The sequence below is a fragment of the Phyllostomus discolor genome, chromosome 1 (assembly GCF_004126475.2).
Source record: "Phyllostomus discolor isolate MPI-MPIP mPhyDis1 chromosome 1, mPhyDis1.pri.v3, whole genome shotgun sequence".
NCBI lineage: Eukaryota > Metazoa > Chordata > Mammalia > Chiroptera > Phyllostomidae > Phyllostomus > Phyllostomus discolor.
Window position 1 is genome coordinate 216,449,012 of NC_040903.2, and position 120,466 is coordinate 216,569,477.

A 120,466-nucleotide genomic window follows, 5' to 3' on the forward strand; every position below is an offset into this window, starting at 1 on the left:
GGCAGGGCCACGGGGTGGGGGGAGGGGCTCCCTGCGTGGAGCGCACGCGCCGACTCGGAGAGAGCCCGGCACAGGCGCGGAGCCCGCCCGGCGAGCAGACACACTTCCTGCGAAACTTGACCAGCCCTGTCCGTTGCACCATGATGAGATTCCCAATTCTTGAAAAGTCTAGATGCCTTCTCCTCTCGAGGGAAAAAGGGTGCTTTCTACTGTACACAGCAGTGTCCTGCGTGCTCCGACGCACCGTCGTTTGAACCTCGTCTTGGGCCGGCGCGCGCGGACAGCCTCGGCCGCGGTGTTCGGCGCGTCTGCGGGGGAGCCCTCGGGAAGGCGCTCGGGGGACCCCCCCCCCCCCCCCCCGGGGAGGAGCAAAACGCCCCTGTCCGGGGAGGTGGGGGGCGGCGGGGAGCTCAAGGCATAAGAACGTCCTCCGTCTAGGTTTGATTTCTGCTCTTTATCGAAGACAAACATTCACCAAAAAGGGGAGACAAGGTTTTGAGAGAAACTAATTTTCTTTGACAAGAGTATTATTTAATATTTTGGCCTATTCGAGTTTTCCTAGTTAGTATTCAGGTTTCCTGTGCTAATTGTTCAACTTATATATTATTATATAGATACACTGTTTATTCTGTACCAGACCGATTCCGAAAGTACCACCACATTGACAATAAACTGGTGACTGTTTTTCTTCATAAAGCTCGGGTTTGGCATCTTCACTCCTTCCGAAACGTGTCTGTACGTCAGAAACGTCGCTGTTCCGAGTGTCTTTTTAGTGTGGCTTTAGTATGGCTTCCTTTTAATATTGTACATACATTGTATCTTTGTTTTATGGTAATAAGTAATAAAATGTAGACTTCATATTTTGTACAAAATGTCCTATGTACAGAATAAAAAATTCATAGAAACAGCAAAAATAGGTAAGTGGCACAATTATTTTTCTTTAGAAAATATCTGTAACTTTATGCTTTAGTGAAATGTTAAGTACCGACATATTTTTTAACATTTTGTAACTCAAAACTTTTGGTTTTGACATTGTTTATGAAGAGAGACTTCATACACTTGCCATTTAATATGCTCTTTTATCTAATTTTAAAAGACTCTAAAAACGGTGTACTATATGGACTGAATAAAGAACATGTGAGTTTTACTGCTCATCATGGAACTAAATGTGGCCTTGGTGTCGGGCACGCTGGTTCTGGCCATTGCCGAGTCCCGGGTGGGGCATGCAGCCGCGCAGGGGTCGCCGGCTGCAGGGCGCCCCCTCTCATTCCCCCCAGGGAAAGCGCAGAGGTGTCTTTGTATGGACCACCTCTCGGTTTTGAGGAGGCAGCTGTGAATCAGAACAGATTTTGCAGAAATGGAGTTCTTCAGCCCTAATTGCGTTTAAAATGGCTTGTAAAAGACGTTAATGTCTTGGAAGTGGAGTCGCTGAGCATATGAGGGGGGGTGCCCTAGGGGGCCCACCCCTGCCTCCCGGAGCTCCCCACCCCCCATGCTGTCACTGAGCAGTCACTGAGCAGTCAGCGAGAGGAGGCCTGGGATCAGCATTCCAGCAGGTGGGCTGCAACCCGCGCCCTTCTGTGTCCTTGTCTGTCAGATGGCGTCTGCGGCTCCTCCCACGGCGGGAGAAGTCACTCTTGGGGCTGGGTGCGTGGGAGCGACCCGGCCCAGGTGGCGGGTGGCCCTGGGGTGTCCCCGGCTGTCTGAGGCCTGAGCATCTGGGCACCCCATGCAGTATTCTGGAGAACCATACAGTCCCCACATCCACCTGGGAGTGGGGGCGCTGCTCAGGAGACCTTCGAGTCTGCTGCACCTCCCAGAATCAATCGCTGTTCCCTCGGCTGGGTGTTCGTTGTGCCCCATCGTGAAACTGGAGGAAGCTGTCGTGTCCAGTAGCCTCCTTCAGCTCGAGAATTCTTGTGAGGACATGGAACAGAGGCACGTCACACTCACTTGAAGTCAGAAGCCACACTTACTTCGAGGTAGCCAGGGGCCTGAAAGCAAAGTTGAACTGTCTTTGTGCCACCCTCTGTGAGAATTGGTCTGACACTCTCAAAAGTGATGACAATAACTAATTTCTTGCCCTGGCCGGTGTGGCTCAGTGGATTGAGTGCCAACCTGTGAACCAAAGGGTCACTGGTTCCATTCCCAGTCAGAGCACATGACTGGGTTGTGGGTCAGGTCCCCAGTAGGGGGCGCATGAGAGGCAACCAACAATGGTGTTTCTCTCCCTCTCTTTCTCCCTCCCTTCCCCTCTCTAAAAAATAAATCTTTTTAAAAATAATTTCTTACTGATACCTTTATGCCACAGGCTATTGTAGGTGTGTTTACCTGCATTAGCTTTCACCACCCACCACAGTATTTGTCCCTGTCACCATTGTGGACACACACGAGGAAAGGGGCACTCGAAGGTGAAGTCACTGGCCCAGGTCACACAGGCACTGAATGGAGCCAGTTTCAACCCAAGCGCTACAGCCCTGGGGGCCCGGCCCCTCCCCACTACGGAGCACCTGAGAAGCCCCCAGAGCATTTCAGGGGGAGGCCTTGAGCACACGCACCCTGGGCCCTGCATGGACGAGGGGTGGCCATGAACTTGTGAGGGCTTCCGACGCTGCAGCTGTAGAACCAGAGGAACCCCCAAAACCAGCCAGCACAGTGGCCTGCACCCACACTTCGGGGCTGCTTTATGTGAGTTCAGTTCTGTGATATTTTAACTATTGAAAACACTCGAGCACTACACCAAATTTCAGCACTTTAGAGAGCAGACTACTCATTAGCTTCTGTTTTCGTTCATTTTGTTGCCATTGTGAACCTGTGAATTTATCTTGTGTGTGGTAGGTGTGGCTTACGTAAGATCTCGCCGTGGGCGGGGGTGGGGCACAGAATGGGTTCCACTACCAAAAAGTTTGAAATCCACTAAGAATAACACTTTTCTGGAGAAATAAATCCAAATACGTCCCCTGCTCCCCCCCAGGTCTGCCATGCTGTCTCACGTTCTTCCCTTTCTACAGAAGCATTAAGTTAATTCCGTAGAATGGAAGTGGAAGCGGGGTAAAGGAACTATCTCTTCTGTCCAGAGCTTTTCCTGATCATGCCCGGCTCCCGGTGGAGGTGGCCTAGGTGACCACCCCCGTGAGCCTTTCCAAAACACTGTTACATACAGGCTGGAGCAGATCTAGGCGCTGCGATGTGTGAGAACCTGATGGCGAGGGACGTGCAGGAGTTCGCTGACCCACCGCTTCCCCGTGTTACAGATGCAGCTGGGGCACAGCTCTGTGAGGGCGAGGTGGGCCCCAGAGCCCGGGTGCACGTGCTCCGCTCCACTGGCATCCAGCAGTCGGGTGCCAAGGGCACGCTGGTAAGTGTAGTGACTTGACACACGCATCACAGGGTGATTGCTACATTAAGTTTAGTTAACACCCATCCCGCATAATTACAAAAACAAAGGATCATTCCTGTAACGAAAGCAGCCAGTAGCAGACACTTTGGGTGAGCTGGGCATAGTTGACATAGAGGAACAATTTCACCGTGAGGCCGCACCCTGGACCTGGGAGCTTCCGGGGACCCCCTGCAATTACACTTGGATGTATTTTCTACAGGAAACAGCTTTTGTCAGACGGGTCTGTGCCCCAGAAGTGTCTAAAACAGTCCCTCACCCTGAAAAGCACCTTGTATTTCGTATCAGCATTAAGTAAATATAAGAATGTGTGTACACCTGGCTTTATTTTTCCCCCTTCAACTCAGAGTCCAAATGAGGGGAAATACATTCATAGCTCCACTCCTGTTGGTAATGAGTGGTGACATGGGCGTCTTTAGGTAACCAGAGTGGGCCCAGACTATCAGTGTGACAGCCCAGGCAAAGCCTCAGGAGTGCACTGGGTGAAGGGGACTTCTTCCTCCATTCGTGACGTTGGGCCTGCTGCCCCAACCAGGCAGTCCAGGAACCGGAACTGGCTGGCATCTGCCTCCCTCCAGCCCGAGATCTGCAGGACTTCACAGCTGGCTGCTTCACCAGAGAGGGGCCCCAAGCCCAGACCTCCCACCTCCTGCCCCACTGCTGTGTCGACGCAGTACCAAAGTGACACTAAACCTGAGTGGACAGTACCTTGAGTTGACACCAGGGCCCTGTCCGGTTTCTTGCAACCATGCACAGGTCCCTGCCACCAGGCTGCACTTGGACGCAGCAAAGCACTTCCACCAGAGGCGGGGAGAAGCGCCCCCAGCGATCTCACCAGTCCTCCCCAGCAGGCTCGGCCATTTGTCAGACTGTATTGTACGCTGAGCACTCTGTGCCTCTTTACCTGTTCTCCCAGCACCACAGATTGGAAAAGCCTTTAGGTAAAATTAAACTCTGGGATGAAAGAAATAGCATTGCCCTGGCTGGTGTGGCTCAGTGGACTGAGTGGGCTTGGAACCAAAGGGTCGCCGGTTTGATTCCCAGAAAGTCTCCACACATGCTCAGATTTCTAAGTCCAGCCTGTGCTCAGCTGTTCCCTCTTCCCACCTCTGCCTGACCAACTCCCTCCCCTGCACCCTGCAGCCAGAGGGATCAAAAACACCTCATCAGTCTGCACCCTGCCCAGCAATCCCCCGAGGGTCAAAACGTCAGCCCTGCCACTTTCTCTCGTCTCCTGTGACAGACGGAATCTTACCCATGAGCCTTCCAACCTGCTGTCCCCACTCTCGCCCTGACTTGGTTATTAGCTATTTATCCTTCAGCCTTGGTGCCCGGTCCTGACGCGCTCACAGCGTCTCCTCCATCTTCACCTTCACGGATTGCCCCGCTAGGTGTGAGCTCCGGGGAACGGTGTCTGGGCTCGTGTGGTTCCCCGCGCTCTCCGGTGCCTGGCGTGGAGCTCCATTCCTCCCCCAACACAGAGGCTCCGTCGGTCTTTGATGGAAGGATGAATGAATGAGCCCCAGTAGGGGGGCGTGCCATCAAAAGCTGTGTGCGGGTAATAAGCAAGTATTCCTGCGGGACTACACGAGGTGGGCGCAGAAAGTAATCGGGACAAATAAAGTCAGGACGTCTCTCCGGCCTGCGACGCACCCCTGTGAACACCTGTGCCAGGCCCTGCGCTGGCAGAGAGCACACGGACCGACAAAGTGGGGCCCTGACGGCCCCGTGGGGGTGCTCAGCACCTGCATCTCATGAAACCCACTGCCACCCCCAAATCCACAGAAGCGCCTACACAGCCTATTGTGCACATAACTGGGAGGGGGTCACAGCCCCCAGAAGCCCAGCGAGGGACCACGGCTCAAGCATCCCTGCTCCAGCTGGGACGAGAACGATCAATGAGTGCTTGGAGCGCGAGCCAAGCCATGACAGAGTGAGCAAGGCACCGAGGGCTTCAGAGGTCGCGGGGACAGGGGCTTGGGGAAGGGAAGGCTCCGCGGCGGGAGGCCCGCGGGCCTACGTTAAGAAATTTGTCCCATTCTCCACGCCACAGGCAGCCGTGCCCAGGCTTCCGAGCGAGGAGCGCCGGAAATGCGAGGCCGACTCAGAAAGATGACGATAACGGTGCGCGAAGCTGCGCCAATAGGCAACGCCCCCGCCCCCGCCCAGTGCCTTGTGGGGCTTGGAGGCGCCCGGCCTCGAGTCTCGCGAGCGAGCGAGATTCACGCGGATGACAGCATTGAGCCGGAAGGCGCTGACGGGGCGGAGCGAAGTCCCACGCCAGGGCTGGGGTGAGCCAATCCCAAGGCCTTCCGGTCCTGGCCGCGGGGATTGGTCAGAGGTCGCACAGGACTGAGTGCGCCGTGCGTCACGTGACCGAGCTGTGTCCAACCCCCAGGCACGTGACCGAGGTGGTGGCGTCCTTGAACTTTGGTGGCGTCTTTCGCGGGAAAGAGCTGGGGTGACGTAGCCCCCCAACAACCAGGGCTCGGGACGCCGAAGCTCGCGGGCTGCCCGCGGGTCCCGGCCCCCGCACGCGGCCGTGGGCAGGGCGGAAGCCCGCCTGCTGCGTCCGGGTCTTCCGCTCACAGCGGTCTGGACCTCACTCGGTTCCCTCGCCCTTAACGTGGGCACGGCGTTGCCCGAAGAGCGAGGCGGTGCGAGGCTGTGCACGGCCCAGCTGCAAGCGGGGGCCCGCGCCGGCAGCTCAGGGGCTGACCGTGAGCCCGGTCGCAGAGTAGGGCAGGGCACCTGGCCTTGGCCGACCCCAGCGACCCATCGCGGAGAGCAGGTGAAGGGCGGTGCTGCGCCCCGTGGGTGCGGGCCACCAGACGGTTGTAGTGTGGTTAAAGCTACATCAGCGGGGAGGGTTCCGTAGTCTCCGCGAGGCCCAGAGAAGGTGGTGGACCCTCCGCCCGGTGCTCCTCCACCCTGAGAGGAGACGGCGGGCGAGCCACCTGGGAGCACCATCCTCTTTCTGTACGGAGCCCCGGTGTCCTGCGGAAGGTGTGCGTGGCTGGAGGGTGGAGCCAGCGGCTTCCCAGTCCGCCCTCCCCACGGGGCAGAACTGTATGCGTCTGAGCCCACCGCAGCGGGGGCAGGAGGGTGGCGGGCAGCGACCCGCAGAGAGGAAGCGGACGCAGTGAGGACACTGGAAGACAGATCTAGAAAGGGGCAGAGGCCCAAAGTGAAACCACCCACAACTTGGTTCCACTCCACAAGGACCTACTCAGCCCCTGGGGGGTGCCAGGCGCTTCCCTAGGCCCAGCGGATCTGGCATTGAACGAGGGAGGCGGAAATACCTGCCCTCATGGAACTGTCAGTGCAGCCAAGAGACAATAAACGAGATAAGGGCGCCCGTTCGATTCCTGGTCAGGACACTAGCCTGGGTTGTGGGCCAGGTCCCTGATGAGGGGTGCGGGAGACAACCCATCGGTGTCTCTCTCCCTCCCTTCCCCTCTCTCTCTAAAAGTGAGTAAATAAAATGTATTTCTTAAAGAGACTGTTTACTCACTTTTAGAGAGAGAGTAAATAAAATGTATTTCTTAAAGAGACTGTTCCCCTTGTGGTGGAGAGCAGTCTGCAGGCAGCTCTGACAGGAGCCCAAGTGACAGCCAGAGGGGTTTGAGCCAGGTGGAGAGGAGAGCAGCCGGGTTTGCTGTTGGACCAGACAAAGATGTGAGGGCACCAGGGGCCCCCTGAGCCCCAGGTGCAGGTCAGCGGGGTTTCCGAGGTGTGGGAAGGGGTCTGAAGGGAATCCACAAGGAACTGCGACACAAAGAAAAAGCAAAGGTGGTGACCACCCAGCGACAGTGGTGAGGCCCCCAAACACGGGGCAAGGGCTGCTAGAATTTTTAAAAAGTGGGAGCCGGCTATAAGCTGCCTGTCAGAAGCCACTTTAACAATGTAGAGGCCCGAGCAAGTGCAAAGTGAAAGGTGGAGACGGGCAGCCACACTAACGCCGGACGGAGGAGTTGGAGAGCAGCCATTGCCGGCCTTCTCCATCTCCCGGCACACGTGCACTGATGGTTGCCGATCCGACAGGAAACAGGTGTGATCTGGATGCATCCACGCCAGACAGCTGTTGTGCTGGCTGTCATTTTTATATTCGGCCATCTAAGGGAAAAGAGGTCAGTGGCCCTGACTCAATAGTCAGATATCGCGTGGCTTAAAAATTATTGGGGCACACCATTTGAAAATCATTGTCGTGGAGCAAATACTACTACTGGGAGTAAAGAGAGACATTTCAAAATCATAATGGGGTCAGTTCATGAAAAGGATATAACAATGCCTTGTGTTGATGCATCGTGGAACAAAAAGAAGCCTACTGCCAGCTGAGAGAGACAGAGGCTTGATTATAACCCGGGAGTTCCGTGTCTCTTGGTAATGGACAGAACGAGTGGGCGGCCAGTCCCTGAGGATGGGGAGGACTCGAAGGGCACCTTCCACCAGGGTGGTGTGCTGGCATTTCCTAGAACACCCCACCCAACAGCAGCGGAAGGCCGGCTAGGCTGGCAGTCCCATGTCAGAGATGCACTGAACCCCCCCGGGGCCCAGAGCCACCTGGGGCGGGAGTGTTGCTGGAGCACAAACGCCCTTGAAGGCTGAGCGTGGGCCAGAAGCCGGGTGAGGGACTGAAGGAGGGGGGTGCCCTCCTCCCCAGTTCACACGCTGGAATTCTTTTCTTTTAATCCAGATCTTTTTTTTAAAGGTTTTATTTATTTTTAGAGAGAGGGGAGAAGGAAAAAGAGAGGGAGCGAAACATCAATGTGTGCCCTGTACTGGGGACATGGCCTGCAACCCAGGCATGTGCCCTGCCTGGGAATCGAACTGGTGACTCTTTGGTTTGCAGCCTGTGCTCAGTCCACTGAGCTGCACCAGCCAGGAAGAATTCCAAGCCTCAGTGTGATGGTGTTAGAAGGCGGGGCCTCTGGGATGTGATTGGGTCATGACGGTGGAGGCGGGCTCGTGCTCGTGTGAAGGGTCCCGCAGAGCCCCCTAGCCCCTCCTGCTGTGTGAGGACACGAGGAGGGATCTGCAGCCGGGACTTGGCTGGCTGCATAAGGACTCTTCAGTCCAACCAATCACGTTGACACCCTGATCCTGGACTTCCAGCCTTCAAAACTGTGGGAAATACATTTCTATTTTTTAAAAGCAAAAACAAAAGCAGGGGCTGGGGGTTTCCCATAACCCTGGTGGGGTAGCTCTGTTGGTTACAGTGTCCAGATACACCAAGGTTGCAGGTTTGATTCCCCGGTCAGGACATAAGTAAGAATCAACCGATGAACGCATCAATAAGTGGAATAACAAATTGATGTTTCTTTCTCTGTCAAATGAATTAAAAGAAAGGACGGGTCGCCCTGCTGTGTCATGCTGTGTGTAAGGTGAAGGCTAGGAGCTGGTGGCTGGATCTGGCCCCAGGGAGGCCGAGGGCGACCCCCACAGGAGTGCTTGCCCAGGAGGGTGGACTGGAGCGCCCATCAGAATGTTCAAGATGGGTGAGAGCACCCCCACCCTTATAGACTCATTTTCAAGGCGTTTTGCTGACAAGGGCAGCAAGGGATGGAGAGGGCCTGGCGGTTTGGGCAGGGGTTTCTCTTTATTTTTAAAGATTTTATTTAATTACTTTTAGAGATGAGGGAGGGGAGTAAGAAAGGGAGAAAAACATCAGTGTGTTTCCTCTCACAGACCCCCTACCCAGGGACCCAGCCTGCAACCCAGGTGTGTGCCCTGGACTGGGAACCGAACTGAACCAGCAACCTTTGGGTTCGCCAGCCCGCAATCCACTGAGCCACACCAGCCAGTGCGGGGGTTTTTCTCTTTAAAGAAGGGATGCGCTGGGAGGGGTTGGACACCACTGGGTAGAATTCAGGAGAAAGACAGCACGTTTGGGAGCAGGGGGAGAATTTCAGAGCAGTGTCCATCCAGGAAGGGAGGGGGTCCAGCACACCCAGGGCGCACCTGCTGGCCTTGGCGGGGGACACAGCAGTACTTACATAAGAGAAGGGGCCAGGGCGCTGTCAGGCATTCAGAGAGCCTTTACAAATGGGCGGGTGCTGGGGTCAGGTTGGGCCCCGGGCTGACATTTTCCTCTGGTCACTGCTATTGCTCGCTCTGGGACCCTGGACGCGTGACTCAGGTGACCTTGGGAAGGTGAGCCGAGTGGCGTCACCGAGATGGTAGGGAAGCGGGCTGGGGTGCGGCCTCCCGCAGCCGGAGGAGGTACCACTGTGTGCGTCCTCCCTTTGCCACCAGAGGGCGCCAACAAACAACTCTTACTTTGGGGGCGCACCCCCCTCCAGCTCCGCAACTGCCCGCAGCTGAGCTCAAAGCCTCCAGGAGGCCTGTTGAATCCCTGAGGCTCCCGACTGGGAACCGAGACAGGAAAGGGGCGGGTCCTGGGAGGAGCTTCACCTGAAAGCGCCCGGCATCCCGGTGCCGGGTGATCGATGGATGGGTGGAGCCCCGTGCTGGCAGCAGCTGGAAAGGTCAAAACCCGCAGTGTGCCCTGCAGACCGGCCGCTGCTGCCACCGCCAGCACCCAGTTCCCCGGGCCAGGCATTGGATTCGCAGCCATAACCAGACCCTGCCGGGAATGAGCCCACGGAATGAATGAAAGTGTGAATGAATGGGCCAGCTCCACGGAGAATTTTGAGGGAAAGGAGAGGGGATCTGTGGCGCAGATCCTCAACGTGAGGGGCCAGAGCGGTTTCCACCTGGAGAGGAGACTGACCCTTTCAGACTTGAGGAGCCGCCAGCACAACATTTCAAAGGGAGGGGTGCGGGGTGGGTGCGGTCCCCTCCTTGCAGACGGTTTATCGCTCATTTCCGATAAAATGTAAGGGCCTCTTTAGCAGCCACTGTCATCCCGCAACAGCTTAGAATGAATCCCGTCTCCAGCACCTGCTGCCCACTGCCGGCTGAAAGATGATTTCACTAGGGACAGGAGACAGCTGAGATGCCGAATCCGGCAAGCAGTGGAAGCAGCCAGATTTGGGCGGGGGGCCCACCCCACCCAGAGTCAGCTTGGGGCATGACGTGGGGAGGGTCAGGGGCGGGCAGCAGGAACACCTCCCAAGGAGACTCCCTCACCTTTCAGCTCCGGGGCAGCCGAGCCGACCTCCGGGACGGGAACCAAGAGCGCTGCGCACCTGTGCACCGCAGCATTCCACCTGTGTCAACCACGCTCATCATTCATTACATGCAACAAACCCCTTTGGGAGACAGAAATGCGTGGATCTTTGCAGACTGGTGGATGTAAGGATCCTATCGATCAATTGTTCAGGTTCCCAGATGTCCAGCCCCTCAGAGATAAACACTTCCAGTCTGGAGCCTGTCATCCGAGGCTGCGCATCCAGAGGCCCCGTGCGGCCCTGTTGCGCTGGCTGCGGGCCAGGCTGCAGGCGTCCGAGTGGCTTGGATGCTGGAGCGGCCATGTCTCCGGGCCGGTGCTGACTCATGGTGCATCCCTCCAGCTGCCTCTCTCCCTCCACCGAGTCACTGCTGGATCCCTGGGTCTCACATGCTGTGTGGTCACTGCAGACTTCACTGGCCTGCATGCAGCAGGTTGTCCTCTTTGTCCCTGTTGCTGCCCCGAAAGACATGGGGAAGGGGAGAACTTGGCGGAGAGCCTAGCACAGAGGAGCAGTGTTGGCTGTCGGGAGTGTTGTTATTCATCACGGTGGTGATCACGGCACAAACTCATCACAGGTGCCTTTATTGTTCCTGGAAGGTTCCACCTGCTTGGGCATAGCCCCCAAGGGTGGCCCGCAGGTTAGCAGGATGCGGGGTATTAATCTCTCTCTTCCTCCAGTAGCTATTTAAAGACAAGAACCATCTGATTAGTCTTCAGGTTCCAGCAGCCGCTGGGACCTGGCACCTGGTAATTGAACAAGGATAATTTTATGTGCGGAAGTTTTCCAAAGATGATTTGGGGAAATCAAATCAGCCCATCATCCTTCCACCAATCAGGACTCAGCTCTCTGACTTTGCACTTTGATATAACACTAACACCTTTGGCTTCCCTTCCTCCACACAATTTAAGAAGCAAGTCATGAATTTGAACTATCAAAGGCCAATTGAGAGAAACTATCACCTCTAAACCAAGAATGTGTAAAAAATGAAAAACAAAAATATTAAGCCAAGAATGTGGGCCACCTGGATGCTGGCCGGAATGTCATTTCAGCAGAAGGAAGGAGGGGCAGGTGGGGGGGGGGGGAGCTGGGAGCCCTTCGCCGCAGGCCCCTCCGCCCCTGCCTCCTGTGGGCCCAGATGCGAGGCCCACAAATGACAGAGCCAGCCCCAGCTGCGAGCAGAGCGTCACTGGTCTAGGTGGAGGCCCTCGCGTGGGTCTCCCTCTCGGTCCTACAGCGTCCTGGAGGGGATTATTTTGTCATCAGCAGCCCAGGACCCACAAAAGCTTGGCCTCACCCCACTGTTCGGGTGTCACCTCCTAGCTTTACCTAACACTGCACAGCAGTCAGGGCTCCAGCTGCGACCTTCAGACCCTCGGCCTCGGTGGAGGCTCCTTTCTCCTCCCACCGGAATGCCGGTTCCCAACCTGCCTCCTGCAGCCCGGCCACGTGACCCGTGCCCGGACACGCCCCTCACCTCCTCCCCCTCTGATGAAAGTCCTCACTTTCCCTCCATATATAACACATTATGTCATGACTATGTATTTTAGCACTTACCGCATTGTAGTCATTCATTCGTTCAGCGGGAGAACACGGGCTAAGTGCTTAGAGCAATGTCGGGAGCAAGCTCGTGCTCAAAAAACGTTAGCCCTCGACATTGACACACATTCATTCATTGATTATTTATGGAGTGTCTCGGCTCTGCGCTGTTCACTGCAGCCACAGCGGTAAACAACACAGAACATAACCACTGACCACCCCACGCCCACCGACACGCCGAATTCTCGTCTTTATTAAGGGCCTGGAGTGCGGAGACTCGGAGAGGTCCCGCCCAAAGCTAGGACTACAAGTCCCAGAAGGCCGCGCGGTGGCACCGCCGGGGGGCCGCTCGGGCGCATGCGCAACGTCCTGACGCCAGGGCCGCGAGCGGGCGCCAGTGGCTGCGGCGGGCGGCCGGCGGGCGGGGCGGGGCCGGCGGGCGGTGGCCTTTAGGGCGGAGCCGGTGCCGCTAGTCTCAGTCCGCCGCGGGTTAGCGGCGGTCGGCGCCCGGCTCTTGTTCCTCTCGTTCGCCGGCTCCTTCCCTTCCGTGCGGAGTCTCGGCTGCCTCCTCAGCGCTGCCTGCAGGTCCCGAGCGCGGCGTCATGTCGGAGCCCGGCGGCGGCGGCGGCGAGGACGGCTCGGCCGGCCTGGAGGTGTCGGCCGTGCAGAACGTGGCCGACGTGTCGGTGCTGCAGAAGCACCTGCGCAAGCTGGTGCCGCTGCTGCTGGAGGATGGAGGCGAGGCCCCGGCCGCGCTGGAGGCGGCGCTGGAGGAGAAGAGCGCGGTGGAGCAGATGCGCAAGTTCCTGTCGGACCCGCAGGTCCACACGGTCCTGGTGGAGCGCTCCACGCTCAAAGGTGCGGCGCCGGGCAGCTGCGGGGCCGCCGGCCTGGCTTCCGCCGCCCCCGGCGCGCCGGAGCCCCGGGGCGCCTCTTCCGGGTGGCAGGAGGATGGGGGTGCCCCTGTCTGGCCGGCAACCGCAACAATGGGATCGCTTTGTCTGTCGGGCCTCAAGATGGCCGAGTTGGGTGGAGACAGCGTCTCCCGGCTGAGCGCGGCGGGCGGAGGCCGCATCCCGGCCTCCAGTGTCACATGAGCTTTTAGGTTTCGATTTGCGTCCAGGCCAGGTCGGCTCGGAAGGGATGTGTCAGGGCAGCCCCGCGGAGCCGCGGCAGCCTGGGTCCCGGCCCTTGGTGGTCTGGGCGGAGGGGGAGGGCCAGGCGGCGGGAGCTGGGGGAGCAGTGGCCGGCGCACATCCACGCCGCTGCCGTGCGCGGACGCTGTGCGGACGCGGATGTCGCGCCCGGGGTGGCAGGGCTGCCATCCGGGCACCGCTTCTGGGTGGACGCAGGCACGCAGGTCTGCCTCTTGGTCCCCACAGCGTCCCGGCCGAGTGGGTGTATCTCCCCCTGCCACTCGCGAGGAAAACTGAGGCTCGGGTGAAGTGAGCCAAGGTCACCAGCTAATCCTCGTCCTTAGACTCTGCGGCTCGGTTTGCAGCCCACTGCTTGCTTTCGCTGATCATGTCTTCTAATTTGCGTAATGCTTAGATGATCCTAATGGAGACCCTGTGAGATTTGAGTCTATTTTACAGATTTTTAAAAAGATTCGCTTTAGGCAACTAGCAGGGAGAGGAGGCAGATGGTGACCTCCCAGAAGTAAGGCTAGATTGTCTTCAGGGTGGAGCTTGCCTTCAAGGAGGGTGTCCTATGGACTCTTTAAGACCACTGGGTAGAGGACGGTGCCAGCCCTCGGATGGGTGTGGCACCGCCCATCTGGGAGCCCAGGGATGATGTGCAGTTACATTTTAACAGTCGTACCCAAGGGTGTGCATCGCCTGAAAATGTTCCCAAGCACGCTGCATACAGTTTCAAAGAGCTGTGTGGCTCTGTCACTAAGAGGACCTGAGCTGTTGGACTCCCCCGACACCCTCGATGCTTCCTTCTGATAATTTGTTTCTTCCTGAGCCTCCTCTTCTCAGGAGATGCTTCATTGTAGCCTCTGTTTCTGCAGGAGGGTCGGAGGGTCAGAGAGGGTGAAAGAACACCTCTCTTAGATCCACAGCGAGGCTGAAGCAAATAAGCCACTGGGGCTTATTTATAGAATATTACTGTAACGTATTAGTGCAATACATTACCATGTATTAATGTTTCCGGGCTGTATTGTGATTGGGTTTATGTTTTTGTGAATGGAAACCCACTAGTGGTTTGTTTGTTAACGCATTTAACTCACCTGCTCTTCTTGGAAAGGGCACATACATAGTCACGGTAGAAAACGTCAGTCACCTGGAGCCCTCCCGCCCAGCCCCGACCACGGTCAGCATTTTTGCTGTCTGTCTTTCCGGCCTGTTTTCAGTGACTCCACATTATTTTATTACAGTGTGTTTTAACCTGGGTCAAGTTACTGTATTTTGAGTAGTTTGACCTTGGCTAATTCATGATCACATTTTTCATTGCACAGTTCATATATTGTAGTCAGTGATTTCTAAGTCTTCAATTTCTTTTTCTTTTTTTTAAGATTTTATTTATTGATTTTTAGAGAGAGGGGAGGGACGGGAGAAAGAGAGGCAAAGAGTAGTTGACCCTCACGTGGCCCCCACTGGGGACCTAGCCTCAACCCAGGCATGTGCCCTCACTGGGAATTGAACCAGCGACCCTTTGGTTCGCGGCCCACACTCAATCCACTGAGCTACACCAGCCAGGGCCAATTTCTTTTTTGGGGGGGGCGGGGGGGGGGGGAACGTAGGTGTTGTTCTTTGCTCCTAGAGTGTTCGTAAGCAAGGCACTTTCCTCAAACGTCCTAGAAGTGGACTCGGCTGATTACCGGGTGGAGCCCTGTTACTGCGGTGTGCTTCCCAGCCAGCGCCGACCGTCCGTCCACCTGGGACTTGCTGGTGGGCACGTCCCTTTTGGCAACGCGGATGTCCCGGCGTCCATGTCTCTCGGCTGCACGATGACTTGCACTTTTGAACGCCGACTGAGGAATGAGGCTGTCTAAATTGAAATCCGACCTCATTCCTGCATTTGTAAAAACCCCTGAAGTAGTCCACGTAATTCAGCCTACCTGTAATTTACGTTTCACGCACAAGAAACCCAAGGAAAGGCTGTGGTGTCACCAGTCAGCCTTGCTCGCGCCAGGCTGTGCCGGCGCCCTGGAGAGGGGAGTGCAGGCGCAGGCCCCTGGCGGGGGGCTTTCTTCGGGGGCCTCACCCGGTAGCGTGGGCTTTCGTGCCGTTGGACACATGGGAGCAGCCGGCGGTGGCCGCGGTGCAGGGCGGGCTCGCGTCCTAATACGGAAAACGGCTTCGGACCATTTAAACTGGATGCACACCAGCAACGATGAAATCACATGACTTAGTCAGTGAACGAGCAAAGTGCTTTGACTTCTCCCTCCCCCACACACACACACTTTATGAAGAGAATCTGCCAAACACTGTGATTGGATACAGAAGCATTTTCATGCGAAGATCTCTCTATACTTCTAACTATCCCGGCTACATGTAATTTGCTGTTAAGTACAGCAGTCCTTAAAATGTAGAATACATTGAGAATTTAACGGCTTGTTTTGATACACTGTTAAATTTGTGAAGGATTGGAGAGTTGACAGGAAAGGGAAGGTTAGATTGTAGCTCCTCATGAAGAAGAATGAGAAACCTGTCTGTAATCCTGACCAGTGGAATTGTTTGTTTAAGACTTTATTTTTTAGGGAGGGAGGGAGTTTGTTTGTTTTAAGATTTTATGTATTCTTTAGAGAGAGAGGAAGGGAAAGAAACATTCCCGGCCGCCTCCACGCTGCCCCAGCCGGAACCTGGCCCACAACCCGGCCCACAGTGCCGGACACGGGCAGGCCGGGCTCGGCCCGCCCTGACACACCTCCCGGGCCGTTTTTTTAAACCGTTTTCTTCATAGTGTGCTTCTGAAATTGTGACGGACTGGAGCTCCTTTCCGAACAGGCATTTTACAGAGTTAGTGATGTCATGCAGCCCTTTTTGTTCAGGTGCGTTCGGGGTTGCGCGTCAGCCCCGTGGGGGGCGAGGCGCCGAAGCAGGTGGCCGGTGCCCCAGGCGGCATGGCAGGGCTGGCAGTCCCAGGGCCTGCGTGCCGCCCAGCCTGTGCTGTCCAGCCTGTGCGTGCCCGGGCTGGGGTCGGGGCTGTAGGTCTGGAACTCGGACTCGGAACTTGAGGACGGGAAATGGGGGGGCTGCCGCTGGCCAGCACTTAACCTGCACCTAGAACTCCCGCTCTCCCCGAGACACACGCCCGAGGGGGTCTCACACCGCCCCACGGGCCGGAGATGGCTGGGGACAGGGGTCCGAGGGAGGGCTCGGGCCTCATGCCGTCGCGCTGGCCCCAGCTCCGGGGAGCTGTGACACTGCAGGAAGTCGGGGGGGGGGGGGGTTCTGCATGCGCTCGTTTTTTAAACCGTTTGTCTGAGGACCGAGTTTCCCTGAAGGGTGAAGAAACGGAGTGGACAGATGACCAAAAAGGCATCTGTTCGTGGCCCCCACGCAGCCCCCATGACGGCGAACGAAACCGTTAACAGATTAACGGGAGAATTCTCCGCGGCACTGCACCGCCCCGGCGCCCCGGTGCCGTCACCCTGCGGGCGAGCGGGCCCTGCACCCGCGGGACACACCGGCCTGTGCGGGGCGGGGGCGGGGTCGGATGTGCGCATGTGCGTGCGGCAGAGGGAAGACCGTCCCAGCTCCTCTGCGGAAACCGAAGCTGGGAGGGGTGGGAACGCTGCGCAGCAGCCTGTGGGCCTTCGGGCGGGAGCCGCGCGTCCCGTCCCGTCCGCCGCCTCTGCCCTGAAGGAGGCCCCGAAACCCGGGCCCTTACGACGCACTGGGGGAAAGATGCTTGAAGGGGAGTGCAGCCCCGTGGTGTCCGTCAAAACAGGAACACGTGTTTTCATTCATTTCATATCGAGTTTTTCTTTTGAATTAGCATTAGCCTTAAAGTATTAAATCTTAAAGCCCTTAGGCATTAGTAACTTATTAGTTTTTCAATTCCTTATTTTTAAAATATTTTATTTATTTTTAGAGGGGAAGGGAGGGAGAAAGAGAGGGAGAGAAACATCAATGTATGGTTGCCTCTCACGCACCCCAACTGGGAACCTGGCCTGCAACCCAGGCACGTGCCCTGACGGGGAATCAAACCAGGGACCTTTTGGTTCGCAGGCCAGTGCTCAGTCCACTGAGCCACACTAGCCAGGGCTCTTATTTCTCTTTTTTCTGGAAATATAATGAACCCCAGTTTTACGTTGTATAGAGGTGCTGTGTGGGGTGGACCCCCCCCCATGGTCCTAAGTGTCGCAAATGAAAGCCCTGAGGTTGGAGAGAAGCCCAGACTTTCTCGCCAGCCTGCGGCCTTGTCCCAGAGCCGGGGCCAGTCGAGGCTCAGGAGTCAGAAGGAGGGTGGGGCAGGGTGGGTGTTGAGGTGACAGGAGAGAGCACCAGAGACGGGGAAGGGGGAGACTGGAGCCAGCACCTGCGGGCCCAGGGGGACCACGTGCACGGCAGCGGTCCACCGGAACCCTGGAGAGCTGGCGCGTTTCTCTTTGGGGGGTGGGGAGGCAGAGAACCAGGAACAGGTGTGGGTAGTTCGGTGCTGTGCACAGGCCCTCGGGAAGAGCCAGGGAGACCGGCCCTGTGGCCGGGAGGAAGAGGGGGGCGCAGTGAGGGGGTGCCCACCGTGCGGGAGCCAGGCAGCCTCGCTCAGCCCTCACCTGGCTGGCTTTCCCCCTTGTCCATTCGCTCGTCCACCCCGGGGTGGCGGAAGCACCCCCGTCCACCCAGGAGAGGCGGTCCGAGTCCCGCAGTCGCTGAATGTGTGCCCTTTTCTGCCTCCTTACATGAGGCGCGATGCTCGCCTGGCTGGCCGTGTGAGGATGCGAATCGCTTGCAGTTTGAGGTAAACTCGTCCTGCGGCAGCAGCACACGCAGGCTGGTGCGAGTGACAGCACCGTCTCTCCAGACGTGTCCGGAAGGTCGCAGACGCGCACAAGGGGGCCGAGGGGGCAACCCGGCCCTTCCGTCCTGGCACTCTGGTCCGTTGTTAACGGGCGGGGCGCTGCCGGCCGGTGTGTGTTTATTAACCCGTGATGTTCCGAGCGTCGGGGAGCTGGCTCCAGCTCGGCTGAGAGGTGCTGCCGGATGACACACGCAGTTTGTGTCTGAGTGTAAGCCTCTGACTGCAGCAGGGTCGACAGCCTCTTCGTTGCTGAGAATTAACTGTCAGGTATCTTTCCTCCTCTGAACGGTTTCTCATGTTTCTGCAGAAGCACAATGTCCAGTTGCTGTTATTCAAAAGATGAAATTAATTTTAGAGAGGCAAAAAGATTGAATTACTTGATGGCAGTTTATGAAACAATGTCATAGATTCTTTAACTCCGTGGAAGTCAGACATCTAATCTGACTTCATTCAGCCTCCGTGCTTATGGGGAACGGGCATTAGAAAATGAATCCAAAGTGTGTTCAGCCAGTGACCACTGGTGACTTCCACCGGTCACCACCGTCAGGAGGAGGCAGCATGTTACAGAGCCGGGGAGCGCGGTCTGCCGGTCCTCTCCGGGGATGACGTCGTGGGGCGTGCCTCCCGAGCCCCAGCTGCGCTCCGCTGCATTGCAGGGGCCGAGCGGGCGCCCTGCCAGCACAGCCGTGACTCATCGCCCGGCCCCTCTGGCCTCTGGCCCGGGGTGCGCTCGGAAGTGCGGGCAGCACCCTCGGACGCTGCGTCCCGTCGGCCCCTGTGTGTGTGCAGGCGGCGAATCCTGAGCTGGGGGAAGAGAGGACCCTGAGTTGACGTGCCGTATTTTCAGTTACGGCTGTCATTCCCCTCGGAGATTCTAGAATGTTACTCTTACCGTCCAGATGCCACGTGGAGGTTACTTTGATGATGCATCCTGCGTAAATTACAGAGCAGGATGTGGAGAGCTCAGACCGTGAAGGGGGGAGGTATTCCATGACCCCGCCCCCACCGCCCTGGCCGCTGTTTCCCGTGGGCCCTTGCCTCGCTCTCCGCGCCCGGCCAGCTGCAGTCCGCGTGTGGTCGGCGTCGTGGTGTTCACTTCACCGCGCAGACGCACGTTTCGGTGGTTGGAACGCTCCGCTGATGTGTTCAATGGTTTTGTAAGGGTTTGCTTCTTTATTTTTAGTGCGGGGGGAAGAGAGAGAGAGAAACATCTCGTGTGCCCCTCCCCGACCCCTGGACGCCTGACCCGCAACCCAGGCCTGTGCCCTGCCCGGGAATCAAACCTGCGACCCCTTGGTTCGCAGGCTGGCGCTCAGTCTGCTGAGCCACCCCAGCCAGGGCTGTTGAATAGTTTTCTGTTTCGTTTTTTATTTAGTCATTTCTTTAAATCAGCTTGGAAGTACCTGGCATATTAGACCCTTTTGCTCCCGCCTTCCTAGAATTATACCAAAGACACCAGAAGAGCTACTGTCTTTTTGATACAGTAATAACTTTACACTTTAAGTGTGGGTTGTGTCTCCTCTTAAATGAATGAAGCAGATAGCTTGGGACCCACAGGCTCAGGTTTGCTGGTTTCTAGCGTTTGAAGGGGCCGTGCAGACCCCTGGGTCTGGGCCCCGAGGCAGGGCGTCCACTGTACCGGGGTCCCGGGCCGAGCCTGCTGCCTGGGAGGCCACGCGGGCCGCGGGCGCTCCCCCTCGGGGGCTGGGTGTGGCCAGCACGGGAGTCCGAGTGGCCTGTCGCCGTGTGACCCTCCAGCTAGTGCAGCCGGGCCTCCGTGGGCTGGTGCCAGAGCTGGCAGTTCGGACCACCTCCCGTTCTTACACAGTGTTTACCTCGGTTTTCCAGTGTTGATTTTGAACTGCTCAGAAATTTTGTCCACATGTGTCTTCAGCTGCTTACGGCTCCACCCGGGGAGCGCTGGAGGGGCTCCCAGGCTCCCGCAGGTCCCTGCCCGCCCCTGACCATGCAGAGCCCGCCGCGGGAGGGAGCGCGTTCCGGAGTCCGCCCCGCAGGCTCTGCGGTGCGCCGTGGGAGCAGAGGGGGCCAGAGGGACGGCCCATGAATGCTCTCCGGGACCCTGGGGGTGTCTCCTGGTAGCAGCTTTTACAATATTTTACTTGTTTGTTTAGAAAGGGGGGAGGGAGGCGGAAAGAGAAGAAGGGAAGCACCGACGTGTGAGAGAGCCGTTGATCAGGCGGCTCCCGCACGCCCCAGGCAAGACCCGGCCTGCAACCCTGGCGTGTGCCCTGACCGGGAATTGAACTGGTGATCCGCCAGTTCTCAGGCCGGCACTCAGTCTGCTGAGCCACACCAGCAGGACGATAGCAGTTTTCTTCGTGGGGGCTTGTCCTGGGGGGCCTTGGTGAGGGAGGGGGCCGCCCGTGTGCTGGTGAGGACCCGGCGTTTGAAGTCACGGACTTCTGAACCCTCACTCGGTCCCTCTCCAGCCACGAGTCGGAGGGCGGTTCCCTTGCACCGCCCTCCCGAAAGGCGAGGATGGTGACAGCCGTGCCCGCCCCTTAGCTTTGTCGTGAGCGTTGAAGGTGTGATGCACCGAAGTACTTGGAAGGTGCCTGTCCCTCAGCAGGTGCTGAGTCAGCGACTGAGCAGAGTGTGCACGTGGAGGTGGCCTCCCAGCCTGCAGCCCAGGGGGCGGGGCCGGGAGGACGGGCCGGGAGGTGCGGCACCCTGCACCGTGGGCCAGACTCAGCGTGGTCATGCTGCCCACAGCCCAGGCATGCTGGCCACCCCGTGTGCAGGCTCGGAAACGGGGTGCGGAGAGGGTGAGCCTTGTGCCCACAGTCACGCAGGCGGCAGAGAGGTGCCCGCGTCGGGTCGGGAGAACGTGGGTCAGGAGGGAGGAGTGGGCGGAGCCACTTGGGAGCTGGCGGTGCCAGCAGGGATGTGACGTGATGTGTGCTGTGATTTGCAGAGGATGTTGGCGACGAAGGGGAAGAAGAGAAAGAGTTCATCTCCTACAACATCAACATCGACATCCACTACGGAGTCAAGTCCAACAGGTGAGCCGTGTGCACGCGACCGTGCCCACTCGGCCTCCGGCCCCGAGCCCGGGCGAGGTGGAGGTCGGCCCTCACCGGCTCCCACGCAGACAGGAGGAAGCACTCGGAGGGTTTCTCCTGCATGAGCCCAGGGCCTTCTCTTTGACTCATGAACCCAAGTTAAGGGGCTCCCCGAATTAGCATCAGTTCTGAAATATTTCCCCTTAGTCTCTGTCTCACGGCGGCACCCGTTTGAGGTGTGACTGTAACGCACTCACCGTGCCCAGCAAGCCTGTCAGAGTGTGTCTGAGCCCCCACCGTCGTGACTAACTGGTGAGCGCGCTCGGCCGCCGGCGGGTGCGGCCCTTGGCAGGACGGGCCGCGGACGCAGCGGTGCGGGCCAGAGGGAGTGCGTCGTGGCATTTCTAACACGTGGGGCCGGGCTCCCCACCCAGAAAGGCCGCGCCCGCTTGTGTCCAGCAGACGTACCCAGATCCAGACACGTGCGTGTCGTCACTGGCTCTGCACTGGCTTTTAAGAACTGTTTATTGTAATGATTTTAAGCCTGCAAGTTCCGTGAAAAGTGTGCGGAACTCCCAGCTGTCACTCGCTGACACTGACCCCATTTCCCCCCGAACCATGTGGGAGCCTGCCTCTCCCCCCTGCGCACTGTCCCGAAGCGTGGGGACAGTCTTGTTCTTGAACTGGGCGCCGGTGACCGGGTTCAGGGGGCGCACAGATGTCGGACCAACGCCACCCCCAGTTGTCCTGGCAGTGCTCGGACAGGGGTTCTCCCGTGACCCCGAATCCAGCTCTGCGTCTCTCTTTCTGTGTCTCCTTTCAGTGTCTCTCGTGACACTGACGTTTTTGGCCCCTGCAGACTGGGGGTCATGTGGCAGGTCCCCATCGGGCTGGTCTGATGTCTGTCTGTGCCTGGGTTCAGCCTGCACCCTTTGGGCAGGGGCAGTCCCACCTCAACTCTGTGTCTTCTCGCTGTATCACGGCAGGAAGCTCCGGTAACTTCTCAGATACTAAGTATCAGAGAGTTCCGGCCTGGGAGCTGGAAAGTTCAGATACTGGTTTTCTTAAAGGCATTAATCGGCCACCTTTGAGCACCTGCTGGAGGTGAGCTACGGCAGTAGGTGTGCAGGAAACGACGGCCTGGGTCCTGCTCCTGCGAAGCCTGGGGTCTTCCGGGAGGGAGGCGGGTGGGCCCATGCAGCCAGCTGGGCCGTGGGACAGAGTCTGGAGGCGTGAGTGGCCGGCGGGCGAAGCCGTGCGGGAGGCAGGTCTTGAGTGTTGCAACAGCTGAAGACGGGTTCCCAAGCAAGGGCACAGAAGCTTGTGGGACGTTTGGAGACGGGGGCGTGTGGCTGAGCCGTGACTCGGGTGGGAGAAGGGTGCGCGGCGGGGGCAGGGCCTGGAACGCCCACTTTCACCTCAGCCTGGGGCTGACGTGGCTGCCGCGGTGCCGGCAGGAGGTGGTGCACGTCGGTGCGAGGTCAGACGCGAGTCTGCTGTGGCTCGTGACCTGCTGCCGCCACCACCAGGGAGGCTGGTTTCGCCGAGGCCAGAGTTGTGCGACGGGCGCACTTGGCCTAGGCTCCCGGCCCCCGCTGTCACCGTGTCCTGGATTCGATCAGTTCCCGCGGGAGCGCGTGAAGACAGACACGCACTGTGTTCGCTGTGTCAAAGCCACGGTGTAGCCTGTGCTTATGGGTTTCTTTCTTTTTTTTTTTTTTTTTTGTAAAGATTTTATTTATTTATTTTTAGAGAAGGAAGGGGGATGGGGAGAGAGAGAGAGAGAGAGAGAAACATCAATGTGCGGTTGCTGGGGGTTATGGCCTGCAACCCAGGAATGTACCCTTGGTGGGAATCGAACCTGGGACACTTTGGTTCCCAGCCCGCGCTCAATCCACTGAGCTACGCCAGCCAGGGCGCTTACGGGTTTCTAACTGAGACGTTCGAGCGGGACGCGGAGGAGGCCGTGGCAGCGGAGACCCGTCGGGGTGGGACCCCCGTCCTCACGTCCCCTCCGCGTCCCCGCAGCCTGGCCTTCATCAAGCGCACGCCGGTGATCGACGCGGACAAGCCGGTGTCGTCCCAGCTGCGCGTGCTCACGCTCAGCGAGGACTCGCCCTACGAGACCTTGCACTCCTTCATCAGCAACGCCGTGGCCCCCTTCTTCAAGTCCTACATCAGGGAGTCCGGCAAGGCTGACAGGTAGGGGCCGTGGCGCCCGTGCCCCCGGACGCCGGGCGGCGCCGACGGCCACCGGGGCACGCCCGCCGCGCCGGTGAGATGTGTGGGGTTGGCGTCTGGCAGGCCTGCAGTGACCAGGCGTCTCCGGGCGCCGACAGGGCCCTCGAGTCTGAGGTGTTTCTCGTCCCTTTAGGGACGGCGATAAAATGGCGCCTTCGGTCGAGAAGAAGATCGCGGAGCTGGAGATGGGGCTGCTGCACCTGCAGCAGAACATCGAGATCCCGGAGATCAGCCTGCCCATCCACCCCATCATCACGAATGTCGCCAAGCAGTGCTACGAGCACGGAGAGAAGCCGAAGGTCACGGACTTCGGAGACAAGGTCGAGGACCCCACGTTTCTCAACCAGCTGCAGTCCGGCGTGAACCGCTGGATCCGAGAGATCCAGAAGGTAAGAGCACGGGCTGAGCGTGTGCCGGCGCTTCCCCCTGGGGGAGCCGGTCCGAAATACTGTCGGCGCGGTGAATTCTGCGGCGGGGCTGCTGGCCCCGGGGGAGTAGGAGGCTGCATGTGTGCACACACACACACACACACACACACCCGCACACTGGGCCCAGCTCTCCCACCGGTGAGCTCGGGCCCGCCCACAGACCATTCGCAGACAGGACTCCCCTCGACGTGAGGGGATCAAACTGGAGCGCGTGGGTGTGGTGAATGTGGCACTCTCTCCGCCCGCCTTCACGCGGTGCCGGCCCCTCAGTGCGCTCTTGCGTTTGCAGGTGACCAAACTGGACCGAGACCCGGCCTCGGGAACGGCCCTGCAGGAGATCAGCTTCTGGCTGAACCTGGAGCGCGCGCTGTACCGCATCCAGGAGAAGCGCGAGAGCCCGGAGGTGCTGCTGACGCTGGACATCCTGAAGCACGGCAAGCGCTTCCACGCCACCGTCAGCTTCGACACCGACACAGGTGAGGGGCAGGCTGGACCGGTCCTCCGGCCGGGAGCCAGTCTGGCCTCTGTGAGGTCTTGCTTGTCCCCTAGATGAGAACTAACGTGTGCCACCCCCCCCCCACTCGGTGTGCCCTCCTGCACCCCGTCTCCCCTTCGCCCAGCCCCAGCTGGCGGAAGTGGCCTTCCCACACGGCTGCCCTCCCCGTCCCGGGTTCGAGGGCAGGAGCCAGGGTCTCTCCTCAGCAGTGCCCCCCCCGCCCCCGCTCCTCGGTTGCTCGGGTCCCTGAGCAGCAGGCTGCGCCCTCCCGTGTGCAGTCGGGTGCGGGCGGGACGGTGGTTCCCGCGAAGCAGAAGTGGTCCGCCCGCGGGGCTGTGGGCGGAGAGCTGCTCCCCTGCGCTTCCCCTTCCTCCTCCTCCCGCTCCGCCCGCTCCCGGCCGTCCCCCCTGTTCGGAAGGTGGGGAGCTGCCTCCCGTCTTCTGCGCCGCGGCGGCCATGTGAGTGGCATCACGCTGGCCTGCAGTGGGCCCACGGACGTCGGGGCGGCGGGCACGGACTGCTGGAACCAGCAGTGAGGGTGCCCTTCTGGCCGGGCTCCCTGCGGGGCGTGGGGCCCGCGCGTGAACGTGAGGAGACGCCAGGCGGACGTCGTCCCGTTGCATTGGTCGCACTGCGGGCCTCGCCCGGGCGTTTACTGACATCGAGAAGTGTGTCTTGCGCCGTAGCGATGCCTCTGCAGCCGTGGTTTCTTCCTGGCCCTTTTGGTTTAATAAACAGACTAGCTCCCCGGTGCCTCTGTGTCGGGTCAGCGGCACGCTCACCTGACTTGAGCTGTGGGCACAACATTTAAATTTTAGTGATTTTAAAAGTGATAAAATTCTGGTGTTTCTGAGCTTAATTTTATCAGTAGAACATTTAGGTAATATAGAAAGCAAAGAAAGGTGACGAGGATGCTCCTGTGGCCTTTAGAGGGTGTGGGCTGATGGATGCGGAAGTGAGACCACACTGGGTCACTCTGCCAATGACAGAGCTTTTTGCTTTTTTTTTTTTTTTTTTTCCATTTTTTTTGGGGGGGGACTCTTTTGTTTTTTTATTTTGAGAGGGGGGAAGGGAGGGAGGGAGAGAGGGGAAGGAAAGGAGAAAGAGGGGGAGAGAAACATCAATGTGTGGTTGCCTCTCACACGCCCCCTACTGGGGACCCAGCCCACAGCCCAGGCATGCGCCCTGACTGGGAATCAAACCTGCGACCCTTTGATTTCAGGCCTGCGCTCAGTCCACTGAGTCACACCAGCCAGGACATAGCTTTTTAAAAAACCAAACAATTTCTGTGTCACTAAATCTCTTGCAACATGGACATGCTCCGTGGTGAGGACACTTTTAGGTCACCTACCCATCCTTGAGCCCGCGTGGGCCGTCCTTGTGGCTGGGTTCCTTTTCAGTGGAGGTGAAACGGGCATGTGCCACGTAGCAGAGTTGTGTTGCTTTGTACGGAAACCGTTCGCTCTCTCCCGTTACCCAGGTCTAAAGCAGGCTCTGGAGACCGTGAACGACTACAACCCCCTGATGAAAGACTTCCCCTTGAACGACTTGCTGTCCGCCACGGAGCTGGACAAGATACGGCAGGCCCTCGTGGCCATCTTCACCCACCTGCGGAAGATCCGCAACACCAAGTACCCCATCCAGCGGGCCCTGCGCCTGGTGGAGGCCATCTCCAGGGACCTGAGCTCGCAGCTGCTCAAAGTGCTGGGCACCAGGAAGCTCATGCACGTGGCTTACGAGGAGTTTGAGAAGGCAGGTGCCGGTGCGCGGGGAGCTCACCAGCCCCAGGGCGCTGAGGGGAACTGCGCGGCCGTAACGGGCTTCCTCCCTGCCTTACGTCCTAGGTCATGGTGGCGTGCTTTGAGGTTTTCCAGACCTGGGACGACGAGTACGAGAAGCTCCAGTGCTGCTGAGGGACATCGTCAAGAGGAAGAGGGAGGAGAACCTGAAGATGGTGTGGCGGATCAACCCCGCCCACCGGAAGCTGCAGGCCCGCCTGGACCAGATGCGCAAGTTCCGGCGCCAGCACGAGCAGCTGCGGGCTGTCATCGTCCGGGTGCTGCGCCCGCAGGTGCGGTTGGGCGCGGCCTCCCGTTCTCGGACTTGGAACTGACTGCTTGCCTCTGCTCTGCGCCGCTTGCGCTTCTCCCGCTCCCCTCCTCTCGTCTCTGCCACCCTTGGGACCCAGGGACTCTCGGGGTTACACTGCTTCAGTCCAAATCCCCACCCTCCCCGTCCACCCATCCTTCCCCTGGGATTGCGTTGAGTGGGGCTGGCTTCCTGGGCTGCAAACCGTGAGGCACCGTTGAACTAGCCGTGTGACTCGGACACGTGACTTAGCCTTCACCCCAGATTCCTGGTCTGCAAAGTGTGGGTGATGATTGCATGCCCTTGAGACTTATTAAAGTAATTGGCTCCGTTTCGTTGTGCATGCTTTTTTCCTCTTCTCAGTTCAGCTTTCTCCTCAACGGTGCTTTCCTCCTTTACAAAGCGCAGCCACCTGGGACGCGTTGAGATGGGTACATGGAGAGATTGGTGGATGGGGTGCGATACAGCACGCACCAACCGGCTGGATGTTAGTTAGACCCTGGGTGGGGTTGTAATTCTTTCACACCCCCCCCCGCCCCCCGCAGTTCGACAATTTGTAATAAAGGGTCAGGGGGTCTAGGAAGCTTCCCTCACCGGCCGGGTGCCTGCCGTTCGGGGTTGAGCAGGCGTCCACTGTGAGGCCTCGGCGCCTCTTCGCTCGCGTGGTGCCTGGGACGTGGGACGTGGGTGCTGTGCTTCCCGCTCACCCCCCGTTCCCCGCGGGAGTCCTGGGTCTCGTGCGGAGTCCCTCGACCTCGGGTTTCTTTGCCCCTTTTTGCCCTTTGCCTCTTGTCGCCTCTGACGTTTTTAAAGAGCGCTGCGTGTTTTCTTTTTGCTCGTGGACTCTGCGGCCACGCCCTTCGGGTCAGCACGGTTTGTGGTGCACGTGTGGCCGCCCCCCCGTGTGGCAGCGGTCGGCAGAGGGCTGGGTGCGGGCGTCCGGTGTCACCACCGCACTGCCACTGGGCCTGGGGGCGAGCTCGCCCACGGTTACAGCTTGAGGGCCGAAGCACCGGAGAGGAAACGGCCGGGTGCTGAGTCTGTGCGCGGCGACCCAGGCGTCCAGGCGCTGTTGCCACTCAGCTTCCAGGCAGAGAGGCCGCGCGGTGGGAAGGTCCGCGTGGTGCAGAGTGAGCGTGCGCGCTGCCTGGGCTGTGGCTCGAACGTGCTGCCCTGCGGTCACGCACCGACGGCCGATGGGCGGCCGGCACTGCGGCCGCGCCACCGAACACGGGTCTTCGCCGTAACCTCTGGTCTCGAACCCTTCCCGTGCAGGTCACAGCGGTGGCGCAGCAGAACCAGGGGGAGGTCCCTGAGCCCCAGGACATGAAAGTGGCCGAGGTGCTGTTCGACGCCGCGGACGCGAACGCCATCGAGGAGGTGAACCTGGCCTACGAGAACGTCAAGGAGGTGGACGGGCTGGACGTGTCCAAGGAAGGCACAGAGGCCTGGGAGGCCGCGATGAAGCGCTACGACGAGAGGATCGACCGCGTGGAGACGCGCATCACCGCCCGCCTGCGCGACCAGCTGGGCACGGCCAAGAACGCCAACGAGATGTTCCGGATCTTCTCCCGGTTCAACGCGCTCTTCGTCAGGCCCCACATCCGCGGGGCCATCCGCGAGTACCAGACGCAGCTGATCCAGCGCGTGAAGGACGACATCGAGGCGCTGCACGACAAGTTCAAGGTGCAGTACCCCCAGAGCCAGGCGTGCAAGATGAGCCACGTGCGCGACCTGCCGCCCGTGTCGGGCTCCATCATCTGGGCCAAGCAGATCGACCGGCAGCTCACGGCCTACATGAAGCGGGTGGAGGACGTGCTGGGCAAGGGCTGGGAGAACCACGTGGAGGGGCAGAAGCTGAAGCAGGACGGCGACAGCTTCCGCATGAAGCTCAACACCCAGGAGATCTTCGACGACTGGGCCCGCAAGGTGCAGCAGCGCAACCTGGGCGTCTCGGGCCGCATCTTCACCATCGAGAGCACCCGGGTGCGGGGCCGCTCCGGCAACGTGCTCAAGCTCAAGGTCAACTTCCTGCCCGAGATCATCACCCTTTCCAAGGAAGTCCGCAACCTCAAGTGGCTCGGCTTCCGGGTGCCGCTGGCGATCGTGAACAAGGCCCACCAGGCCAACCAGCTGTACCCCTTCGCCATCTCCCTGATCGAGAGCGTGCGCACCTATGAGCGCACCTGCGAGAAGGTGGAGGAGCGCAGCACCGTCTCGCTGCTGGTGGCCGGCCTGAAGAAGGAGGTGCAGGCCCTGATCGCCGAGGGCATCGCGCTGGTGTGGGAGTCCTACAAGCTGGACCCCTACGTGCAGCGCCTGGCGGAGACCGTCTTCAACTTCCAGGAGAAGGTGTGTCCTGAGCCCAGCTCCCCCGTGAGCTGTCCCGTGGCAGGCGTGGTCGGTAGCGGCAGGAGACATGGGAGCTGGGAGGGAGAAGGACCCCTTTACTCATGGGGCCGTTTGACAGGGTTGGGGTTCTAGGAGGGCCATCAAGGAGCTCACACCCGAGCTCAGAGGCCAGTGGAGAGACAACAGGCGGGTCTGACAGCAAAACGGGAGCTTCGTGACCGGGGCAGCTGCTTGTGGAGCACGGCTCTCGGGCTGCAGCCAGGGCACCTGCCATCGCTGCACCCCCAGGTGGGGGTCGACCTCCGCCCCTGGCTCCCGCACACTGGACAGTGGGGCCTGCTAGCCCCGCCCCACCCAGGTGCACTGGCCCCTGGGGCAGAGAAGGCGCCGAGCGGAGAGTGGTCTTTCTGCTCCCAGACTGGGCGGTCAGCGGCCCTCCTCCGTGAGCAGGAGGGGGTCGGGGGGCACTGATCACTTCGTACAGTTCCCTCCCCAGGAGGGTTGGCTGTTTACGGGAGACTCGCCCTGCCTCGAGCACCAGCCAGTCGGTTGAGGAGAATGTACATCAGAACCAGGGGGGTTTTAATATTAAACTTTCCTTTAGGTGGATGATCTTCTCATTATTGAGGAAAAGATAGACCTAGAAGTCCGTTCCCTGGAAACCTGCATGTACGACCACAAGACCTTCTCCGAGATCCTGAACAGGGTCCAGAAGGCCGTGGACGACCTGAACCTGCACTCCTACTCCAACCTGCCCCTGTGGGTCAGCAAGCTGGACCTGCAGGTGAGGCCAGCTCCTGGGCCGCGCTGCCCACACAGGCCTGGGTCCTGCTTCGGACGTACGCTGGGTGGGTGGGTCACCAAAAAGCCTTTCTCCATAGACGTGACTGCTGACAGTCAGTTTCCCTCCGGAGATCTCCGCTGACTCCACGACAGAGCCGAAGCGTGGCGGCGGGCGGGGTGCTGTGCGGGAGGTTGGGGGCGGGGGTCTGCCTCTCCTACAGGTGTGACAACCTGCCTGCCCTTCCCTGCCCTTGTAACTCAGGGTGTCCCTCCTGCCCCCCTGAGGCCTCCGTCTCTGGTGACCCTGCCCCCCGCCGCGCACTCGGAGGAGAAACACCCAGCAGACACCGGGGAGGGGCGCGTGTAGACAGGGCGGGTGTGTCTCACCGGCCCGGGCAGCTTTCCTGTTGGTGGGCATCCCGACGCATCTCAGGGAGGGGGACATGGAGGCCGAGGTCACTCGTTGGACAAGTGGCCGTTGGCTAGTTCCGAAGCTGTCTGTGGTTCACAGCTTTTCCCCCCCTTTCCCTGTTAAGGTGGCTGAGTCGGTTGCAGGGTGTCCAAGTCGGGGCGCAGCAGAGTGGAAGCCGACAAGGCCTGCCCTTCTGCGCCCCTGGGGCACCCAGTGTTCTCGAGGCCACCCTCACGCGTTCCCAGGGTGGCCGTGCGGCCCGAGGCCGGCTCCTCCCAGAGACGCGCCAATGTCTGTCTGTGGGGGGGCTGGGTGCTGGTCTCGTTCCGGGTCAGCAGGGAGACTGTCCTTCACTCGAACGACAGCAGAACGGTCACTGTGTGGGGCACGGGGACCAGACCCGCTGTGGTGCCTGGAACTGACGTGATGTCGGCATCCGTCACGCCTGAACAGCAGGGGGAGGAAGATGGTTCCCGCTACGGACTGGGGGCTGCCAGCCTCACCTCCGGGGCGAGCCGCCTGCCGTGCTGCACACGAGACCGCAGCTGCAGCTGCCGCGCTCCTGCTCGCCCCGGTCGCTGGCCAGTCGGGAGGCCGGGGAATGGCCAGGAGTGAGGGTCAGAGCAGGCCGAGGCCCGGTCGCGGCTGGCAGCTCTTTGTCTGGGGCCTGGAGCCTCTGAGCGAGCTCTCGGGAGAGTCACGGCTCCTAACGCCCCCCCGCAGATCGAGAGGATACTGGGCGTCCGCCTGCAAGCCGGGCTGCGCGCGTGGACCCAGGTGCTCCTCGGGCAGGCGGAGGACAAGGCGGAGGTCGACATGGACACGGACGCGCCCCAAGCCGGCCACAAGCCGGGGGGGGAGCCGAAGATCAAGGTGAGTGTTGCCCGGAGCAGCCCGAGTGCACGTGGGCGCACGTCTCCCCTTAGAACGGGCAGCGCAGACGCCCCTGACCGTGCAGGGACGGGGACGGGCCGCCTCGCCCGGGTGACCCAGCCAGCACTGCCCGCGGCTCGGGGTGGGGTTGTGCGCGGTGCGGTCGGAGGGCGCGTCCCTGCTGTGTCTGCCGGCGCGCTCCCGAGTGTCTGGTCGTGGGGGAGAGGGAGGGAGGAGCCCGGGAGGCACCGTGCACTCGGTGCCCGGAGCGGCCCAAGAATAGGGGGGCCGACGCGGGCCCTAGGGGACGCCTGGTGCCTGTGCCCCCGGTGACCCTCGGCCGCAGCGGGCAAGGGCGGGAGGAGGCTCTCGTGCTTTCCTGGTGCCTCTCCTGTGAGCCTTGCTCCAGAGCGGTTGTCGGAAGGTGAGAAACACGGTCACACAGAGAACCCCCTGCCGCTCTCCAAGCGCGGGGGCGAGAAGCCAGTCCCGGGACTGGCCGCCGTCTGCGTGGGACAGACGTCCAGCGGCCGCCCCGAAACGGTGCCGCTCCCACAAAAGTGTGCTCGGGGTCTCACGGAAGACACAGGCACGGCGCCGCGGTCGCACACGGGGCAGCAGCCTGTGTCTCCACACAGTCGTCCCCGCGTGTGCGGAGACATGGTCAGCCAGAGCTTGGCACGCGTTCTAGAAATTTCTGAGAGCTCATGCTGTACAGGGTGGCCCGGTCTCCTGCAGGGGGCAGGAAAGGGTCACCTCACGGGGACTCACCGAGCACCACCGCCACCCCCTGCCGTCCGGGAACCAGGTCTCAGTGGGGAGGCCTCGCACACCGGAAGCCTGCGGGGGCCGCCGATGAGAGGGTGGCCTGGGGGACACGCCTGGCTCTTTCCCTTCCCAGACTTCACCTCCTCAGTGTTTTCTCTCAATGCCGGAAGGTGTTTTCCCGTTTGAACGGTGCGGACCCTTGTCCCCAGAGCACGCTGTTCGAAATGCGGAGATTCGGGAAAGCAAACGAGTGTGTCCAGGGGGCAGCCCGTCCCAGGGCGACCAGGGGGGACTCCTCACACCCTCCCAGCACCGGCAGGGGCACGGTGTGCCCGATGGGGGGCGCTGCCCCGTGCGTGCCAGCCTCGAGTCCCTGCTGCCGGGGCCCGGGCCCCTCGGCTGCGCGTCCCCCCAGGTGGGGCGGCCCTGCGCTCCCGGGCGCGGGATGCGGGAGGAGCCTCCGCAGTGTCGGCCCCGTGGCTCAGCCGGCAGCAGCTCGGACACTGAGAGAAGGGGGTGGGCGCGTCAGGACCGGGTGGCTGGACTGGATCCCCGAATGAGGCCCGAACCCCCTCCTCACAGAACGTGGTGCATGAGCTCCGGATCACCAACCAGGTCATCTACCTGAACCCGCCCATCGAGGAGTGCAGGTACAAGCTGTACCAGGAGATGTTCGCCTGGAAGATGGTCGTGCTGTCCCTGCCCCGCATCCAGAGCCAGAGGTACCAGGTGAGCCGCTGGCCAGGCCACCCCCGCCCCCGCCCCACCCCCGGTCTCTTCAAGAGCAGCTCCTGACGCGTTGCTCAGGCTCCAGGCTCCAGGCTCAGCTCTCTAAGGGAAGAAGCTGTGGGTACCCTGACTCTCCTGTCTGTCTGTCTCTCTTTTTCCTCCGTTTCTGTCTTTTTTATGTTCTGGAGAGATGCCCACTTGTCGTCCCACTCACTGACGCACTAGCTGGCTGGTTCTCGCATGGGCCCTGGCCGGGACTGAACCCACAGCCTGGGCGTGCCGGGACAGTGCTTTAACCGGCTGAGCTACCCGGCCGGGACACACATCTCTTTTCTTAACTTAGAACACGAACCCAGTTTTTTCGGGGCTTTGTGTGCGGCAGCTGCCCCTGGACGTGGTCTCGGCAGCATCGGCCGGAACGTGGCGGCGCCCTCCCGACGGGAGCAGGGCCTGAGTGGCTCCCGCCCCGGGGGGGTCGGTGCTGCCTGCCGGCGCTTGTGCCGGGCCCCTCACCTGGGGCTCAGCAGCTCCTCCCTCTCTTCTGAGTCTCCCTGTCGGCAAAAAACGTGGCCCCGTCCCCCTCCCACCATCGAATCTTCCTGCTCCTCTGGTGGTGCACGTGGGAGAGCTCCCTGCACGGCTGCTCCAGTGCCCCCTTCCCCCCGGGTGCACCCATCTCCCTGCCACAACAGTAGCCGGCCGGCACAGGGGCTCTGCCCTGCGGGTGTGGCGTCTCGGCCCGGGAGAAGTGTTCGCTGTAGGACCAACCGGGGCTGCGCACCCTTCTCGCCGCACTTCCCCGCTGGCTCTCCTGGTGTCCTCCCCCCGACCCCCGCTCGCTGGCCAGCCTCCTGTCCTGGCTCCTCTCTGTCCCCTCGTCCCAGCCCCCGGGTGTCTGGGAGAAGTCCCTCCCACAACACTCGGTGAGTCCTCCGGGTGTCGAGTAGCCGGCAGCCCCAGCCCTTTCCACCCGGCTGCCTCCTCGGTGCTCGGTGCTCCGTGGCCCTCTCAGGGCCGCGTCCCATGGGCGTGGTTCTCTGGCCCTCCCCAAGGTCGCCCCTCCCCAGTCTGTTCTGTCCACCCTCAGCCCACCCAGGCCCGGAGCGTCCTCAGGATCCACAGCAGGTACTGCCTCCCACAGCCCCTGCTGCAGCCTGCCACCTCCCACCTGGGTTATTGACAGTCCCCCCGACTGGCCGCCGGGTCTGCCCTGCCCCTAAGATCTGTTTGGAGCACAGCAGCCAAAGTCGGTCTTAAATCACACGTTCATCCGGACGCCGCTCTCCTCAGGGCCTGTTAGGGGCGTCCTGTCCCACTCAGCACGAAAGCCCACGTCCCGAGTGGCCCGCCGGGCGCACGTGACGGCTGCCCACTGCCGCTCCGCCTCAGCTGCCGCCCCGCCCCACCGCGGCCCTGCCGCGGCCACAGGGGGTCCGCCCTGGTCCTCGGGCGCCAGGCAGGCTCCCGCTGCCGACCTCGCTCGGCACCCCCGGTGGCAGCTACGTGCGTGGCACCCCCCCCCCCACCCCGGGCCTGCCCTGCCCCCCCCCCCGCCCCGCCCTCCTGCCTCCGCCCCCTCTGACAGTCTGTGCGTTTCCCTTCGTGGTCTCCCCTCCCCCCTGGCGTGCATGGGTGTGAGCAGGGGTCTTCGCCCGCTCGTTTCTTGCGCCCACGGCAGCACCTGGCACGTGCCAGGCACCCACTGACTCTGGCCCGTCCGTCCCCCCAGCGGGGGCGAACCTTGGTCGCACTGCCGTCACGTGCCTAGACCTGGCCTCAGTGTCCCCCTCGGGGCGGGGGGGGCAGGCTCCGAGGGTCTGCGCGAGGCACGTGCCTGCACCGAAGGCCGGTGCGTTCTGGCGCGATGCCAAGGGCAACGCCGTGCGCCCCGGCCTGCGGCGCTCCTGCTCTCCCCTCGACCGGCCTGACGCGGTGGACACGAGCCGGCCCCGGTCCCTCGTGGCCGGGGACGTGGGTGTTTCCCCCAAACGCCGTGTCTCTCCTGGGCGGCTCTCCGGCCCGTGCTCAGGGAGCGGGGACGCGGAGCTGGGCTCCGCACGCTCGTGCGCTCACCCCCGGCTCGCCTGGGCAGGTGGGCGTGCACTACGATCTGACCGAAGAGGAGAAGTTCTACCGGAACGCGCTGACACGGATGCCCGACGGCCCCACGGCCCTGGAGGAGTCCTACTCCGCGGTCATGGGCATCGTCACCGAGGTCGAGCAGTACGTCAAGGTAAGGCGCTCCGGGTCCCGCCCGAGACACGGCGCGTGCGAGCTGCCAGCGCTGGGCTGCGTGGGGTGCTGCGGCTCACTGGCAGCGTCTGCTGCTTCCGTGCAGAGACTGAGCAGCTGGACAGACTTAGGGGTGCTGACTGTCCTTCTGGAGAATTGTGCGTGTTACCCTCTTCTGATATGAAACCCCGAGGATTTGACCTGAGGTTTTTCTGACGGTGACGAGCGGGCGTGAGCCCTCCGGCGGGGCCTGGGAGCGTGCGGCGGCCGTCCGCACGGTGGGACGCCCACCGTCTGCCTGGTCTCGCGCAGGTCTGGCTGCAGTACCAGTGCCTGTGGGACATGCAGGCCGAGAACATCTACCACCGGCTCGGGGAGGACCTGGGCAAGTGGCAGGCCCTGCTGGTGCAGATCAGGAAGGCCCGGGGGACCTTCGACAACGCCGAGACCAAGAGGGAGTTCGGGCCGGTCGTCATAGACTACGGCAAGGTGAGCCCCGCGGCCGTCCTGGGAGGTGCCGGGCCGCCCCGCTGCTCGGCCGGGGAAAGGGGAGGGCAGCGCCCGGCGCGGAGGGACAGGGCCTCGTGCTCGCCCCCTGCAGGTGCAGTCCAAGGTGAACCTGAAGTACGACTCCTGGCATAAGGAGGTCCTCAGCAAGTTCGGGCAGATGCTCGGCTCCAACATGACCGAGTTCCACTCCCAGATCTCCAAGGTGAGGCGGTGGGGCCCGGGCCGCGCAGGCGCCCGCTGCGCCCCGACGCCGAGCTGACTCTCCGCGCCCCCCCCCCCCCCCAGTCCCGCCAGGAGCTGGAGCAGCACTCGGTGGACACGGCCAGCACCTCGGACGCGGTGACCTTCATCACCTACGTGCAGTCTCTGAAGCGGAGGATCAAGCAGTTCGAGAAGCAAGTGGAGGTGAGCTCTCGGGGCAGGGGGTCCCCTCTGTGTGGGCCCCGGCTCCCCAGCCCTTGGGGCCGGTCCTCGGGGCGCCTCCAGATCCCTGTGCCGGACCACCGACGTGCTTGTGGGCGCGCCGACCGGGCCCCCGGGCCTCTGCGATGTACAGAGCTCTGCAGGGGTTCTTTGCCGCCGAGGTTTGAGAACCGCCGTTGCTTGTCTTGCAAGAGCTTATGTTTTCCTTGTTGATCTTCAAGTCGCCAAACGTGAATTTCCTTTTTCTAATCTGCGGTGGTGGGGACAAGGCACAGCGCCGACACGCAGGGGTCCTCTCCAGAGCCCCCCCTGGGTGCAGCCGGGTGCAGAGCTGGCCTGCGGGCGGGCTCCCGGGTGACCTCGGGGGAGGCAGCTGGAGGCGGCTGGAGGGGGCGGATGTGCTGATGTCCTCCTGTGTTCTGTGGCCGCCGGGGCTTCTTCGCCGTGGACGCTGATGGCGGTCCCGTTACTCTTAACGCACTCTAACCTGCTCTTTCCCTTGAACTCGCCCAGCTCTACCGCAACGGCCAGCGCCTGCTGGAAAAGCAGAGGTTCCAGTTCCCGCCGTCCTGGCTGTACATCGACAACATCGAGGGCGAGTGGGGGGCCTTCAACGACATCATGCGGCGCAAGGACTCCGCCATTCAGCAGCAGGTGGCGAACCTGCAGATGAAGATCGTGCAGGAGGACCGGGCCGTGGAGAGCCGCACCACCGACCTGCTCACCGACTGGGAGAAGACCAAGCCGGTCACGGTGCGTGGGGCCCCCTGCAGCCGAGCCCCCAGACCAGCGGCACAGTCCGGGGTCTTTCTGTCAAAGCGAAAGGCCGTGCCGTGGCTTAGCTTTTGAGTAACGAAGAGTCTGTCTTTTATAGTTAAAGAGGCCGTGCTTCAGAGTGGTTGGAAACGTGAATGCCAGCTTTGACCTCTTGACTCCCAACCCCTCGTGACGGTCCCTCCCGTTGGGAGATGGCCTACGGCCGCGCCACCCTGAACGCGCCCGTTCGTGCCGTCAGATAGGAGACGGTTCCAAAGACGGGAGACTCTCTGTTCTTAGGCTGTCCTCTCACTGAGGCGCGCTCAGAGCTGGGGTCAGCTCCCCGGGGACGCGGGCCGAGCCTCGGCTGCTGCTGGCTCTGCTGGGGGGCGGGGGGGGGTGCTGGTTCCTGTCGCCGGCGTTGCGGTTGTTCACCCTCGGTCCCCTTGGCCTGCCTCACGCAGTCCCCGGGTGTGGGTCACGCTCCGACTGGGTTGCAGGCACGGCACTGGCATCTGAGACCAGTGGCGCCCCCAGAAGGCAGGAGCCTGCCCATGCGCCTGTGCTCCTACGGGGGGGGGGGGGGGGGGGGGGGGCGGGGCAGATGGAACCGGGCAGGGGGATGTGTTCTGAGTCACGGTGACGGAGCCCCTGGGGAGGGGGGCGGCTCTGTCGGGGAGGTGCCATCTGCATGGAGCCCTGGCCAGTGGCGGCTGGCAGGTCACGGGGGCAGGGTGGAGGTGCAGGCGTAGGGGCCGCAAGTGCAAGGCCCGGAGAGGCGGACGAGGAGGCTGGTCGGAGACCCTGACTGTCCCTGGGCCTGGTGGTTTGCAGGCTTTGCACACCTGGCCGTCCTGGGGGCCGGGTGGGGCTCTCTCCTGCCCCAGTGCCGCCTGAGCAGCCAGGCGGAGGTCCCTGTCTGTATTGGGGTTCGGTTCAGAAGCCCTGTGTGAAGATGGTCTCTGCAGAGTGCTGGCTCTCGGGGACTGGGGGTGACCGGCGGGCACAGCCCCAGTCACCAACCTGGAGGGCCCTGGGCGTGTGTCCGAGTCCAGACTGTGGCTGGAGTCTCACAGTCGTGGCCCGGAGTCAGCCACGGGGAGGGAGGCGTGTGAGCAGCGCCCAGACGGACGGCACCTGGCTCCTCGGGCCTCTCCCGGGCCCTGGCAGGCAGCTGGCTGTGGCGGCAGACCCGAGTCTGTCCGGCTCCTGTTCCGTCCCCCGAGCACCCAGCGGGCTGGCGGCTGAACTGAGAGGTGCCCTCTTTCCTCGTTCACACTCGCACTCATCAGAGGCGGGGACAGCGTCTCCGGGGCCCCAGCAGGCTAGGCTCCCCCCCACCCACTCGGGAGCCTCGGCGTCTGTCCGCCCTGGCCCCAGCCTGCAACTGTCCACGCTCCGTCTGCTTTCAGGGCAACCTGCGCCCAGAGGAGGCGCTGCAGGCGCTCACCATATACGAGGGCAAGTTCGGCAGGCTGAAGGATGACCGGGAGAAGTGTGCCAAGGCCAAGGAGGCGCTGGAGCTGACGGACACGGGGCTGCTGAGCGGCAGCGAAGAGCGCGTCCAGGTACGAGCCCCCTGGGTGGGGGGGGGCTGGGGGGAGGTGCAGCTCCTCGCCCCGCCCCGCACCTGACCTGGGTCCCCTGCTGACTGACGTCGGCTTCCACAGTCTTACCGCTTGACTGTGCTTGCCAACAGGTGGCCTTGGAGGAACTGCAGGACCTCAAAGGCGTCTGGTCGGAGCTCTCGAAGGTCTGGGAGCAGATCGACCAGATGAAGGAGCAGCCGTGGGTCTCCGTGCAGCCGCGGAAGGTGCGTGTCCTTGGGGTCGGTGTCCGTGCGCCTGCAGGGGTGCGCCGTCTCGGGCCCGCCTTGGGACTGCAAACAGGGAGCCGTACCGGGAGCTCACCAGGGGTCCCCAGCAGTCCCGCGTGTCGCTGACATCATCCATCCAGCCTAACGTGAAACCGCTTTTCGTGGCATTAAAAGGATCAGCCCTGGCTGGCGTAGCTCAATGGATTGAGCGTCGACCTGCGAACCAAAGGGTCGCTGGTTCGATTCCCAGCCAGGGCCCGTGCCCGGGTTGTGGGCCAGGTCCCCAGTAGGGGGTGTGCGAGAGGCAACCACACGTTGGTGCTTCTTTCCCTGTCTTTCTTCCTTCCCCTCTCTGAAAGTAAAGTAAAGAGCTTTCTAAAAGTGGACTCGTGCCGCGTGTCTCTCCCGCAGCTCCGGCAGAGCCTGGACGGCCTCCTGAACCAGCTGAAGAGCTTCCCCGCGCGGCTGCGGCAGTATGCGTCCTACGAGTTCGTGCAGCGGCTCCTGAAGGGCTACCTGAAGGTGGGTGCCCCCCCCCCCACTGCCGAGGTCGAGGTCGCAGGCGCCCCTCAGGAGTGCAGCGGCCCGGCTGACGGGCGGCTCTCCCGCAGATCAACATGCTGGTGATCGAGCTGAAGTCCGAGGCGCTGAAGGACCGGCACTGGAAGCAGCTGATGAAGAGGCTGCACGTGAACTGGGTGGTGTCGGAGCTCACCCTCGGCCAGATCTGGGACGTCGACCTGCAGAAGAACGAGGCCGTGGTCAAGGACGTGCTGCTCGTGGCCCAAGGGGAGATGGCCCTGGAGGAGTTCTTGAAGCAGGTGAGCGGCGGCCAGATGGGGGCCCGAGCCTCCCGTGGCCCTTCTTGTGCCTGCATGCCCTGGCGGCCCGTGCAGCCGGCACTCGCCGGCACGCGGTGACGGCTCTCTGGCTCTGGCGCAGATACGGGAAGTGTGGAACACATACGAGCTGGACTTGGTGAACTACCAGAACAAGTGTCGCCTGATCCGCGGCTGGGACGACCTCTTCAACAAGGTCAAAGAGCACATCAACAGCGTCTCGGCCATGAAGCTGTCTCCCTACTACAAGGTACCGTCGTCGTCGGGGGAGCCCCCTCCCTGCCCGGAGCGGCCCCTCCTGCGGACAGCTCCCGGAGGCCTGCTCTCGGAGCGCGAGCTGCAGGCTGCAGGCCCGGTGGGCGTGGCCGCGGCCGTGTCTGTGCGGGAGCGGGAACTCCAGCTCTGCCCTCCCCCCCCCCCGCCCCCCCCAGGTGTTCGAGGAGGACGCCCTGAGCTGGGAGGACAAGCTGAACCGCATCATGGCGCTCTTCGACGTGTGGATCGACGTGCAGCGGCGCTGGGTCTACCTGGAGGGCATCTTCACGGGCAGCGCGGACATCAAGCACCTGCTGCCCGTGGAGACCCAGCGCTTCCAGAGGTAGGGCCTCCGTGCGGGCGGCCGGGCGGGCGGGCGGCCGAGCTGGGAGCCGCTGCTCCCCCGGCCCAGGCCGACCTCGCGTCCGCCCCCTTCGCAGCATCAGCACGGAGTTCCTGGCGCTCATGAAGAAGGTGTCCAAGTCCCCCTGGTCATGGACGTCCTCAACATCCAGGGCGTGCAGCGGTCTCTGGAGCGGCTGGCAGACCTGCTGGGCAAGATCCAGAAAGCGCTGGGCGAGTACCTGGAGAGGGAGCGCTCGTCCTTCCCCAGGTGAGGCCCCGGCTGTGCGCAGGTGTGATGTCCGCGGTCCGTCCTTGGTCCACTGTGCTTTCTTCCCCTCCCCTCCCCCACCCCCGGCCCGGGAGCTGGTCGCTTCGGGCATCGACACAGACAGTCCACTTAGCGCTCACCCCTCCCTTTCGTGCACTGTTTCCCGGTTACAGCACGTGACCCTCCGTCATTTCCTGCCTTCTCTTCTTTGCTCAGCTCCTTCAAGCTCCCACCCGCCCTCCCAGGCAGCTTGAATCTCTTTGAAAATGTATTTCTCGAGGTTACGCATATACTTTTTTGAGTGACGGTTGTATGTTACAACAGTGACACAGCCGACGTCTGGGGACTCTCAAGGCCATGCCGGGCACCGCTCTGAGTGCGTCCCATGCGGCCTCTCGTTCAGTCCTTACAGCGGGACTGTGGAGTCTCTCATACCCACTTCACAAATAACACGGTTTTCATTTCAAAAAGGTTAAGCATCCCTGGCTGGTGTAGCTCAGTGGATTGAGCACCAGCCTGTGAACCAAAGGGTTGCCAGTTCAATTCCCAGCCGGGGCACATGCCTGGGTTGTGGACCAGGTCCCCAGTGTGGGGGGCGTGTGTGAGGCAACCACACACTGATGTTTCTCTCCCTCTCTCCTTCCCTTTCTCTGAAAATAAATAAAATCTTTTTTAAGGAAAAGTTAAAAGCAAGGTTAAAAGGTTAAAAGGAAAGGTTAAACGATTAAAGGTACAAGCATGTCTATGCTTGTACTCCAAAGTTAGAAAGAGGTACCAAGCAGTGGCCCACTAAAGAAGTGGTGGGAATCTGCTTTGGTGCTAGCAATAAGGAGATGCATTTCCTGCAGCAAATTTATATTTTTGTATTTTATTTATTTTTAGAGAGGGGAAAGAGAAACAGGGAGAGAAACATCACTGTGTGGTTGCATCTTGCATGCCCCCCACTGGCAACCTGGGCTACAACCCAGGCCTGTGCCCTGACTGGGAATCGAACCAGCAACCCTTTGGTTCATGGTCCTGTGTTCATTCCACTGAGCCACACCAGCCAGGGCTTCTCTTAAAAAACCTAGCTCTGATTATTTTCTGAATGGCATCTCTTCCTTTCAGAATAGTTTGCTGAGTATGAATCAAACAGGTTTCATAAAGGTGAACTTATGAGTCCTGACCGGGTGGCTCAGTGGGTTGGGCATTGACCCACAAAGCGAAGGGTCGCAGGTTTGGTTCCCAGTCAGGGCACGTGGCTGGGTTGCGGCCCAGGTCCCTGGTCGGGGTGCATACGAAAGGCAACCTGTGATGTTCTTCTTCCTCCCTTCTTCTCTAAAAATAAATAATAACAAAAATAAGAGGAAGTTTGTGGAGTAAGGTGAGTGACATGAAATTTACGGAGTTTCTCTTCCGAGTGGGCGCGTTTGGCTGAGGCTGGGAGGGGCAGGGACGAGCTCAAGTGCCAGCCGGGTTTTGCGCCCGCCCCTTCCCCCCCCCCCCCCCCGCACCCGGGGGTGGTGCCTGGAGTCCCCTCCTCTGTCACATTTTAGGAACTTGGGTGCTGTTTTAATTGTAGGTTCTACTTTGTGGGTGACGAGGATTTGCTGGAAATCATTGGAAACAGCAAAAACGTAGCCAAGTTGCAGAAGCACTTCAAGAAGATGTTCGCCGGCGTCTCGAGCATCATCCTGAGCGAGGACAACTCCGTGGTGCTGGGCATCTCGTCCCGCGAGGGGGAGGAGGTGCGTCCGCGCTTGTGCCCGTCGCAGGGAGGGCGCCTCTCCCCTCCCCGCACACCTTAACTCTCACACTCCGCCCGCCCCAGGTGATGTTCAAGACCCCCGTGTCCATCACCGAGCACCCCAAAATCAACGAGTGGCTCACGCTGGTGGAGAAGGAGATGCGGGTCACCCTGGCCAAGCTCCTGGCCGAGGCTGTGACCGAGGTCGAGATCTTCGGTAAAGCGACCTCCATTGACCCCAACACCTACATCACCTGGATCGACAAGTACCAGGTGACACAGCGCAGGTGGGCACGGGCCGGCACCAGGGGCGGGCCGGTCTCCAAACACTGACCTCTCGGACCTCGTGCCCCCCAGGCCCAGCTCGTGGTCCTGTCGGCCCAGATCGCCTGGTCCGAGAACGTGGAGACGGCGCTGAGCAGCATGGGTGGGAGCGGGGACGCGGCGCCCCTGCACTCGGTGCTGAGCAACGTGGAGGTCACCCTGAACGTGCTGGCCGACTCGGTGCTCATGGCGCAGCCCCCGCTGCGCCGGCGGAAGCTGGAGCACTTGGTTGGTCCCGGGCCTGGCCCATCCCCTCCCCTCCCCGTGGGCTGGGTGGTGCTGGGAGGAGGTTCTGACCGCGTCAGGGAGAAGGGCCGGCGGCGGCAGGGTGGGCCCTGGGTGCCCACGGCAGAGGGTCTGGGCCGGGCGCAGGGGCTGCGGACATGGCAGCGTCCTGGGGGAAGCGGGGCTTCCGCACCTTCTGTCGTCCCCTCCCACGTGTGCGTAGCGTCCGTGTCCCTGGCCCGGCGAGTGCAGCACGGCTCCCGGCCGGGGTCCTTGTCACTGGGTTCTGCACCCCGGGGCGAAGCAGAGAGGCTGTGGGGACAGAGAGGGCTGTCCCCCGTCGGTCAGCGTTTTTGCTGGCGGCAGAGCGTTGACTCAGCGAGGTGTCTCTGAGTTTGCTGCCGCTCCTGGTTCTGGCCGACCGCACCGCGTGGAGAGCGCGTCCGGAGCGGATCTGCCTGTCGGAGCGTCATGGAGACAGACGCAGCTGCCCGCTTCAGTCTCCCAGCCCGCCCGCCTGCCCGGGGCGGCCCTCGAGGGCGCGGGCGCTCACTGCGGTCGGTCTCTCCGCAGATCACCGAGCTGGTCCACCAGAGGGACGTCACCAGGTCCTTGATCAGAAGCAGGATCGACAACAGCAAGTCCTTCGAGTGGCTCAGCCAGATGCGCTTCTACTTCGACCCCAAGCAGACGGACGTGCTGCAGCAGCTGTCCATCCAGATGGCCAACGCCAAGTTCAACTACGGCTTCGAGTACCTGGGCGTCCAGGACAAGCTGGTCCAGACGCCCCTCACGGACCGCTGCTACCTGACCATGACGCAGGCCTTGGAGGCCAGGCTGGGCGGGTCCCCCTTCGGTGAGTCGCCCCCCAGGCTGGACGCGCGGAGCGGGGGAGCGGCGCCAGCCCAGAGACCGAGTCTGCGGTTTGAACCTGTTTCTTAGTCGCTCGGCGCCTGCGCTCCACAGACTTTTAAGTCTGTTCGCACTCACCACGCCGACTCGCTAAGACGCACTGCTCCTACAGCCGTCTGAACGCCAGGGCTGAGTCCGGCCGCTTGACGGACTCGGTGCCTCTCTCCACACCACAGGCCCCGCCGGCACCGGGAAGACCGAGTCGGTCAAGGCTCTTGGCCACCAGCTGGGACGCTTCGTGTTGGTGTTCAACTGTGACGAGACCTTTGACTTCCAGGTGAGCAGCCCTGGGGATCCGAGCAGGGCTGAGGCCCGCGGGGGTCGGTGGGGAGCCCGTGCCCACCCTCTCCCGGCCGCCGCCTCGCTCCGCATGGCCCCCCCCCCCCCGCCCGCGTGCTGTGGGGCTGAGCTGGACGTTTGGGAACCCCCTCTCCGGCGAGACCTGCCTCCCCTGAAGGGCAGTGTCCTAAGGAAACGGAGGTGCCCGAGCGTGTGGCGGACAAGGGTCCTGCGAGAGGGTTCTCGGCAGTGGACACAAAGACGCTGGCGATGGTGCTGCCGTCGGGATTTGAGCACGGGAGGAAAGGGCGTGGCAGCTGCCCCCGCGCGCCCGGGCCACTATGGCCGAGGAAGCACTGCTGTGATGGGCGGCCCTTCCCGGGGGACCCTGGGTGGGGGCCCAAGCCCCCACTTCAGACCCAAGCAGGCGCCCGGGATGACTGGCTGCCCCCGCCCCTTCCCTCCCCTCTCAGGCGATGGGACGCATCTTCGTGGGGCTCTGCCAGGTGGGGGCGTGGGGCTGCTTCGACGAGTTCAACCGCCTGGAGGAGCGGATGCTGTCGGCTGTGTCCCAGCAGGTGCAGTGCATCCAGGAGGCGCTGCGGGAGCACTCCAGCCCCAGCCTGGACAAGGGTGAGGCTTCCTCCTGCCCCGGGGGCGGGGGGGGGGCTGGCGCTGCCGTGGGCCCTGGCCCCGCTCGGGCAGGGTGAGTGGGACTTAATCGAGGCGGCGGGTCCGAGTGCGGCTGGAGGGCCAGACCTCGGGCGTCCCCGGGTCAGCAGTCTGCACGTCTCGTCCCGGAGCAGCCTCGGCCCCCACGTCCCCTGCCCTCCCACAGCGCGCACCCTAGACAGGGATCCGGCCTGCGCAGGCCCTGTGCCTCCCCAGGGCAGCCTTCGTCCATGGGGCGTGGGGAGCGGCAGGACAGGACAAGAGGAATCGCTACAGGGAGGCCCCCGGGGCAGACCCCTGTGAGCTCCAAGCCCAGGCAGAGGGCAGAGGCACGTGGGGTCGGGGGGAGTCAGGGTGGGCCCACCTGCCGACGTGGGCCAGGTCATGCGTGGTGTAGCTTTCAGTGTGTTTTCTCGCTCCAGAATAATAGCGTCTGGTCCTACCAGACCACTTCCAGGTCCCCCAAACAAAACAAACAGCACACCAAACATGTCAGCACCTGTGTGCCCCAGTCACACCCTGGAGCGGACACCTGTGTCCCGTGTGGCTCCGTCGTGGGTGGTCACGGATGAGCCCGGGAAAGGGTGCCTCTCGGGCCGCCGGTTCCTATTCTGTGCCTGTCGTGGGGCTGCACCCTAGTCCGGTGTTGGCCATGGGGCTCACAGGGCCCCCAGGTGGGCTTCTCGCCCTGTGCCTGGGTCGGTCACAGAGTCGGGCACTCCGCCTGGGCCGGGTGTGTGGACGGGGAGCGCCCGGCCGGCTGGATGCGCCCGGAGGAGTGCCTGCGGAGCGGCTGGGAGCGGTGCCCTGCGCCTGGCGCTGTGGGCTGGGAGGCCGGGGGAGTGGGGGCGGGGCTTGTGCTTCCAGGGAGACCGCTGCCGTGTTTCGAACATCCCGAGTCTGACACCCCCCCCCCCCCCCCCCCCCGTTGATTTGCAGCCTCCGCCCCCATCACGTGTGAGCTGCTGAACAAGCAGGTCAAGGTGAGCCCGGACATGGCCATCTTCATCACCATGAACCCGGGCTACGCGGGCAGGTCGAACCTCCCGGACAACCTGAAGAAGCTCTTCCGGAGCCTGGCCATGACCAAGCCCGACCGGCAGCTGATCGCCCAGGTCATGCTGTACTCGCAGGGCTTCCGCACGGCCGAGGTCCTGGCCAACAAGATCGTCCCTTTCTTCAAGTGAGTGCCCCGGGTTGCTCCGGGCCGTGCCCCTGGCCTGTCGGGGCACCCCTCCACAGCCCCTCTGGTCACGGTGCGCCCTGCCCGGTGCTCCCCGACTCCCCGGTGCGGCGCAGCGGCTGCTGCTGCAGGCGCACGGGTCTCTGCCAGGGCGCTCTCTCCCCCAGGCTGTGCGACGAGCAGCTGTCCTCCCAGAGCCACTACGACTTCGGGCTGCGGGCGCTGAAGAGCGTGCTGGTGAGCGCGGGCAACGTGAAGCGGGAGCGCATCCAGAAGATCAAGAGGGAGAAGGAGGAGCGCGGCGAAGCGGTGGACGAGGGCGAGATCGCGGAGAACCTGCCCGAGCAGGAGGTGCGTCCGCGTGTGTTTTTTGTCACTGACCCCGGGCGCGCTCTCGGGCGACGCCGGCCCCGGGGTGGGCGGGCGAGACCGCCGTTCGCACTGCGGGTGGGCGAGCGGTGCGGGTGCGCGCCCAGTGGCTGGCCGCCCCCTGCGCCCAAGCTCACCCCGCGGGCCCCTCCCCCCCCCCCCCCCCCCCAGATCCTGATCCAGAGCGTCTGCGAGACGATGGTGCCGAAGCTGGTGGCCGAGGACATCCCGCTGCTCTTCAGCCTGCTGTCGGACGTGTTCCCCGGCGTGCAGTACCACCGCGGGGAGATGGCCGCGCTGCGCGAGGAGCTCAAGAAAGTGTGCCAGGAGATGTACCTGACCTACGGCGACGGGGAGGAAGTCGGCGGCATGTGGGTGGAAAAGGTAACCAGCTGTCACGTGGCGGGGCCGCGGTCCACAGAGCGGTCCCGGAGGCCGGGCTGCCGCGCCAGCTGGGGAAGGCTGCCCGGGCCTGCGTGGAGCCTTTGCTCAACTCAGCTCGCCTGAAAGGTTCACGTACGGGGCGTGGTTCGCCCTGAAAACGCCAGCGAAGGGCGGGATGATAGCGGGGAGAGTTTGTGCCCAGCACCGCAGGTCGGCGGCCTAACTCGGACGCACACGGCAGCGGCTGCTCTTCCCTCCCCCGAGACTCGCGGGAAGCGGTCACTCACCCGGGCTGTGGGTGCTGCCCCCAGCGGGGTCTCCTGTGCCGCAGCTCCCGGCCCGTTGCCCCACCCCCCCGCCGGTCCCAGCCCTCCCCACGGCGCGGAGAAGCAGGCTGTGAGGCGTTCCCGTGCTCGTGGCCCGTGTGGAGGGTCTCCGGCTGGAACCCCAGCACCTGCTGTGCACCGTCCCCCGGCTCACGCGGGAAGGGAAGGGGCCCTGCCCGTTCTCTCCCCGGAGGTCAGGGGGCTGGAGGTCAGGGGGCCGGTCTGTGTGCCCCCCGCAGGTTCTCCAGCTGTACCAGATCACCCAGATCAACCACGGCCTGATGATGGTGGGGCCCTCGGGGAGCGGCAAGAGCATGGCCTGGCGCGTGCTGCTGAAGGCTCTGGAGAGGCTCGAGGGCGTGGAGGGCGTGGCGCACATCATCGACCCCAAAGCCATCAGCAAAGACCACCTCTACGGCACGCTGGACCCCAACACCAGGGAGTGGACCGACGGGCTGTTCACCCACGTCCTGCGGAAGTGAGTCCCCTCCGATCGGCGTTGGCGCCCCGGCACGCGTGGGACGGGCCTCGCCCCGGTGCCAACAGCACATCGTGTGTGTGTGTGTGTGTGTGTGTGTGTGTGGGCGGGGGGGCGGGTTTCCGCCTGGAGTCTGAACGCAGTCAGTGGTCGCTGAGCAGCCGCTACGGGGTGAGCATGGCGAGCGCGGACACCTGGAGTCAGGCAGAGCTGTGCTCCGCCCCCAGGATCATCGACAACGTGCGGGGAGAGCTGCAGAAGCGCCAGTGGATCGTCTTTGACGGCGACGTGGACCCCGAGTGGGTGGAGAACCTGAACTCCGTGCTGGACGACAACAAGCTGCTGACGCTGCCCAATGGGGAGCGCCTCAGCCTCCCGCCCAATGTACGCAGCCTCCGGGGTGGGGGGGGAACGGGGACGGTTCGGGGTCGGCCGTCTCCACGTGCCAGCCTGTTCCCCCTCCCACAGCCGCTGGGAAGTGGGGCTCGGGAGTCGCCCTCCGCTGCGTGTTGGTCAGGCACACTCGGCCCGTCGCCCCGCCAAGGGGCGGGGTGGAGCCAGGGCCTCTGAGGTGACTGAGCCTGCGGGGCCGCCTGGGGGGACAAGCCCAGGACCCAGGTCCTGCCGGGGTGGGGACGGCGTGCCTGGTGTGGGCACGTGCTCACTCCTGACCCGGCCTGCATGCAGCGCCGTCGTGCACGGACTCTGGTCAGGCGCTGAGGACGCTGGGACACGCAGCACAGATGAGACCTCGCTGCCCTGGGGCTCGCTGTCTGCTGGGAGGATGAGCGAGCAAGACAGACAGGGGTGGCGGGGCTGAGGCCACGGGACACCGTCGGCTGGGAGGGCGGCCGAGGCGGCCCTGGGAAGGTGGGCTTCACTGAGATCGGGAGGGCGAGCCCGTGGGCTTCCGGCAGTGTGGGCGAAGGCGCCAATGGCAGGGGCAGTGGTTGCAGGTGCCAGCTCAGGAAGGGCAGCAAGGGAAGACCACCAAGGGCACAGGTCGTGTTAGGTCAGGCCCTCCGGGTCCTGGCGAGAACGGAGCTTGTCCCCTGGGGGAGTCGGGGTTGGGACAGTGCCACTGCTGACCTGACCCTCCGGCTGCTCCTGCACAACAGCTGAAGTGGGCAGCTGGGAGCAGGGGCCCCGTGGAGGCTGCGTGGTGCCCCAGGCCCAGCGTGGGGCGGGGGGGGTGGAAGTGAAGGTGCTGGAAGAGGCCAAGTAGTGCAGTGATTTACAGCTGGAGTGGGCGGACCCGCCGGTGCACTGGAGGCGGGTGTGCGAGGGGGGAGTGGGCGCGACCCGGGGCTTTGGCTGGAGCAGCTGGAGACCGTGTGCCTTCGTCACAAAGGGCCCACATCTGTGGGCATCGCTACTTCGAAACCAAGCCCAGGCGCTCGGGGCCGCTCTGGCAGTGCACCCTGCAAACACGCGGGTCTCGATCTGACCCGTCAGGGGCGTCCTTCCTCGGAGCGCGCCGTCCCGCAGGTCCCAACTCTTCTCAGGAAGGGGGGTCTGCGGGCCTGCTCACGGCGAGGGCCGGGCTCCGGGACCAGGGCATCCAGGTTGGATCTCAGCCCCTCAACCTGCCAGTCGAGGCACCGGGAGAGGCCCCCAGCCGGCCTGCGACACGGGGACCCTTTGGGCCCGCCCAGGCAGAGGCGGGCGGCTGAGTGGGGCCCGCAGGCATGTTCGCTGCGGCGTCCCCTTCGAGGAGCCCTGGCTGCCTCCCCCCCCCCAGAGCCCACTGTGCAGGTGCCACTGCCCCGTCACACGGCCCTCCTGCCCCGACTCTCCAGAGAGAGGTCGGCAGGTGCTGTGGGGTGTCAGTAGTAGATGTTTTAACTTTTCAACTAAATGTGGGAAGGTCAGGCTTAAATCACCCTTAAAAAAAGAAAAAATTCTTTACAGCAGGTCTCAGTCAGACCTGCCTCATTCCGTCCTCTCGGTGCACTTTCTCCCAGGTGCGCATCATGTTCGAAGTGCAGGACCTGAAGTATGCCACGCTGGCCACGGTGTCGCGCTGCGGCATGGTCTGGTTCAGCGAGGACGTGCTCAGCACCGACATGATCTTCAACAACTTCCTGGCGCGGCTGCGCAGCATCCCGCTGGACGAGGGGGAGGACGAGGCCCAGCGCCGGCGCAAGGGCAAAGAGGACGAGGGGGAGGAGGCCGCCTCCCCGATGCTGCAGGTGCGCGCTGCGCGCTCGGGCATCCGGGTGTCGTCCTGCCCCCCACATGCATGCACACATGCACACGTGTGTGTACACACGAGTGTCTGGAGAGTGTGGGCGTCGAGGTTCCGTCCAGAGACGGCCACCCCTCCTCTGCTGGAGCCGGGCACTCGAGGTCTGTCTCACCCCAGCCTCCGACGTGGAGGCTCAGGGGAAACAGAAAGGGGAAGCTGTGTGGTCTTCCTTCCTGCTGCCGGCTGGTGGGTGGAGCCTGCCCTCCCGGTGGTGGCAGGAACCAGTGTGGCTAGGAAACAGTTCTGGGGACCACCCGGTGAAGGGAGGAGGGTGGGTGCTCGGAGCTCCGTCCTCCGTTTCCGAGCCCCACACTGTCCCTCCGAGGCCCCGCGGAGAAGCGAGCACCCCGGGCTCCGGAGGGGAGTCGAGCAGCGCTTCTCCTCCCGCAGATCCAGAGGGACGCGGCGACCATCATGCAGCCGTACTTCACGTCCAACGGCCTGGTCACCAAGGCGCTGGAGCACGCCTTCAAGCTGGAGCACATCATGGACCTGACCCGCCTGCGCTGCCTGGGCTCGCTCTTCTCCATGCTGCACCAGGCCTGCCGCAACGTGGCGCAGTACAACGCCAACCACCCCGACTTCCCCATGCAGATCGAGCAGCTGGAGCGCTACATCCAGGTCAGGGCGCCGCGGCGGCCGGGAACCCCAGGCGCATGCGCCGCGGGGTGTGGCTCTTTCCTGGGGGCGGGGCTCTCGTGCAGGGTGGGCAGGCGCCGGGCCGTCCAGGATGCAGGAACCGCTAGGAGCCCCTCTCGGGGGCGACGTCTGCCACAAGGGTCTGGTTTGTTGTTGTCGAACCTCCGCGGGAAATGACTCGCTGCCTCCCTGCACAGCGGTACCTGGTCTACGCCATCCTCTGGTCCCTGTCCGGGGACAGCCGGCTGAAGATGCGGGCGGAGCTGGGCGAGTACATCCGCCGCATCACCACCGTGCCGCTGCCCGCCGCCCCCAACATCCCCATCATCGACTACGAGGTGAGCGGGCGGGCGGGGCGGCCTCTCCTGCAGCTGCAGGCCGCACGGGGGCGCGGGCGGGCCGAAGGCTGCGGCGTGCGTGAAGCTGAGCATCCCCCGTGAATGATGCGGAAGCGGGGGTCGGGTGACCGCGCCCGTCTCTCTGCAGGTGTCCATCAGCGGGGAGTGGTCGCCCTGGCAGGCCAAGGTGCCTCAGATCGAAGTGGAGACGCACAAGGTGGCGGCCCCCGACGTCGTCGTGCCCACCCTGGACACGGTGCGCCACGAAGCCCTCCTGTACACCTGGCTGGCCGAGCACAAGCCACTGGTCCTGTGTGGCCCCCCCGGGTCCGGCAAGACCATGACGCTCTTCAGCGCCCTGCGGGCCCTGCCCGACATGGAGGTACGGAGGCCGGGAGGGGGAGGGGGCGGCGGGCGCTGCAGCGGGGCCGGCCCCGCGGTGCCTGACGGTCTGCGCCCCCGCGAAGGTCGTGGGTCTGAACTTCTCGAGCGCCACGACGCCGGAGCTGCTGCTGAAGACCTTCGACCACTACTGCGAGTACCGGCGCACGCCCAACGGCGTCGTCCTGGCTCCCGTTCAGCTCGGCAAGTGGCTGGTGCTGTTCTGCGACGAGATCAACCTGCCCGACATGGACAAATACGGGACGCAGAGGGTCATCTCCTTCATCAGACAGGTGGGTGCTGCACCTCCAGCCCGGCGCCGGCGCTGCCCCCGCCCCGGTTCGCGCTCCCGTCGGCGCCTGAGTGCTACCCTCACGCTCCCTTCAGATGGTGGAGCACGGAGGCTTCTACCGAACCTCGGATCAGACGTGGGTGAAGCTGGAGCGAATCCAGTTCGTCGGGGCCTGTAATCCACCCACGGACCCCGGCAGGAAGCCCCTGTCCCACAGGTAACGCACAGCTCTGCACGCTTCACGGGCCACACACACCAGCCCTGGGGGCCTAGAGGCAGCGAGTCGGTGTGTTTATAAAAAGGACCACCACCAGGTCACCTCCCCGCCCCCATCTCCCGCGCCCCGCCCCCTGGCACTGCTCAGTGACGCTGAGCGACACTGGGAAGGGCGGTGCGGGCTACCTGGGCAGTACGCAGTGCACGGCCCCCACCCGCGTCATGTTCCGTCTTGGCCTGGTTTCCCCCTTCGAGGGCTCCGCGTGTGCCGCCGCGTGTCAGACCCAGGCCTGGGCGGTTGGGTGTGGCCTCGGGTGCCGGGCGTACGTGGGGCAGCACTGGGCGGGGCTGAGCCGGGCTGTCCCTGTGCAGATTCCTGCGCCACGTGCCCGTGGTGTACGTGGACTACCCGGGCCCCGCCTCCCTGACGCAGATCTACGGCACCTTCAACCGCGCCATGCTGCGGCTCATCCCCTCGCTGCGCACCTACGCGGAGCCGCTCACCGCCGCCATGGTGGAGTTCTACACCATGTCCCAGGTACGCGGGCTCCTCGCTCCTCCGGCCGGGGCGGGGCTCCGCTGGGAGGCGGACCTGCGTCCACGCCTTCTCCCGAGTCTGCGGGGGTCGTCTCCTGCGCAGGCTCCGCGGCTGCGATGTTTTCACGCTGCTCCGCGCTGTCCTTGCCTGCGCACTTGCACGAGTGCTGGTTTCCTCCCGGACGCGGGGCGGGACCGCGCTGTGCCCTTCCGCACAGTGCAGACGGGGGCCCTCTGCCCCCGCTCCCCAGCCGCGAGGCCTCTGCCCGCGTCCTCGTCAGCACTGTGGACGCACGTTAAAAACACCCCCCCCTCAGGACTCTCTGAGGCCCGGCCCACGACGTCCCCCCTCCCACGGGACTGCAGGAGAACCCGGACCCAGATGTCAGGTCCGCGGCGCCGAGTGCTCAGGGGGCTGCCCGCCCGTGGCAGACACGTCCCTAGTGCTTGACCTTCAGCTGCTTCTCCTGCAGAATCTCAGTGCCGTCACTGGGAACTTTCTCCTCAGTCGTTTCTGCTCTCAGCTCCGGCTCTGGTTTGGAGTGGTGCTCGGAAAGGCTCCGCCCACTCGGGAACCACGCATCTAAAAACACTTCCAGGAGGACGTGGTTTCTTTTCCCAGCAAAGGCTGAGCACCTTGGGTCTAACTTTGTTCTGGGCACTGAACCACGTGTCCCCTCACTATTTAATCCATCCTTAAGGGTTCCAGGCCCTCGGCTCTTCACTTTTAACATAAAGATGTTCTGTCGCGTTGGACCCTTTAACCGCCTCTCGCGTCCTGAGACACTCCCACGCGAGCCGCACTCTCTGGCCCCCGCAGGAGAGGTTCACACAGGACACCCAGCCGCACTACATCTACTCGCCCCGAGAGATGACGCGGTGGGTGCGGGGCATCTTCGAGGCCCTGCGGCCCCTGGAGACGCTGCCCGTGGAGGGCCTCATCAGGATCTGGGCGCACGAAGCCCTCCGCCTCTTCCAGGACAGGTAAGCGCCGTGCCCCCCACTCTGCGTCCTCGGGACCCACCCCGCGAGGTCCACCAGGGGCTAGCCGGGCTGGGGGTGGAGGGGCGCGGAGGCGGCGAGGGCAGCCTCGCGTCTGGACATCGATCACGACCTCCCCGACGGCACGGGGCCACGGCACTGGGACTGCCCCCCAAGGTCGCCCGGGACCTGGGGAGGGCGCTGGAACCTCTGTCACCGTCGTGTGTGCCCCACTCGCGGCAGGCGCCTGCGGTGGCCCGTCAGAGCACCGGGCGCGCTGGCGTGCGGCCTCCACGGGGTGGGGGGTCCTCGCTCCCATCGGAGGACTTGGGGTGCGTCTCTGGGGCGCCGCTTCTCTCGCCCTGTCGGCCGCTTGTGCCAGTGCCTGTCTTCTGCGTGCCCCGTTGTCCCGGCCGAGTGACCGGGGCAGGGCGTGCGGGAAGGGAGCAGCAAGGACCGGGGCTCAGGGTGGACGGCGGGGGCGTGTGGCCTGAGTCGGCGAGTCTCGCAGTGAGAGGCCGGGTCTTGTTCGCTTGGGAGGAGGGTCCTTGAGAGCCCCCGGCCGCAGACGGGGGTCCCCTCCTGCGTTCTCTGCAGTCAGTTCCCCGCAGTGTCCGCCTCACAGAGGGGTCCTGAGTTTGTGAACCTGCTGCTTTTTCCCTCGTGTCGGGTTGACCAAAGAGTCTGCCTAGTGTTTTCCCTAAGAGAAGAGACACGCTTTGCGCGTTCACCAGTAGCTTTGTTGATGTGGGTGTTTGGAGTGTGTCGGGTGTCTCCCTTCATCGGCGCCCAGCGGGCAGGGGCCGGGGCGCTGCCGAACGCCTTCCCGTGCACGAGTCAGCCCCTCGGCAGAGGGTTATTGGGCCAAAACGTCAACAGTACGGAGAAACTTTGCACAACACTGTAGACGCATTCGATCAGCCACAGCGCCTTCTCTGTACCCTGCACAGGTGTTGTTTTGCTTTGCGGTTGCGTTTTTCCTTTCTTGAAACAACACAGCATAGCACGTCAGATGTGTTGGGTGTCTTCTCCCGTCTTTGGTGTTACAACGGCTGCTCAGAGACTCACCGATTTTGATGAGCGTGTTTCAAACACGTGCTGGTACGACAGCTGTCACAACGCAGTCTAACTAAGTAGCTTCCAGTGCAGTTAAAGACCCCTCAGCGCTACCAGAGCCGTCTCGTGGGGAAAACTAAACTGACTGACTTTGGCCGACCCGGTAGCTTTAGTTCCAGCAAGTCAGCCCTGCAGTCCGTCTTGGAAGTTCAGGCCCCTTTCGGGTTAACGAGAAAAGGCTCGTGTTGCTTTAACTAGGTGTTGAGTCAGCGATCCCTCTCACCCGACTTCCTGTTGCTGCAGCTGCCCCTCAGGCCACTTGGGGAGCGTTGTGCCCGAGCACCAGCCCCTCGGAGCAGAGCGGGCGCAGGCGGGGCCGCCCCTCGCCCCTGGGCCAGCGGGGGTTTCCCTGCGGGGGCAGGACCGGGACCGGCTCCTCTGGCCGCTGGCAGCCGCAGGTGTCGGGCATTGCTGGGCCCGGGAAGGCCTGGGCCGGTGGGTGTCTGGCCCCGAGCAGCTGTCCCCGCCCGGGCTGCCAGGGTCTGCACACTGCCCCGTCACAGGTCGGTGGTCGTGGGGCCGAGGCACCCAGGTTTACAGGGCTCGGCCGCTGCAGGAGCGCGGTCCTTTTGCATTTCCGTGAGTGGCCCCCACACTGCCTTCGCAGGGACCGGTCCTCAGTGGGGCTCCACCGTGGTTCCCAGGGGTTTACGTTCACGTGAAGTTTGGGATTACGTAAGCCGTATCAGGTCCAGGTTCCTAGGTTTTCCGTTTGTAGGCGATGAGGGTTCCTGGTCAAGACCGGCCCCAGCCCTGGAGTCGCCCACAACACGCCCCAGACCTGCACGCCCTCCCCACGCACAGCTCCAGACTCACGTGCACGGCTCTCCCCCCCCCCCAGGCTCGTGGAGGACGAGGAGAGGCGCTGGACGGACGAGAACATCGACACGGTGGCCCTGAAGCACTTCCCCAACATCGACAAGGAGAAGGCCATGAGCCGGCCCATCCTGTACAGCAACTGGCTGTCCAAGGTGCCGCGTCCCCCCTCTCCGACCCCGTGGCTGCAGACCCAGCCGCCCGTCACTCAGGGCACCGGGGAGGGGAGGGAACCCCCGGAGTGTGGCCGGGACGGTGGCTGTGCCGTCCTCCCGCCGCACGTGGGCGGCCGTGAACACCTGGTGTGGGAGCGTCCCGTGCAGCGGGGGTGTCCAGGCAGCCGGGAGCCGTCCTTTCCCTGGGAGACGGGCGTCTCCGTGGGCTCCCCTCCGGACGCGAACTCCCCTCGGCGGGCGCCCCTGGCCCAGGAACAGTGGGGTCCCCGGTCTGACGGGGGCGGGGGGGGGGGGGTGCCGACTGCGCTGTGACTGACGCCCCGCCCCCACAGGACTACATCCCGGTGGACCAGGAGGAGCTGCGGGACTACGTCAAGGCGAGGCTGAAGGTCTTCTACGAGGAGGAGCTCGACGTGCCCCTGGTCCTGTTCAACGAAGTGCTGGACCACGTGCTGCGGATCGACCGGTGGGCCTGCCGGTGTCCCGGGTGCCACTGGGGGGGGGGGGCGGGGGGGGGCAGGGGAGACAGGCTCCGGCCTCCCGGCCGAGTAGGTGCCCCTCCTTTCCAGTCCGGCCCTCCTGCCCCAAACTCGCCCGCCACGCAGACCTCCCCCAGCCCCTCCCGGCTCCGCACACCTGCCGTGAGGACAGGGCCACCCCCCCCCCCCCCCCCCCCCGTGCCAGCCGCGAGTCTGAGGGGCAGGGCCAAGCCTTCCCACACCCCGCGTCCCCGGACCGTGCGGGTCCAGGTCACAGCCCGTTAGAGGTGTCGCAGGGGAGACCCTGGCAGAGCCCAGGACGTGGGTGTCCCGAGGGGGCTGCAGCGCGAAAGCCCCGCGATGCGCCCTGTCTGCTGCCGTTCCAGGATATTCCGCCAGCCCCAGGGCCACTTGCTGCTGATCGGCGTCAGCGGGGCGGGCAAGACCACCCTGTCCCGGTTTGTGGCCTGGATGAACGGTCTGAGTGTCTACCAGATCAAGGTGGGCCGCCTCTCGCTGCCCCCGGGGGGGGGTCTTCATTCCTGCACGTGGCCCCGGGCCACAAGGCGCCTGACCCGCCGCCCCCGCCGCCACAGGTGCACAGGAAGTACACGGGGGAGGACTTCGACGAGGATCTGCGCACGGTGCTGCGGCGCTCGGGCTGCAAGAACGAGAAGATCGCGTTCATCATGGACGAGTCCAACGTGCTGGACTCCGGGTTCCTGGAGCGCATGAACACGCTGCTGGCCAACGGAGAGGTAGCGCGGGGACCCCTGCCCGGCGGGCGCCTTCCCTGGCCGCTTGCAGGGACCCGTCGAGCACGGTGCCGTCTCGCCCCAGGTCCCCGGCCTCTTCGAGGGAGACGAGTACGCCACGCTGATGACCCAGTGCAAGGAGGGCGCCCAGAAGGAGGGCCTGATGCTGGACTCGCACGAGGAGCTGTACAAGTGGTTCACCAGCCAGGTCATCCGCAACCTGCACGTCGTCTTCACCATGAACCCCTCCTCCGAGGGCCTCAAGGACCGCGCCGCCACGTCCCCGGCCCTTTTCAACAGGTACGGCCCCTGCGGCAGGCTTCCCCCCAGGCTGGCCCCAGCCCCGGCCGCCCTGCCCCCTGGCTGTCCCGAGACACGCTCCCTTCCCGCAGGTGCGTGCTGAACTGGTTTGGGGACTGGTCCACGGAGGCGCTCTACCAGGTCGGCAAAGAGTTCACCAGCAAGATGGACCTGGAGAAGCCGAACTACATCGTGCCCGACTACATGCCGGTCGTGTACGACAAGCTGCCGCAGCCGCCGTCGCACCGGGAGGCGATCGTGAACAGCTGTGTGTTCGTCCACCAGACTCTGCACCAGGTGGGTCCCCAGGGAGACCCCAGTGCCCGGCCCCGACGCTGCGCCACCCCGGACGCCCCCTCCTGCCTGGCCTCTGTCGGCGGCACCTCCGCCTTGTGTCCCCGCCGTTGTGTGCCCACCGTCCTGGTCCCGCCCCGCCCGGTCTTCCCGCGCGCTGCCCACAGCCGCCCTGTGCAGACCAGACCCTGTGCCCGCCTCGGCCAGGGGTCCACACGCTTTTTCTCTGACTGGCCAGGCGGTCCAAGTTTCACGCTCTGCAACGGGCAGACAGGCCCTGGCGCAGCCCTGGGCCCCGCCGTTGCAGCACGAAGGCCCCGCAGTTGCATGTGGGCGGATGGAGCACGCGGTGGGAGGGTCTCGCCTGCCATCATGGCTGCTGGCCCTCGCTCTGGACTCTGAGCCGCGCGTCCAGGCTGCTCCTGTCTACAGAGCCTGTGCAAGCCTCTCTGGGCTCGTGGGAGTCCTGTCGGCGCTGCCCTGCCCCCACCGCACCTGCGGGCCACCCCCACGTGTCCAGAATACAGTCCAGTCCTGGCTCTCCTCTGGCCTCGTCGCCCACCCTGCCTCCCACGTCCCCTCAGGCAGGGGGGCCAGAGCAGTTGGTGACAGAGCCTGAGCGGCCTCGCCTGCTGGCCAGTCTCTGGGCTCGGTGTCCGTTGCAAATGCGCAGTCACCCTGGCTGGTGGGGCTCCGTGGACTGGACGTCATCCCGCAGAGCGGAAGGTCACCGGCTCTGTCCCCAGGCAGGGCACAGGCCTGGGTTGCGGGCTGGTGCCCAGTTGAGAAGGTGTAAGAGGCAACTGATCGTGTTTCTCTCACACATCAGGGTGTTCCTGCCTCCCGTCTCTAAGAATAGATGAAACATTTGTTAAGAAACGCAAATTAGCAGGAGACGGTAAAGGGGGCAAAACTCACAGTCACTCAGCATCTTCCACTTCGCGGTCGCCTTTCCCCGGGAAGCACTCCGCTGAGGCGGCCGTGACGCCTTCCTCGTTGTACACAAGTTTGGGGGGGCGTGTCCGTTTCAGGGACTTCGGGGGGCGGGGGGCTGCGCTGAGGCCCCAGCGGTCTTGGAGCCCGTGCGGCGGGTTGAGGCGCGGAGCACGTCCGGAGAGGGAAAGCAGTCCCCCTCTCCTCCCAGGCCAACGCCCGGCTGGCCAAGCGGGGGGGCAGGACGATGGCCGTCACGCCCCGCCACTACCTGGACTTCATCAACCACTACGCCAACCTGTTCCACGAGAAGCGCAGCGAGCTGGAGGAGCAGCAGATGCACCTGAACGTGGGGCTCCGGAAGATCAAGGAGACGGTGGACCAGGTGCCCGCGGGCGTGGGGGCGGCCGCGGGGAGGGCCTCGGGGGGCGGTGCTCGGCCTCCCCTCCCATCTCGTGGCACACGTGAATTCCACTGCATGCCAGAACCGTGCTCTGCCCTCTGCCGGTCTGACCGGAGGAGCGGGAGTGACTCTGACTTGGCTGTTGTCCCGTCCCGTCTAGCCGGCCGAGGGCACGGCGTCAGCGCCCTGGCTGGGTGGCCAGGCGCCGCGTGCCTTTGAAGTGCTGGGGGCGCGGCCGTGGGAGGTCGCTGCCTGCGGTCGCTGGCGGCCCGTGGCCCCCGTTTCCGAGCGTGCGCCCGTCCGCAGGTGGAGGAGCTGCGGCGGGACCTGCGGATAAAGAGCCAGGAGCTGGAGGTGAAGAACGCGGCCGCCAACGACAAGCTGAAGAAGATGGTGAAGGACCAGCAGGAGGCGGAGAAGAAGAAGGTGCGCCTCTCGCCCCAGGCCCCACGGCCCGCTGGGCCGGGCTCCCCGGTCTTGGGGGGGGGGGGGGGCTCTGAGCTGGGGCTCTGAGTGGGAGGGGCTCCTGGGGGTCAGCGGGTCAGCCCCGCCCCTCTCACGGCTGAGCCGCGCGTCCCCCCCCCCCCCCCCCCCCCCCAGGTCATGAGCCAGGAGATCCAGGAGCAGCTGCACAAGCAGCAGGAGGTGATCGCGGACAAGCAGATGAGCGTCAAGGAGGACCTGGACAAGGTGGAGCCGGCCGTCATCGAGGCCCAGAACGGTAGGCCGCGCGGGGGGCAGGGCGGGCCGGGGCTCCCCGCAGGCTCCGGAGCCAGCACTCCCCAGAGCGTCGCAGGGCAGGCGTGCCCTGTCTCCGCAGGCCGGTTCCCGGGGGGCAGGGCTGGTCTGCTGCCGCCAGAGCAAGCCCCTTCCCTTGGGAGAACTGACGAGATGAGCTTCATGTTGACACACACGTTTTTTGGTGATCCTTGACTGAATTTCAGCAACAAATACTCTGAGTGCGCAGTTTGCCCTCTTGTGGCCACTTCTGGGAGCGCACAGGTCGTGGCCCGCGGGTGGTTCCTGAGATGGGTTAAAGGTCAGCGTCCAGACTATACGGTCTGGGCCCTCAGCTGGAGTTAGAGGAGAGCCCAGCGTCCTGCCCTGGTTCGGGCGGACAGCCCTCTCTGCTGTGGGCGCACCGGCCGCTGGTTGAGGGCACTCGGGCCGGCCCTCACCAGCCGGTGGAAGGCCCCTGGAGGTGTGCAAGGTGGACTCTCGCAGGGCGCAGCCCCAGCCGGGGTGAGCTGGTGGGTTTTTTCGCTTAAAAGCACTCCCAGGTGTTCCTGGAGGCTTGGGGAGGCACTTTTTAAGGCAACACACTGCTTCTTGTGAGGCGTGGCGGTTTGTGCTCAGCACACAGTACGGTGGTCGCGCCCCTTCCGCAAACGGCCGACAGAAGGTGACCTGGAGACTGGACGGCAGGAGCGCACCCGTCCCAGGGCTGCTGTGGCCCCTGCTCTGTGACCACTGCAGTCGGGGCGCCTGGCCGGGGTCCGGCCCCCTCCTCACCACCGCCCCATGTGTCCCCGTCCCCCCCCCGGGCAGCCGTGAAGTCCATCAAGAAGCAGCACCTGGTGGAGGTGCGGTCCATGGCCAACCCCCCGGCCGCCGTGAAGCTGGCGCTCGAGTCCATCTGCCTGCTGCTCGGCGAGAGCACCACGGACTGGAAGCAGATCCGCTCCATCATCATGCGGGAGAACTTCATCCCCACCATCGTCAACTTCTCCGCCGAGGAGATCAGGTGGGCGGGCGGCTGCGGCGGGGGGCACGGCGGGCGCCCCAGGCCTCGTCACTCGGAGGAGCGGTCCGGCTTCTTCCCCGAGGTCCAGGCTGGGGCGTTCTGACCCTTGACCCCTGCGAGCCAGTTCCCGCTGCGGCCCAGCCAGGGCCCGGTCGGCCTGCCGTCCGGGCAGGGGGAGGTCGGGGTCCCCGGCAGCTGCGTCCGCCGGAACTCGGCTCCGTGTGGCTCACCCTCCCCGGTCCCTGGGCACAGACGGGGACTGGCCCCTGCAGTTCTGTCTTCTGGGGGCTGCGCCCCGCTTGCCCCCCCCTCCCCGGCGCACGCTGGGAAACGGCTCCTCTCTTGCAGCGACGCCATCCGGGAGAAGATGAAGAAGAACTACATGTCCAACCCGAGCTACAACTACGAGATCGTGAACCGGGCTTCCCTGGCCTGCGGCCCGATGGTGAAGTGGGCAATCGCACAGGTGAGGGGCGCTGCCGGGGTCCCCCCACTTGTCGTCATCCCCCCCCACCCCACCCCCCGCGAGTGCCCCAGGCGGTCCCTCAGAAGTAAGAGCCCCGCCCGCCCGCGCAGCTCAACTACGCGGACATGCTGAAGCGCGTGGAGCCGCTGCGCAACGAGCTGCAGAAGCTGGAGGATGACGCCAAGGACAACCAGAAGAAGGCCAACGAGGTGGAGCAGATGATCCGCGACCTGGAGGCCAGCATCGCCCGCTACAAGGAGGAGTACGCCGTGCTCATCTCCGAGGCCCAGGCCATCAAGGCCGACCTGGCCGCCGTCGAGGCGAAGGTGAGTCCCCGGCTCCCGGCGCACCCACCCGGCGCTCGCGGGAGGAACGGCGCGCACTTCCCGGCGCCCATCCTGCCGGCTCTCCCTCCTAGGTGAACCGGAGCACCGCGCTCCTGAAGAGTCTGTCGGCCGAGCGCGAGCGGTGGGAAAAGACCAGCGAGACGTTCAAAAACCAGATGTCGACCATCGCCGGGGACTGCCTCCTGTCGGCCGCGTTCATCGCCTACGCCGGCTACTTCGACCAGCAGATGCGGCAGAACCTGTTCACCACGTGGTCGCACCACCTGCAGCAGGCCAACATCCAGGTACGCCCCGGGGGGGCGGCACGCCGGGGGCGAGGGGGCTGCCATGGGGAGCCGCTGGTGTCCCCGCTCTGCCGCCACCCCCACCGTGTGGGCGGAGGGAGGCTAGGCTGAGCGCCCCCCCCCCCCCCGCAGTTCCGCACGGACATCGCCCGGACGGAGTACCTGTCCAACGCCGACGAGCGCCTCCGCTGGCAGGCCAGCTCCCTGCCCGCCGATGACCTGTGCACGGAGAACGCCATCATGCTGAAGCGCTTCAACCGGTGCGTGCCTGTCCAAGGGGGGCGGGGCTCCGCGGGGCGTGGGGGACCCCGTCTCAACCGCTCCGTCGTTAGAGGGGGCAGGCGGCAGCGCTGCACAGCGGCTCGGCCCCACCCCCAACCCCCACCATGTGCTTCCCGCGGCCTTCCGCAACCTTCCTCTGCCCTGCCCCCAGGTACCCGCTGATCATCGACCCGTCGGGGCAGGCCACGGAGTTCATCATGAACGAGTACAAGGACCGCAAGATCACGCGCACCAGCTTCCTGGACGACGCCTTCCGGAAGAACCTGGAGAGCGCCCTGCGCTTTGGGAACCCCCTCCTGGTGCAGGTCCGTGCCCCTCCGAGAGCCGAGGACCCCGCTCCCGGGTGGGAACGCCTGCCTCCGAGGGCCGCGTCGAGCGCGTCTCCAGCCTCCTGGGGCTCCGTGTGTTCGAGCCAGGGCAGCGCTGAGGCCTGTGTAAAAGTCAATGCAACAAGAGTGTGTTTGGTCCCTAAAGTCACTCTCGGTTCGGATCGTCACTGTCCCCTGGAGCTTTCCACGGTGGCAGAAGTGTTCTGTGATCTGGGAGCTCTCTCTGGCTCGTGTGACGGGGGAATGGAATTTTTCAGTAATTTTTTTTTAGAAAGAGGGAAGGGAGGGAGAGAACCATCAGCGTGTGGTTGCCTCTCACATGCCCCCTACTGGGGACCTGGCCTGCAACCCAGGCCTGTGCCCTGACTGGGAATCGAACCAGTGAGTCTTTGGCCCGTAGGCCGGTACTCAATCCACTGAGCCACACCAGCCAGTGTGGAATTTTTTAGTAATTTTTAATGAAAGGGATCACGTGCAGCTCGTGGATGCCTGAGTGGCCAGGGCTCCTGGGTGGGGGTCTCTGTGGGGCCGAGGCCCAGCGAGGCCCCGCTCATCACCAGGGGGCACCCAGCGTGTGAACCCCCCGAACCTCGTGTGTGTCCCCAGGACGTGGAAAGCTACGATCCGGTCCTGAACCCGGTCCTGAACCGTGAGGTGCGGCGCACGGGGGGGAGAGTGCTGATCACCCTCGGGGACCAGGACATCGACTTGTCCCCGTCCTTCGTCATCTTCCTGTCCACCCGCGACCCGACGGTGAGAGCCGGGGCCCCCGCGTGTGACGACGGGACAGAGTCAGGTCTGGTGGGCCGACGTGACCCGGCGGCTGTCCCGTCCCCTCCGGCAGGTGGAGTTCCCGCCGGACCTCTGCTCCCGGGTCACCTTCGTCAACTTCACGGTCACCCGCAGCAGCTTGCAGAGCCAGTGCCTGAACGAGGTGCTCAAGGCGGAGCGGCCGGACGTGGACGAGAAGCGCTCCGACCTCCTCAAACTCCAAGGTGCGTCTCGGGCCGGGCGGGGGGGGGGGGGGGGGCAGTGCAGGTGCTGCGAGCAGGCGGGGGCCGCGTCAGCTGCTCCGGGCGCGTCCCTGTCGGACAGGGGGACATGCCACCGCTGACCCCGGGCCCCGGCCGCCGCTGCAGGGGAGTTCCAGCTGCGCCTGCGGCAGCTGGAGAAGTCGCTGCTGCAGGCCCTGAACGAGGTGAAGGGGCGCATCCTGGACGACGACACGATCATCACGACGCTGGAGAACCTCAAGCGCGAGGCCGCCGAGGTGACGCGCAAGGTGGAGGAGACCGACATCGTCATGCAGGAGGTGGAGACGGTGTCGCAGCAGTACCTGCCACTGTCCGCCGCCTGCAGCAGCATCTACTTCACCATGGAGTCCCTGAAGCAGGTGCCCGTGCGGCGGGGCGCGGCCGGGCGGGGGGGGTCCGCGGCCAGGCGGGGCGAGCGGGCAGGCGCTCACGGCCGCGTCCCGCCCGCCAGATCCACTTCCTGTACCAGTACTCGCTCCAGTTCTTCCTGGACATCTACCACAACGTGCTCTACGAGAACCCGAACCTGAAGGGCGTCACTGACCACACGCAGCGCCTGTCCGTCATCACCAAGGACCTCTTCCAGGTGCGCGCTGGCCCCGGGGGGCGGGGGGGTTGGTGCCAGGGTCTCCCTCCGGAGCGGCAGCGACTCCTGCCTTGGTCCCCAGGTGGCGTTTAAACCGGGTGGCCAGGGGCATGCTGCACCAGGACCACATCACCTTCGCCATGCTGCTGGCCAGGATCAAGCTGAAGGGCGCAGTCGGGTGAGGCCGGGGGCCCTGCCCACCCGTCCCAGGGTGGGGCGTTCTGTGGGTGGCCCAGCAGCGTTTCAGGTCAGGGTGAACTCTTGTGCTTTTTGTAAGATTTTATTTTTAGAGAGAGGAGAAGAGAGTGAGAAACATCAGTGTGTGGGTGCCTCTCAGGCGCCCCCTGCTGGGGACCCGGCCCACAACCCAGGCCTGTGCCCTGGCTGGGAATCGAGCCCTTGACCCTTTAGTTCACAGGCCGGTGCTCAACCACGGAGCCACACAGCCGGGGCGGGATAGATTCCCTTCCTTTCCTCTGTGAGTCCCGCTGCTCTTCTCACGACAGTAGAGCGAGTCTGAGAGACCCTCCCGGCCCCTTGCCCCCCCCCCCAGGGAGCCCACCTACGACGCCGAGTTCCAGCACTTCCTGCGAGGGAAGGAGATCGTCCTCACGGCCGGCTCCACGCCCGCCATCCAGGGCCTGACCGTGGAGCAGGCCGAGGCGGTCGTGAGGCTGAGCTGCCTGCCTGCGTTCAAGGACCTGATTGCGAAGGTGCAGGCCGACGAGGTGGGTGCTCTCCCGGGCGTCCCCCCGGGAGGTCGGCCGCGGGGCCGTGTGTGTCAATGCATGTGTCACGTATGTGTCACGCAAACCCAGAGCCTCAGGTCTGTGCTCCTGCAGCAACGTCCGGTTCCCCGGCCACCCTGGGCCCGCGGGCACGGGCCCCGCCCCGCGGTGACGCTCGCTGTTGTGTCCGCAGCAATTCGGCATCTGGCTGGACAGCAGCTCCCCGGAGCAGACGGTGCCCTACCTCTGGAGCGAAGAGACTCCCTCGAGTGAGCCCCCGTCTGCCCCATGGTTTCCGTTCTGGGCTCTGCTGCCGGAGAGAGGGACCCTGTTGCCACACGCAGTCGCTGTCCCTGGGGGGGACGGGGGGCCGGCGTGGAAGCGGGAGGGCAGCTGCATGCCGACCCCCGTTCTGGCTCAGGCTCGAAGACGGGGAGGGAAACAACGTGGAGACCCTCGCCCAGCACCCAGGGGTGTGGGGGCCATCGTGGAGTGTGTGGCCTGAGGCCCCAGGCCAGTCGGGTCGGGGCAGGGTGCTCCCCACGCTGCCACAGGCCCCCGGGGGGCTGGGGGCGTCTCGGAGAGACTGGGTGCTCTGTGTGCGGCGAGCAGGTGTCAGGGGGTCATTTGCAATCATAACGGCCCGGCACCCGCAAACACCTTGTCGTGGGTGTGTCCGGGGTCCCCTGAGGACAGCGGGAGGCAGCTCCCAGCCTGTGCCGTCCCCAACCCCCCAATCCTCCGCCGCCTCTCCGCAGCGCCCATCGGGCAGGCCGTGCACCGCCTGCTCCTGATCCAGGCCTTCCGGCCCGACCGCCTGCTGGCGATGGCCCACACGTTCGTCTCCACCAACCTCGGGGAGTCCTTCATGTCCATCATGGAGCAGCCGCTCGACCTCACCCACATCGTGGACACGGAGGTGCGCCGGCCACAGGGCTCACCTCGCTCTGTCCCCCTGGGGCCCCACTGTCAGCCGGGGGGGGGGGGGGGGGCTCTGGCTGAGCCCCGACCTCTCCCTCTGCTGCAGGTGAAGCCCAACACGCCCGTGCTCATGTGCTCGGTGCCCGGGTACGACGCCAGCGGGCACGTGGAGGACCTGGCGGCTGAGCAGAACACGCAGATCACGTCCATCGCCATCGGTAAGGGCGCTGACCCCTCGGGCCGGGCCCCCCAGAGCTCACGGGGTCGGGGCCGAGCCGGCCGTGCTGACTCTCGGCTCTCTGGCACCAGGCTCGGCGGAGGGCTTCAACCAGGCAGACAAGGCGATCAACACGGCGGTGAAGTCGGGAAGGTAGGCCCGCCCCCCAGCTCGCTCGGGAGGCTCGGCTGCGAGAGCGCCGACGGGGCCTGAGCGGCTGTGGCCCTGGCTGTGCCCGCAGGTGGGTGATGCTGAAGAACGTGCACCTGGCCCCGGGGTGGCTGATGCAGCTGGAGAAGAAGCTGCACTCGCTGCAGCCGCACGCCTGCTTCCGGCTCTTCCTCACCATGGAGATCAACCCCAAGGTGGGCGGGCCGTTGGGACACGGGGTTCCGTGGGGTTCCTGCGGTTGGACGTCCTTCTCTGTTCAGATAGGGGGGCGGTGGGGGGCCGAGCAGCGGGCCCAGGGCCAGGGTGGTGACGGGCGCCCCGCCTCCGCAGGTGCCCGTGAACCTGCTGCGAGCCGGCCGCATCTTCGTGTTCGAGCCGCCCCCGGGCGTGAAGGCCAACATGCTGAGGACGTTCAGCAGCATCCCCGTGTCGCGGATCTGCAAGGTAGAGACCGCGCTCGGGGGCGGCCCGCGGTGCCCAGCTGCCGGCCGGGCGTCTTTCCGTGAGGGGTTGGAGGGCTCGTGCGGTGGCTGTGGTGCACCTGCGGCAAAGCTCGGCTCCGGGCTGGCGTCCCGGGCGTCTGGAGCCCTCCGGCGTCTGGGCACCGAGCAGAGGCTGAGGCAGGTGGGCGGGGGGTGCTCCTTAACTGCCGCGGTCGACCCTCAGCAACACGGCCTCCACGCCATCCGAGATCCACGTGGGACTCCTGGCTCCCCGGAACCCTTCCTGCCGACCCTCGGTGTCTGCGGGAGACCGGGCCCAGGTCCCCCGTGCCCTCTGTTTAAAGGGGCGCAGAACAGGCACGTAGGTGGCCCCCCGCGCCTGCAGCACAAACCCCAGCGGTGGGAAGGGCTGAGCGTGTGGTTGCTGGGGGCGGTCACAGTAAGAAACAAGTGAAAGGGGGGCACTGGGGCAGCTGGAACAGCACACGCAACACAGTGGGGACACCCCCGCGTCAGAGGACCTGTGCAGCCCACACGCGAGTTGCTGAGGGTCAGCCGTGTTTGTGGGGCACCTGCCTGGCATTCGGGGGGAGTTATCTCCTGGAGAATCTCCGGTCGGCTGAGCGGTTATCTCGGCAGTGCCAGCAGCCGCACGCGGCCCTGAGACGCGGCGGCTCTGCCCCGCGGTCTCCGACGGAGGGCGCTGCCCTCGGGTGACGGTGCGTGCTGGCTCTCCCCACAGTCGCCCAACGAGCGCGCCCGCTTGTACTTCCTGCTGGCCTGGTTCCACGCCGTCATCCAGGAGCGGCTGCGGTACGCACCCCTGGGCTGGTCCAAGAAGTATGAGTTCGGGGAGTCGGACCTGCGGTCAGCCTGCGACACGGTGGACACGTGGCTGGACGACACGGCAAAGGCAGGTGCAGGCTGTGCCTTGTCAGAGGCGGGGCGGGGGCACCTAGACAGCGTGGTGGCCGTGGTAGCAGCTTACACGGGTGACGGTGGGAGTGACTTGTGGGGCGGAAGTGCCGGCCCCCACCCCGCCGGCAAACCAGGCCTCCCTCCCCCAGGGCAGGCAGAACATCTCACCGGACAAGATCCCGTGGTCCGCGCTGAAGACCCTGATGGCCCAGTCCATCTACGGCGGGCGAGTGGACAACGAGTTCGACCAGCGTCTGCTCAACACCTTCCTGGAGCGCCTGTTCACGACAAAGAGCTTCGACAGCGAGTTCAAGCTGGCCTGCAAGGTCGACGGCCATAAGGACATCCAGATGCCGGACGGCATCAGGTAGGAGCCCCCCTCCCCCGCCTGACACGTCCGGACGCCAGGCGTTCCCGCCCTCGCGCTGACCGCTCTTCCGCTCCTTCTGGCTTTCCAGGCGGGAGGAGTTCGTGCAGTGGGTGGAGCTGCTGCCCGACACCCAGACGCCCTCCTGGCTGGGCCTGCCCAACAACGCGGAGAGGGTCCTCCTCACCACCCAGGGTAAGTGCCCGCGCGCCTGGCCCCCTCCGGCCACCCCCTGACCCTCCCGTCCTGACTCTGCCCCCAGGGTCAGCCGAGAAAATCTGTCCTCGGTCCTGTCCCTTCTGCAGGCTGCGCCCGGCGCTGGGCACGAGGCGTGGCGTTTCTGTAGAAGAGCGTGTCGTCTCACGTTAGGAAATAATGTGGTCGTCTCAGCACTGGGGAGTGCGTGGTTGCGAAGTGGTGTTTTAAAATTAGTCTCCCGTTGGGGTTTCCTTCAAGTTTTTATTTGTGCAGAGAGGGGAAGGGGTAGAGAGAGACAGGGGTTTGTTGTTGTTTACTGACGCACTCATTGCTTGGTCCTTGCATGTGCCCTGACGGGGATCGAACCCTCCACCGTGGTGTATCCAGACGCTCTAACCAAGTGAGCTGCTCAGCCAGGATCTGGACTTTTTTTTTTTAAAGACTTTATTTTAGAGGGGGGGAAGGAACGGAGAAAGAGGAGGAGACAGACATTGATCATTGCCTCTTACACACCCCCAACCAGGGACCTGGCCCCCCACCCAGGCCTGTGGCCTGACCAGGAATTGAACCGGCGACATTTCAGTTTGCAGACCAGTGGTCAACCCACTGAGCCACACCAGCCAGGGCTGGAATATCTTTTTTAGAACTTTTCTTTCTTCTTACCCACCAGGTGTTTTTATCAATAAGCCACCTAATCCGGTGGTTCTCAGGTGACCCCCAGGGCTGCAGCGTTAGCCTCACCTGGAAACTCTTAGAAAGGCAGGTTCTCACATCCTGCCTGGCTCAGGACTGGGGTGCGGGGCTCGGCCACCTGGTTTAGTGAGGCCGCCTGGCGGCTGGTTCCCAGGTGCGGAACGCTGGTCGAACCCCGCAACTGCTTTTGCTGGGAAAGAGGCGCAGGAGAGACGGGTCTGCCCGAACTCGAGCGCTGGCTCACAGGCCTGGGCCTGGAGGGTCCATCAGGCTGGCCCTCGGCTCTGCGACGAGCGACCACGGGGCAGCGGGCTGCTCCCTGACCCAGGGCGGGTGGCAGCGGCCCCGCAGACAACCACGGTGAAAGGAGTGAGGCCTGCATGCTGAGCCGGTCTGGGCGTGGGTAAGAGCCGTCTCACGTTGCAGTCCCAGCCGCTCGGGGGCGGGGCCGTGTGCCCGGAGATGGGGCCCCAGGAGCTTCCTCGTGCGGATCCGGTGCGCCCCTGCACGGCGCCGGGTGGTCTGGCCTGCGCCCCTCCCCCCGGGCTGCTGCGCAGGCAGCACGAGAGAAGCGCTGCCACCGGGAGGCGGGGCGGACGCAGGCGTGGGGGGCTGCTGCCGGCCCGGTGGGCCCGCGGGGCGAGGGACCTAGGAGGAGGGGGGGGAGGAGGAAGAGTGCCTGTAAACGGCAGCGAGCAGCGTAGCGCGGCGAGCCTGCGTGTGCTGCCGAGCCCTACGTGACACTGTACGTGACGCCGTACGTGACGTCTAGCCGTGGGCCGCGCAGTGCGTCTGCCGCGTCCCTGGGCAGCGGGAGGTTTTGGCCCGTGATGCTCTGCGGGGCCTGCGTCGTGGGTGTGGCCTGTTGTGCGGCCCAGGGTTGTGCCGGGACGTTTAGGGTACTTGCCTGGGGTGCCCCGCCCCGGCCCAGGGGCGTGTCGGGGTCTGCTGCTCGCCGTGCGGTGGCGCTAGCGGCTGGGTCCCTGCGGGGTCCCCGTGGGCGCCCCGCAGCGCTGCAGTGACTGCCGTCCGAGCCCCGCCCTGTCACTCACGTGCTCCGGCGAGGCACCACACCGGCCGTTCAGGGCAGCACAGACGGCCTGGCGCCCACAGGGCGGCCCTGGGGCTGGAGCCCACCTCGCAGCCCGCTCCGGCCCTCCCCCTGGCGGGCGGGTCACTGGGCGGGAGAGGCGTCTCACAGCTGAAGGGAGGCCACCAATCCGTCTCTCTTTAAAAGCAACGGAAAGTGTTCAGTGAGGACTGCGGGGGGGGGGGAGACTGGCTCCAGCTGGTGTGGCTCAGTGGATTGAACACAGGCCTGCGAACCAAAGGGTCCCTGGTTCGATTCCCAGGCAGTTGCACAGGCCTGGGTTGCGGGCTGGGTCCCCAGGTGGGGGGCAAGTGAGAGGCAACCACAAGTTGATGGTTCTCCCTCCCTTTCTCCCTCCCTTCGCCTCTAAAAGTAAATGAAAAAAGAAATAAAAAGAACTGGCCCCTCAGCCCTGCAGTCCTGAGACAGGCACAGAGCGGGGACACTGTGGTCCGGTGCGGCCCCTGCTGGAAGTGGCCGCGCGTGTCCAGGGCAGATGGCCCCCCGGCCCGGGGCCCGCCCGGGAGCCCCTCCCGTCCTGCGCCCTCAGGCCGGCCCAGTGCCCGCAGGCGTGACCTCATCTGGCGGCACCTCGTCCTCTGCGCCTGCCCCTCGGTGCTTTAGAAACGCACGCCCAGTCGGCGCCTCGCGGGTGACGCGTCCCGTGGCCTTCGCGTCTGAGTCCTCTCTGCCCCCCCGCCCAGGCGTGGACATGATCAGCAAGATGCTGAAGATGCAGATGCTGGAGGACGAGGACGACCTGGCCTACGCCGAGGCCGAGAAGAAGGCGAGGGCGGACTCCACGCCCGACGGGCGCCCGGCCTGGATGCGCACGCTGCACACCACGGCCTCCAACTGGCTGCGCCTCGTGCCCCAGACGCTGAGCCACCTCCGGCGGACGGTGGAGAACATCAAGGTGGCTGGGCGGGCCGGCCCGGGGCCCTCAGCAAGAAGGGGGCAGGGGCACCGCACAGGCACACGCCAGCGTCCGGGGGGAGGTGGGGGCTGGCCCCCGTGAACCGGCCCAGACGTGTCAGGGACGCTGTCCATCTGCCCGGAGCCGTGGGAACGACCCTCCAGTCCTCTTTACGCGCTGTCGGGGCTGCTGCCGGTCATTGGGTCTGACTAGCCTCATGGGGGTCGGTTCCCAGGCGGTGCTGCACCGCGGGTCCTGGGCTCCAGAGACCTGTGGATCAGGCTGCCCCAGAGGAGGGGCCTCGGCCCAGCCCTCCCCCCGTGACCCCGGCCTTCCCTCTGAACCCCCGCAGGACCCGCTGTTCCGCTTCTTCGAGAGGGAGGTGAAGATGGGCGCCCGGCTGCTGCAGGATGTGCGCCAGGACCTGGCCGACGTGGTCCAAGTGTGCGAGGGGAAGAAGAAGCAGACCAACTACCTGCGCACGCTCATCAACGAGCTGGTGAAAGGTGCCCTCTCCGCCCAGCCCCCGCACCCTCCGTGCTCCTTGAGTGCCGCTGCGGAGACACGTGCCGACACCTTTGTGCAGCTTCCGGAGTCTTCGGGGGCGGGGGCAGGGGCAGGGTGGGGGGTGGGGGGCTTGAGTCCAAAGGCGCAGGGCGGCCCCAGGCGTCTCTCGTTGATGGCAGGCGCTCGGAGCACAGGGACTCGGAGTTGCTGCCGCAGAGCTGTGACGAGAGGCTGTCCCTGGGGTGTCCCCTGGGGCGGTCGGGCTCCCAGCACGCCCCACCAGTCACACTGCAGGGGCTGAGGTGGAGGGCGCGCCTCTGGGCGCGTGCAGGCTGTGCTGAGCGCCAGCAGGCGCCCGCTCTGCGCCGGGGCCTGGGGGGCTGACGCCGGCCCTCGGTCTCCCTGCAGGGATCTTGCCCCGGAGCTGGTCCCACTACACGGTGCCCGCGGGCATGACCGTCATCCAGTGGGTGTCCGACTTCAGCGAGAGGATCAAGCAGCTGCAGAACATCTCGCTGGCCGCCGCGTCGGGCGGCGCCAAGGAGCTGAAGGTGGTGCCCACGCGCGCCCCCGAGCGGCCGGGGAGGGGCTGGGGGCAGCCACGGCTGGGGGGACGAGCAGAGGCCCGGGTCTGGCCCGGGAGCGCGCGTGGGCGCGCCCCTCACCGGCCCCCTCCCCGCAGAACATCCACGTGTGCCTGGGCGGCCTCTTCGTGCCCGAGGCCTACATCACCGCCACCAGGCAGTACGTGGCCCAGGCCAACAGCTGGTCCCTGGAGGAGCTCTGCCTGGAGGTCAGCGTCACCACCCTGCAGAACGCCGCCCTCGACGCCTGCAGCTTCGGGGTCACGGGTGAGTGGGGCTGCGGCCCTCCCCGGCGCCTGGCCCTCGGGGGGGGGAGGGGGCGGCGGGCTCTCCTGACGGTGCACCCCCCGCCCCGCCCCCGCAGGCCTGAAGCTGCAGGGCGCCACGTGCGGCAACAACAAGCTCTCGCTCTCCAACGCCATCTCCACGGCCCTGCCGCTCACGCAGCTGCGCTGGGTCAAGCAGACCAACGCGGAGAAGAAGGCCAACGTGGTGGGTGGCGCCTCCCGTCATACTTGTGCTCAGGGGGACGCCGAGGGTCTGCGCCTGCGACGGGGCGGAGGGGACTTGAGGCTGTGGCTGGCGTCACCTACGTCCCAGGAGCAGCCTCCCCCCACCCACCCACCCCTCGGGCGCCGCGCCCCATCCCCGCCGGCCACCCTCACCGTCCCCCCCCGCCCCTCCCCCGCAGGTGACGTTGCCCGTCTACCTGAACTTCACGCGGGCAGACCTCATCTTCACGGTGGACTTCGAGATCGCCACCCGGGAGGACCCCCGCAGCTTCTACGAGCGCGGCGTGGCCGTCCTGTGCACGGAGTGAGGCCGCACGCGTGGCTCCCCGCCGTGGGGAGGGGCGACGCTAACTTCACTCGGTCTCACCGCCGTGGGGAGGCGTGGGCTTGTGCGGGCGCCGTCGCCGGCTGGAGGCTGGTGCAGCGAGAGGCCGGGCGGCCGGGACCGCTGGGACGCGGACGGGCCCGGCGCGAGTTTCGGAGGGGCGAGGGCGTGGCTTGTTTTATGAAATAAAACACTAAGCATGATCCGCGTCCCTCTCCTCCGTCTCGGCGCCGGGTGAGCTCGGCTGCGGCCCGTGGTGCTGGCGCCCGGCAGGGCTGCGCCCGGTGAGGGGGCGGTGCCCTCGCCCGGCACCTGGTTCCCGCAGACCTTGCTGGAGGGGCAGCGGGTGGCGGCGGCTGGCTCACAGAGTGCTGTTCGCCTTCACGGGGCGTGGCCGGCACGGCCACTGCGCCTTGTGAGCATGAACTCCCAGGTGGGGGGGGGCTGGGGGGGTGGGCACAGGTCCTGCAACAAAACTCACACAGCGGGCGCCCATGAGCCTGGGACCCGCGCCCCAAGTGCTGCCTGGGTGCTCAAGCCCTGACCCCAACCCTGGCTTCTGTGGAGCCGCAGGCCCGACGTCCCCGGGCCAAGACTGGAGCCAGAGCCCCACCTCATTCTTCCGGAACGTTCCCTGAGAGAGGCCAAGCGGCCTGAGCGCTGCCACACAGCTGTGTTGTGTTGAAAACCTGTCTCGCATGTACTTCCGACGCAGCCTGGGGGCATTCTCAGCACCTGTGCAGCGAGCGGGAGCCCTGGCGGTGCGGCGGGCTTGTCCCCGAGGAGGTGGGGGTCCTGGCCCCCTCAAGCCCACCCCACTGGGGTGAGGGTCCCAGCTGCCGGGAGGGACATGGAGCTGTGCCCCGTGGGGCCAGGACCTGCTGCAGCCGGGGCCCACATGGAGGCAGCAGGCTGCCGCGGAGACCCCCGCCCACCCCCTGGGTGCCGGCCACCAGGACCAGGGTGGCAGCTCCCCCACCTGGGGCTGCCACATGGGACCCAACAAGGAGCCCCAAGGTGCCTACTTGCCTCCCAACCTCACACCTGAGAGACCACACCCAGGTCCGGCCCCTCCCTGACTCCATCGATGGGGTCTGAGGGGTCCCCTCTGCTGAGATCCCCACTCGCCCTGCAGCGGGCACAGCCCTACCCGTCCTCGCCGGCAGGAAGGGGGACCCGAGGGGGCAGGGGTGGGGACTCAGAACCAGAGCCCTGGCCCGAGGGACCAGCTCCACCGCACCAGTGTCCCGTGGGGGAGAGGCGCCGCCCCCCAGGGCCCGTGCACCCCCAGCCGCTGCAGGGACCCGTGGCTCTGTCCTCGGGGGGACCCCCTTTTATTGGTGCCAGGACCGGCGCGGGCGCAGACAGTGGCCGAGCGGAGGATGGGGCCGAGCAGCGCTCGTGGTGTGGGCCTGCGAGGGGGGGAAACGCACCGTGAGACGGGGTGGGAGGGGGGGAGCACCAAAGCCGTACCCCGTCCTGTTCAGGCCGCTGCGGCCCAGGGGTGCCCCCACCCGCGGCCGCCCACTCGCCTGGGTCTAGGCTGCGTGCTGCCGCCGCCTCTTCCTCTTCTCGGGCTCGGAGAGGAGGAGCTCCAGCTTCCTCTTGGACAGGGAGAGCCGGTGCCCCTTGTCCCTCTCACTCCCGAGTCGGGGCGGCTGCCGTGACACCCGGGCCCTGCCCTGCGCGCGGCGGCCGGGCTCCGGGGACGCCGAGGCGGGGAGGGGGGGCCCCCAGTCTCCCTCCATCACCCCCGGGCCGTCCAGGGACGCAGCCTCCACGGGCTGCATGTCCACGTCGTCGGCCCCCGGGGGCACCGGGGCCCCGCCGGCAGCTCTCACGAGGGGGCCGGGCGCGTCCGAACCGGAGAGAGTCGTCCGGGTGGGGCCGGGCTCCTGGGCTTCGGTGCGCGTGCAGGCCGGTGGCAGGGCGGGTCCCCCGGAGACCGGTCCTTGGGGCTGCAGGACAGAGGAGCGGGGGCGTCCTCCCAGCCAGCGTGAGGATCTAGGAGCTGACAGGCGAGGGCCCCTGAGCCAGCGGGGCGAGGACAGCTGACAAGGCGGGCCCTCGGGGGGGCCCCGGGGACCCGGGGATCGGGAGGGCCCCCGCCATCCCCTGCGCAAGAGTGGCCGCCAGCCTGTTCCGTCACCCACCTCTCTCCAGACGCCGTCAGCCAGGTCCACGTGGCCCCTCTTGGGATGGGCCTGGGGGGAAACGGGCTTGAAGACCCCTCTCCCGCCGGGGAGGCAGATGCCAGGCCCCGCCGCCCCGGCCCTGGGAGGACGGTGGCCTTGGCGAGGGGGCGGGGTGGCAAGGACACGGTTCTCGGGGCCCGAGCAGGAGCGGAGCCCGCAGAGCGCTGGCTGAGGGACTCAAGTGCACGGCCGGGCCAGTGGGAACGGGAGGGGCAGGCGGGAGCCGGGTGGTCCCCGGTCCAGTGCGACCTCGGCAAGTGGCGGGAGGGCCCTTCAGCACCCCCACACCCCGAGGCAGCCTGGCCCGTGTTCTGGCCCCCGAGCCCGGAGGCCGTGGAAAACCAGGTCCTCCGCCTCGACCCTTCCTTGAGGTGCAGAGGCTCAGGGCGAGGGTGGCCAGGCGCCCGATGTTCCAGAACCCTCCCCGGGCCACCCAGGCTGCTGGGGAAAGCAGCTCTTCCGTGTCCTCTCGGCCGGAAGACAGACTCCCGGGGACGGGGATCTGAACACCTCTGGCTCGGGAAAGAGGAAACCGCTGTGAGGGTGACGCCGAGAACGCCAGCACCCATTTATCCGAGGGGGCCCGTCCAGGCGGGGCTCCCGGTCTCGGGCACACAGGGCGCTCCCCCCTCCCCCACCTCCGTCCTCCGAGCGGGACGCACCTTGAGGCGATGGAGCACGTTTCTCCGCCTCCTCCAGAAGCCGGCCCTGGCGCTGGTGGCACTGAGCGCGGCCCGGATGCAGCAGGGTCGGCCGCGCCGCGGGCTAGCCATGGCTCGGGGCCGGGGGTGCACTTGTCACCGTGCTGAGACACATCCAGGCTGCGGGGACGACACAGCACAGGTCAGCGGTCACAGAGGGCGAGGTGCAGGGCTGGCCACAGAGGGCAGGAGGAAGCTTTCTGGAAGCGTGGCGGGGTCCCGTCTTGACTGGCGGCGGTTCCACAGGGCACAGAGGCCAGAGGTCAGAGCTGGGCGTTGAGGGGGAAGGTGACCGCGTCCACACCAGTAAGACGGGTCTGGGGATCTTCCACCACTTTTTCGCTTCAACAAAAACCTGCAGGCAACAGCCATGCTGATGCCTCTGCGTGGGGAAAGCCCCTCACTGGGTGAGGCCCTGCACTCATCCACACCGAGAGTTCTAGAACATTCCAGCGCAGGCGGGAGCACACCCAGCTCAGGTGTCCCCCTGCCTTGTCTCATTTTCAGCAGGTGAAGACATGTAAGCCTGGGCTGGGGACAGACTGACCCAAAGAGACAGAAACTGGGACCCTCTCCTCAAAAGTTTGAAGCTGTTAGAAACAATTTTTAAAAATACTATACACCCAGGCCCTGGCTGGTGTGGCTCAGTGGATTGAGCACAGGCTGAGAACCAAAGGGTCGCCAGTTCAATTCCCCATCAGGTCGCACGCCTGGGTTGTGGGTCAGGTTCCCAGTAGGGGGCATGTGAGAGGCAACCACACATGGATATTTTTCTCCTCTGAAAATGAATAAATAAAATCTTTAAAAAAAAAAAAAACAATTCAGCCCTGGCCGGCATAGCTCAGTGGATTGAGCGCGGGCTGCAAACCAAAGCATCACAGGTTCGATTCCCAGTCAGGGCACATGCCTGGATTGCAGGCCATGGCCCCCAGCAACTGCACATTGATATCTGTCTCTCTCTCTCTCTTTCTCCTTCCCTTCCCTCTCTAAAAAAAAAATAATCAAAAATCTTTAAAAAAAAAACCCTACACACAAAGAGCAGAGAGAACATCCACTCTGCAAACAAACAGGCCCTGTCCCGCTGAGCCCAGGTTGCAGGTTCGAGCCCCGGTCAGAGCCCAGACAGGACTCGGCCGATGAGTGCTTCGGTGCGTGGAAGAACAGACGGATGTCTCTCTCTCTCTCTCAATAAAAGTCAAGTCACAGGAGAACAGAGCTAAGAATGAGGGACCACCAACCTCCAAGCAGCTGCATGTCCCGCGGCGTCCGAGAACCCCGGGGACGCTCCGCGAGGCCCTGCGGGGAAGCGCCCATCACAAACCGCACCGCCTGCCACGGCTCCGCCCGGTGAACGCAAAGGGGGCTTCCCGAAGGGGGCTCCTCGGAACCCCCGCTCTCCGGCCTGGGAAGCACACCCGACCCCAAGCCACCCTCACCGTGCACGACGCAAATCTGCATGTTAAAGTCCCCCAGAGAAACACGATCTACTTTTTCTAGTATTAACTGAAGTCTGTAGTTCGATGAGATTCCTTCAGTTTTCCCCTCAAGTCCCATTTCTGTCCCAGGATCCCTCCCAGGACACCCCACTGCACACGGTCCCCTCGTCTCCTGAGGCTCCCCCTCCTGGCTGTGTCTGTGGCTCGGCCTCAACCGGTTTGAGGAGGACTTTGTAAGATGTCCCTGGGTCTGAGGGGGCTCTGGGGATTAGGGGACAGCCACGGGGGCGGGGGGGAGGGCTCTCTGGTCACAGGACAGCGAGGGCCTTGCCCTGCCCTCCCCAGCCGTCTGCTGGGAACGTGTCACCCTGCCCCCGGCTCACACACAGCAGCAGAGGACAGCCCCCGGGGCTCTGTCCCCGCGCATCGCCCACACCGGGGGCTACGACCCCGCATGGCGTATTCATTTCCTGCCGCGGTGGCCGGGACAGGCTCTGTTGGCACCCGCGCCCCTTTGACGAGCCCAAGCCACAAGTGGGATTGATCTCCAAGGACCACACCCTGGGAGTGCCTGGCACCCTCCAAGGCTGAGTTCAGACAGAGGTGCCACAACGGTGAGATGACAACCAGCAGGGGGAGGGACCCCTCTCCCCGCCCCACCAGGTTTGGCCCAGGCCTGCGCCAGCCTCCGCTTCCTGGAGTGGAGGGTGGGCACCCGGTTAAAGGGCTCTGACCCGCGTTCTCACCCGAAGGCCCTTCTCGCGCCCGGTCAGAACAGACTGCTCAGCCCCGCCCGGGGGGCTCGGGGGTGGGGTGCCGTCCCGATGCGCCAAGGTTGGGAGTTTGGTCCCCCCAACCCCGTCAGGACTCGAAGAACCAGCGAACGCGCATCCGAGAGCAGAACGACAGAGTCGATGATTCTCCCTCGAATCAGTAAATAAAACATAAAAACTATTCTGCCATTCGCAGCAGCATGCTCAGCAGGTCCGCAGGCAGGGAGCAAAACCACAAAGCCAACCCCCCGCCCCCCCCCCCCCCGGGACTTTCCCGCGGGGACTCTCCGGGGTACAGCACCCCCAGCCCCTGCTGCCTCGAAAAGTGCAGAAAACAGCTCCCGTGACACAGACGTGCGGGAGATTCTCTGAGACCAAGACTGTCTGTCCCTGTGGTCACCCTGTCACACCAACCCCTGCAACTCTTGGCGGCCAAGGTCAAAGTGGGCGGGAAGCTGGCTTTCTGCTCCCAGAATCCCATCTGCTTTGAACGGGGTCTCATTTGGCCTCTTCACAGCCACCCCTCCCTTCCTGCTCCCCCCCACCGGAGTCCTTGACCCCCGTCCCCATCCCCTCCCCCCAGCCACAGCCCCAGCCCAGGAGCTGGAATTGCAGGTGCGCATGCAAGGTGAAGGAGACACGAGGGGCCAGAAACGGACGGCCGTGCCCTGGCGGTCCTGGAGGCTTGGGAGAGTGATTCTCTCGTGCCTCGAGTTTGGCATGTCCCTGATGAGGGGTTCAGAGGTCACCACCTCGGCCCCAGAGCCAGCAAACCTCTAGCTGCTAGCAAATCTCCATCTTGAAGCTCACATGTGAGCAATGCTCCCACCCGTGTGAGCGACACTCCACACGCACCGGGCCTGGGGCCTGGAGGCTCCACCCACTACCTCTGGTGAGGTTTTTTTTTAAGATTTTATTTTATTTTTAGAGAAGAGGGAGAAAGAGAAACATCAATGTGTAAGTTGCCTCTCAAGCGCCCCCTAGTGGGGACCTGGCCTGCAACCCAGGCCTGTGCCCTGACTGGGGATCAGATGGGTGACCTGGTTTGCAGGCCAGCGCCCAATCTGCCAGGGCCACACCAGCCAGGGCTGGTGACCCCAGTGTCGTCTGCCTGCTCTACACTCCCGGACCCCAGCGCACAGCCCCTCTGGGGTCTCTGGCAGGCTCTTCCCACAGGAGAGCGCTCCGGAACAGACTGCCCCTCGCAGCCCCCCCGAGGGGGGAGAACCCCCAACCCCTGCACTTTGGAGCCTCGGACCCCCGACCAAGGGAACAAGAAATCTCCGCTGTTGGAAGACGCCCAGCTTGTGGCCTCGGGAAAGCGAGACGCCCGTCAAGTACGGGGGCTGGAACTCTGAGAAAAACGGCACGGTCTTAAAGAATTCATCCTTCCCGTTTGAACTGGGAAGGAGCAAGATCGCGGCGCGGTCTGCTCCGCGAGGAGCGGGAGGCCCGCCGGTCTGGGCCGGAGTCCCACACGGCAGCCCGCGGGCGGCAGAGGCCAAGCGGGGCCCGAGCCGCCCCGAGTGCGGTTTCGGTCGCCGGGACCCCAGCCACGACCGCTGACACCGTTCCCAGTGTGCGGGCAGATAAACCCCGGCTGGGAGGAAACGCAGAGCAAAAGGGAACACGTCTGGGTGGACGTGAAGGTCTAGTTTTTAAAGGCATCGTCACCCGACCTTAGGTTTGAGCTTTAATACAGCAAAAACCAGACACAGCCCCAGGGCCCCCCCCCCACCTGAGAAACAGTCGTTTTCTTAGACTGACCTCACAGGTGTCAAGAAGTCATAACCTGGTTACCTGAAGTTTTAAAATGGAAAAGTTAGGGAGCAGATGACCAACTTCCGGCCAGTCCTTTGTTGTGCCCCTTGCCCGTCCTGGCCCCACCCCCTGCCCACCCTGGCCCCACCCCTTGTTCATCCTGGCCCCACCCCCTGCCCACCCTGGCCCCACCCCTTGTCTGTCCTGGCCCCACCCCTTGTCTGTCCTGGCCCCACCCCTGCCTATCCTGGCCCCACCCCTGCCTATCCTGGCCCCACCCCTTGCCCGTCCTGGCCCCACCCCCTGCCCATCCTGGCCCCACCCCTTGTCTGTCCTGGTCCACCCCTTTTCCGTCCTGGCCCCACCCCCTGCCCGTCCAGACCCCAACCTCACCCAGCTGTGATTGTGAGGCAGCGGGATGAGAAGCCCAAAAGCAAAGCAGAGATGGAGGGCAGGTGTGTGCATCTGACATGTGTTAAAAGGTGAACATTTGGCACATTTTTCTAATAAAGCTTTAAAAAGTTCACTCAGTAAATAGGCCGTCGAATTAACGTATCAGAAAAACTCGGGGTAACAGCAGCAAAACTATTTTTAAAAATACTACAAACTAAACGCCTGCCTACTAGGCAGGAAGAGGAAAACTGGGGGGGGGGGGGGGTCAGGGCTTCCCCAAACAGCCCACAGGGCGGCCCCTCCGTGCGGGGAGGGGAGTCCCAGGCCCGAGCATCTGTGGCTCCTCCTGGGTCCGTGCCCAGGAGGAGTGGCCCCGGGGGGACACGCCGGCTCCCACCTGGAGTCGGGGACACGCCGGGGCAGCGGCCAGTGGAGTCCAGAGGGCCGGCTGCGGAGCGCGGAGGAGCCGGGCAGAGCCGCGGGCCTGGGGACAGGAGGGGACAAGCGCGTGAGGCGCCCCTTTTCCCAAGAGACGCGTGCGCGCGCACCAGGACCCCCGGGGCCTTAGCGGCTGCCTCGCCTCCACGCCCGGCCCGGGCCCGGGGGCGGCGCGGACAGGTAGCGCAGCAGGCCGGGGGGGAGGTCGGGGGACTGGCCGGACCCCTGGTCCTGGCCGCGGATGGCCGCTCCGGGTAAGTGCGCGCCCCCAAGCTCACGGGCTGGGGTCGCCCCTCGGGGGGACAGTCAGGCCTGTGTTTTGGTGCACAAAGCACGTCTTTTCTCTCCTTCCTTCCCCCCCCCAGCACGTCTTTTCTCTCCTTCCTCCCCCCCCCCCCCCATGTTAGTGTTTAAGGCGAAAGCCCTCACACCGTCCTAGGAATTATTTTGACAAGACACTTTTTTTGTACAGTTTTTCTGATATAACAAAGTAAAAAGGGATGACAGTGGATTTTTTTTTCTGTTTCGCGATTTCCTGTCCCGATGCCACCTGAAAAAAGGCCAACACTTGTAACTCCGGTTCAAGACAAAGTGGACCAAGCTTTAAAGGGAAAGATCGGTTCGGGCGCGGGCCCCTCCCCGCGTTACCTGGCAGTGGAGGGGGGGCGGGTGGGTCCGTAGTGCGGGCCCGCGGAGTCCATCAGTTCGCAGCTCTGCGCCCGAGGAAAGAGGGGCCGTTCAGGCTGCGGGGGACCCACCGCAGCGCGCGAGCGCAGCGCCCCGCGCGGTTTCTCCCTCGTGTTCAACCGATTTCCATCGATTTGCTTTGCAGGGGTGTCCAGCCCACGCCCCACGGGCGGCTGTGAATGCGCCCCGACACAAAATTGTGAATTTACTTAAAACACGAGATATTTTTTGGAGTGCGTTGCAGTGTATTTAACGTGCGGCCCCGAGACGCCGAGAGCTCGCACACTCCTGCTTTGGAGGGAACCTCAGGTCCGAGTGTTTTGTTTGGGAGAAACACCGCGGAGCTCGGCCAGCAGGTGCTGATTAGCCGCAGGCTGTCCCAGGTGCCCCAGAATTCTCCCGTGGGCCTGGGGGAAGGGGGAGCCCACACTGCCCCACACAGGCTGGCTGCTGTCTGAGGGCAAAGCGGGGGTGCCCCCCAGGGCACCCTCCCACTGCCGCCCTGGGGGCGCCCTGTGTCAGTCCCGCCTCATACCTGGAGGGAATCAACCCCTCACCCCCCACCTCACACCAGGGTCTCCCAAGCAAGGACCTCCGCGTCAGAGGGTGGGGCACCATCCTCACTCTGAAAGGCAGGGACAGGGACCCCCCCCTCACAGGGTGGGAGTGGGGGGGTGATGTGTTCCCGAGGTGTAGGGACGCCCCCCACTCTCTTGGGGGGCAATATCCTCACCCCTTTGGGGCAGGGACCACGCGGGGGCTACGCTGTGCGGCCTCAGAGCCCCTTCTTTCTGGAAGAGGCACCCCCTCTCCTATCGCCGCCCACGTGGCTTTCACAAGCGCTGTCTCCCCACCCCCCACCCCCGCAGGGACAGCCGCCGCCCCAGAGGCGCCACGGGTGGCCGCGCTGATCGCCCGGCGAGCGCACCTGGCCGGCGCACCTGGCCTGAATGGCGGCGCCCACCTGGCCGAGACTCGGGCGGGGCCTAAGTTTCCCCCGCCCCTATTCAACCTCCCAGGCAGGGGTCACGGAACTGGGGCCTGAGCGTGACTCCGAGTAGGGGTGTTGTCTCTAAGCTGGCGCCACCGGAATCCGCTCCGGGGAGGCCGGACCCGCATGGCTGCGGCCGAATGCGGGTGCCCGGGGCGGACTCCGGCGCTCACCTTCTGAAAGGCACGTCCATCCTGCGCCCACGTGATCGTCCCGAGTCCAGAAGGAAGGTCGTGCGGGCCTGACCTGCGCGGTGTGACGTCACAGGCATTTCCATGGTAACACAGCTCGCGTCGCCCTCCCAAAACTGCGGATCCTTCCTGCTGCCGGGCCCGCGGTCAGGGCTCCCACGTGACCCGGGAGGCCTTCCTTTTCCAGGGCCTAAAGCTGCAGTAAAACCTGGAGGGACCACCCTGGGCCGGGGGCGTCCGAGCCCTTTCACCAGGCCTGCGCTGCCCCCTGGCAATCGCCCCTGCCCCTCCCCCTCCCTTCCCCCGCCCCAGGGTGGTCGCCTGGCCCACCTCTTCCGACTCCGCCGCCAAGGCCCCTCTGTCCCACCACCCAGGGCTCTGACCTTGGCGGGAGAGGCCGCTCACCCCGCCCCTACCCGGCTACCCCTGGGCGGCCTAGTTTGGCACCTCCTCCGTGAAGCCCTCCTTGACCGCGGGCATCCCAGTTGGGATCGCCTCCTCGCTCAAGGACTTCCAGGCCCAGTCCTCCGCAACTGCGCCAATTTTGAATGAATGGTGAACTCAGATGCTCAGTCACTTATTTATTATTATTAACTTTTTAAGATTTTATTTATTTTTAGAGACAGGAGAAGGGAGGGAGAAAGGAAGAGAAACATCACTGTGTGGTTGCCTGTCACGTGGCCCCCACTGAGGACCTGGCCCACAACCCAGGCATTTGCCCTGACTGGGAATTGAACCTGCGACCCTTTGGTTCTCGGCCTCTGCTCAATCCACTGAGCTATTTTTAAAGCAGTGTTTTGAAGTCAGAAAGAGTGGATCCTCCTACTTTGTCCCTTTTCAAGGTTATGTGGCTTTTCTGGGTCCCTAGAGTTTCCATGTGAATTTTAGACTCGGCTTGTCGATTTCTGGGGGGGGAAACGCCAGGGGGATTTCGATAAGGACTGAGTTGGGTCTGCAGATCAACCCGGGGAGTGTCGCTCCCCGGCGGATTTGTGTCTTCCCGTCTAGGAGCGTGGGGCGTCCTGTCTTTCAATAGGTCTTCTTGTTAGAACCAGGTTCTGTCGTTTTTAGAATGGGAGTGACACATTTATTTTGTTACATTTATTTCTAAGGATAAGTATTTTTTTGCTCCTCGCCCTGAGGATATATTTATGGATTTTAGAGAAGAAGGGAGAGAGGGAGAGGAATGTCAGCGAGAAACGTCCATCAGGTGTCTCTTGCACGTGCCCCCGCCAGGGAGCGAGCCCACGGCATTTTCGTGTGTGGGACAACGTTCCAGCCAACTGAGCCACCCAGCACCCAGCCAGGGCTACTTTTAAGTATGTTTGATGCTATTGTAAAAACAACTGTTTTTGCCCTGGCAGAGTAGCTTAGGGGGTTAGAGCATCATGCCAGTGCACCAAGGTTGCGGGTTCAGTCCCCAGTCCGGGCACATACAAGCATCAACCAGTAAAACACACAAATAAGTGGAACAACAATTCAATGTTCTTCCTTCTCTCTCTCCCCCTCCCTCTCTTTCTCTCTAAAAATCAATAAGACAACATTGCAGTATAAAAATAGAACTGTATTCTTTTTTTAAGATTTATTTATTTTTAGAGAGGGAAGGGAAGGAGAAAGAGAGAGAGAGAGAAACATCAATGTGTGGTTGCTGGGGGCCATGGCCTGCAACCCAGGCATGTACCCTGGCTGGGAATTGAACCTGCGATGCTTTGGTTTGCAGCCCGAGCTCAGTCCACTGAGCTATGCCAGCCAGGGTGAGAACTGTATTCTTAATTTTATTCTTGGATTATTCACTGTCCGTGTATAGAAATACAACTGAATTTGAATACTGATCTTGTATCCTGCAACCTTGCTGAAACTGTTCTAATGCGGGGCGGGGGGGGGGGGGGGTTCCTTACAATTGTCTTTCTTTTTTTTTTCCTTTATTCTTTTGCGTGTATGGGTATTAAAGCTGGGGACCCGGAAACAAAGGCGGGGCTTGGGGTAGAAGGAGTAGTGGGAGCGTCCAGGCAGGGCCGCTGGGGTTCCCTGGAGACCTTACCGAGAGGAAGTGAGCGCAGGCGGGGCTGCCGCCGGCTCTCTAGGACCTCCGAGATAAGGGGGGCCTCGGAGACAGGGTCGGGGTGAGCTGGGGACAAGCCGCCACTGCCTGCCGCTCCCCTGGTGGCAAGTCTCTTGGGGACCCTCGGAGTTTGGGGGAAACAGGGGAAGATGCACTCCTGAGAGGGAGGAACAGGAACGGCGTGGGCTGCCCTGGAGAGAGCCGTGACTTCCCTTCCGAGTGCCAGGCCACGCCCCCGTCCGTCTGCGGGGAGACAGGGCTCCTCCCCCTCCCCCCCCCCCCCCCCCCCCCCCGCCCGTCCTCTGCTGTCTCTCCCTCTCTCCCGACGAAGGGCCGGGCTCCGACCTCCGGGGCCGTGCTGGCTGGAACTTGCCAGAAGGAACATCCTGTCTCGTTCCGATGCGGGCACGTCATCGTGGCGCCGAGCCCCCCGGGTGTGTCCGAGTGACAGAGACGGCGGAGGGGCGGGCGGAGCGCTCACAGATGAAGCCACGCGCTGGAACCCCGGAGGCGCCTGCAGAAGCCGGGGTGGGTGGGGGTGCTTGGGCGGCCGTGGTTCCGTCCATTCCTCCATTTAACAAGCCGAAAGCTGACCTGTCCATTCCTGTTCCTTCTGACTTGTTAGGATTTTTGTGTGTTTTTGTTAATCTGGAATTTAAAAATGATCAGTGCTTGACTTGGGCCCCGCTTCCAGCGCTGGAACACTCACTGGGCAAGTGCCCGGGCCCCGAGCTACTGTCAAAGGGAGACGCGTGTGGTCCAGGCGGGCTGACGCTGCGGCGGACGACCCGCGCAGCCTGTGGGCTCTGCGGTCACCGCGGGCTCTGCGGTCAGACGTTGACGGTGCTGTTGGTACTCCGGGACTCCCCGAGAGCCCTGCTTCCTGGAACACTCCCCCCCCCCCCCCCCCCCGCCCCCGGGGCGGCCAGGCGATGTCCCTCCCTGCCGAAGGGCAACCTGTCCTCACACTGTCAGAGGCTGGAGCAGACCTCGAAGGCCTAGAACAGGGAACAAGAGCTTCCTAAAGTTCACTAAATTATTTGAACAGATTGGCACCCCCACAGGAGGAGGGGGGGGAAACAGCAGTTGTCTGTACCAGTTCTTCATGCAGCTCCACACGTGTGCACTGGGTGCACTGGGCTGGAGGTGACAAATGCCACACGCCTATTGGGGACCGGCAGCAGGGAGGCGGGAGGACTGACCTCGGACTCTGTCATTGCAGGACCTGCCTTCGGACGCAGAGCGAGCCTCAGACACCCACCCAGTGCCGGCCCGGCGCTCAGAGAGGCCGGGAGGCTGCCGAGGAGACTGGGCTGTTTTTTTTTTTTTTTTAAGATTTTATTTATTAACAAAGGGAAAAGGAGGAAGAAAGAGAGGGAAAGAAACATCAGTGTGTTGTTGCCTCTCACGCACCCCCTGCTGGGGACCCAGTCCACAACCCAGGCACGTGCCCTGACTGGGAATCAAACCAGCGACCCTTTGGTTTCCAGGCCGGCACTCAGTCCGCTGAGCCACACCAGCCAGGGCTGCCCCACTGTTTTGAAGAGGCCACCAGCACCGGCCACGGGCCTGCCCTCCAGGGGAGCTGCCGCAGCGCCAGCCCACTCCGGGCGGGCCTGCATCCGGGGCTACTGTCCACGTGATCCCACCCTCCGCTCTCTCGCCTTTCAGTCCAACCGACAGGGACCCATCTAAGCTCTCCAGCAGGGTCCCGGGGAGGCTCCCATTCCCTCTGTGTCGAGATGCGGTCCGCTTCACATCAGCAGTCACCCCCTTCCGGGAGCTCCCCCAAACCTTGCTCTCCTGGCTGTCCTTATACCTCTGCTGGGCTCCTTAGGGCCGGCACCGTAGCTGCCATTGCTGTTTTCCCCTGCCCACCTTCCCCCACGACACTGGTTTGTGCAGTACTGGGTTGGTTTTTTCTTTTTTTTTTTTTTTTTCCTTTTTAAGATTTTTATTTTTAGAGAGGGGAAGGAAGGAGAGAAACATCAATGTGTGGTTGTCTGTCATGTGCCCCCCCTGCCCCCACTGGGGAGCCAGCCTGCAACCTAGGCATGTGTCCTGACTGGGGATCGAACCAGTCAGGTTCCTTTTGGTGACCTTTTGGTTTGCAGGCCGCGCTCAATCCATTGAGCCACACCAGCCAGGGCTGGGCTGTTTCTTAGCAGGGGGTTCAATAAAAACTTGGTGCATGAGTGCCTGGTAGGGATAGCTAGAAGTTCAGAGGATGAGAGGTGGTGAGTGGGAGTAGTCTAGGGAGACTTCCTGGAGGAGGTGTGGCTTAGACTGGGGCTTGCAGGGCATTACACGGCAGGACACCATCTATGGTGGAAGGGAACCTAAGGTGACCTCATGGGACAGCAGGGGGGAGAGGTCTCACCCGGGACACAGAGCTGAGTCAGATCTAGGGAGCCAGAGGTCCAGGCTGAGCCCCCTGGAAGTAACAGCTGTCAGTTTTGAGTCCTTGCTAACGCCGGGCCCCAGGTAAGCGGCTTACCTAGAAAATGGCGGCCTGCCTGGAGGGTCCATCCCTGACAGACAAGAGAGGGAACGCCCGCTCCAAGGCAGGAGACTGCTTCCTACACCTTTTTTCCTCTGCTGTCTAGGGATAGCACACCACTCAACTCACCCCGCTAAGCTCAGTGGGCTTTGACAAGCATCTGCACCTGCAGCACTGCCACCGCCAGTGCGGGGACACTGCCAGATGCCCCTGCTGTCTGACGTCCATCCCACGCACTCAGTCCCACTCTGGCGCAGTTCGGCCCTTCCTACTATCGTACGCAAATGAATCAGGTAGTGGCTTCTCACCGGGCTCCTCTCTCTTCGGAGCTCAGGTGGCACACACAAGGCCCTCGAGCCCAATCCGGCCCCCACCTGCTTTTGTCCGGCCCAGCAGCTTGTTCCCGCCGCCAGGCTGATGTGGCCCCCGGTGAGGGTGAGGCTGACACCCGACAGAGTGACGCTTGGAGCACCCACATCTGAGCGCCGCGGGGCTCAGCCTGGACCCCTGGCTCCCTAGATCTCTGACTCGGCTCTGTGTCCAGGTGTTGCAGAGCCTTTTGTAAAACTTAAAGCTACCGTGAATCTTGAAGATGTAATGAACAATTGTTGCTAACCGATTCAACTGGTTTTTGTAGATTGGTCTTTGTGGAATTCACGTGTTAGGTTCTCAGACCGTGTCTTGTCGATTCCCTAACCGGGTGCCCACAGACGGCCCAGTGATCTGCACAAACTCTCTCCCCAGGCCGAGCCTGTGTGGGCCCTGCTGGCACCCGTGACCCCGACAGGCCGGCACGGACAGGTGAGAGGCCCTGGGCCCTGCAGCGGCCAGAGAGGGACCCCGGCTGTCTCCTTCAAGGTCTTCCGGGGTGTCACCCGAGTGTGCCAGCCTCGCCCCTGGGCGGGGGTCCTCCAGCCCCCCACCCCCCTCCAGGGCAGCCCGTCCCCAGCGCAGGCTCACTGGGGGCAGCAGCTGCAGGTGCTTCCCCCGGCGCTGCCCTGGTGACTCAGGACAGGTTGTTCACTGAGGCCCCGTTTGCCAGTCCCCTTGGAGGCCCCCCCCGGCGTTGCCCTTGCCCTTCAGGCCCTGTCTCCCACTGGAGACGTGCACCCCACTCCTCCTGCAGCTGGGAAACCGTGGGCACTGGGGTGACCCGTGGGCTCCGACACCCACCCGTCTGCTGGGGTCCTCCCTGGGAACCTCTGCTCAGGGTGCTCGAGTGAGCCGGGGCAGTCAGTGTTCGGCAGGCCCTCAGTCCCCGCCCCCCCACCCCCCAGTACCAGGTCAGACCTGCCCCAGCATGGGACCCCACGCTGCCTCTGCCATCAGTCCCTGTTGCCTCCCGTAGGTGGCCTTGGAACCCAGAACCTGGAGGGACCCGCTCTCCATGTCTGCCAAGCTGTCGGGCAGGGAGCCGTCACCACCCCCACGTCCGCCCCTGCAGCGACCACCCTCTCCCGATGCTCGTGGCCCAGGAACAGAACAGCAGCGGCCAAGGTGACCACGTGGCGGGGGCAGTGAGTGGACTTGAACTTGGAGGCTTTCCCGAGGCCAAGGGGCTCACAGACTTAAGGACAAGGAATGCATCGTGTCTGGCACAGGGATTCCCCCCACAACCCCCCAGGTTCCACTAAGACTCTGGGCAGCCCTGGCTGATGCGCCTCAGTGGATTCGAGTGTGGGCCTACGAACTGAAGGGTCACTGGTTCAATTCCCAGTCAGGGCACATATGCCTGGGTTGTGGGTCAGGTCCCCGATGGAGTGTGTGAAAAGCAACCACAGTCTGACGTTTTTCTTTCTCCCTCCCCCTCTAACCCGAGTCTTCTCCCAGGCAGGGTGCGCACCCCTCAGGCTCTCACGCAGAGCTGAGACCACCTGTCGCCGGCACCAGCCCCTCACCCCCGTGGCCGCCCCACAGAAGACACCTCCACAGAACTTTTTTAATTCGTGTGTATTTGTCACAACCTTTTAAAGCAGAATGTGAGCTGAGCACTACGTTTCCATTCACAAAACTCGGAGCTACTTCCAGACGGCTGCGCAGCACGCCCGGGCAGCCATCTGTGGGCAGGGGCCCCGCGGAGAGGCACCCACCCCCTCCCGGCGGGCGCGGCCGCCCAGGCGCACTGGCGTCTAGAGGCTGTGCATGCAGCTGGCAACTACAGGGGACGGCAGGTTTGCGGAGTCGATCCTAGGGGGACAGAAGCTGTTCACCTCAACACGTCAACAACCAAAGAGCAAGGACCACGAGCGGAGACTGTTGGGACCACACACACTGCACAGCGGGCAGAACCGCGTCCCGCGAACACGAGCCCAGCGGGGACCCGGAGCCGGTGCGCTCAGGGCCCGCACTGCCCCAGCATCCCACGCCGAGGGAAAGAGGCCTCCTCTTTCCCAAGTAGTTACTGTCATGCCATACGGGTTTTAAATGTTAACAAAAATAAAACAGTCCTTGAAAATATACCGTCCAAGGGAATGAAGGTGAAGAACGGAACACGTGGGCGGGCGGGCAGCCGCCGGCGGGCGGCCTAGTCCACCTCCTCCATGCGCGAGGTGTCGTCGTCCCCCTCCAGGGGCGGCATCTCCTCCGTCACGGCGGCGCTGCTCTCGTCCGCTGTGGGGTCGTCCTCGTCGATGCCTTTTCGGAGACAAGAGCCCCCCGCATCAGCTTCCCTAGAACCGCCCCATCGGCCAGTGCTGCTGGCTCATAACCCCCGAGGGCTCCGCAGGCACAAGGCCCGTGATTTCTGCTGTTTAGTGCTCACGAAGCAGGAGGCCCACCCCACCCCCTTGCCACGTGACCGAGAGATAAACACGCCCCAAGCTGCTCCCGAGACCCCAACCGGGCTCACCGAAGAGCTCAAAGGAACCCTCCCCCCCCCGGTAGTCACCAAGGCCCCCCTCCGGCCGGAGGCCGCGTGCTCACCGAGGCCCAGCTTGATCATCCTGTAGATCCTGTTGGCGTGCGTCTGGGGGTCCTCCAGGCTGAAGCCGGACGACAGCAGCGCCGTCTCGTACAGCAGGATGACCAGGTCCTTCACCGACTTGTCGTTCTTGTCGGCCTCCGCCTTCTGCCGCAGGGTCTCGATGATGGAGTGGTCCGGGTTGATCTCCAGGTGCTTCTTGGCCGCCATGTAGCCCATGGTCGAGTTGTCCCTCAGGGCCTGCGCCTTCATGATCCTTTCCATGTTCGCCGTCCAGCCATACGTGCTCGTGACGATGCAGCACGGGGAGGTCACCAGTCGGTTTGACACCACCACCTGTGCACGTGCGGTCAAAGCGTGTACCGTGAGGTGGTGCGTGAGGAGCCCCAGTACCGACGGACCGGGAACACTGTGCCCCCGCTCTGCACCCCCCCCCCCCCCCCCCCCCCGTGCGGCTCAGGCCTGAGGGCCACAGGAGCAGCCACACTGGTCACTGAACCGGGCGACTGGCGGCTTTCACCCACTCACTGAAGAGAACTGAACGAGAAGACGCCGCTTGTGTGGCTTCGACTTTGAAAACCTTATTTATACTACTTTTAAGTGTCAAAGGTTAGGAAACGCAAGTACGAGAGAACACACACCTTTTCTACTTTCTTCTCCAAGATGTCCTTCATGATCTTGCAGAGGTTTTCAAACTTGGTTCTCTTCTCCTCCTGCTTCTTCTTCTCCTCTTCGTCCTCCGGGAGCTCCAAGCCCTCCTTGGTGACGGACACCAGCGTCTTCCCCTCGAACTCCTTCAGCTGCTGCACGCAGTACTCGTCGATGGGCTCGATCATGTAGATCACCTCCAGGCCGTGCTTGCGCAGGCGCTCCACGAAGGCCGAGTTGGCCACCTGGTCCTTGGTCTCACCTGGTGTCGGAGGGCTACTTTCAGACTTCTCACAGGAAGGGCCTTCGCGTACTGTCCGGTCAGATCCCCCCACCCCGTGCACGCAGAGCCCCACAGGTGAAGTGCGACCCCCCGCGCGCCCCGCCAGGCACCTGTGATGTAGTAGATGTGCTTCTGGTGCTCCTTCATCCTCGTGCAGTAGTCCTTGAGGGACACCATCTCGTCGCCGGACGCGGACGTGTAGTACCTCAGCAGCTCCGAGAGCTTCTTCCGGTTCTGGGAGTCCTCGTGTATCCCGAGCTGTAAGGCAACAGGGCTTCAGGGGGGCTTTTCCTGCGGCGGGAGAACCCGCGAGTTCCAGAGGCCAGTGTCGTCGTCGCCGCCACCCACGCTCGTGTGTCCGCACCCACCTTGATGTTCTTGGAGAACTGCTCATAGAACTTCTTGTAGTTCTCCTTGTCTTCCGCCAGTTCGGTGAAGAGTTCCAGGCACTTCTTGACCAAGTTCTTTCTGATAACTTTCAAGATTTTGCTCTGCTGCAACATCTCCCGGGAAATGTTCAGAGGCAGATCCTCGGAGTCCACCACGCCTCTAATGAAGTCTGCAAACAGACAGACCGGAGTCACTCCCGGGGCCAAGCGCACTCAGGCACGGACCCCCCCTCCCCCAGGGCGAGGGCCCCGCCCACTCACTCAGGTACTCGGGGATCAGCTCCTCGCAGTTGTCCATGATGAACACCCTGCGCACGTACAGCTTGATGTTGTTCTTCTTCTTCCGGTTCTCGAACAGGTCGAAGGGAGCGCGCCTCGGCACGAAGAGCAGGGCTCGGAACTCCAGCTGCCCCTCCACGGAGAAGTGCTGGAACGAGACACGGGCGCCGAGTCCGAGTCAGCGGGTCGGCGCGTGCAGCTCCCGACTCAGCAAGCCCAGGTCGGAGAGGGGCCGGGCGGGCCGGCCTCGCAGCCCCCGCAGCCACTCACCTTCACGGCCAGGTGGTCCTCCCAGTCGTTGGTCAGGCTCTTGTAGAACTCCCCGTACTCCTCGTTGGTGATGTCGTCGGGGTTCCTGGTCCAGATGGGCTTCGTCTTGTTCAGCTCCTCCCGGTCGATGTACTTCTCCTTGATCTTCTTCTTCTTTTTCTTGTCGCCGTCCTTCTTCTCCTCCTCCTCCTCGTCGGAGCCCACATCTTCGATTTCGGGCTTGTCGTCCGACTCCTTCTCTTCCTTCTCCTTCTCCTCTTCCTTCTCCTCCTTCTCCTCCGCTTCGTCATCGCTGACTTCTTTATCACGCTCCTTCTCCACCTGCAGAGGACAAAAAACCTCGTCTTACAACAAAAACGCAAACTGGAGCAGTCGGGACTGTACAGCAAAGCCGAAGCAGCTGGCAAACGGTAGCCAGGAAACTCCTCGTCAGCACTCAGTGCGGTCAAAAAACTCAGCCCCGGCCCCGGAGACAGTGAGCGTCGGACTCGGACCGGCCCAGCAACCGCAGCAGCCAGGGCTCTGCCTCCCCGCCAGATCTCCAACTCAGGGGGGCTGGCTGGTCGCTCCAATTGTCTGCGTACACGTCACGCGGAAACTTACGAAGAGTGTGATGGGGTAGCCGATGAACTGCGAGTGCTTCTTCACAATCTCCTTTATCCTCCTCTCCTCCAAGTACTCGGTCTGGTCCTCTTTCAGGTGCAGGATGACCTTGGTTCCACGTCCCATGGGCTCCCCTGAAAAGGAGGATGGAAACCAGCTCAATTTCGATCTCAACTACCAGCCAAATCAACATCATGCAGTTCCAATCTTGCTCTGGCTGGTGTGGCTCAGTGGACTGAGTGCTGGCCTGTGAACCAAAAGCTTACTTACTGGGTTGATTCCCCATTAGAGCACATGCCTGGGTTGCCACCCAGACCCCCAGTTGGAGGCATGTAACGAAAAGCAACCAGTTCACTTTGGTCCCCCTTCTAAATTTAAATATTAAAACCACCCAACCAACCCACAACACCCCCAGCTCTCCACGGCCCCACCTAGCCCTCCTGAAGCCAGGACGCACTGCAGGGCTCCCTGCCGCTGCCCAGCACTGGCCCCACAGCTAACTGCGTCCCGAGAGATAAACCTCGGGGTCAGGCGTTGCACTATCACTCCTCACCAGCCCGTGCCCCAACTCCAGCGGGACCGCGCAGACACCCCCCCCACCCCAGCACAGAGCCCCCCTCCGCACCAGGTGCCCACCTGTGTCGGTGCGCACGGTGAACGAGCCTCCCGCGGAGGACTCCCAGGCGTACTGCTCGTCGTCGTTGTGCTTGGTGATCACGGTCACCTTCTCAGCAACCAGATAGGCCGAGTAAAACCCGACGCCGAACTGCCCGATCATCGAGATATCGGCGCCAGCCTGCAGAGCCTCCATGAACGCCTTGGTTCCCGACTTGGCGATGGTGCCCAGGTTGTTGATCAGGTCGGCCTTGGTCATGCCGATGCCCGTGTCCACGATGGTGAGGGTGCGCTCCTGCTTGTTGGGGATGAGGTTGATGTGCAGCTCCTTCCCGGAGTCCAACTTGCTGGGGTCCGTCAGGCTCTCGTATCTGATCTTGTCCAGGGCCTAGGGAAGCGCGCGCACACCGTCAGGCCCGAGGCCCTGGGGGTCGGGGAGTGTGGAACCAAGAGCCGACGGGGCGCGCGCGCACTTACGTCGGAGGAGTTAGAGATGAGCTCCCGCAGGAAGATCTCCTTGTTCGAGTAGAAGGTGTTGATGATCAGCGACATGAGCTGCGCGATCTCCGCCTGGAAGGCGAAGGTCTCCACCTCCTCCTCCTCCATGGGCTGGTCGTGGTTCTGGGCTTCCTCCGGCATCTGCGGCGACACGAGCGCTCGAGACCCCGCGGCGCGGCGCCCCCCCACCCGAGTTTCTAAAACCCCGCTTAAGCCACCAGCAGATCAACCGAAAGCCGCCGACAAAGCGATGACCTCATTCCTGCGTCCGCGCGGCGGTCGGGAGCGCGCCCCCAAGCCGCCCGAGCCAGCCGCCGAGAGGCAGCGCGCGCTGCCTCGCTGCGGCTCCGACCGGCGGCCCGGGACCGGGACCGGCCCGGGGCGGCCCCTCTCCCGGGTGGGCCCCACGCCGCAGGCCCGGCCGCGCGGGAAGGCCCGAAGGGGGTGGGGGAGGTGGGCCCGCAGCAGGCCCGAGGCCTCCGGGCCGACCAGGGCCGCCCCACGCCGACAGGCCCCGAGTCCCCGCCGCTCTACAGACGCCCGCCCGCCGGCCCCCTCGGCCCCTGAACCCCCTGAATCCCCTGCGCCCCGCGACCCCGACCCCCAACCGCCCCCTCACCTTGGCTACTGGACCGCACGGGCTCCGCCACCACGCAGCTGCAGGACGACGCAGAGGCAACTGGCGCGCAGCGCTCGCTCCTCCCTTATATAGACGCGGGCCCGCCCTGCGCGCGCGACGCCTTTTCCAGAAAGCTCCGGAACCTTCCGGAAGAACCCTCCCCAACCGCCGCCGCGGCCGCGCGCCCGCGCCTGCGCGCTGGCGGCCACCCGCGCCTCCCCCTCCCCCCCAACCGCCGCCTCAGCGCGCCTGCGCGGCCTGGAAGTCTCGGGAAGGTACCGAGCTTTCGGGCGCCGCCCTGCGCTCGCCCGGGTCCCTGCGTCCTGCGCTCGGCTCCCGCGCCCCCGCCTCGGCGCGCGGGCGGACGGCGCTCCGGGGCCCTTTCGCCGCCCCGGGGCCGGCTGCGGGGCCCGCGCTCCGGACAAGTCCGCAGAGCGAACTTGTGGCTCTGGGCGCGCCCCCACGGTGGGGCCGCTGGGGAGTTAAGGGGAGGGCGGACCCTCACGTCCCCGCTGGCGTCGCTCCCGGCCTCAGAACTGGGGCGCCCGGCGTCGGGGGGCCGCTGCCAGGTTCAGGACCTTGAGGCCGTGGGTAGGGGCGGGGGGCAGTGGGCAGAGGTTCCGGCCACGTTTGGGAGCCTGGGGGACGGGGCCGCCACGTGGAGTCCGGCCCGGGGCTGGAGGACAGGACGGCGTGTCTTCGGCCGGGCCGTGGGTACAGGTCCCTGGAATTCGGGCGGCCACCAAGCCCCCGGTTTCCGCCTTCACTAGAAGGGGGGGTCCCTGGGGCCTCGAGAGGCGCCGGCGGTAGTGCGAGCCCCCCCCCCCCCCGGGCGGACGCCCCACTGTGCGCGGGGGACGCTCCCCGGGGCGCGAGCGCTGTCCCGAATACTCCAGACTTAAGGCAACCTCTGGGTTTCTCTAAAGACGCCTCCTTCACACTTGGGGGCCCCTGAGGCTGAAATCCCGGCATTTGGTGAACATATTTGCGCCCCCAGCTACACCCATCGTGATAAGGCCGTCTTTTTTACTCCTTCTACGTAATGCGAGGTACCCACGTCAAGCATGTAACTCGTGGCTGGGGCCATTAACTTGCGCCGAGAGCCACTGTCTCGAGGGGAATCTGCCGAGCGTTCTGAGCCACGCCAGGTGGCAGGGGTCACACGGGGAAGGGGCTTTAGACTCTGCCGGCTCCGCAACTGGGTGTCTCAGCGGGGGGACCTGAGCGCCCGGGCCCCGCCGCGCCCCAGACCCTTCCAGACTGTTCCAGAGGTCGTCCCCCACCCGTAGCTCCTTTGTCTCTAGGTCCTCCCACTGCGGGCCTCCTCCTCAGGCTCCGGGCCTTTGGGAACAATCTAGAAGCTCCTTAGGATGTAAACAAACTTGACTGAACATCCCTCCCCTGGCTCATCTCCAGGGTAACCCAGCTTTTGCGGGAACGGGCTTCTCCAACTGGGGCGCGTAGACCCGTCAGGAGAGCGACACGGGCATGGGGCGCCCTGACTCCCTTTAAAACAGGAAACACAGGATGGAGCCCAGCGCCCACGTGGCGGGTCGTCAGGCGCCTGCGGGGCACGTTGCAGACTGCGCTTCCGTCCCCAGCGGGGTCGGAGGTGCTCAGCCCGGGTTTTCCCAGCGGCCTGGGCTCGAGGGGGGGGGAGGAAGAGGTAGGAGGGGCAATTGAAACGGCAGGTTTCCGGTCGCCCCTGCGGGCGGGGAAAGGTCACCACGCGGCGGCGGAGGCTGGCGCCACCAGCTGCCCTGCTGCTCTCCTGGCCTAGAGGCCTGGCCCGCTGTGTCCTTTCTGCCTCGCTTCTGCAGCGGCCCGGGAGGTTCAAGATGAGCCATCCCCCGGCCACCCCGGCACCTGTGTCTCCCAGCAAGCCCCCTACGTTATCGTCCCCCCACCTTCCAGATCCTCCGGCCCTCCAGCTGCCCCCGGCTGCCCGCGCCTTGGTTACTGAAACCCAGGATGGTTTCAGGCCTGCCCTCTGACCCCTCGGGAACCACCCTGCTCTCTTTAGGGTCGCAGTAACAACCCCCCCTCCCCCGCCTTCTGCCGCAGGGAGGCTCTGTCCGTCTCCTCTGTGCACTCGCCCCCGCCCGTAACCTGAGCTGCTGGAACAGGACCTGTGTGAAAAGGCCAGACCACGCCTGGATGCTGAGGCCACCCTCCCCGCCCCCCAGCCCCACCTGGCCACCCTCCAGGGCTCCCTAGCCAGGTGATGAGCCCACCATCTCCTAGAACTCCAAGCATCCCCGCAGGGCATCTGGGTGGGTGAGTCCTGCCATTTGTGGTCTCTGCATGCCCCTGGAATTCCCACCTTCCCTGCTGTTGTTCCTTCCCCACCCACCTCGCACTGCTCCTTGCCCCTTCCCAGCCCTGTCTCCGCCCTGGAGCCGGGCTGAGCTTTGAGAGCACGGACCTGACCCTGTCCAAACCCTCGCCGACAGCCCGACACCCCTCGCCTCTGGGAGAACCTCGGCTCCTTAGCCGGGTGGGCGAGCCCCTGCCGGGCACCCACCTGCCTGTCTGGCTCAGTTCCCATGCTGTTTCCTGTCTCTTTCCTTTTTTTTTTTTCTTTTTAAGTCCTCACCTGGGGGTATGTTTATTGATTTTAAAGAGGAAGGGGGAGGGAAACATCAATTCGTTGTCTCCTGTGCGCCCCAACAGGAGGCAGAACCTGCAGCCTAGGCCTGTGCCCCGGCTGACTGGGACCTCTGCCCACCCCCACCTTGAACGCCGCCAGGCCCCGCCAAGCCCCGGATGTGAACAGGTTCTCAGGACTCAGCCCCCTCCCCCCAGGGAACCCCAGGGCTCAGCCACGTCACAGGGCCCTCCCACCCCCATGGGTCCACTCCCACCTCACCCCGTTTTTTTTTTTGAGAGATACAAGAGCCTCTCTTTTTTTTTAAAAGATTTACTTATTTTTAGAGAGGGAAGGGAGAGAGAAAGAGAGAGAGAAACATCAATGTGTGGTTCCTGGGGGGGGGTCATGGCCTACAACCCAGGCATGTGCCCTGACTGGGAATCGAACCTGCAACACTTTGTTTTGCAGCCCGTGCTCAATCCACTGAGCTACGCCAGTCAGGGCTACCTCACCCCCTTTTCTACCCGGCTTCCTTAGCTTAACATTTCTTTTCTTTCTTTCTTTCTTTTTTTTTTTTAGGATTTTGCTTATTTATTTTTAGAGAGAGAAGGGAAGGGGAAAGAGAGGGAAACATCAGTTGCTTGCCTCTCACATGCCCCCCAACCAGGGACCTGGCTGGCAACCCAGGCATGTGCCCTGATCGGGGATCACACCAGCGACCTTAGGGTTCGCACGCCTGCACACCGTCTGCTGAGCCAGGGCCCAGCTCAGTATTTCTAACCCGTCTCCGAGCCCTGCAGAGTTAGCTCCTAGTTCTGTGCTAAACTGGTCCTGAAGCGATGCTGCGCTCAGGGGAAGCTGGCCGTTCTCCTCCTCCACTTGAAACCTTCGGCGTCCCTCCGTGAAGCTGGGACGTGGGGCGCGGACTCTGGATCCCAGTGCCCCGGGTTCAGGTCCCAGCTCTGCCACTGCCTGCCTCTGTGCCTCCAGCTCAGCGTCTGTGAAATGGGCATGGAAACAGCTTCCTCCCGGGGTCGTTCTAAGGCTGAAATGAACTGCCTGCGGTTTGGAGACGGCCAGGACGGGGGCCGGCGCGCAGCCGCTGCTGGTTCCCCTTGGATTGGTTTCTTCTTTGACTCCTGGGCCGTTTACAAGTGTGTTAGTTCCCAAATATTTGGAGGTTTTCCAGATGCCTTCTGGGTATTGGGTTCTAATGCTTCATTCCACTGTCACCAGAGATCACTTTGTGCAATTTAAATTCTTTCAAATTTGTGGAGAGTTACCTCGCTATTTTGTGTTCTGTACACAAAATAATCATGTTAAGGGAAAGATGCCGGTCATTTATAGAAAGTTTTCCAAAATGCAGACGAACCCGCCGAGTCAGAAGGCAGATCAGTGGTTGTATGTTGGGGGGGGGGGTGCGGGCAGGCCTGCGGAGACCAGTAGGGAGGGTGCGGAGGGCAGGGGGACGCTTGGGGTGATGAGTCTCCCCACTGGCTAGTTTGTGGTGGTGGATTTGCAGGTGCACGCCGGTGCCGAACCTGTCAAACCACACCTGCAACCTGCCCGGGTCACGGCATATACTCAGCTGTACCTCTTCAAGCTGCTTGTGAAAAAACCGACGTTTAGCAAAGACCGGTGCTCGGCATCGAGCTCTATGGGGACGTTCAGTGGCTCGCTCTTGGGAAAGAGGCGCCATTGACTTGGAGGACGGCGGCAGCTGAGGCACGGTGCCTACCCCCCCCCCCCCGCCCCGGGGCTCCCGTGTGGCCGAGGACGTCAGGAGACGGGGGAGTCCTTCCCGGAGACCCCGGTCAGACCCATGGCCACTCTGACCATGGGGTGCAAAGCCTTGGGATGAGCCAGTGAGACTCGGGGAGGCCTGCACCTTCGGAGCTGGTGGTGGAGAGACCCAGGAGAGAGCAGGCTGACGGAGGCCGCGGAGTCCGCAAGGTCTCGGGCTCTGAGACCTCCCTCCCCGCCCCCCTCACCCTGCCCCCAGCCTCTTGCAGGAGCCCCACCTGCTTCTCCCGCCCTGCTCTGGCTTGGTGTGCACGGAGCCCCGCCCCCGCCCCCACCCAGCAGGAGGCAGCTCGGGTGGTGCCCTGAGGAGCTTCCGAGATGGGGGGGGCGGGTGAGGGCCAGATCTTTTTACACGTGGGAACCAGCAGGGAGGCCAGTTGGGTGGTTCTTTAGTCTCCCAGGAGCCAGCCGCACAGCCGGACTTGTTCCGGCAGCCCCTCCTTTCCCCTTGACCTCACCTCCAAACCTTCTCAGTCATCTGACTCACCCTTCACCCTCCGCATTCTGACAGCTGCCCGATCTGGTGGGCCTTTCCTCTACAGAGTCCTGTCTCTTCCCCTCAGGCCCTAACCCGGGCCCTCGGCCCCGCGCTGTGGCCACCCTCGGCTGGCTCTCACCGGACCTGTTCATTCGACGGTCCTGTTCTTGTCCCCCCCTTCCCAGCCCAGACGTGCCAGGCTCTGGGGACACGGAGCCAGCCGTCCCTCTCCAGGGGGGAGGGCCCAGGGCCCAGCTCCTCCTGCCCCTCGGCCCCTCGTTGCTCCAGCCTCATGCTCCATCTGCACGCCAGCCTGGGCGCTCTCAGATCTGCAGCACGGGCTGCGGTCCCCACTGGCCCTGCCCCTAGCCCCCAGCCTGTCCTGAGGAGGAGGCACCCCTGCCAGGCCCTACCAGGAGGCCTGGAATGGAAGAACCTAGCAGAGAAATCGACAGGGAGGGAGGGAGGACAGAGAGAACAGAACGTGGGGGGTGGGGGTGGGGGTGGGGCGGGGTGGCGCACCCAGCATACCTGACATTGTTTCCTGGTCTGTTCCCTCAGCCCCACCCCTGGCCCCGGGCGGCAAGAATGGACTGGTGGGCCACCTGGCTACCTGCACGGCCAGGGACTCGGGTCTGGCCTCAGAGACCACCCTAACCCTTCCCTGTCCACTGGCAGCTGCTCCCTGAAGGATCGTGCCTGGAGCTGAGAGGCGTGTCAGGGGTGGAATACAAAACAAGCTTTCCCTTCCTTTCCTTCTCCTCCGTTACAGCCTTCCAGGATTACTAGTAGAATGTGTAACAAATTAATCAAATGGGTAGTCTAATCTTACGTTCTGGTTGGGATTTGGTTGCAGTCAGTTGCCCAGGAAGGACACAGGGACTTCTAACCCAGCCCTGACCCCCCGCACACCTGGTCACCAGGAATGCAGAGACCGATCGGTTGCAACCCGGGAACACCGGGGCCTGCCCGCCACGTGACCGGCTCTGCTGAGATCCTTATCGAATGCGGACCTTCCGGTTCCTGAAATCAGTGACACACTCGCCAAGACTGAAACCCCTCAGGGCCCTGCCCCCTCCCACACACACCCCCTCCCCGGGCTTCCCCTGGGAACCGTGCCCCTGACACACTGGGGAAGGAGGGTGTTGGTGTTTTTATATCATATTGTTAGGTGTGCACTTGTAATCCAGTCCCTGTCTGTGCTTTTTTGGCCGGGTGGGGCCAGGCTGCAGGAGCCCTGGCTGGGCTGACCTCTGGGCTGGTTGACCTCCGGGCTGGGCTGACCTCCTGAGCCGGAAGCCCAGGGTTTGCTCCTCCTCCAGCCCCCTGCTTCTGCAGGCCGACCCCTGTCCACCGAGCCCCTCTCAGCTTGGATCCCCTCCCGAGCACAGACTCACTGGTGCCTCCTGCACAGCTCCCAGCACAGGCGCCGACCTGAAGTTAGACTTCGTCTCTGGGCCTCTCTGGCCCAGGCCCGGCGCAGCCCCGGTGCATTTGGCCACGCGGTGGGGCTGAATGACTGAGTACAGAAAGCCTTCGCCCGACCTCGGCGATAGGTCCTTGGGAAGTGCCACGTTAAGGGAAACAGCATAATATATAACGAAACGGCGTTACCCTAGGCTAGCCCACGTGAACAGGAGTGCAGTTCCGACGGCCCGTTTCTGGCCCCCAAAACATCCCCGAACTTCTGGGTGAAGACCTGAAACATTTCTAATGTTCGACATTGAAATAAGTGGGAGCTGCACAGACATCTAAGAAAGAAGAATAAAAACTAGATGATTGTCCAGCCCTCCGATCCCAGTTTGGGTCACAGGCGGCTGGAGCCTCTCCCGGCTGCTCGGGGTGCTGGGCAGGATCACCCTGGATGGGGCGCCCTCCCCTAGCTGGGCCCCTCACACACACTCGCACACACTTGCACACTTGCACACTCACACTGGACAGTGTAGACACTACGTTCCCCTCCGGTGCACGGCTCTGTGACGAGGGAGACTGGAGCCCCAGAGAAAGGCCACCCAGGCACGGGGACAGCGGACGCACCCCCGAACAGGGGCCCCAGCCAGGAAGCAACGTCTTTCCTCATCGCAGTACAAGAAACGGTCTTGGAGGAGAAGGCGGAACCGAGGACCGGCTGCTGCGCGTGTGGGTGCAGGTCGGGACCCTTCCTCCGAAGGCAGGGACGAGCCGTTGGCGCCATCTGGTGGCCAGTCGGCGGGTTGCGCTCGGGGCCTCCCTCTGCGAAGATGCCGGGGTGTCTGTCCTTCCTTCTGAACAGTCGGGAAAGCGGTAATTACGTGAGCTGCATCCTCCACGGCTCACCCTGACGCGCCCGTGCAGGGCTTCGGTCAGTTTCACAAAAACCGACTCTGTAAGAGAGCAGGAGGAGGCCCATTTTTAAATGGAAATGTGTGTGTGTGTGTGTGTGTGTGTGTGTGTGTGCAGGCGTGTTGGGGGTCCGAGGAGGGGACCCTGGGCGAAGGCTGGGTCTTGATGCAGCTGGTGGCTACAGGGCACATCTCGGGGAAGGGCAGGCATGTGCCAGGGCCCACAGGGCAGTTCTTTGGGGCCGGCGGAGGCTGGGCGGGTGTGAGCGGCCCGGGCTGAGCACCTTCCCTAGGGGGCCAGGTCCCACTGAGGTGGTGCCCGTGCCGGTGCCGCAGCCGGGACTCACCGCTGCCAGTGCCATGAGGACAGAGCCCCGCTCAGCTGGGAGCCTGCCGCGTGCTGTGTCCGCTTCCGCAGTAGCTTGGGCACACGCCACCCCCCCCCCAGGGCCCCCTGGCCCTCCGGTGTCAGTGGCAGCGGTGAGGCAGCAGGGAGGGAGGCCTCTGAGGGCCGGCGACCTGGAGGACGGTCACCCACCAGCGTGGGCCCAGCTCTGGCTCCTCCCCTCTCCCTGCGGAGTCTGTACCTTCATCTCTGTGGGCTGACCCGTAGCGCCTCACCCTGTGTAGGTGGGGCACCTGCCCCTGTGGGGTGCATCACTGCCTCCTGTTCAGGACAGGGGTCCAATCAGAGTCCTTCCCCGGTGGGGAACAGCTTGCTCTCCTGTTCAGGTTCAAGGTTAGGACGAGGGTCTGGGGCTGTTGAGGCCACCAGGGAGAGTCCGGGAGAAGAGATGGACTGGGGGAGCTTTCAAGAGCCACAAGGGAAGCCGAGCCCCCCACCCCCACCCCCGAGTCCCGCACCTCCTGGTTTGGCTCTGGGGCCAATAGTGCCTTTGTCGTTAGGCTGCCAAGAGCTGGGCCCTGCCGTGGGCACCCGGAGATGTGAGTGTCCCGCCACGGAGCGTCCTTCAGTGCCTGCAGGAATTTGTGAGTGGGTGGGTGGGTGGGTGGGGCGACCTTGGAGGAATAATGAACTAACTGCCTCTCCCCAGCAGAGCCCAGTGTCCTGCACACTGAAGACATGGAACCTTCTTTGCTGCTGAGCAGGGCTCCTGGGTCCGACGGGGAAAGAACTGAGGGCTGTCCTGCGCTGCTTGTGTGCAGTGCGGACGCTCTTGGTTGTGTCTTCTGTCACTCCCCGGCCGCCCCCTGGACTCCCCCGGCCGCCCCCTGGACAGCCCGCCATGAGGCTGGGAAGCTGAACGGACAAGTCTTGGCTCCCCCGGCCCTCAGCAGAGGGGCATGTGACCCAGTCCTGGCCAATGAGACGGGAGCACAGCCTGTCACCAGTGGGCGTGGGGGGACATGATTAATGGTTTGATGGCTTTCCTTTCATTGTTAAGTTGCCTCAAATAATACTTAAACGTTAGTAGAGGTATAAAAATAATGAAAAAATTAAATAATGGACTCTTTATTATAACGATTTCTAGTTTCTTTTCTAAGATTTTATTTATTTATTTTTAGAAGGGAGGGAGAAAAGAGGGAGAGAAGCATCCATGTGTGGTTGCCTCTCTCACACCCCCCACTGGGGACCTGGCCTGCAACCCAGGCATGTGCCCTGACTGGGAATTGAACTGGTGACCCTTTGTTTCACAGGCTGGTGCTCAGTCCACTGAGCCACAGCAGGCCGGGCTGTTCTTTAACGTGCCTCTTGTACTCAACTACACCTCAGCATCTGCTTCCGGGAGGACCCAACCCGTGGCGCTGTCTCTCGGAGCCCCAAACACCCCCGCAGTTTGCAGCTCTGTGCCGTGTGTTGGGAAGATGACAGGAAAGAGGCCCTTGGAGGGAGCATTTGTTACGTGACGGCACAGTTGCGGGGGGAACAGCCAAGCACAGGGGCTCAGAAGTTTGCAGCAGCCAGCCTTTATCTCTCGCCTGGGCGTGGGAGGGCCCGCTGGGGCCGCTCTGCTCGGGCTGCGGGGCTGTGGGGCCGCTCCACCTGCGTGTCTCCTGCCGGGACCCGGGCTGAGGTTGTCCCGGGGAGGCAGGTCCCCGGACTGGGAGAGAGCAAGCCCAAACGCCGTCACAGGAGCCTCTGCTCCCGTCAGGGCCAGCAGCGGTGACCAAAGCCCCATGGCCCAATCGGAAGTGGAGGGGAAGCCAAGCCTGACCGCCGTGAGGCCATGGCAGAGGGTGCGGGTGTTCACCATCGGGACCGATGACCCCCCTGCCGCCGATGACAGGTCTCGCAGGCTGGAGTAAGACTTGACCCAACCGCCCACGGTCGGCTCGTGACTCCAGGCCCTGTGTCCATGCTGGAGGACTGCCCGTGTCCGCTTGCGGGGTTTTTCTGGGTTTCGGGCGCAGACGGGGATACCCGGATGCCGGAGATCTCCGGGGCAGTCCCGAAGGCTGTTCTGGCCCACGTGTTTTCTGGGGACTTCCGGTCAGGGTGGAGGCGTGGGCAGGCACGCTTCACCCCCTCACGCAGCCCCAGAGAGAACTACAGCTAACCCTCCAAACACACAACACCCCGAGCGGTCAGAGAGTCAAACTGGGTGCAAGGCCGGCAGCCGAGCATCACAGAAGCCACATTCACCTGGACGGGTAGGAGGGGTGGAGAGGTGAGAGGCGGGTGGTGAGAGGCGGAGACGGTGGCACGGGCGGTCCCGCATTCCCGTGTGGTGGGTAAAACTCGGGATGGATGCCTCGGGAGCGCGATCCCAGCCCCAGGCCACACCACACAGCCCGGGTTCCAGCACAGGGCAGAGAAGTCCCTGTGACTTCTGGCTGCACAAACCAGGGGGGGGTCAGGGCGGCGGGAGAGACTGTTGGGTTTTCAGGAGACTCCGCTTTAAAGGGCCCGCGTGGGCTTAGAATTACGCGAACCCACCCACTCGTGTTCAGCACCAGGGCAGCAGCTTGAAGGGCGCCAGTCACATGACTGGGGGTTGGTGGGGGGGGGGGGTCCGGGGGGAGTGAGGTGACTGGAAACGGGACGAGTGCCGGGCAAACCCCCAGAAGCCAGGCAGCGGCACCGTCCCCTCTCCGAGCCCTCCCCCCCCACACAGAGCCACAGGGCGGAGAAGTGGCTGCCCCGCCCTGGCAAGTACCTAAGTCTCCACCCCACACGGTTTACAGGAGCCTTTTTTGCAACAGGCCCCACGCTGCTAAGACAAGGACTCAACACGCAGAACAGGAACAGAACCACAGAAATGGGGATCACGTGGAGGGTTACCAGCGGGGAGGGGCAGGGGTAGTGGGGGAAAAGGCACAGGAATGAGAAGCATCATTGGTGGGTACAGAACAGAGGGGGAGGGCAAGAATGGTACAGGACATGCAGAAGCCAGAGAACTCATCCTATGTACGACCCACGGACATGGCCCAAGGCGGGCAGGGGAGGGTGCTGGAGGGAAAAAGGTACCGGGGGGAGGGGGGCCAAGGGGAAAATTAGGACAACTATAATAGCACAGTCAATAAGATACATTTTTTTTATTTATTTATTTTTAGAGAGGGAAGGGAGGGGGAGAGAGAGAGAGAGAGAGAGAGAGACATCAATGTGCGGTTGCTGGGGGTTATGGCCTGCAACCCAGGAATGTACCCTGGCTGGGAATCGAACCTGGGACACTTTGGTTCCCAGCCCGCGCTCAATCCACTGAGCTACGCCAGCCAGGGCTAGATACATTTTTTTAAAAATATTTTCTGGATGTGCAAAGGCAAAATCCACTGCTCCCCTATTGTCAATGTCATGTGAAGGCCAGGAATGCTTCTCAGTTCACTGAAATCTGGCTGGCTCCTTTGGCGGAGTGCATTCTGTGAATCCGTGAATCCGTTTAAACAGCTGCTTCAGAGCACAGAGGCCACTCCGTGGAGGTGCGTGTGCCTGCAGGACGCTGACCGGACCTGGAAACGGAGCAACCCGGCCAGGCTGCTTCGGGGGACCGGTGCGCGTTCCTCCAGGGCCGACTCGCCCAGCCCTGCATGCGGAAAACGTGGGACTCGAACCGCTCGTCTTCTCTCTCTCCGGAGCCCAGCCTGCTGCGCTAGGCCCTCGGTCTCCACATGTGTAGGATCAGGAAACACAGCAGAACTTCCAGAACGTGGTGCAGCTTTCCTCGTTCTTATCCCGCATAAAACTAGTTTCGAGGGTCCGGAGCTAAGGATCACCGCCGCCGCTGCTGCTGCCACCGCAGCGGTGGCAGCCTCTGCTGTGGAGCCGGGAGCCCACGCTGGGGTCCGAACCAACGACGCTGGGTTCTCCCACGTCTCCAGAACCAGTTCTGACCTGGAGCTTTAATGGGCATCGGCCGGCTCCGGTGACTCCACAACCTCGATCGACGAGTCGCCCCCGCCCCCACCCCCACCCCCGCAGGAGTAATGGAAATGAGGTCACCCTCACTTGCAGGCAGGCGGGTCACCACACAACCAGTTGTGCTGGCTCGTAAAGACGAGAGCAGAGCTGCGCCCGTGAGCAGCACCTGGGACGACACTTCCAGCCCGGGACTTGGGCCCACACCTTCCACTTGGAGAAGACAGCCAAGCGTGCCAGTGACGCAGAGTCCTGGGGGGTGGGAGGGGGGTACGCCAACTGCCCCTGAGACAGGGCACAGTAGGCTTTGTCCAGCAACATTGCTCAGCCACGAAAGACCTTACCTCCTGCCCAGTGGGGTCCTTTTTTTTATTTTTTAAAGATTTTATTTCTGTTAAAAGAGAGAGGGCAAGGGAGGGAGAAAGAGAGGGAGAGAACCATCAGTGAGTGGTTGCCTCTTGCATGCTCCCAACTGGGGACCTGGCCCCCGCAACCCAGGCATGTGCCCTGACTGGGAATCGAACCCGCGACCCTTTGGTTCTCAACCCAGTTCTCAATCCACTGAGCCACACCAGCCAGGGTAGATCCTTTTTATACTCTAGGAGATTCTCTGACTTCTGGAGATCACCCAGATGGCACATGGGTAAGTGTGTTTGGTTTCCTCAAACATCCGCCCCCTATAGATTGTTACAATTTGCACAATATGCAAATATCTTAAAACAGGTGATGTCTATTGCAGGAAACCGGGTGCATGTGTGTTATCTGCCCAAACCGCGGCCAGGAACGCCTGAAGCAAAGATGGGAGGAGGTTCGGAGGGTCCGTCGTGGTCGGTGTAAAACCGTGTGCAGAGGAAAAGTGCCACGGCAAACAGGAGCAGGTGTGCTTTGCTCACGTCTAGCCTTTACACCGCCGGTCGAAACCTCAGGCCCACCGGCCTGACCCGGCAGCACTCCGAGGACTAGCACCAGGAGACCTCTTGCCACCGCAGGCAGAGCTGCTACTGGTGACCACCAGGGCATTTCTGACGGGCAGACACACGCCAAAAAAGGGCGCGAGTCTTGTGTCCGGGACCTCGGATGGCGTGTTTGGCTGGTGGCGCAGGAAGAACGAGGAACCGGAACCCGGTCCGTGGCGGCGGCGGCGGCGGCTCGCTCCAGGGCGGAGCGCTGCCAGGTGCCCGCGGCTGAGCTCCGGGGCCGCCCTCCGCGGTGTTGGTGTCGCACGGCCGTCTCGCCAGGAGCCTTTTTCCTTGAGGATGCAGCGGGCCTGCAGCTCGCACTCGAAAGAAACAAAAGCTCCCTTTGCACAGGACTCCGTGCTTCCCCCGGGAAGGCATGCCTCAGCACGACAAACGCAGCGCCCACAGCTGTAAATCATGCGGTTGCGTTTGCGGTGAGGCCCGGCCGTCTGCAGGAGTGGGTGGGCCGGACCTCGCGAAGGGCGGCCCTGCGGCCACTTCTAGCAGGACACGGAGACCGCCATTCACAACCTGAACAGTGGCCTTTTAGGTAGTGTTTCATACTTTATTTACGTTTATTTTTGAACTTAATCTTATATTTTTCCATTACCGTTTAGTCCCCTTTTGCCCCTCCCCCGTATTTAATGTTTTAAGCATCCTTGTTGAATGTTTCTTATCGTGGACCGTCATCTTTCAGTACGCTCGGAACCAAAATAGTCTTTTAAAAAACCTACTCTAGTTCTTGATGATAAACTTTCCCAGTTGTATGTAAACATAAAATGAGTTTCTAAGCCTTTTCCCCCAGTAAGGTGTAGTTTAAAGGTGGAACTGCCCCCCCCCCCCCCCCCCCCCCACTGCAGGGCAGCCCGAGCTGGGCAGCCAGAAGGAAAGGCTGTAGGACAGAGGCCGGGCCGCAGGCCGTGTGGCTCAGGATGCCCCGGGCCAGGGCAGTCCCTGACCCCTGCTGCGACCCTGGCCTCCCCCACTGCCCCGGAGGCCGTGAGGCCCCAGGAGAGGCCGGAGCCACAGCCTGTTCTGGTTGTGAGTACTCCACGCCCCTGGGCCGGGCGGATATGCGTGGCCGGGGCCTGGGGGGCAACGCTGGCCTCAGCCAAGGCCAGGGAGCCAGCAGCTCCAGGTCCTCCTCACAGTGCATCCCCATGGGCCATGGGGGCACAGCCACCCCAGGCCCCAGCCCCACATGCCGGGCCCCATGGGTGGGGGGCGCAGGGGACGGAGCTCCCGGGGGCAGCGGTCTTCTCACTGTCCGACTGCCCCGTGAAGCCCCTGTGGAAATCCGAAACTCCATCACCCGCTGTCTGACCAGCTTTCCCGGTGGGTTTGCCCCACGTTTGCCCCTTGAGCCCAGGTGGAGGGGCCCTCCCCTCCCGCAGTGCCCCGCCCCCCCCCAGTGCATTGGCATCGTCCCCACGGGGCTCCCGCCTGGCTCGGACTCGGACAGTCTGCAGGCGCTGGCCCGGCGGCAAGCGCCACTCCTCCACATCCCTGTTGCTGGAGGGAGGGGTTCTTCGTTGTTCGTGACCATGAGGACAGTCAACCGGAACCGCTGGAAAATGAGACGATGACACTGTCCCAAAAGGCTCCCCGTGAGAACCAGCAGCGCCTGGGCCTCGCTCGGCGAGTTCCCGCGGGGGCATGTGGGGGCCTGCCCGTGAGAAGGGCTCCCGCCGGCCCCTGGAGGACGGGGGCCCGCTGTGCGTGGGCCGTGCCGCCGGCGTGGTCCACGCGGGACGCCTGCCGTCCCCCTGGGAGCTGGGCCTTCGGCAGGTGCCGGGCGGAGGGTGAAGGCTGTGTGACCGGCTTCCAGCGAAAACCCTGGGTGCCGGGTCTCCGCGGAGCTTCCCTGGCGCACACGCTTCGGGGCGCTGTCGCAGACCCCGTGGCGGAGGAGCGACACGTGTCCCGTGTGGCCGCCGCGTGGGGAGGACGCCTCGCCCGAGCCTGGTTTCCTCTGGACGCTGCCCACCACCTTTCTCCTCCCCTGGTCTTCTGGGTGCCCTGCGGTGCAACGCAGCAAAGCCACCGGCCCAGGTGGGGGTCCTCCCCGCCAGTCAGCACACCTGGGGCAGGTTTGCCGCGTTCTCTCCTCCCCGGAGATCTTGCCCCGCCTCCCGCGCCCAGGAGTAGGTCGGAGTATTTCCAGGTGAGAGGCTCTCGGTCAATTCCAGCGGCAGGGGTGGAAGGGACGGCACACGGCCCAGGCCCAGGGAGTGAGTCCAGGAGGAACCTGGGCCAGGCTCACCCGGGAGATCGGCTCTTAGGAGAGATGGTGCCACAAGGCGGCGGGCACTGGCGACCTCACGCTTCAGGCAGCACTATTATTACCTGGGGGTCTCCTCGTCTTCCCCGGGGTTCCCTAGATCGCCCCCGGGACTAGCTGTCCGACGTCCTGCGCTGCTGGCCTTTCTCTGGGTCCCCTCACAGCTTCCTGAGAAGAGGTGCCTGCCTGAGACCTCACTTGTCTGAAAATGCCTTTGCTGCCCTGGCTGGTGTGGCTCAGGGGACTGAGCACCAGCCTGTGGACCTGTGTCGCTGGTTCGAGCCCCAATCAGGGCACATGCCTGGGTTGCCGGCTGGGTCCCTTCTAGGGGTCCCTCGAGAGGCAACCGATCGATGTTTCTCTCCGTCTCTCTCCCCCTCCCTTCCCCTCCCTCTAAAAATAAATAAATAAAATCTTCTAAATGTCTTTCCTTTACCCCCCGTAGTTGACTGATATCCCACACGGGTTTAGTTAGAGGCAGGGAGAAATTTTTCTTAGAACTTTGAAAGTATTGTTTTCTTTCATTCAACGAATTTCTGTTGAGCTCCCCACGCGTGCCTGGCACCGCCCCCAGCACTGGAGTCGCCGCGGCGAAGGCAGAGACCGGGGCGCCCGGAGACCAAGTCCCGGCGCCTGCGCTCCCGCCGACTCCGGACCCTCCACGTGGCCTCCGCCTCTCCCTCCGCGGGCCACGGGCGTGCAGGACCTTGTCTTTGTCCCGAGTGATCTGAACTTTCACAACGTGGTGCCTGGTCTGGACTTGTTTTCACCCCTCTCGCTGGGTCCGTGGGGGGCTCCGGGGCTCTGCGAGCTCACGCCGTGCAGCCCCGGACGTCCCGCTGCACGCCCGGGGACGACTGGGCGCTGCTGGGCCTCTCGGGGCCGCCCGCTGCTTGTTTCACCCCCCTCCTGTGATGCCTCCCGGTCTTGCTGCTCCTGCCGGGAGGTTTTCTCCAGTTTCCTTTCCAACCCTTCCGGTCTTTTTACTCCTTGGATAGCTTTAAAAACTATATTTTATTGATTATGCATTGCAGTTGTCCCATCCCCGCCTTTATTCCCCTCCGCCCTGCACACCCCCCTCCCACCCGCATTCCCCCCACCCCCCCGCCCCGCTGTTCATGTCCGTGGGTCGTACACGTAAGTTCTTTGTCTTCTCCATTTCCCACACTATTCTTACCCTCCCCCTGTCTATTTGCTACCCACCATCTATACTACTTATTCCTGTACCTTTTCCCCCTCTCTCCTCCTCCCACTCTCCCACTGCTAACCCTCCATGTGATCTCCATTTCTGTGGTTCTGTTCCTGTTCTAGTTGTTTGCTGAGTTTGTTTTTATTTTTCTGTTTAGGTTTGGTTGTTGATAGTTGTGTTTGTTGTCATTTTACTGTCCATATTTTTGAACTTCTTAGATAAGTCCCTTTAACATTTCATATAATAAGGGTTTGGTGATGATGAACTCCTTTAACTTGACCTTATCTGAGAAGCACTTTACCTGCCCTTCCATTCTAAATGATAGCTTTGCTGGATAGAGCAATCTTGGATGTAGGTCCTTGCCTTTCATGACTTGGAATAGTTCTTTCCAGCCCCTTTTGCTTGCAAGATTTCTTTGGAGAAATCAGCTAATAGTCTGATGGGAACTCCTTTGTAGGTAACTATCTCCTTTTCTCTTGCTGCTCTTAAGATTCTCTCCTTATCATAGCCTTCACTTTTTCCTCTATTTTGCAACCATACTCAATCATTCCTGACTACCAGTGTTTTGAACTGTTCATCTGATAGGTTGGCTATCTCTTTGTCACTTAGTTGTATTTTTTCTGGAGCTTTGATCTGTTCTTTCATTTGGGCTTTTTTTTTTTTTTTTTTGGTCTCGTTGTGCTTGTTACGTAGTAAGGGGTGGAGCCTTAGGTATTTGCCAGGGCAGGGCAGCCCATGTTGCTGTGTTGTAGCACTGTATGTGGGAGAGGGTCCAAAAGGGAACAATGCCACTTGCTCAGCTCTCTGCTGGCTTTCAGTCACTTCCCTGCTTCCCACAAGCAAGTTGGGCCCTTCTGGTGCTGATTCCCAGGTGAGTGGGCTTGTGTACCTTCTAGCACCCTGTGGGTCTCTCCAGTGAACTCTCCTGTGGGGCTGGGAGTTTCTCCTGCTGCCGCAACCCCCACAGGTTTTTACAGTCAGAGGTTTTGAGGCTTTATTTCCCTGCCCTGGAACCCTGGATTGCGTGGTCTGTCTCGCTCCCCAGTTGTTCCTCTTGGTTTATCTGCATGTGAATATGGGGCCACTAAGTCCACCAGCCACCACCTCGCCCAGTCCGTGGCTGCCATGCTTGGGTTTGAATTCCAGCACCAACTTTCCTCTGCCGCACCATTTCCGACTCCTCCCACAATTGGCCACAGCTGCCAGCATTCCCGTATCCTCCCAGCTTTCCTGGGCTGCCATAGTAAGTCTGAGCAGGTGTGGCCCTGTGGTGTGGAGCCAATCATCTCCAAGCTCTTATGCAGGCTCTGTAACCAGGGTGGGCTGCCTTCTAGTGACATCATGGGTTGAAGTCACTCCCATCCCCCTGGCTCAAAGCATGGCCACAGCTGTTTAACATATCCATGAAACCAGTTAAGGTTATAGATATGTTAAATGACCTTTCTAGACATTATCTGCAAACTTGTTGCTATTCAAAACCAACTCTCAATGGCCTTGCTCTATGCATCCCATCCCCCAGCCCAGACTTGTGGGGGTGAGGACATCCTATATATGTGTATTTTTCTAGTATTCCCTGGACATTGAGTTCTGGATTCCATTACAAATCCCTATTTGCCCCCCCACCCCCCTTGGCTGCACCCTGTTACAGTTTCTCCAGAAAAAAATCTTTTAAAATTTCTGCATGGAGCCCTGGCTGGTGTGACTCAGTGGATTGAGTACACACTGAGAACCAAAAGGTTGTCGGTTCAATTCCTAGTCAGGGCACGGGCCTGGTTGCAGGCCGGGTCCCCAGTAGGGGGCGCATGAGAAGCAACCACACACTGATATTTCTTTCTCTTTCCCCCTCCCTTCCACTCTCTCTAAAAAGAAATAAATAAAATCTTTAAAAATAAAAAAAGAAAGCCATATTTTAAAAAAATTTCTGCTTGGAGAGCAAGGACTTGGTTGTCAGTGTTCTGGGGGCCTAGTGGAGGGAAAAGGGGGGGAGCCAGCATTCAGTAACCACGTGCTCACTTAATCCCCTTCTCCAGAGGCTACTTGTGACCTTAATTTGGTTAGCGCCCCCTGTATACAGAAGCTCTTTGTTTTCCAGAGAGTAACCTTGCAGTCCTCTGCCAGGATGAGGAAGCTAGGCTTGCCAAGACGTGTGTAGGGCGAACTCCAGGGAGTGGGGCTGCGGGGGTGGGGTGGGGGGTAGGCACCTTTGAGATCTGTATTCGCTACTCTCTGTCGAGCTCACGTCAATTCACACCACCCCTGGCAACACGTGAGAGTATCTATTTCCTCATAGGCTGTGAACAGTCGTCAGCCTTTCCAGTTGGGGGGAAGGGGGCAAACAGCTTATCTGTCTACTTTAATTACATTGTTCTTAAGTTGGAGACCCGTCAGCCTTTGCCTCGGCCGTGCCCTCAGGTTGCTGGTCTGCCTCCAATTGCTGGATGCTCTTTACTGCTTCCCGTTTCTTGTTTGTTGCTTTTGCTAGTAGTGGTTTATCAGGAAACTTTTTTTTTTTTAACAGAGCAAACACGTATTTTCCATGCAAAGGTGGTTCAGAGAATTCACATGAAGGCGGGAGTAGACGGCGGAGCGGGCAGCTTCCAACTCGAATTGCTTGTGTCTTCGTCCCTGGCTCGTTTTCTTCCCCTGCTGGGTTATTTTTCCTCGTAACTGATTTAAAGAGGCATTTTTATTTTTAGGGATGTTACTCCCTTGCTATATGTGTTACAAATATTTCTGCCCAGTTTGTTGTCTTTTTCAATGATGTTTTGTACCGTGCAAAATGCAGAATGAAAGTATCCTATGGCTTCTGGGTTTTGGCCTATATTTGGAAAAGCCTTCCCCGTTTCGAGAATAAAAATAGATTTATTCAAGTAGTTCCTTTTTGCACTCTTATGGTTAACTTTCATATTTAAATCTTTGCTCCATCTGGAGTTTATTTTGGAATGAGGAGGGAAGTAGGAATCTATATTTATTTTATTATAAATGGCTAGTTGTTTCAATGCCTTTTATTAAATCAACCCCTGGCCATCTTTATCATATGTCCATTTTTACTGGGGTCTAATCTTAAAGATTTTATTTATTTATTTCTGGAGAGAGGGGAAGGGAAGGAGAAAGAGAGGAACAGAAACATTAATATGTGGCTGCCTCCCACTTGCCCCCTACTAGGGACCTGGCCGGCAACCCAGGCATGTGCCCTGACTGGGAATCGAACCGTCAACCTTTTGTTTAGCAGGCCGGTGCTCAATCCACTGAGCTACACCAGCAAGGGCTTCATTGACTTTTCAAAAAGATTGTATTTACTTACATAGAGAAAGGGGCAGGCAGAGAGACGGGGGGAGAAACATCTGCCAGTTGTCTCTCGTACACGCCCCAACCAGGGACCAGGCCCACAAGCCAGGCGGGTGCCCCAGCTGGGACTCAGACAGGTGGCCTTCTGCTTCACGGGAGGATGCACGACCAACCGAGCCACACTGGCCAGGGCGCCACTGATGTTTTAATTAAAGAGGTCTAGTAATATATATTAACATTCGGGAGAAAAGTCCTCTGCCACCAGTACTTGTCTTTTTCAGAATTTTCCAGTGACTCTTATTTATTCTTCCAAATTTCAATAGGTTTTCTTTTTAAAAAGGTTTTTATTTATGTATTTTTAGAGAAAGGGGAAGGGAGAAAGAGAGGGAGAGAAACATCCATCCATTGCCTCTTTCACGCCCCTAACTGGGGACCTGGCCTGCAACCCAGGCATGTTCCCTGACTGGGAATCGAACTGGTGACCTTTCAGTCTGCAGGCTGGTGCTCAGTCCACTGAGCCCCACCAGCCAGGTCATCAACATGGGGTTTGTGGGGGTTTTTTTTGATACATTTATATTGCCATATGACTGCCATTGTAGCAGTATCGAACATCTCTGTTTCCTCACATAATTACCATTTTTTTTCTAGTGGAAAGAAAGAACAATTAAGATCTCTCCTCTTAGCAAGTTTGAGGTTTATAATGAGGGTGGTGGTGCCTGTAACCCCTGTGCTGCGCACTAGATCTGCAGGACTCACTTACCCGGGAGCCACCGTGTGCAGCCTTAAACAACGCCTCTCCCCGCCCCCGGCCCCTGCGACCGCCACTCCACTCCACTCCACTCGGGCGTGTTTTCTTTCAGCTCAGTTCTCCTCATCCTCGCGTTTAAAGAGACAGCACACAGACTCGTCTTTCTCCGTCTGACTTATCTCCCTGGTTTCCACGAGCTCTGAGGAAACCCTGCTGGTCTGGAGTTGGGTTGCATTCAGCTAATAGTGTTTCAGAAAGAGCTGGCATTTTGACAGTGTTGAGTCTTCCTTCTTGAGAACAAGGTCTTTGCACGTATTTTAGTTTCTCCGTGGAGTTTTACAGTCTGCCTCGCGTGGTTTCTGAACGCTCGCTCAGCACGTCCTGAGACGTCTCCAGGCTCGACCCCAGAGGCTGGAGGCCCCACTGCCCGGGGGGGTGGAGCACTGGCACCCTTTGGGTTCCGTCCACCCTATTTTGTTACTGTATGACACTTTCTTTTTAAAAAAGTTTTAATTGAATTTATTGGGGAGACACTGGTTGATAAAATTATATGTTTCAAGTGTACAAGTCTATAATGCATCATCTGTATATTGTATCATGTGTTCACCACCCAAAGTCAAGTCTCCTGTCCCCATTTATCCCACCTTGACCCTCTGCCCTCCAGCAATCACCATACTCTTGTCTGTGTCTGAGTTTTTTTTTTAAAGATTTTATTTATTTATGTTTAGAGAGGGGAAAGGAGGGAGAGAGACAAGCATCAATGTATGGTTGCCTCTCGTGTGCCTTCTCCTGGGGACCTGGCCTGCCTCGACTGGGAATCGAACCAATGACCCTTGGTTCACAGGCCCGAACTCAATCCACTGAGCTAGCTACACTCATGGGGCGTATGAATGTGCTTTTTGCTTAATCCCTTCACCTTTTCCACTCAGCTCCCCCACCTCCTCCCCTCTGACAGCCGTCTATTTTCTGTGTCCCTGTGGGGCTGTTTTTGTTTCGTCTGTTTATTTTGTTCATTAGATTCCACGTAGAATCACATGATGTTTGTCTTTCTCTGGCTTATTTCATTCTCCATCCATGATGATATTTTCTTTCGTTATACTTAAATTAGTTACTATTTTGACATGAGAAAGTTACTGACGTTGGAATATTATTATTATTTTTAAAAATTTTATTTATTTATCTTTAGAGAGAGGGGAAGGCAGGGATAAAAGGAGGGAGGGAAACATCCATCGGATACCTCTTGTATGACCCTCCGTCTGGGACTGCTCCCGCAGCCCAGGCACTGGCCTGGCTGGAGTCAGGCAGGTCCCCTTTTGCTCTGTGGGACAACGCCCGATCCGCTGAGCCACACTGGGCAGGGCCGAATATTAATTCTGTAGCCTGCCACCCTGTGACATTGTCTTACTAAGAGTTTTTTCGTTGACCCCGTTAGGTTTTCCAACATCACGTGAGCAGTCATGACGACAGCGTCCTTTTGAGCTTTCACTGCTGCGCTGGCTAGCTCCTCTAACACAGCGCTGAAGAACAGGACTGTGGGTAGAACGATGGCGTGCCTTCTCACCTGAAATGCGGTGCTCTTTTTAAAACTCTTTTAAAAAATATTTTATTTATTTATTTTTAGGGAGGGAGAAGGGAAGGAGAAAGAGGGAGAGAAACATCCTTGTGTGGTTCCTTCTCATGCACCCCCTACTGGGGACCTGGCCCACAACCCAGGCACGAGCCCTGACTGGGAATCGAACCAGTGACCCAACCAGCCAGGACAATCCAATGCTCTTTTTAGGTACATGTTCAACCCACTAAACAGCTGCTGAGCACCAATGACCTGCACAGCATTGCTCTATATAAGACATGGTAAAAAGGAAAATAAATTGTTCAACATCCAAATTCATAATATTTTTTCCCCAGTAAACAGATCCAGAGTCACATATCCAATTGGTAATTCTTTTTTTATTTTTTTATTTTAGAGAGGGGGAAACATAGGTTTGTCGTTCTGTGTACTGACACACTCACTGGGCGATGCTGGCCTGTGCCCTGACCGGGGACCACAGCCGCAGCCGTGGGGTATCGGGACAACGCTCCAACCAGCTCAGCTACCTGGCCAGGGCCTCCGGTTGAAAATTTTTATGCTGTTAAAATCTTTCCAACAAATTCAATATTCTTCCCTATTAAATTGAAACGTGGCTCCAAAGGATAATTAAGACAGTGTTTGTTTTTTGGGGGAGAGGGAACTGGAATGAGCTGAGACTAAGGAAATGACTGAACAGTGGGCATGCTAAATATTTACTCGAAAGCCAAATACACAAACCAAAGAAGGGGCTGAGCACCCCGCCCCCCCCCCCCCAAGCTAGAAGCAGAGCCGAGTGAAGCCCAGCAGCGGGAGCCACAGGTGGAGCGGAAGCTCGGGGGAGGGGATGAGAAGGGAGAGCGCGCAGCACATGTGTCTGGCATGTGCGCCGCGATCACGCGGAGCCAACAGCCCAGGGAGGCACGGTCCATGGCACGCTTAAGCATTAACGCAAAGCGCTAACAGCTGGAGACCGTGTCTCACAGGAGGTGAGCCGTTTGTTCGGCCGACACCTGCTGGAGGTCAGGCCCATCCGTTGAACAGACACAAAACGCTGAACAGAAAAGACAGGTCCCAGCCCTGGCTGGTGTGGCTCAGGGGACTGAGTGCTGTCCTGTGAGCCAAAGGGTCACAGGTTCGATTCCCAGTCAGGGCATATGCCTGGGTTGTGGGCCAGGTCCCCAGTACGGGGTGTGCAAGAGGCAACCACATATTGATGTCTCTGTCCCTCTCTTTCTCCCTCCCTCCCCCTCTGTCTAAAAATAATGTCTTTTTTTTTAAGATTTTATTTATTTATTTTTAGAGAGGGAAGGGAGGGAGATAGGGAGAGAGAGAGAAACATCCATGTGTGGTTGCTGGGGGTTATAGCTTGCAACCTGGGCATGTACCCTGGCTGGGAATCGAACCTGCAACACTTTGGTTCGCAGCCCACGCTCAATCCACTGAGCTACGCCAGCCAGGTAAAAATAATAAGTCTTTTAAAGAGTAAAAGAGACAGGGTCCCTGTTCTCGAAGAGCTTCCAGTCCACCAGTCCGGGGGGGAGGTGGATGAAACGCGTGAGAACATGATGAATACATCACGAGAAGCTGTGATGAGCGCTACAGGAAACAAACAAGTGAAGTCGTCTAGACTTGGGGTGCCAGGGGAAGCCCCCGCCCAGAGGAAGCAGCCTGGAGGCTGGGACCCGCAGGATGAAGAGCATAGGACAGAGCGCCCCAGGCCAGGCCGAGGGGACTTCCAGTTCCAGTTGAGAGGACAAGGTCACCTTCCATCCCCTCTGATGACCCGGGGGTGGGGGAGGGAAGCCCAGCTTGTGCCAAGGCACGGAAGCGCAGGCGTGACAGGTATGAGGAGCCACAGTGTCACAGCTCCGTGAGGGAGCGTGCAGGGATGGAAGCACCGGAAGGGGGCAGGGAAAAACAAAAAGATAAAAATACGAGGAGGCCGGAAAAGGAGAAAAACTCGAAGGACATCCACACTACGTGCTGTGCATGCGACCCGTCTTCTCCATGCTCTCGGGGGCCCTGCTCTAAGGACAGAGGCAGCAAGGGTCTCCCCCGCGAGCCCAGAGCCTTGGCAGGTGGGTGCCTGCCATCAGCAGTCCGTCCCTGGGGCTCGGGTCTCCCCCAGAGAGCACCCTGTGCTCTCCGAGGCTGGGTCCACTCGACATCGCCCACTGCATTCTCGTTTTCCCAAGTGCGGACCCCTAAAACGGGCTTTTAAGGAACAAATGCATCCTACTTCCAGTCGCAGGCCCCCACACACGACCCACGGGGCCCCGTGGCTGGAGACCACGCAGCTCTCCGGCGGCTCCCCATGCCGTGGCCGAGGCCCGGGTCTGGCCCCCGGTGTGTGCGGAGCACCAGCGCTCCCCTCCCATCGCCCCCCTCTCTCCGGCTCATGGTTCTCAGACACAGCGGAGTGGGGGGGACGACTGCCACCGAGACGCCCCTCGGCCGGAACGCCTGGGCTCTGTCTCTGAAGACACAGAACCACAGTGTTCACTGGGCCGCTGGGACAGGCTGGCGCCGAACTGGTAACTGGCGGAGCTTAACCACCGAAAACGCAGCGGCCTGAGTTCTGGCTACAGAGTGATGTCCTGCTGAGGGTGCGGCTCTGAGGTGCTCTGGTCACCCGGCCGGCTGTGTCCGTGAGGGACAGAGTGTCCCAGCCTTGGGACGACCGATTCCTCCTCTCCTTGCGTTTTCTCCTTCGTCACGGTGGGTTGGAGCCCTGCTTCTGCCGTCCCTCCGCGGTCTCCGGAACCCGAAGTGACGCAGGGGAGGTGTGCCGGTGCGGTGGGGCGGAGTCGGCAGTCCTGGAGGCTGGGGCCCCGGAGGTGGGTGACAGAGGTTTTGTCTCTAATTGCAGAATGAGAGTGATTCCGCCACCGGCCGCCAGCACCACGGCAAACTCCCAGCACCACCGCCCACCGTGTCCTCTCCACTGCGTCTGCTCCCTGTCGGCAGGTTCATAGGGTGTGGGGGGTGGCGGGAGGCAACGCAGGGCGGGCAAGTCCCTCTGGAGCCTGGTGGCCCAGCGGAGACAAGAGGGACTGTTACAAGGACATGGTGGAGAAACTCGTTTTCAGCACAAGGCATGTCTTTCCTCTGATCCTAGAAGAAGAGTGTTCCAACAGGTTCAGACGAGACAAAATGCAGGTGCAACTTGGAAATGAGGGAGGTTCACGTCTGAGGTCGGAGACCCCCAGACTGGTTCTCGGAGCCCCGAGTGTCCTGGTAACTTTTTTGGGTCACCCCTAGACCAACAGGACCCTGGCAGGCCCGTTTACTAGGGGAGGCGAGACCACCTAATAAGTACTTATTCCTAATAATTTGGTAGCTGTTTGAGACCCGAGTTGGGCACTACCCGGAATGTGCTCCAGCTTTGATTCAACAGCACACGCCCATTTAAAGTGTGTCCTTCAGGGGCTTTTAGTATATTCAGAATTGTGCGACTACCCACACAATCGACGGAACACTGCCGTCACCCCCAAAAAGAAACTCTGTACCCAAGCAGCCAGCCATCCCTCCCCGTCCCCTGCCACCTCTGGCCACCACTCACCTGTCTCTGCAGACGCGCCTGCCCTTGCCGTTTCGCGTGAATGGAGTCACACCGTCTGTGGCCTGCTGCGTCGGCCTCCTTCCGTTTGGCACTGAGCTCTCAGGGCTGACCCGCGCCGCCGGCCGCTGCGTCAGGGCTGCGCTCCCCTCCGCGGCCGAACAACACTCGGGTGTGCGGAGAGCGCGCCCCTCCGCCAGCGGACACGCTGTCTGCTTCTACTGCGCCGCTGCTATGACAAACGCCGCCACGGACGTCCGCGTGCGTGCTTCTGTGTGGACACGCCCTCACTGCTCTCGGGTGCACACCTAGGAGGGGGGTGGCTGGGTCGTTGGTAACTGTTGGAACACCTGAGGAACGCCGGGCTGCTCCCCAACGTGGAGGCCCGTTTTCCGTCCCTACCGGGGGTGAACGAGGGCCTGCGGTTTCCCGCGCCCTCGCCACCCGGGTCGGCCCGCGCGGCGCTGGTCCGCGTCTCCCTGATGACCGGGGACGCTGAGCATCTCCTCCTGTGCTCACTGGCCGTTCGTGTGTGCGCTTCGGGGGAATGTCTGTTCAGGTCCTTGCCCACTCTAAAATTCGGTTCTTTCTTTTCCGTGTTGCAGGAGTTCTTTGTAGAATATTCTACACACAAGTACTTCATCAGGTATGTGATTGACAAATATTCTACCCCATTCTGTGGGTTGCCTCTTCTAATTTTGACTTAGAAAAACCAAAAGAACAAAAAAAACCTTTGGCCCTGGCTGGCGTAGTTCAGTGGATTTGAGCGCGGGCTGTGAACCTGTGTCGCAGGTTTGATTCCCAGTCAGGGCACATGCCTGGGTTGCAAGCCATGACCTCCAGCAACCCCACATTGATGTTTCTCTCTCTATCTCCCTCCCTTCCCTCTCTAAAAATAAATAAATAAAAATCTTTAAAAAATGTGTAAGAATCCAAACTTACATTAAAAAAAGACATAGAAAACTGTACTTGAACAATGATTAAAATAAAATAAAAAAGATCAAAAAAACCTTTGAATTAAAAAAATGTTTGCTTCACTTAAGTTGGTATTCCTTGCCTTTTAGTAGTTTATAGCATAAAAATGAGTATTTCCAAAATTTTACTCCAAGATATTTCTCTTTTCAGACCTAAATTCAAATTTTGTTTCTCTAACACCTGGCTCTGGATAGTAACTTCCATGAGTCATCTCGTTACTCTGACCCTTGTTTTTCTCATTTTTGAAGGGGGGATGATGGTGTCTGCCTTATAAGGTGGTTCACGAAGTAAGAGCACGCATAAGCACTTAGCAGAATGCCCACACCGTGGGCTCTCACCCACTGTGTGAGATGTGCTGTATTTGAACGCCTTAAGGGATCTTTAAGAAGCACCTATATTTCCAGATACGTGTGAAATATTGAGTATTGTATCCACTTAGTAATGATTACTTAAGAAGGAATAAGATGTTTTGTGCATGATCAATTTTTTCTAAAAACACATCATAATTTAGCAATGCTGGTGGTGGGTCAACTTTACTGTCCTGCAAATCTGCGGCAGAGGGCAGGAGTGGTGTGTTAAGGACGCTATGTTTGGGGATGTCTTCCAAGTTCGTGTTCGAGTCCCACAGTGGTCTGGCAAGGAGGCACCGAATCATAATGCAGTTACAGAATGAGCTCACCCCGCTAGATACTCCTGGGGGTTGGTTACTTCCCGCAGGAGTCAGTAACGGCCTCAGTGTGGCTCCTAACGACACCCATCTACGCCCGGTTCTCGTGAGGTTGTGCGGCAAAGGCTTCTCCTCCTTAAAGCTAAGAACAAACAAACACGCTTTTCAGTGTCTTAATGGATTAATCCCTTAATACAAAAAACAATAAATTCAACCTAAAGTGAATATTCTGTATGTATTAAGTTGAAAAAAAGCTGAATGCTTTTCTAGCTAACCTCCTGGATGGTCCCGAGGTTCCTCCTCATTCCCTTGGGGATGGTACCCCGGCTCTCAACACCGCCTCTCAGCCAAGGTTGCCAGAGACATGCTGGCAGCTCGGACTGCTCTCTGGACTTGACCATTCAGCTGTCTCCCGGGCGTCTCCTCTCCACCCCCAGTGTGTTCAAAAACGCACTCCGGGTCTTCCTTCCAGACCGTGCTCCGCCCCAGGCTGCGCCTCCCAGGTCACGACATTTCCACCCTCAGCTGCTTGTGCCTACTGGGGGGTCATTCTTTTTAAAAAAAAATGTTATTTATTTATATATATATTTTTAAAGATTTTTATTTATTTATTTTTAAGAGAGAGGGGAAGGGAAGGAGAGATAGAGGGAGAGGGACATCAATGTGCGGTTGCCCCTCACGCTCCTCCAACTGGGGACCTGGCCCGCAACCCAGGCGTGTGCCCTGACTGGGAATTGAACCGGTGACCCTTTGGTTCACAGACCAGTGCTCAATCCACCGAGTCATACCAGCCAGGCCATTTATTTATATTTTTTAAAAAAGGTTTTATTTTTAGACAGAAGGGAAGAGAGGGAGAGAAACCAAGGTGTGGTTGCCTCTTGCGAGCCCCCAACTAGGGACCTGGCCAGCAACCTGGCGTGTGCCCTGACTGGGAACCGCACCAGGAACCTTTTGATACGCAGGCCAGTACTCAATCCACTGAGCCACACCAGCCAGGGCTACTTATTTAGTTTTAGAGAGAGGGAAAGGGAGGGAGAGAGGGAGAGAAACATCAATCACTTACCTCTTGCGTGCCCCCGACCGGGGACCTGGCGGGAATTGAACTGGTGACCTTGCAGTTTGCAGGGATGACGCCCAACCCGCTGAGCCGCACAAGTCAGGGCGCTGGCTCATTCCCGACGCCTCCCTTTCTCTCACAGATCACATCTAACCCGCTGGGAGGTCCTCTTGGCTTTGCCTCCAGAATACATCTGGGATCCCCTAAACTCTCTCCATCTCCACTGCCACCGCCCCGAGTCCAGGCCTCTGTCGCCTCGGGCCCGGCTGCTACGGTTAGCCTCCCCACTGGCCC

The 120,466-nt window shown here is 62.1% G+C and overlaps 2 protein-coding genes across 2 annotated transcripts; one reads left to right on the plus strand and one right to left on the minus strand.

Annotated features, from left to right (window-relative positions):
* Positions 1-12,516: 12,516 nt before the first annotated feature.
* On the plus strand, positions 12,517-71,252 carry DYNC1H1 (dynein cytoplasmic 1 heavy chain 1). The gene is given in 80 exon segments (XM_028506386.2): positions 12,517-12,927; positions 20,978-21,065; positions 23,094-23,267; positions 23,440-23,695; positions 24,024-24,210; positions 25,711-25,982; positions 26,075-26,132; positions 26,135-26,301; positions 27,594-28,670; positions 29,275-29,454; positions 30,589-30,738; positions 32,089-32,235; positions 34,328-34,468; positions 34,780-34,956; positions 35,069-35,179; positions 35,263-35,382; positions 35,914-36,153; positions 37,569-37,724; positions 37,856-37,969; positions 38,384-38,494; positions 38,584-38,793; positions 38,915-39,061; positions 39,243-39,409; positions 39,507-39,547; positions 39,550-39,679; positions 41,241-41,406; positions 41,490-41,678; positions 41,763-41,957; positions 42,528-42,810; positions 43,043-43,143; positions 43,619-43,778; positions 44,757-45,000; positions 45,168-45,351; positions 45,541-45,753; positions 46,319-46,557; positions 46,785-46,941; positions 48,522-48,749; positions 49,196-49,426; positions 49,642-49,782; positions 49,931-50,164; positions 50,250-50,456; positions 50,551-50,672; positions 51,044-51,209; positions 52,029-52,192; positions 54,147-54,276; positions 54,630-54,763; positions 55,163-55,277; positions 55,373-55,534; positions 55,617-55,831; positions 55,924-56,128; positions 57,270-57,443; positions 57,768-57,887; positions 58,062-58,182; positions 59,010-59,205; positions 59,554-59,671; positions 59,782-59,997; positions 60,090-60,302; positions 60,435-60,562; positions 60,736-60,889; positions 61,520-61,666; positions 61,758-61,908; positions 62,053-62,306; positions 62,399-62,535; positions 62,616-62,711; positions 63,087-63,261; positions 63,455-63,530; positions 64,020-64,180; positions 64,289-64,400; positions 64,492-64,552; positions 64,641-64,764; positions 64,901-65,014; positions 65,756-65,926; positions 66,081-66,298; positions 66,390-66,493; positions 68,984-69,195; positions 69,548-69,701; positions 70,111-70,253; positions 70,385-70,553; positions 70,651-70,778; positions 70,978-71,252. Coding segments are annotated over 80 exon segments (13,938 nt in total). The 5' UTR covers positions 12,517-12,671; the 3' UTR covers positions 71,107-71,252.
* A 15,934-nt stretch (positions 71,253-87,186) lies between these two features.
* On the minus strand, positions 87,187-92,566 carry HSP90AA1 (heat shock protein 90 alpha family class A member 1). The gene is made up of 11 exons (XM_028505856.2): positions 92,376-92,566; positions 91,736-91,897; positions 91,280-91,646; positions 90,644-90,777; positions 90,041-90,361; positions 89,753-89,918; positions 89,471-89,661; positions 89,213-89,360; positions 88,813-89,081; positions 88,174-88,507; positions 87,187-87,885 (listed from the first exon to the last, which is right to left on the minus strand). Exons 2-11 carry the CDS (start codon positions 91,895-91,897, stop codon positions 87,776-87,778), a joined length of 2,202 nt encoding a protein of 733 aa, XP_028361657.1. The 5' UTR covers positions 92,376-92,566; the 3' UTR covers positions 87,187-87,775.
* Positions 92,567-120,466: the final 27,900 nt, after the last annotated feature.

Coding starts and splice junctions, on each gene's coding strand:
- HSP90AA1 (XM_028505856.2), bottom strand. CDS start 91,897: ATGCCGGAGGAAGCCCAGAACCACGACCAGCCCATGGAGGAGGAGGAG. Junction 90,778..91,279: donor CACCGTGCGCACCGACACAG/GTGGGCACCTGG, acceptor CCTCCTTTTCAG/GGGAGCCCATGGGACGTGGA. Junction 89,082..89,212: donor GCACATCTACTACATCACAG/GTGCCTGGCGGG, acceptor CTCCGACACCAG/GTGAGACCAAGGACCAGGTG.